Genomic DNA, 142,838 nt, shown 5'->3' on the forward strand with positions numbered 1-142,838 from the left:
ACCCAAGAAGTACTCCAAGTTCAGCAGAATCTAATTTTGCCCTGGAGGTGACCAGAGCATGGGGTTACCTCTACACTCGCTTAGAGAAGGCCTGGGTTTGAACAGCGAGAAGGGGCCGTGCCCTCTCTGAACGTCTTAGCTACAGACGTGTCTCCACCGGGCCTGGGATGTTCAAAGAAACATGCATCCTCCCGCACAGGCATTTGAGTGTCTCCTGGTAGTTACAGGCGTATATGAAGGTGGCTGAAGAGACTGGCTCACCTGCCTGATGGAAATATGTCTCAGGAACACTGGGCCCTTCAAGGTGGTTTGACAAGCTCCCTTCTGGAATCTCTGGGGTCCTCACTGCTAAGAAAAATTCCTGACAGAACCCCATATTCACCTTGACCTTGGGCCGCTGGGGGAAGCCTGCAGAGGGTTTGACATGCGCACACAGCGCAATGTCAAGGCTGCTGCAGAGGGGTCTGCAGAAGACAGGCCCAGGCTGCCAGAGGATCACAGTCCATCCCGGCACTCAGCAAGGCCAGCACCCTCCTGGAGCCTCTATTTCCTCACCTGTAAGAGGGAGCAGCTGAAATCCTATCCCTAGAGTCACTGTGAAAAGTCACATTTTGGGTTTTTTAATTTATTTTTTTTAGAGACAGTCTTGCCCTGTCATCCAGGCTAGAGCACAATAGTGCAATCACAGCTTACTGCAGCCTCAACCTGCCAGGCTCAAGTGATCCTCCCATCTCAGCCTCTCAAGTAGCCAGACTACAGCCACACGCCACCATGTCCAGCTAATTTTTTAAAAAAACTTTTTGCAGAGATGAGTTCTCATTATATTGCCCAGGCTGGTCTGAAATTCCTGGGCTCAAGCAGTCCTCCCACTTCGGACTTCAAGTCATGATTTTTTGTTTGTTCGTTTGTTTGTTTTATGGAAGCAAAACTCATGGGATGTAAAATTGACCATTTAAAGTGAACAATTAAACCGGGCACGGTGGTTTTGCCTGTAATCCCAGCACTTTGGGAGGCAGAGGTGGGCAGATCATTTGAGGTCATGAATTCGAGACCAGCCTAGCCAACATGGTGAAACCCCATCTCTACTAAATACAAAAAAATTAGCCAGGTGTGGTGGCACACACCTGTAATCTCAGCTACTCAGGAGCTTGAGGGAGGAGAATCGCTTGGACCCAGAAGGCAGAGGTTGCAGTGAGCTGAGATCGCAGCACTGCACTCCAGCCTGGACGACAGAGGCTCTGTCTCAAAAAATAAATAAATAAAAATAAACTAAATAAATCTAAATAAAATTGAACGCTAAATAAAAGTGAATAATTCAGCAGCAATTAGTGCATTCACAATGTTGTACAACCACCACTTCTATCTAGTTCCAAACCTTTTAATCACCTCAAAAGGAAACCCTACACCCATTAAGCAGTCACTCCCCATTCACCCTTCCCCCAGCCCCTGGCAACCAGCAATCCACTTTCTGTCTCTATGGAGATGCCTATTCCAGACACTTCATATAAATGGAACCATATAACTATGTGGCCTTTTGTGGCTGGCTGCTTTCACTTAGCAGAATGTTTCCAAGTTCCATCCATGTTGCAGCATGTCTCAGTATTTCATTCCTTTTTAGGGCTGAATAATACTCCATTGTATGGATATACCACATTCTGTGTACCCACATCAATGGACATTTGGGTAATTTCTATCTTTTTTTTTTTTTTTTGAGACAGAGTCTCGCTCTGTTGTCCAGGCTGGAGTGCAGTGGCGCAATCTTGGCTCACTACAAGCTCTGCCTCCTGGGTTCACGTCACTCTCCTGCCTCAGCCTCCTGAGTAGCTGGGACTACAGGGACCTGCCACCTTGCCTGGCTAATTTTTTTGTATTTTTAGTAGAGACAGGTTTCACCGTGTTAGCCAGGATGGTCTTGAACCACCTTTTGCCTATTGTGAGTAATGCTGCTGTGGACCTGCATGTAAATATCTTTTTTTTTTTTTTTTTGAGCACCTACTATGTGTCTGGCATGGCCCTGGGCACTGAGAACACAACAGAAAAAAAGCTAGAAAGCTAGAAAAAAAGCTCATCCTTCTGAGCCCTGTGTCTGTGTGACACAGCATGCGTGAGGCAGGTGGATTACACGGTGTGCTACCTGCTGGACAGCTTTTCTATCAGTTCTCCTACTCACCTCAACTAATACTGGCTGAATTAATGAGTGAATGAATGAATGAACCAATGTCTCCACTTTATTCATTACTGGATCCCCAGTGCCTGCAGAGGTGTGACACGTGATAGATACTCAACATATGTTTGCAGAATAAATTGGACCTAAAACCCAGTGCCTGGTCCCACAAAGGAGCACAGGGCTTACATTCAGATCCAAATTCAAATCCTAGCAGTGCCACTCACATGCTGGGTGACCTTGACTCAGTCCATCCCCTGCTCCCTGCTCCACATCTGGAAATTGAGGACAGTGCTAGTGCCCCCTCCCCAGGCTACTGTGATGAGATCACCAAGGCTGGGAAATATCAGGGAAGGGGGGTTGCCAGCCTTGGGGCCTCCATAGTTAAGCTTTCCTCCTCCACCCCCACCACCCCATGTCACGTGGCTGGTGGTCATTCCCTCCAGGACAAAAGGCCCGATTTAATCCAGCCCACCATCACCACTGTCGCCACTGGGACACAATGCAGCAGGTTTGTGGCCAACGTCTGCCGATCAGGTTTCATGTAACATCCCTGCCAGGCTGCCCGGACCGGCAGACAAAGGCCTCTTTGTTGCAAATATGTTTTTTAAATCCCTGAAGATATTAGCAGTGCGGGGAAACTCACACTGTGAAACAGTTCAGAAATTGTTTAAGGAACATGTTTCAAACTGGGGGGTGATCATTTAAATGGAATCTGCCCTCCTGCTTTCTTATTGAGAGCAAGATTCGTCAGAGCCAGCTTGGGCCCCGGACCTGGGCAGGGAAGTTTCTGAGGCCAAATAACCCTAACACTCATCATAACAACAATGCCAGCAGCCATTTACGGAGTCCACAAGGCCAGTCGCCAGCCCGCCTATGCCTTTGTGCACGTGACCGCCAAACCTCGGCACTTAGAGAGATTCAGATGGGCAGTCCCATTCTACAGATGGAAAATCTGAGGTTTAGGGAAGTGCTGGCCCAAGTCACAGCTGGCCTTGAACCAGTTTTTTTTTTGTTTTTGTTTTTGTTTTTTTTTTTACAGAGTCTTGCTCTGTCGCCCAGGCTGGAGTGCAGTGGCCTGATCTTGGCTCACTGCAAGCTCCGCCTCCCGGGTTCACGCCATTCTCCTGCCTCAGCCTCCCGAGCAGCTGGGACTACAGGCGCCCGCCACCTCGCCCAGCTAGTTTTTTGTATTTTTAGTAGAGACGGGGTTTCACCGTGGTAGCCAGGATGGTCTCGATCTCCTGGATCTCCTGACATCATGATCCGCCCGCCTCGGCCTCCCAAAGTGCTGGGATTACAGGCGTGAGCCACCGCGCCAGGCCCGAACCAGGTTTTTTGGATCCTCCACACAGTCCCTGTGCCCTCTTCATGCTGTTGATGGCCACAGACATGGAACACGTCCTCACCTCTGAACTCTGTCCCATCAGGCATCCAGGAGGGCATCTGACGGGCACCCAGTCCCCTCACACCCTGTTCCTTCAAGTTCACACAAGAGTGCCTCCTCCAACACATCTCTCCACCTACTTCTCTGTCACCTGGGCTGAGTGCAGTGGTCACGATCATGGCTCACTGCAGCCTCAACGTCCCAGGCTTAACCGATCCTTCCACCTCAGCCTCTTGAGTAGCTGGAACTATAGGCACACACCAATACACCCAGCTAATTTTTGTATTTTTAAAATTTATTATTTTATTTATTTATTTATTTAGAGATGGAGTCTCTCTCTGTCACCTAGGCTGGAGTGCAGTGGCGCAATCTTGGCTCACTGCAACCTCTGCCTCCCAGGTTCAAATGCTTCTCCTGCCTCAGCCTCCTGAATAGCTGGGATTGCAGGCGCCCACCACCACACCTGGCTCATTTTTTTTTGTATTTAAAAAAAAATTTTTTTTTTTTGAGATGGAGTCTCACTCTGTCACCCAGGCTGGACTGCAATGGGGTGGCCTCGGCTCACTGCAACCTCTGCCTCCCGGGTTCAAGTGATTCTCCTGCCTCAGCCTCCCACTCACCTGGGACTACAGGCATGTGCTGCCACATCCGGCTAATTTTTGTATTTTCAGTAGAGACAGGATTTCACTATGTTGGCCAGGCTGGTCTCAATCTCCTGACTTCGCGATCCACCTACCTTGGCCTCCCAAAATGCTGGGATTAGAGGCATGAGCCACTGCACCTGGCCTTTTTTTGTATTTTTTAGTAGGGTTGGGGTTTCACCATGTTGGCCAGGCTGGTCACGAACTCCTGACCTCAGGTGATCCACCCGCCTCCGCCTCCCAGAGTGCTGGGATTACAGGCATGAGACACCGAGCCTGGTCCTAATTTTTGTATTTTTTGTAGAGACAGTTTCACTATGTTGCAGAGGCTGGGCCACCTATTATTCTCACCCTCTCTGAGCAACTCCATTAGTCCCAGACTGTGCCATAAACTTCAGTGTTTAATAAGTAACAGTGACGACTCTTCAGAGCTGTGTGGGGGCCTAACCTGGGCAGGCACTTCCGTACCCCTCAGAACCAGGAAAACACTGTGACAATGAACTCAGGCTCAAGTCAGAAACGCCAGCTCTGTCTTAATTTTCACAGATTGTGACCAAGGGCAAGTTAAAAGTTAATTCAGGTTTATCAATAAGTTAAACTTAGAATTACCTATAAGTCCCAGCAACTCCACTCCTAGGTATAAACCCAAGAGAATTGAAAACAGGTCTTCAAACAAAACTTGAGTACACCTGTTTATATCAGATTATTCATAATAGCCAAAAGGTGGACACCATCTAAATGTCCATCAGCTGATGAATGAATGAAAAAATGTGGTAAATGTATCTGTGCAACAGAATATTTTTCAGCCATGAGAAGGAATGAAGTCTTGATGCATGCTACATCATGGATGAACCTTGACAACATTATGCTAAGTGAAAGAAGCCAGACACAAAAAGTCACTGGTTCTATGATGCTATTTATAATGTCCAGATTAGACACATCCAGAAACACAGAAAGTAAATGAGTGGTTGTCAGGGCCTGGGAGTGGGTTGGGCAGGGGAATAGGTACTGATCGCTTAATGGATATGGAGGGTTTTTTTGGTGTGAAGATGTCCTGGAAATATTTAGAAGTCATGTTTGCATAACACTGTGAATGTACTTAATGCCACTGAATTGTACCATTTAAAATGGTTAAAATGACAGGGCATAGTGGCTCACGCCTGTAATCCCAGAACTTTGGGAGGCTGAGGAGGGCAGCTCACTTGAGGTCAGAAGTTTGAGACCAGCCTGGCCAACACGATAAAACCCCATCTTTACTTAAAAATACAAAAATTAGCCAGGCGTGGTGGTGCACACGCCTGTAGTCTCAGCTACTCTGGAGGCTGAGGCAGGAGGATTGCTTGAACCTGGGAGGTGGAGGTTGCAGTGAGCCGAGATTGTGCCACTGCACTCCAACCTGGGTGACAAAGCAAGACTCTGTCTAAAAAAATACATAAAATAAAATAGTTAAAATGATAATTTTATGTTATGTACAATTTTTTAAAAAGGCATGTCACTCACCTCTCAAGAGGTGGTGTGGGAGCAGGAAAAAAACCATCAGAAGACACAGGTCCCCCAGCTGATCTCTGCACACCATGCTGGGCACCCTCGGGCAGGTCAGCGCACCTCTCTGCACACTATTGTCCTCTGTGTCCTGGGACTATTGCCTTTGGCCCCGCAGACCTCACAGGCTCAGGGAAGGCTCATGTGGGAGACTACAGGGCATGCCATAAAGTGCTACAATGAGGTTGGAATCATGTAAAGGAATAGTACCACCATAAGACAGCATACAGGAATAGAGCATGATGTAGTTTCAGATATTTGTCCCCACTCGAATCTGATGTTGAATTGTAATCCTCAGTGTCGGAGGTGGGGCCTGGTGGGAGGTGTTTGGGTCATAGCGGAGGATCCCTCATGGTGTGGTGCTGTTCTTGTCATAGTGAGTGAGTTCTCTTGAAATCTGGATGCTGTAAAGCATGGCACCTCCCCAACCCCTCTCTCTTGCTCCTGTGCTCATCGTGTGATGGAGGCACAAGCTCCTGCTTGGCCTTCTGCCATGATTGGAAGCTTCCAGAGACCTCCCCAGAAGCAGATGCTGGAGCTATCTATGCTTCCTGTATAGCCTGTATAACTGTGAGATAATTAAACCTATTTTCTTGTAAATTACCTAGTCCTAGGGATTTCTTTTTTTCTTTTTTTCTCTTAGATGAGGTTTCACTCTTTCACCCAGGCTGAAATGTGGTGGCGTCATCTCAGCCCATTGCAACCTCCATCTCCCAGGCTCAGGTGATCCTCCCACCTCAGCCTCCTGAGTAGCTAGGACTACAGGTGTGCACCACCACACCAGCTAATTTTCTGTATTTCTTTGTAGAGACAGGGGTTTGCCATGTTTCCCAGGCTGGTCTCAAACTCCTGGCCTCAAGTGATCTGCCAACCTTGGCCTCCCAAAGTGCTGAGATTACAGGTTTGAGCAACCCCACCCAGCCAGGTATTTCTTTACAGCAATGCAAGAACGGCCTAACTCAGAACCCTTGGGCTCCATTCTGACAGCTAAACATCTCTTCCCCTGGTCAAGCTTCCTCCCTTTTCCAAAGGGCCCTACCCCGCATTGTCTCATAAAATCCCCAGAAAGAAGGCAGGCCAGAGATGAGCAGGGGTTCTTCTCCCAGTGTGACCTGCCAATGTGTCTTCCCTGGCTGGCTTTCCAGAGGATGCTCGCTGGGTATGCACATGGAGGGGCACAGGGAGCCTTCAGATGTCTACTGATGTTGGTGAACCTGGACCTATCTCGTTGCCAATGTGTCTTGATGAAAGAGCAGGAAGCAGCAGGAGGCACACCAGCCTTGGTGCCCCCTGCTGGCACTCTGCTGCGCAGGCCATGTTCTTACCTCTGGGCCTTTGCACATGCTGTTCCCTCTGCCTGGAACTGTCTTCCACTATATTAGTTTCCTATTGCTGCTGTAACAAATTACCACAAACTTTTAAGGCTTAAAACAACACCAATTTATGACTGGACAGTTCCGGAGGTCAGAAGGCAGCCATGGGTCAGACTGGGTTAAAATCGAGGTGCTGAGGCTGCACTCCTTTCCAGAGACTCTAGAGGAGCTTCTGTCCTCTTGCCTCTTCCAGATCCTGGAGGTTACTGCATTCCTTGGCTCCTGGCTTTCTCCTTCCATCTTCAAAGCCAAGCAGCGTTGCCTCTCTCCAGCCATTCTTCCATAGTCACACCTCCCTCTCAGCACAGTCAGGAAAAGCTCTCTGCTTTTAAGGACCTAGATGGTTAGATTGGGCCCACCCAGATAATCTAGGATAATCTCCCCATCTCCAGACTCCTTAACCCTAATCTCATCTGCAGAGTCCCTTTTGCCTTGTAAGGTAACATAGTCACAGATCCCGGGGACGAGGAGGTGGATATCTGTGGGGGTTATTATTCTGTCTACCACAACCACTTCCTCTTACCTTGCCTACTTGTTCAGTGATTCAGTGCATGCATTTTGGGTGCCTACAATGTCTCAATGCTGGGCAACCATGGTGATCAATTTAAATGCAGCCTCTGCCATCATGAACCTTCTAGGCTGGTAGTTCTTGGTGTAATCACCACCTCCAAGAGGCCTTCCCTCACTGCTCCCTTGGATCCCCAAGCTGCTTCATTCCAGCACTGTCACTTTGCAAGGTCTCTGGCCTATCTCCCCAGCCAGACGCCTTAAGGACCAGGAGTGCATCTCATTCACCTCCACATTGTCAGAGGCCTCACCTATCAGCATGAGCATCTGGGACACATTGATTGAATCAGGTGAATGTGGGTTCCACCTCCGCTCCACCGTCTCCAAGCTGTGTGACCCTGGGCAATCCCATTCCCTCTCAGAGCCCAGGCTCGCCGGCTCTACAGTGGGGATACATGGCAGCACCTGGCATCAGAGGTTTTTGTAAGGATTAAATCAGACAAGGTCCCTCATGCATATAGTAGGTGTTCAGCCAAATGGCAGCTGCTTTCTCTCTTTGAACTGCTTCATGGACACAGGCTCTGAGTTAGTGTTTGCAGTTCTTGATCTGGGGCCAACACTGAAATTATCCAAGGCCTCAGATTTCTCCATCAGAGAACGAGGTTATAGCAGCATTCATTACAGGCCCATTGGTAAACGCTGTGTGGCTGCAGGTGCCAGCCTCTCGAACAGAACTCTCCCCACCCCAAAAACACCAAATACTGGCTGGGTGCAGTGGCTCACACCTGTAATATCAGCACTTTGGGAGGCCGAGGCAGGTGGATCATGAGGTCAGGAGATCGAGGCTAGCCTGGCCAACATGGTGAAACCCCATCTCTACTAAAAATACAAAAATTAGCCAGGCGTGGTGGCAGATGCCTGTAGGCGTGGTGGCAGGTATGGTGGGTGCCTGTAGTCCCAGCTACTCGGGAGGCTGAGGCAGAAGAATCTCTTGAACCCGGGAGGCAGAGGTTGCAGTGAGCCAAGATCGTGCCACTACACTCCAGCCTGGGCGACAGAGCGAGACTCCTTTAAAAAAAAAAAAAAAAAAAAACCACAAAATGCCACCTTTTGGAGGACTGGCTAGAAGTATGGAAGCTGGCCAGGTGCTGTGGTTCATGCCTGTAATCCTACTTTGGAAGGTGGGTGGATGGCTTGAGCCCAGGAGTTCAAGAGCAGCATGGACAACATGGTGAAACTCCATCTCTACCAAAAAAAAAAAAAAGCCAGGCATGGTGGCACATGCCTGTAGTCCCAATTACTGAGGAAGCTGAAGTGGGAGGATTGCTTGAACCCAGGAGGTCGAGACTGCAGTGAACCATGATTTCACCACTGCATTCTAGCCTGGGTGACTGAGGGAGACTGAATCTCAAGAAATAAAAAACGTAAAAGAAGTATGGAAGCTGAGTCTGGGCTAGATATTCAGCAAGAAAGCCCCACGAAAGCTGAACATGCATTTATCTGCACACAGTAGGTACTTCATCTGACATCATGCAGTGGTGAAAGTCTATATTTTGGAATCAGGGTGACCTGGATTCAAATTGCTATTCTCCAGTAATCAGTACACTGACCTTGAACAAGAGTCTTCCATTTCTCTGAACTTGATTTTTCTCCTCTGCAAACTGGGGACAATAAGAGGACCCGTTTGTGAGGAATAAGTAAGAGAAAGGAGACAAGTGTCTCACCTGGCCCCTGGCACGTAGTAAGGACAAGATCACGGTGAGCTGTAATGATCATAGGAAAAGGCCCACCGCCATTGAGGAAGCAGCCAGGAGACCGGGCCCCTGGAAGTTACACCAGGCCAGCCTCCAATTTCCCATAATTCGGCGACTCCTACTCGCCTGGTAACTTTGGAAAATATTATCTTAGTGTTTGCGATTCTTGATCTGGGCCCAACACTGAAATTATTACAGACTTTCTTCTCCTTTTTCTTCTTCTTCTTCTTCTCTTTTTTGACAGCTTGAGCAAAAGGAGCTGTTTTTGAACTTCAGGAGGGGAAAAACACACGCGCTCACGCACACGCCCCAAACGGCATCATTTTGCAGGACAGAATGTCCCCTGTGCTCCGGAGCGGGCAGCCCCAGCCCCACTTCAGCATGCCTCACAAACACTTAGTGTCACTGCGGGTTATGTAAGCGTGGTTTGGGCCTGTGAGGTTGGACGTGGCCTTGGGTTTTGAAAGGAGGCAGAGGAGTTTGGGTGAGGAGCCGTTTGGCTCAAAATAAATCCAGGAACTCAGTGCAGAAAAAAAATAAATAAATAAAATCTCCTAGACTCTACTGAAAGGAATATTTAGATGTACAGTCTGGAGTGTCCAGAACTCAGAAAACACAAGCCAGACTGTGGCCAACATGGCCTTCTTGGCCCCATCACGCGCATGGGTGGGGCTGAGAGGTGGTGGAGTGCCACAACGTGACCCCGGCCACGGGACAAGGGCAACATACAGACCACGTCACTGCTGGAAGGAAAACGCCAATCCTTAGTATTTTCAAAACTGGTTTGTCCTTTTGTTCCTGGAGCTCCCTGCGTTTCCGTTGTGGTGCCGGATTTAGTGATTCCTAACGGACGGTGGGGTCAGGGCAGGCAAGCAAGATCTTTGTTTCAGGGAAAAGAAAGAAGGAGATGCAGGGTAACCACCTCATCCTGATTTGCCCGAGACCTTTCCCAGTTTCAAAACTGAAAGTCTCATGTTCAAGGAAACCCCTCTGTCCTGGGCAAATGGGGACAATGAGTTGCCCTGCAAGACGGCATAACCCTAATGACCATCATAATCATGCTGGAGCCCTGACTGAGTGTCCCCCGACAGGCTTATATACATTGTCGCACTTCATTCCCCCAGCTGCCTTTCCAGGTAGGTTTCTCATACCCATTTTACAGACAAATGAGGCTCAGACGAGGAAAACATATGGGGCAGTGGGGGAGAGAGGAAGATGCTCAGGGCTCTTATTAAAATCAGAGATTCGGCCGGGCATGGTGGCTCATACCTGTAATCCCAGCACTTTGGGAGACCGAGGCGAGTGGATAACCTGAGGTCAGGAGTTCAAGACCAGCCTGGCCAACATGGTGAAACCCTGTCTCTGGTAAAACTACAAAAATTAGCCGGGTATGGTGGTGAGCACCTATAATCCCAGCTACTCGAGAGGCTGAGATGGGAGAATCGCTTGAACCCAGGAGGCGGAAGTTGCAGTGAGCCAAGATCATGCCACCACACTCCAGCCTGGGCTAGAGAGTAAGACTCTGTCAAAAAAAAAAAAAAGAAAAGAAAAAAAGAAAAAAGAAAGAAGGAAAGAAAGAAGGAAAGGAAGGAAGGAAGGAAGGAAGGAAGGAAGGAAGGAAGGAAGAAAGAAAGAAAGAAAGAAAATCTGAGATTCCTGGCCCCCACCCCAAAGAATCCAACCCAGTAGTTGGGGGAAATTGCATTTATAACGCACACTCCTGGTAGTTATATGAGCAAGTAATTTCAATGTGCAAAACCCAACCCACCTCCATTGGAAATTACCCTGGAACTGAGCATGGAAGGTGAAGTTCAATGGGGACAGGTATTTGAGCTGAGGGAACAGCATGAGGAAGGGCACAAAGGTGTAGTGACGGGGAGTGTGTAGCTGAATATAATGTCCCTGATGGACAAAGTGGGAAAGGAGGCCGCTATCGACAGATCTAGGGCTTGAACACCAGGCTAAGGAGTTCAGGCTTTATCCTGAGGGGACTAGGGAGCCTTGCACGGCTTTAAACAGTTGTGACTAGGTCAAATTTGTGTTTTGGAAAGATGATTCCAGGTCTTATGCAGCAGTTACGGTGTATACAGGAGTATGAGTGGAGGCAATAGCACAGTCAGGAGCGACAGAAACCCAGCGCAAACTGGCCAACACCAAAATGGAAATTCATTGACTCATATAAATGACTCCATCTTCAGGTATGGCTGGCTTCAAGTGCTCAATTTAGAAACCAGCCTCTCTCCATGTCTTGGCTGTGTTCTGGCTTCTTTCCAGACAGGCCCTCCCTCTGTGATGACAAGATAGTCTCCGGAAGCTCAAGGCTTGCCTCCTGTGGCTTAGCAACCCCACCAGAGAGAAAATCCCTCTTGCCTAGAACTTTCAGCCAAAGTCTTAGAGCTGGCACTTGCTGGATCTGATGGGCCCATCGCCCAGCTAATCACAGTGGTATCTTGTTGGCCAGGTCTGCATCAAGACCCACTCCTAGAGTTAGGGAGTAAGATCAGCCCCATCCCATATCCGCAGTCTGGGACGGGCGAGTGGGTGCTGAGCCCCAAAGGAAAATCTGGATTCTGTCCCCCGGAACCTTGATCATGGACCATGTAGGGGAGACAGTGAAGTGCCCCAGCTTGGGCTGGAACCCAGGGATTATGGATTACTATCACCATCTGCCTGAAGTGGAAAGAGAGTGATGAAGTGAGTGGTAGAAGGACGTACAGCAACCCAAGGGTATCAGGTCTCAAACTTCCTTCAGACAACCACTAAGGCCAGCAGTTCATGATGGGGGCCCCTGCAGGGTGGGATTTCTGCACACTCCCTGGAAACAGACCACAGAAGCTGCTCAGTGATTCTCAGAAACTTAAGAAGTAAATTCCACAGCTGCTATCTCACAAGTCCCATTGCAATCTTTAATAACTGCAATTTTTTTTTTTTTTTTTTGAGACAAGTCTTGCTCTGTCACCCAGGCTGGAGTACAGTGGTGCCATCTCGGCTCACTGCAACATCTGCCTCCCAGGTTCAAGCGTTATCCTGCCTCAGCCTCCCAAGTAACTCGGACTACAGGTGCCCGCCACCATGCCTGGCTAATTTTTGTATTTTCAGTAGAGACAGGGTTTCACCATGTTGGCCAGCCTGGTCTCAAACTCCTGACCTCTGGTGGCCCCCCTGCCTCGGCCTCCCAAAGTGCTAGGATTACAGGTGTGAGCCACTGTGCCCAGCGTGTATATTTTTAAAATGCATTAATTTGTTTTGATTGATTGAATGATTGAATTAGGGTCTCACTCTGTCACCCAGGCTGGAGTACACTGGTGCAATCATGGCTCACGGCAGCCTCAAAGTCCCAAGCTTAAGCACGCTTCCCACCTCAGCCTCCAGAGCAGCTGGAACCACAGGCGGGTGTGACCATGCCTGGCTAATTTTTTATGTTTTTGTTATGTTGCCCAGGCTGGTCTTGAACTCCTGGGCTCAAGCAATCCTCCCACCTCAGCCTCCTGAAGTGATGGGATTACAGGTGTGAGCCACTGCCCTGGCCTTTATATTTAATTGACAAACAAAAATTATATGCGTGTACATACACACACAAGGAATACTATTCAGCATTATAAAAGACAGAAACCCTGTCATTTGTGACCAACATGGATGAACCTAGAGGATATTACGCTAAGTGAATAAGCCAGACACAGAAAGATAAGTACAGCATGATCTCACATATATGTGGAATCTAAAAAAGTCAGACTCACAGAAGCAGAAAGTAGGAGACTGGTTACGAGGGGCTGGAGATGGGGCATAGAACGAGGAAATGTCGATCAAAGAGTACCCAGCAATTAGGCAGGAGGAATAAATTCTGCAGGTAAATATTAAAAGGGGAGAACCCTCAGATAATCTCTGGTCTAAAGTCAGGATTGAACGGAACGATCATATCTCACGCAATGGCCTCTGAATTGCAAGGTCACCCAGGGGAAGACAGAGCCACAGGCTGATGGAGCTGAGGTTCCCTGAAGTATGGGATGCCACGGTCCTTGCCCAGGCACGATTCATCCAGACATGCAGAGCCGTGGCTGCCTGAAGTGCGGTCCTCACAGCATAAGCTGGGGAGTCACCCAGCCCCTAACCCTGCCTGGTACACTGTGAGACCCAACAAATAGTTGTCAGATCAATGGATGGCTGCCCCAATTGTCTTGCACACCTCCGGGCATGGGAGGCTCACTGCCACCCAAGGCAGCCTGCCCCTTTGTTGAACAGCCTGCTGGAAATGCTGCTCTTGACCCCAAATGGCAAAATTACGGAGCAACACGCAGGGAACTCTGGCTTTGGCATTTATCCTCAGGAGAGAATTCAAAAGCAGTAAAAACAAGTCATCATTCTAGTGTTGTCCATCATGGTAGAAATCTAGCAGTGATCTGAACGCCTCACAGACGGCAAAATTCTCTCTCTCTCTCTCTCTCTCTCTCTGTGTATGTGTGTGTGTGTGTGTGTGTGTGAGAGAGAGAGAGAGAGAGAGAGAGAGAGAGAAAGAGAGAAAGAGAGAGAGAGAGAGAGTGTTACTCCGGAGACACCACCACAATGGACAACCTAGCAACCATTAAAAACGTGAACTATGAGAAGCATGTAGAAACATGAGGAATTGCAATCTAACAGAAGGTTAGGAAAAGCAGAATGCACATTGCGCCTGCAGCCACGTAAGCTAAATGTGCACAGACAGGAGGGGTTGGAAATAAGCAGGAAAGGAAATAGTTGTGTGGTCAGAGTGGCTGCACCTTAGGCTGTTTTAAAAAGCTTCTTTACGATTGTATCTCCTCATTTTCTGTGTACCATGATTCCCATTTCAGAGATGAGGAAATCAACGCCCAGAGAACTGAAGCCATTTGCACATAGTGGCTGCTGGAACAAACCTGGCGGTTGACTCTGAGCCATTTTATGATCCTGTTTGCCATCCCCCACCTGGGCCTGCAAGTTCTGCAGCCCGTCTGAGAGATGAAGGCAAAACCCTTGCCCCGAGAGCCTCGTCTTCTCGATGACCATTCCTGTGCCCTCATTTTCTCCACTTGGAGACTTGGTCTCAATTCTCCCCATCACAGACCAAGAAGGAGCCATGGCCAGAGATGCCTCCCCAGTAGACGAGAACTGCCTGGAAACATCCACGCTGCCACAGCCTGACCTTTGCGTGAATCTTGGGAACAAAGACCCCTTGCGCCCACCGGGGCGGCCCTGCCAGGCAAGCCAACAGAGTGATGTGTGGAGCCACCTGGCGTGGCCATCTGCTCTCCAGGATGCTATTAAATCTGACCTGGCAATTATAACTTTGCAATAGGTGACGGCCTCTTAACCACAGTACATCCCTGAGCTCCAGGCTCTGGGCTCTGTGGAGAATTCTAGAGCATCACAGGCCAGGTAAAGAGTCCCTTCTTTGAAGAAAAGTAGAAGACATAACCTATCTGCAAGATAGAGCTGGCTTTGCTGAGCCATGTATTAGGTGAAAAGTAATTGCGGTTTTTGCCATTACTGTCAATGACAAAAACTGCCGTTACTTTTTTTTTTTTTCTTTTTTGAGACGGAGTCTCACTCTTGTTGCCCAGGCTGGAGTGCAATGGCACAATCTTGGCTCATCAAAACCGCTTCCCGGGTTCAAGCAATTCAATTCTCCGGCCTCAGCCTCCTGAGTAGCTGGGATTATAGGCATGCGCCACCACACCCAGTTAATTTTGTAATTTTAGTAGAGACAGGGTTTCTCCATGTTTATCAGGCTGGTCTCGAACTCCCAACCTCAGGTGATCTGCCCGCCTCGGCCTCCCAAAGCGCTGGGATTACAGACATGAGCCACCGTGCCCGGCTATGATTACTTTTGTACCAATCAAACCACAATTACTTTTGCACCAACTAATACCTCCTCTTCCTGACAGCTCGCTAAGGTGCATGTTATTCTCCCTGTTTTACAGATGAGAAGCCTGAGGCTCCATAGGTGGGCAGCATCACTGAGCTTGCAAAAGCCATAGCTGGGCTCTGAACACAGGCTCATCAGGCCCCACAAACCTGCCCCTTTCCTCCAGCCTGGACTAAATGGCTGAAACAAACACAACTGTCTTCCCTCACCCACCCCATCCCACAGTTCTTTGCGTTTGAGCCATACGTTCAGGAGTTTCCTGAAGACACAAGCCTCCTATTCAGACATTCACTCAAAAAGCATTCATTGGGCGTTGATTGTATGTTAGAATCTGCATGCAGAGGTAGGGAAGCTTTCACAAACCAAAAAGCCATGGCCCTTGCCCTCTTGGGGCTCAGGCTAAAGGGAGAGGCAGACTCCGATAAGCACGTGAAGCTGTACAGTTGGAACAACGGGAAGGAAGGTTATGAGATGCCATTAGAATGTCAAGGTTGTGGAGGGCTTCCAGGCAGGAGAAATAGCATGTGCAAAGGCCCTGTGGTAGGAACAAAATAGGCCAGTGTGGCAGGAGTATAGTGAGTGAGTGTTGGGGATAAAATACATTTTGATTAACTCCTCATACCAGTGGTTCCAACATTGCTGCGTGCCCACTGCACACTGCCTCTGAGCCTCTTGTACATAACCTAAATCCTTACAGGGCTTTCACGGTGAGGATATTTGCCCCCACTTCCTATTTTACAGTTGAAAGACAATGGAAACTCAGACAGACACTGAAAGTTCCTGAACCCGGCAACTGACTCGGAGCCTGCACATTCAGCCTCCGTGGTGAAGGTTTACCATGTGTCCTGTTCTGTATGAAGCACTTACACATCTTACTGCAACGAGTCCTTTCAGCAACCTGTGATGTGGAGACTCTTGCACAGACAAGAAAAGTGAGGCTCAGAAGGAGATGCGACCCACAGAGCCCGGAAGCCGCGGGGCTGGAATCTAAACCCAGGTAGGTCTGACTCCAAGCAAGCCAGCGCTGTTTCCCCAGGACCACAGATGCAGCAGCTTCGAGGTGTCTAATGGGGCCTCGCAGAAGCCAGCCCCACTCTGTGCACAGACATGAGTGATGAATTCACCCGTGGTTCCTCGTCTGGCCACTGACCTGCAGCCTCGGCAGACCCCCAGGCTTAACAACCTCCAGCCACAGAACTAAGAACTGTCCCGGTGACTGGGGGCATCTTTCTGTGAGTCGTCTGAGGGCCTGGCCCCCTCTTCATCCTGTAGGTCCCCTTTATCATCAGCCGATCCTTTGACACCCGCCACTACCTTGGCTGGCACCATCAGTTGAACTCCAGTTCACCACTGCCTCAATCTGGGTTCCCCCAAAAGAAGACCCTCAGGCAAGGAACTCGGGGTGAGCCCTTTGCCAGATAATTCCAGGAGTAGGGTCAGGAGTGGGGAAGTGAGGGAGGAGGAAACCAGCGAAGGATGCATTAGGGAGTGGCTGACCACTGTGGGAAGCGGGTGCAGTCCTTCTGGGGACCTCTGGGAGACTGTGCACACTACGATACAGCTGCCCCAGCAGAGGGACGAGGGAGCTGGGGTATTTACCCACCAGTGACCATCCTCTCTGGGGGTGGGGTTGGGGGTGTTAACTCTCCAGCCCTTCTAGCCAGCCTGTCCAGTCACCTGGGCAAGAGCACAGGGACTATCTCTCTGCAGATGACCTGCAGGGAGCCGAGACATGTGAGTGGGGCATTGATTAGGGGACGTTCATCCGTCCTTCCAGTCTGCCAGGCAGTAAACATTTCTACAGCTTCCATCCTGTGCCTGGCAGTGCTACCATCTGAAAAGAGGCAGCCTGGAAGGGCAGAACAATCAAATGCCTACTATGCATGAGGCACCACGCTGAGTACTTAAACACGTAATCTTTTCAAACTACACGTACATGTATAAGTGTCAACACCACCTCACGGGGCCATGTGTGGTGGCTCACGCCTATAATATCAACACTTTGGAGGCTGAGGTGGGAGGATCACTTGAGCCCAGGAATTTGAGACCAGCCTTGGCAACACAATAAGACTACAAACAATCAACAAAACTACCTGAACATGGTGGTGTGTGCCTGTGGTCCCAGCCACTCGGGAGGCTGAGGTGGGAGGATCACTTGACCCCACGAGGTTGAGGCTACCGTGAGCTGTGATCACACCACTACACTCCAGCCTGAGCCAGACCCTGTCTCAAAAAGACAAAAACAAAAGCAAACACTTTAGCATATTTTTTGCGTTCCCTACATACTGACTGTGACCAGTATGAGTATGTGAATCAACCTTGGAACCCTGGTTTTGCCATCCATAAAATGAAGCCCTGTCTCCTAGGGTTGATGAGAGGATTACATTGTAAAGTTCACAGACACAGTGCCTAACACAGAGTAAGCACTCCATAATTCGTAGCGATTCTTCTCTTTTTCTCTTCTTATCATCATAGTTCACCAAATCGAAGACACCATCAGTTGTAAACCACATCACAATTTCAGAGATGTTACAATGAGGGAAGAGATGCACTCTTAGAATTGATGGGATATAGTCTTGTCCCCATTTTCCAGATTAAGGCGTTACTGAGGCTTGGTGCAGGAATAGCACTGGCCTGTTTTCCCGTCCCTGGGACAAGACCCTCACTAGGTCACCCTGGTGTCAGGTTCAGGCAGATTTTGCTGTTCATGTTAAGCTACAGCAGGAGAATCAACACTTTTCAAGTGGTGGATTAATTTCTTTCAGTGCTGTGTCAGAGAGAACCAGAAGTCTGGAGCAATTATGCTGATGGGACCCACACCCACCCAACACCCTCGTCTCGGCCTCCACCAAGATGACTCAGCCCAAATTATCCCCCTAATTGTCTCAACCTGTGTGGACTCCAGCTGGGGCCCTCCTTCCCCCAAACCCGCATGACTGGATCCTCGAGGGCTGCAGATAGGCACAGCGCTCCCCTCTCTGTGAAATGGAATGTTGCTTTCCAGGCCCTTCCACCATTGCTCATCAACTCAGTTTCCACTTCCCTCCCACTTCAGCCCACACTCCTCTGCACACAGGCCTGGTTGTTGATGGTCTTTATGAAAGCTTCTGGGCCAGGCATGTACTTTGGGAGGCCAAGGTGAGAGATTGCTTGAGTCTGGGAGTTTGGAGACCAGCCTGGGCAACATAGTGAGGCCCCATGTCTTTAAAATAATAATAATACATTATTTATTATTACAATTTTTTTTTTTTTTTGAGACAGAGTCTCATTCTGTTGCCAGGCTGGAGTGCTGTGGTGTGATCTTGGCTCACTGCAACTTCCGACTCCCTGGTTCAAGCGATTCTCCTGCCTCAGACTCCTGAGTAGCTGGGATTACAGGCACGTGCCACCATGCCTGTCTAATTTTTGTATTTTTAGTAGAAATGGAGCTTCACTATGTTGGCCAGAATGGTCTCTATCTCCTGACCTCGGCCTCCCAAAGTGCTGGGATTATAGGCGTGAGCCACTGCGCCTGGCCAATAAATTAATTTTAAATTTTAAATTAATTTTTAAAAAATTTAAAAGTAGCCGGCAGGGTTGTATATGCCTGTGGTCCCAGGCACTTGGGAGGCTGAAGTGGGAGGACTGCTTGAGCCCATGAGGTTGAGGCTGCAGTGAGCCGTGACTGCACTGCTGCACTCATCCTGGGTTACAGAGTGAGATCCTGTCTCAAAAAAAAAAAAAAGAAAGAAAGAGAGAAAGAAAGAAAGAGAGAAAGAGAAGAAAGAAAGAAAAAGAAAGAAAAGAAAGAAAGAAGAAAGAAAGAAGAAAGAAGAAAGAAAGAAAGAAAGAGAGAAAGAAAGAAAGAAAGAAAGAAAGAAAGAAAGAAAGAAAGAAAGAAAGAAAGAAAGAAAGAAGAAAGAAGAAGAAGAAAGGAGGGAGGGAGGGAGGGAGGGATCCAGGGAGGGAAAGAAAGAGGAAGGAAGGAAGGAAGGAAGGAAGGAAGGAAGGAAGGAAGGAAGGAAGAGAGGGAGGGAGGGAGGGAGGGAAGGACGGAGGGAGAGAAAAAAAGAGAGAAAGAGAAGAAAGAAAGAAAGTAAGTTTCTTCTCTGAATAGACCTCCCTTTGGAGATCCCTGTTCCTTCACGGCTGACCCTGCCTTACCCTGTTGCTAGGCCTGGGGGAAGGGAGTATTGAATTTTAAGTCCCTTGAGGGGAGGAACTATCTTGCACTGCCATCTGGATCCCACCCAGCAGAGGTCATGGCACGGAGATGATGTTCAAGGTAAGTGGGGTTGGATGGAGAGAAGGAAAAAAAAAAGAACCAAAGAAGTTTGATCATGGAAGAACAAAGGAGGCCTCTGAGGAAGGAGCGGGTGTGCTAAGGCTGAATCAGCCTCCCTTAGCAAGAACAAGAAGACATAACAGCAAAAACAAGCAGACATAGTGATGTTCCACACAAACCAAAGAACACACAGGATCTCCAGGCAGACAGGAGAATGCACTCAGGAGTAGACTTTTATATTCAAGATTCAGAAGAGAATTTTTTGTTGGCTAAGAAAGCTCTCCTAGGATATTGATTTTATGAATGCAGAAGTCCCATGAATTGGACAGAGGCAGATTGGGAGTCATGGGCCCCTGGCCCAGGCTGTGTTCATTGCAGGCTGGGAGACACTGGGAAACTTACTCACTTATTTTAATTGGCAGGCACACAGGAATGAATTGATTCCCTCAAGGACACTTGTCTGTGAGAGGCTCAATATCATCATTGGTCTAGACAGTCACTCAAACTCAGTCAATTCCCCTCCTCACAGCCACAGACATGGGCCATCCTGTATTTAACATAGTTTTGTTCTTCCAGGCTATCTACCACCCGTTTATGTACACACATGTATATATCCAAGAACAACAAAGAGCACTGCTGTGGGTAAATGGTTTTTAAAATGAACAAAAATAATATTACCAACTGTGGCTCCTCTGCAAATTTCTTTTCTTGGTCAATATTAATTTTTAAGATTCATCCTTACTGGTAAATGTGGTAATAACTCACTCCTTTTCATTGCTGTATAATAATCCATTTTACAAATATCCCTTTTAAAAAAAAGTTTAAGAGATAGGTTCTTGCTTTGTTGCCCAGGCTGGAGTGTAGTGGCACAATCATAGCTCACTATAACCTCGAACTCTTGGGCTCAAGTGATCCTCCCACTTCAGCCTCCCAAGTAGGGGGGACTACAGATGCACTACCATACCTGGCAATTTTTTTTTTTAGTTTTTATAGAGATGGGGGTCTCACTCTGTTGCCGAGGCTGGTCTCAAACTCCTGGCCTCAAGCGATCCCCCTGCCTTGGCCTCCCAAAGTGCTGAGATTACAGACGTGAGCCCCTGTGCCCACCCAGTATCCCTTATTATATCTATCCATTTCCCCACAGATGAACATCTAAGTTGCTCCCAACCCTGACCCACTAGACACTTCACTTCCTCCTTTCATGGTCTCATCTATAAAAATGAGATGCCACAGGTGACGGAATTCCAAGTTACCACAGGCTGGCTGCTTCAAATGCAGACTTCACCCCCAGGAAGTTCACAGTTCAGTTGGGAAGCCACGGTTTGTACCGTGAAAGAAATCTCACTCCATGACTGAATTGGGTGGTAACTGGCATCTTCATCCTCATCTCTGTTGTTGGCCTCTAAACCCTTGCTACCCTGAGAAGGCTTTGCACAGTGCCTGGCACTCCTGGAAGACTGAGTGAGGCCAGTAGGTGGTGTGGCATGGGTGAGACAGGGAGGAGTGGGGTGCAGCTCTGCCAATTGCATCGATTGCATCGGGGGGGCCCTGCCTGGTGCATCCATAGCAGTCCAGCCTGGGCAGCTTCCTGTTCCAGCCCGGCAGGATGCACCTCATGTCACACAGCGGGAATCCTCTTGCAGTTATTTACATTGCCTGCAAAATCCAGGAAATCATCCCTGAATATGTGATCCAATGTCTTCAGATTAAATCCTTTCAGCAGGATTCTCTTTCCACAGTATTCTCCTGTGATCCAGACCACAGAGCCCGCCTGACGGTGGATCTGGACTTGACGTTACTGGGAACAAGAAAGAAATCGTGTTGCGAAAGCTCGGAATCAGATCTCCGGCCCAGTGGAAACACTGCCATATGCTTAATTGTGCTCCAATTACACAGAATGCTTCAGAATCACTGCTCTGGGGTGGAGAGACGCTAATGGCCATCATTACATTTGGACAACCCTGTTCAGCTTTATGTGATCTTTGCAACTACTGTGTGGTTCACTGAGAGTTGCTGGCCTATTTTAACATGGGAGAGACGGTGGAGTTCCTCATTTGCAAAAGCTGACTGAGCATCTAGGATGGACCAAGCTTGGTTCCAGGTACTGAGGACAGTGCAAACTAGGCTCTCATGGAACTTCTAGTCCAGTGGGGAAACAAGCCACACACACAAACACACATACACACACACACACACACACTGCCCGTAGAGATAAGTGCCATGAATAATTAAGAGTTATGAGAAATGGGAGCAGGGCCTAAACAGTGGTCCAGGAAGGCTCCCTGTAGAGGAGACATTTGGGAACCTATGTGAGGTAAGGGAGGGAGCTGTGTGGAGGAGATGTGGTGGAACAGCATTCCAGACAGCAGGAACAGTCATTGCAAAGGCTAAGGGGACCTGCTTGGTGTGCTGGACAGCCAATGTGGCTGGAGTGGGGAGAGGGACTGGAAGATGGGGAGAGGATGACACTGTAAAGGCCACAGTAAGGAATCTGCACTTCACTATGAGTTGCATGGGACAGCTTTGAGCAGAGGAGGATGTGACTTGTTTGATACTTAAAAAAATCTCCCCCACTTTTATTTGAGACAAGGTCTTGCTCTGTTGCCCAGGCTGAAGTGCAGTTGTGTAATGATAGCTCACTACAGCCTCAAACTCCTGGGCTCAAGGAATCCTCCTACCTCAGCCTCCCAAGTAGCTGGAACCACAGGCACATGTGACTGTGCCTGGCTAATTTTTAAATTTTTTGTAGAGATGGGGTCTCACTTTGTTGCCCAGGCTGGTCTTGAGCTCCTGGGCTCAAGCGATCCTCCCACCTCGGCCTCCCAATGGTGGCATGAGCCACCACGCCTGGCTGGAAGAATCTCTGTGGTTCCTCTGTGGGAGGGGAGGGGGCCAGTTAGAAAGCTCTTGAGCAACAATCCAGGAAGGGAGGATGGCAGCTGGACAGGGTCAGGCTGGAAGCAACAGAAGCGATGAGAAGAGAAGAGTCAGACCCTGGGTAGATTCTGAAGACAGAGACAACAGGATCCACTGATGCATCCAGTGTGGGCATGAGAGGCGCATCTGACCCAGTCAGGGTGCAGGAAGTTGAGCCAGGTCTCCAGCTCACCGGTGCCCAGGGCTCTCTGCCAAGCCTGTCACTGGACCTTTAGTGCATGCATTTGAACAAGTATGATGACTGCCACTAAATCCAGTGGGTTCGATCCCTTGTTAAGGGGTCACTTGGCTTCTTTTCCATTTGCAGGCTCTATTCCTCGCCTCCATTCTCTCTTGCCAACAAAAGGATCTTGGGCAGGGTGTGGGTCTAGAGCCCTGGGTCAACTGCAGTGTTTCATGGATAAAGCCCGTTCAAATAATCCTGTATGTTTGCACCCACTTTGAAGCCTCACCTCAAGAGGAGGGTCTTTTCATCTTCACTGCACAGACTGGAACAGAGGTGGCAAAATCTGCTGCTCAAGGCAACAGGACAACTTGGAGTGATGGGGAGATAGTCAGCACCTGGGTGAGCCCTGCATTAAGTTGAGGAGTGAAGGATCATGGTACCAGGATCCTGCTGGACCCAGACACTGGTTCCCACTCCCTCCCCATGGCTTGGCCTATTTCCCAGTTCCCACTGCCCGGCCTGGAGACCTCACACCTGAGTCCACCTTCATGCACAGCTGTACTGGAGGAGCTTCAAACTTTAAACATTCGAAAACAATCAGGGATGCTGAACTTCATGAATCAGGTATAAGGGGTTCAGCTTCTTATTTGTTCTGCCAACAGAAGCTCCCATGACGATTAAGGAAGAGAGGGCAATTCCATCTCAGAACAGTCACAGTTCTAGTCCATTCTGTCTTCGAATCTCTTAGATCTAATTTCTTAACTCTTCCATCTTGAAACTTTCAAGGTTTTCGGTCCTTTGAAAAAATAGCCCATATCAGATGCCCACCCTACTAGAATTTCCGTGATCTCATTTCTAATGGAGTCCGCCCCAGAACTTTGGAAAAGTGTGTGGCAGAGTTGTGTGTCCTGTTCTCTACCATGAATATCTGCTTGTATCCAATTATTCCTCCAGTCAATCTTTTCTGAGTGGCGACTGCAAGCCAGGCACAGGGCTGGGAACTAAGAACAGAAAAGGGACCTGGGCAGAGGGAGACAAACACTGTAAGCACATGATAATGGGGCTGTGTACTAAAATCATAAGAATGTCCTCTAAGCCCACTGTGTGCCAGACACTGGAGAGAGACAGCATGGATCCTGCAAGCACCTGTGGCTGACGGCTTTTAGAATCACCATCAGAATTACACATGAAAACAAATTAAAATGCAGGTCTTTAGGCCTGAGTCCTCAGAAGTTCTTGTTCCACTGGTCTGGATCAGTAGGTGGGCCCAGCTAGGGTAACCCATTGTCCCAGTTTGCCCCCAATCTAAGGGGTTCTACAGGATGTGGGGCTTTCAGTGCTAAGACCAGGACAGTCCTGGGCAAAATGTGGTGGTTGATGCCCCCTAGACCCAAGAGTCTCTATTTTTAACACACTCCCCAGTTGATTCAGACACACGGAATCTGCAGGGCCAGGTCAGGACAGAGAGGAAGCCCTGAGTCCTCATCTTCCCTGGGACAGACTCTGAAATCCAGAGGAGTTTCTGCAGGCAAGGTTGGCTGGCAAAGGATGGGTAATCCAGGCAGAGAGGGCAGCCAAGGCTCCCCGGAGTAAAAGTGCTGGTGAGGTTTAAGACCCCAGATCTGCTCACCTAGATCTGCTTCAGAGCATTCCCAGCACAGCAGGCCAGTGCAAGGAGAAGTAAAAATTAAAAAGGATTTGATTAGCTTGAGTGGAGAGGTCCGAGCTTGCCTATATGGCCAGGCCAAATTTCCCTGCAGCCCCCAGCTGGGCACAGCTGAGCTATGGCTTCCGTGAGCTGCAGGATATTTGGAATAAAGGCTCAACCTTGGAAAACTATTAATGAAAATGTCACAGGCACTAAAGTCAAAGCAGATGTGAAGCCAGCTACGCGGGCAGACATAACTGATAAGAAACAGCCCAGGAGAGAACAAAACCTCTTGAGATTAGGTCAAGGGCAGACAAAAAAATGACATCCGTGGGTCCCCCATGGCAACTCGGAGGAACACTGTCGCTCCTGTGGAACAAGCTGACATTTTTGTGCTGCTGTGTTATATATTGACATCCCAACAGGGCAGCGTTCAGAGGCCTCCACACCAGCAAATAAATATTACGTCTCCATCTTCAGCTAAGCAGAGCTGTGGTGCATTCCTATTACTTCATGTGGATTAACCATCTGGAAGTTGAATCAAGCCACAGAGTAAAGAATGAGATCCAATTTTGCATTCACCAAAATAAGCCGTACTAGTCTCAATTTATGGCAGATGGTTATGCAGTCTCAGCGGGCCAAAAATCTCTCTGCAAAAGAATAAAGTTTATGCCAATTACTGTAATAGGAACCAGCACAACAACTGTGTGGGGTTGACTAAGATCGCAGATATTGCTGTACAGCTCATAAACTCCGGGGGACCAGGGGAACGATGGGGACCCAGTTAATTCATTAAGGTAACGCGAGAGAAATGAGGAGCAGAGTTCATCATAAAACAGAAATATTTCCCCGCAAAGAATGGGAGGGAATCGAGGTAGAGTGACTCCGATCGGGGTGGGGCCTGCGTCATGCTGCAGGCAGGGCCAGGGAAATGGTTAATGGTCACAGGGAGGCTGCCTGGTGATCAGTGGGAAAGGTATAGGAAGAGAGCCGTTAAATTCTGGGCTTCTCCACTCCATTCATTCAAAACAGGTCTGTTGAGCATGGGCTAGTCTGTGGTAGGCAATGGGCAGGCCTCGAGCCTACCGTGGCCAGTGCCCTGCACTCCCGGGATCTGTCCTTACAGAGCTCCCAGCTTGGCAGTGCCCAGGAGGGAGGCTGGTCGAGTCGGGAGGTCCAAGGAGGCTTCTTGGACGACATGGCCCTGGGGCTGAGGATGAAGGATGAAGAGGAGGGAAAAGGACTCTGGGCCTACAGGACACACTGTGGGCTTTGGTCTCAGAGAACCTGGAAGAAGGCTATCATGGCTGCAGTCTGGTGGTGAGTGGCTACAGCTAGGCAAAGATGGAGACGGTGGCTGGGCCTCTTGGTTCCAGAGAGGTTTGTCTGTGTTCTGAAATCAAAGATGGAATGATATGCTCTCTCTTCCTTTTGGAAAGGGATCTTTGGTTACAGAAGCTCTTGACTCTTTTCAGCTGAGAGCAGCTTTTTAATTTTTTTTTAATACTTTTATTTTGAAACAGGGGCTCACTGTTGCCCAGGCTGGAGTACAGGGGTATAATCTTGGCTCATTGCAGCCTCAACCTCCCAGGCTCAAGCTATCCTCCCTGTAACTGGGACTACAGGTGTGTGCCACCACACCCGGCTAATGTTTTATTTTTTTTGTAGAGACAGGGTCTTGCTATGCTGCCTACGCTGGTCTCGAACTCCCAGGCTCAAGTGATCCTCCCGTCTCAGACTCTCATAGTGTTGATATTACAGGCATGGGCCCGGCCTGAGAGCCGCTTCTTGACCTATGTGTGCTCAAGGAGATGGGAGGGCGGTAACTCCTCACTCCCCAGGGTGCTGCTATGAAGGAATGAGGCACTATAGCACAGAGGAGGAATTCACTCTTCCTCCATCATCCTGCCTGAGGAAAGCACTGCGGGGACCTCCTGGCCAGCACCTCCTCGCATAACGCATAATGGCTTCCATGTAACCTGTTCCCCACCCCCACCCTGGGAACTTTCGTGCCCTGCTAGGACTCAAGTAGGCAGTTGGTCTGGCACACATGGGGTTCCAAAACAAGGTTGACTGTTTCCTATACAATGTTGGTTCAGCCCTAGTATTTGCTTTTAAATGAATGCTGACATTTGGGGTTCACAATAAGGTGATCAACTCTTCCAGTTCCCCCAGAAATGTACTGGTTTTAGCACCAAAAGTCCAGCCTTCCAGGAAATCCTCTATCCTGGGCAAACCAGAATGGCTGGTCACCCTCACTGAAGAACAGACCAACCAAGAGGCAAACCCAGTGTTGCAGAGATTTCCACGCATCACTGTGGCCATTCCTGTTGCACGGCCACATTGTGTTGGTATAATGACCTCGAGTTCCACCAGCAGGACACGGAGGCTCAGGGGGGCTGCGACCACTTGGGGGTCCGTTGATTGGTAAGTGGAGGCAGTGGGCTTGGAATGCAGGTGTTGGATGCTAAAACCCCAGCAGCAACGTCAGTCACGACCACCGAGCTGCACATTCTCAAGATAGGTTGACAAGTAACGGAACAAAACTCTTCCCAATCAACAGCAATCCTACTGTTCCTTGCTTGGCCAGAGGTCTCTTCCCTGTTCCCATGAAGGCCCAAGCAGACAGAGGCCATCTCCTCTTGGTGGCCCGGAGCCACGCTGGCCTGGCTGCCTAGTTCCCCTCCTACCCACCACCCCCATCCCCAAGGATACTGGTGCCCTGCGGCACAACCTGCGGGGACAGAGGACCAACATGGAGAGTGAATTGCAGGGCAAGTGGGTTGCAGGGCAAGTGGGAGAAGCCCCCGCCTGAGGCAGGGAACTTGCCGGCAGGAATGCAGGCGCTGACCTCAATCGCACAAGTGGAAAATCTGAGCCTGTCGGGTTGGAAGAGGCCGGGAGGAATCCTGAAATACACCCCCCACCCCCACATGGGCTTTCTGGCACACACCATGCCGAGGAAGGGGAGTGAGCTCATGGGCCATGAGACGCCAAACTGAAAAAATCAGATCCCCAGTGGTAGAAGGCACCACTGGGCAGTCACATATGGAAAGGGTTCTTGAGGCCTTGTGCCTTACAAAAAGTTCTAGTAAGATTCTCTTGTCAAGTAAAACACTCAAGACAGTTCTGGGGGTAAGGGAGGCGTCTACTCACGATCCCCCCACGCTAAGAAAACCACCACAGCGGCTCCCTTCTGGATGCTGGCAGGCCGGGAGACTTCCTGCCTGGCTGTGGCAGGAGAGGGAGGGCAGGTATTCTGATTTCTCACCCCACTGCAGCACAGTTCCTGTCTCCGCATTTCATTATCATTAAACCTTGCCCTCTAAGTACTCCGAGGCGGCTTACAATAGGAGGCATGGATACAGGAGACCCTGAAACCCTCAAGCCTCCCAGCACCATTGCAAAAACCAAGGATGAAGGGTGGGAAGGGGGAATGAGGAGTTACGGCAGGAAGCCTTGCCTGAGGATGGTGCCTCGGTTGGATGTAAAATGCAACATGGGGATTCCTGACACCAAGACTGAGGGGATGCTCAACACTGTCTAGAAAGAAACGTTTTCTTGACTCTGGGAACAATAAGCCATGGAAGTTTACTCCTAAGGGCTGTTTGGGAGCCTAGGGTATCCATAATAGAATTTTTGTCATTAGGGTCACCCCTTGCTGAATGCCACAAGCATGGAGCTTTGCAGTTCTCAAAGACAGGGCAGTAGGATGAGCACCTCTGGAGAGGCCCCTGGATGACAGTCCTGGCTCCACCACTTTTAGTAATAAAACGTGGGGCAAACATATATGAATCTGGGCCTCAGCTTCCTCAAGCATACAAGGATAGTGACAGCACCCACTTCATAGGGTGTGAAGATTAGAGGCCAATGATGTGCTGTACCTGACTTACAGTAGGTGCTAGCTGTTGCTGGTTGGTACTGTTATTATTGTTTGCAATCTGATATGTTAAGAGGAATAACTATGAAAAGAATCTTAAACCAGGGATTTGGGAAAACTGTGGCCCTTGGGCCAAATCTGGCCTGCTGCCTGTTTGTGTGAAGTTCTGTTCAAACAGCCGTGCCCATTTAGGTAATGTCTATGGTTATTTTCCCACCACAAAGGCAGCGTTGAGTAGTTTAGTTTAGGCAGCACTGAGCAGCAGAGACTGTATTGCCCACGAAGCCAAAAATATGTACTATCCAGCCCTTTATAGAAAGTTTGCAGACCTCTGATTTAAGGGAATGAATGGACTGAGTGATGTCTATGCATGGCTGTTCTGGGCCTGATCCCGAGCCTCCCTCCAGCCTCACTTGGGAGAAGTCTCTCGTCCTACACAGCACCTCTCTTAGAATGACACTGGGAGAGAAGGCTATAGGACACATTGGGTGGGGAGCACTCGCAGCACCTCTTGGTAGGCTGAAAAGTTGTTTCAGGGACTCCCTAGGCCATGGGAAAGTGGAGGCGGCACTGACACTGTGGCATCAGTATTCTGGGCTGCAGAGAGCCAGCATGCAATAGGATGCCCAGAGGCGAAGCTTTTGTTTAGCACATACATTATTACACAGGAGGCCACTCCTTCGTTCCACTTCATGAACCTCCCTCAGTCTGGAGTGCAAGGCAATTCTGCTATCGACTGATTAGCAGGTGGTGTCAGAATATATAAAGGATCAACAAGGCGGAAGTATGTCACGGTGCTTTAAGGCTTCCTAGAAATCCGAGAAGTAAACAGATTCAACCCAAGGTGGAGTGTCACTAACTCGCAGAAACTCTGGGCTCATTTTCTGGGCAAAGGCCTGGCACAGGCACAGGCACAGCAAATCCCATCAAAAGCCATGACCCCAAGCCCAGGTTAAGGCGTTAGCAATCTAGGGAGTCGTATTTCAATTGTGGAAAAGGTACAGGATATCTATGAGCCCTTTTATGAGTGTAGGATTTAGTTTAACAGCCACAGATAGCATTTTCTGGACAATGCTGTAGAGAGAAATTAGGCCAGTTGAGAAGAGTTTAATCAGAATTATCTTCTTTTCTTTTTTTGAGACGGAGTCTTGCTGCTCTGTCGCCCAGGCTGGATTGCAGTGGTGCCATCTCAGCTCACTGCAACCTCCTCCTCCAGGGTTCACATCATTCTCCTGCCTCAGTCTCCTGAGTAGCTGGGATTACAGGTACGTGCCATCACGCCTGGCTACTTTTTGTACTTCTGGTAGAGATGGGGTTTCATCATGTTGGTGAGGCTGGTCTCCAACTCCTGACCTTGTGATCTGCCTGCCTAGACCTCCCAGAGTGTTGGGACTACAGCTGTGAGCCTCCGTGCCTGGCCTATCTTCATTCTATTCCATATATCAACTGCTTTTGTTAACCCATCAGAGCTCTGCCCTTCAGCTTTCTGTGCATATTGGTGGGGGAACAGGTGCTTAGAGCTATTTCTGTGGTCAATGTGCATGTTTAGGGCAGCAGAGAAATCAGCTTGATTCCTTCCACCTGTGACTGACCCTGTATTAAGCAGTGAGACTGATAAGCCTCATTGGCTTCACTTTAAGAATGGCAGGACACTGGCTTTGGCTGCAGTAGTCTTTTGGGCCTCAGGAAGTCATGCAGGTGTTCCAGAAGGGGCACAGCACAAAAGCTAACTCGGGCAGAGCCTGATTATCCACACAATTCCCTACACCAAGGCTTGGCAAACAAGGCATGGCCTCTCCAGTCAAATCCAGCCTGCCATTTCTTTGTGTAAATAAAGTTTTATTAGAACAGGCACAGTGTTCATTTATGTGTCTTCTATGGATGTTTTTGCATTGTGAGGGCAGAGCTGAGTAACTTGTAATAGACCATATGGCCCACAAAGCCTAAAATCTTTTACAGGAAGTTTGCAGACCCCACCCTAGATGAGAAGATGGTGCATCAGAGCATAGTCTGCATTGGAGCAGGACATACAAAAGGGGCAGGATTTCAGTCATTTGGGGGTGTTTTTTAGACTTAGGGGCCAGTTAGGATTTCTGGCTTGGGTAGCACAGCCAGTGATACAGTTAACTGATAGTAAATGCAGACAGTACATTTTTGGGAAGAAGGAAGGACTAAAAAGAGTTTTGCTTTAGATTTGTTTAGTTTGCAGTCTCTGAAACCTCTGGTTTAGGTGCCTGGAAAGCAAGGAGGGAAATGCAGACTTGGAGCTCCCTCCTCTGTTCTCATCGAATTTTGTACAATCAGCTATCAAAACTACTACTTCCCACTGCTAGTTGGTAGGCTTCAATTCTGAGGGCAGAAGTTACATCTTACTGACTTTTTGGTTATTATTCCCTCTGCTCGAACCCCAGGACTCAAAAGGGGCCTTGGCACAGGGCAGGCAGATATCTGTTATAGGTAAAAAGGAGCGATTTTCAGAGTCAGTTTCCATCAGGGAAAGTTACTTGGGGGCACAGCTGTGGCTCCTACCTCTAAGGAGCTCCCAAACTCTTTGGGACACAAAACATACAGAGATCTAAAGATGACATCTATTAACCAAGGCATAGTATATATGAGTCATATGAGGGGTGTGCTGCAGAGGGAGTCATTCCAAGTTAAGGCCTCCTACAGGAAGTGCCACTTGACGCCAAAGCTTTGAAGAATGGGTAGGGGACAGAAGGCAGTCATCTCAATGATCTTCCAGGAAGAGAGAATGAGAATTCTCTTAGCAATTTACCCCGTCCTTTGAACAGAGAGCACACCAAACCCAAGCCACAGAAAGACACCTGGTAAATAAGTGATGTTTTCTTTCTTTTTTTTTTTTTAGACAGTCTTGCTGTGTTGCCCAGGCTGGAGTGCAGTGGCACGATCTTGGCTCACTGCAACCTCTGCCTCCCGGGTTCAAGCGATTCTCTTGCCTCAGCCTCCCAAGCAGGTGGGACTACAGGTGTCTGCCACCATGCCTGGCTGTTTTTTGTATTTTTAGTAGAGATGGGGTTTCACTATATTGGCAAGGCTGGTCTTGAACTCCTGACCTCATGGTCCACCAGCCTCATCCTCCCAAAGTGCTGGGATTACAGGCGTGAGCCACCACGCCCAGCTGATAAGTGATATTTTCAAAGGCTCCCCACATGGGTTCCCCCAGAGTGGAGGGCACAGGTTTACACGAGCTCAATTTTTTCAAATCAGTCTTTCTAGCATAACAGAACTGACAAGAGATGAGAGTCCTGAAGACACAGTCTGGGTACAATGAGAAGAGCCCAGAATGGACGAAGCATTCTTCTTTCCTATAGGGACAAATTTTAGTTCACGATTTAAGTCAACAGAAGAGAAAATATAAATGCCTGAGGAAGTCATGAAGCAGTGATTCCTCCTAAGAGGCTGTAACCCTCACTTGGGAGCGTACGTGATCTTGAGGGAGTGGGGGAAGTAAAAATGAGTCCTAAAGTATTTTTAAAACAATAGATGCTTTCCAGTGGAGGCCCTTTTGGATGGAAGAAAGGGATGGTCACCAAAGCATCAGATGTCTCAGCTGCTGAGTACTGCATTCAATATTTAGCCTGGCCTTGGAACTTCTGTGAGAGGCAGTTTTAGAAGAGCTGCAATCTCTACTTTCCCAGGGCAATCCAGCTGAAGAACCAGTTCTGGAGAGACCTGCTGCTGCTTAACGTTTCCAAATCAGAAAACATAACCCCAAGTGACACTGGCAGGGTTCCTGGGAAGCGCTCCAGGTTGGCAGGAGATGCTCCAAGCTCAGCGGGACAACTTTTAACCTATTGTCCAGCACTCCCTCTCCCTCCCAATCATGCAAAGTCCCAAATCCTAACATTGGCAGTAAGTCTAACTTGAAAACATTCCCTCTGTATCCACAGAACTCCACCTCGCAACATTCTATGGCTCTCACATGAGAGCTGAGGGTCTAAGAACAAAGAACATTCTCCTTCCAAATGAGCAAGAACAGGAAATCCCACACGCTGCCCTTGTCAACTAAGCTGCTGAGAGGAAAGGTACAAAACAAATGTTAACAAATGTCTCTTATTTCCTGAGAAGATTTGTGGAGGTTGGGCTGTAACACTTTTCAATTTAGCAAGTTGAAGAGGGGACAGAAAGTTAAACTTTAAAAGCCAGGTGTTAGGTCCACAAGGACAAAAGATCCAAGTGATTTTAGATCAATTAGGAGGCCGTTTGGTAGATGAATGAAACAGGAGGGAAGAATCGCCCCACTGTGCTACAGGGCACAGTGTCTCAAGTGACCCTGACCGCCTTACAGCTGAGCATCACGGCCTCCATTGAGAGAGGAGTCCAAGACTCAGCCAGGAACCAGGGGGGCCCGGGTGTGCCTGACCCCACATTGCCCAAGGACTGGCACCCTAGACTTCTTGGGTCCCAGCTGCCAGGCTGCCTTGGCGACTTCTGCTTTGTCATCTATACAATGAGGATGGTGTCTAAGATCTCTCTCAACCAACTCTCTACTCTTAATCACACTGCCTTGTAATTTACCTGTCCACATGTCTGTCTCCCACGCTGGAATGTACACTGCTTTTATTCATCTTGGCAGAGAGAACCGAGTGCTCACTGTATCCGTGCTCGGATGGCCAAGTGCATGAATGATAGTGTCACCGTAAACGCAAACACAATGTCTGAAACACAACACTAAGAAACTTACCTCAGAAAACAAACCAGTAAGATATCCCAACATATGACACTATATATTAAATCCAACCATAGAGCCGGCTACCTCTCCTTATGTTCAGCAGTTCTACAAAGTGAGCCAGAACCACAAGAATATGGTTGTGACACGCACAAAAAAGTAGACTGGAAAGGACTAAATCCTAAAAGGAGAGGTAAAAGGTGACCCTGCACCAAAAAGACCTAATCTTCAAATAATCAGAATCAAATGGCAAAATCCTTACTAAGTGCTTTAAAAATACAATGGGTTTTCCCTGTTTTCCCCTTGAAAAACAGTTTCTGAAAACTGCTGAGACTAATAACATGTAATCCTTTAGTTTACTGCTTAGCTTTTAAAGACAGAAAATTACTTAAGAAACCAAACGTAACCACTTAGTGTGGCACAGGTACATTTCAAGAATAAGAATTTGCAATGAAAACAAAACAATTTTCCCAGAGTGGCAGTGCTGCCAATGACAGAGTTCTCGAGAAACAGAGTAGTGGTCTGAGGTGTTCCGAACCAGTGGCTCAGGGAAACAACCACTCAAGCACACAAGTGGCATTTTGTGATCAAATTTATTTTTCGTTTAAATTTCATTTACTTTGTTTTACTGTAATTTACACAAGAGACTGCCAAGTAAACTAGGTATTTTACATTCACCACACATCCCCTCAAATCTCCACAGTTGTTAGAAAAACATTAAAATCCACGCGCCGGGCTCTCATTTCCATGTGTGCCTAAGCTCCCAATGATACTACAGATGCCAGCGAGAGTTAAGTTCATTAAAAGGAGAGGGCTAGACTCTTTATTTCACAAAATTAGCAATAATCTTCCTCGCACCAAACACTTTGCAGACAATGATTACGCTCTGACAAAACCTATCTTACAACAGTGCCCAGAGAGTAAACATCGGTCTTTATCCTGAGTACACAAAGGATGTATGAAATGTGGGTTTTGTTGCTGAGGATAACAGGGTATTGCAACGCAGTAGTGATCCTAAACATCCTTCCTTGTCTGATTCACTGAAATCACTCCAGTGGGGGAGGGATGCAGGACATGTGGGAAAACAAGGAGCAGGCAGGACAGGACTGTCAGCAAATCAGATTACTAATGTGATTTGACTGCAGGGGTTGGCGTGTTTTAGGAGGGACAGGAGGTTAAAAAAGACAGTTTGTGACCTGAAGGCTTCAACAATATAATTCTATTCAAGCTTCCAGGACTGACAGGGGAAAAACTGGATTCAGACAGAGAAAGCTGATAAAAATCTTACCTAGCTATTGTTCCTTCCTTTAAAAAAAAAAAAAAAGTGGCAGCCCGTTCTGACCAGCATTCTCATGATGCCTATTCAGGATCTGTTCTGATGACGTCCTACTTGAGAGCACATCCCATAGTCGGAGGTCCACCAGCCTCTTGGCGGGGCCTCCTCACCGCGCACAGGCCAGACTCACACTGCACCTTAAATTGTTCCTATCTCAAAGTCACCATCTCCCACTTGAAGTGTGTTTCCACAAGAAGAGCAAAATGTCATCACTAACTATATCCTATCATGTGAGCTGAGGAATCTAGACCATTTGCAGTTTCCAAGCTGTAGTTACAGACTGTCATCTTCAAAACAAGACTCCGTGAAGTGCTATACTTTCAGCTTTTCTACACAGCCTACAATCCTATTAAGACTAATTTCTCCATCAATATGTTTGCCTAACAGGAGCCTGAAAATTGTCTAGTGTTTATTATAAATCAGAAACCGTCATCTCCATTTTTGCTAGGTTTGATGTAGAAAAATATTTGAAATTTAAAATATAAAAATCCAATAAAAACCAGAATTTTTTTCTAAGGATTTTTCCCTCAGGGCAAACAAGTAAAAACTGGCCTGTAACTTTGCTCCTTACCTTTTACTGTCAAATTTGGCTACAAGATAATGACCATCCAGAAATAAATAGTTATAAATATATTCAGAGTTTACACCCCAGATTCCCTGGAATACCAAAAAATTTTGAAGAAATTTTCTGTGGGAGTCTACTGCTTATGGGACTAAAATAAAAATTTATAAGAAACTGACTTAAAAGAAGAGAAAAATAATAAAAGGCTATATATATTGGTCCACAACTTGACATTTATGAAACATACCAGCTAGTATTACATTGCAGTCAATTTGTCCATTAACGGTATTACTCTGATAATTATTAAAATCTGTTCCAGGTATATATATTGAAAATATTTTCTTTTGCATTCTTGCTGAAGATAGGTACAGTACTTTGGAGAAATTGTACTAATCCCTTCAGTATGTCTGTATGTACATATATACACAAATGTGTGTATTTGGATCTGTAGCTCTACATGCGCTTTATATACAGCTACAGACATATGCACACATACATATATACACACGTGGTGGAGAACCTGTGCTTGTGTGTGTATCATCACAAGCACACATCTGGGAAACGTCAACACTGCAAGATACTGGTCAGATTCTTCTTCACTCATCACTGGCTGCGCTTGTTCCCCTCACTTGACCTTGATTACGTAACTGTAAGAAAAGTGAAAGACAGTGCAAAATGTGTTAAAATAGACACAGAAAATGTTAGACAGCAGCTTGTCACACACACTTTCCAAAAAAAAAAATTTCTCAATGTATCAAAACTTTTGGTAGAAAATGTACCCCTACTACTGCATCTTACAATTTTCATCTGTTTAAAAAGATTTTGGTCTTACCAAATAAGACCACAATATATTCTCATCAGAGGGGAAAATAAAGTCGAGGCAGAAATAAATCACAAAAACTTAGGAGAGTTTAACAAAAGTAACAATAACTTATTATTATTATTTTTTAAATGAACATAGAATTTTAAAGTGTTTTGGGGGTATCTTGGAAGAGTTACTTCATTCTTATTTGGCACAACTAGCTTTTCTCACAACTGAACACTTCATTCATCCCAATGTTCAAAAATTAAAAGAACGAGTAGCTCATGTGGGGCAGCAAAGAACCACAGTGGAGGGAGGGGAGTGTTACATCTCGTTCTTTTTCTAATAAACATCATAGTTCAATATAAACAAATGATACAGCATACTGTCGATCTTTGTTTACTCACACTGGTTTCAATTTGTGAGGGAGATTTTGATTTTTTTTTTTTTTTTTTTTTGCATCTCTGGGAAAATTTGTTATATGGGCATATAATGTTTGAAAGAAATAAGACCACAAAAAACTAGCCGGACGAGGTGGTGGGCGCCTGTAGTCCCAGCTACTTGGGAGGCTGAGGCAGGAGAATGGCATGAACCCGGGAGGCGGAGTTTGCAGTGAGCCGAGATCCGGCCACTGCACTCCAGCCTGGGCGACAGAGCAAGACTCCGCCTCAAAAAAAAAAAAAGACCACAGAAATGAACTAAAGTGCATTTACGCAGAGTACAGCTAACTGTAATAACTGAAGACGAAATATCAAGGAAGACTTGCTGGTGCACAGAAAATATTGCAGCCAAAATAAATTATTGAGGTTGGCTCGTATGGTATGGGACAGAGAATCTTTATTTGATCTCAAGTGATTTTACATATTTCCTTACTAACCACAAATGGTTCTACAAAGAACCAGGTCAATTAACTCGGTATTGAAAAATCAGCTAGCTTCTAGGACAACGTGCTACATGATGAGTAAGAGCACCTGGCGGCTGGGTTCTAACCCATAACACTAAAAACTAACCCAGGATTACTAAATTCAACCTGGTCCACAGGTAAAATTTTTAAAGACTATATAATAAATGTTCACTATTAATTTCTAAAATATTTATCTTCTAACTTCTAAAAATAAAACCACATTTAACACTTAGAGCTTTTGCTCAGCAAGTTAACTGCCCATCAGCAAAAAGGTACAGGTTTTGAAACATCTTTTTACCCAGGTCTTCACTTACACAGTTTGATATTGTCTCTGACCCTACAGGGGACTCATCTAGACATCAGCAGCCGACGTGCCTCGAACGGAACCCCTCTTACGCATCTAAACGTAAAATAAAATTGTGAGCTGCTGAAATCAGACTCTAAATAGGGGTTAGTAAGCAAGGGAAGAAAAAAGATCTAGAAGAAATTATGAAGTGACGGCTGACTGTTTATAACCATATCCACGTTAAGAATGATGTTCTGAGGCCCCTCAAATAACTTTGGCTTAAAGATATTCTTGCAAAAGGCTTTTCTTAGCACAAACAAAGGTTTATCTATCCTTAAATGTAAAAAACAAAAGCCTGCAGGCTGATAAAAAATTATGAAAAACAGCCAATGGGTAAATAAATTGTTTGCCAATATGTGAGAAAATGGCCCAAAGGTCTGGTCCACATTTGTATAGTCCCTAGGCCAGACAAGGAAGCCATGAGGGTGTGGGCCTCACCTCTCTGCTGCTTCTGAGAACAGGGTCTCTCAGCGGAGTCCTTTAAAGGAAGTTTACTGAAAGGAGGGAGAGTGAAAGGAAGAAAAGGCAAGCACAGAAACAATGTATGGCAAACCATGAAGGGCACACAGATGTATTAGAAAGGACAGGCATTCATAACAATAGCCACCAGACAAGCGACACAACTCAATGAGAAAACAAAAAACCAAATGAACAGAAAACAAACAAATGAAATAAATGCATTAAAACTCAACACATCCTCACCCCCACCCCTGTACCAGAAGTGCCAGTTAAGAACAAACAGGTAAAACGCTAACCTAAAGTTCTCCTTCAGACGCTGAGCCTCAACCCCAGGGCAGTTCCCTGCAGATCATAGGCAGGGGCATTCCTCGTGTGCCTAACCTCTCAAGATACTAGTTCTCTCCAGGGCCAAAACCCATTTGAAAGAAATCCAATTTTTAAAATATTTGCGAATTAAGAGTATTATAACGTCATTAAAATCTATCATCAGGTGTCGGGGGTCAGGACCTCAAGGAAAAAGAAATTCCTGCGTGGTAAAGAGGACTCTAAAATGAGATGCCTCTTCAAGAGGCAGGTGCTTTCTGGGTAGGCATTCTTGGCCTGCAGGCTTGATGCTGCCCAGATTCTGAGGATGCTTTCACAAAGCCACTGTTAGGACTCAAAGTAGCAGCATCTTGATTCTGTGATGTGGAATCAAGCACTCCCCAATGACCTACAGCAAAATAACTTAAATGGGATTCAACGTTAAGATGCAGCACTTAATGGTGAAATTTGTCTTAAAATGTTTTTGAGATAGTTGACAAAGCAATTGCTATGTACCCTCACTGTGAAGCAATGATAGATTTTCTACTAGCTTTATGAGGGGGTTAATCAGTTTCAGCAATGTGGGTATAAGAATGGTGACACTGTCTAAGGAACTGGGCTTTTACTTCTCTATCTTACACCTTCTTCATGAGTGCAATTTCCAGCTCACAAATAACGGATCTTCATGGAGCAGCAGCTGCACCTGCAGGCCCACTGCCATAGTTGAGAGCAAGAGTCACCAGCTCCACAGCGGAGGGTCACAGCGTGTTGATGCTGGGACCATTCTGTGTTCAGGTATCGTGCGGCTGAGAACTTGTTAGGGAAGCAAGAGCACTTCCCTGGGGGGAAGAAATCTCAGTCAAGTTCTGTCCAAGGGGTCCAGAGATAGGCAGGAGTCAGAGTCCAAACCAGATAGGGCTATATTTATTACCTGGTCATTGGTAACTACTCTTCCCCATGTGACACACAGTTCTTCAGCATAACAATTAAAAACTGAGAGAAGGGCTCTCTCCCAAGGCTTTGAGCTGCTGGTAAATCCTTGTTGAAAATGCCAGCGCTACATCATGGGCTTAGTGTGGATGGGTGTCTCTTGCTGCTTCTGTTTCATGTTCAGTGGACACCCACCAGCAGCTTGGAAGGGCTGAAGGCAGAGCTGGCAGGTATTCCTGGAGACTTGGGCACTTGGAGGGAGTGAAACCAGACAAGGCAAATGGACTAAAACTGGATAGGGTATCGAGGGCCAGCGGGGTGCTTGTTATAATCAGAAAAAGGCAACTGACTCTTGAAAAAGGGAACACAGAAGTGGGAGAGAGGGCTGGAAAGAAAGGTAGGAAGTGCCCATGACCTGCTGTTGCCTATTTAAATGTTTTGCTTGTGGCTAGAATAAAAATAAGGAAGTGAGGGGGGTATCTTCTGCTCTTGCCATTTCATCACCCTATTCCCTATATCCAGAATTCAGAGCTCTAATATTAGTATAAGAAATTGGAGTCAAAGAGGCTTCTGCTGGCTAGTCTAGAAACCAAACCTTAATTTATAAAATATGTTCCAAATTTCAAACAATCAAAATTTTTTGGAACAAAATCCATTCATAAGTTGGAGTCTGCCTATAGTTTACTTTATGTATAAGATAAGGTTAAAATATTTTATTGCCTTATAAAGAAAATATGTCCTAGTCCTCTCAGAAGGTTTATATAAAACTAATTAGAAGCAGATCTGCTGTAATCACCAAAAGTAAGCAACTTTAAACAGATTCTTTACAATGCTATGTGCCAGAAAAATAGGTTTCCTTTTGTGCCAAAGAATCTGATTTGCTGCCATTCTCCTGTGATTAAATGGAGTTTCTGCCTCACACGCAGGCGTCTGTCAAATGCTCACACCTGCAGGGCTTCCAAAACTGGGCCTGTTGGCAGGACTTGAGATGACCACATGGAAACCACTAGCAGGCCCTGGACATTCCTTGGGTTCGTTTCACCCATGGGGCCTTACTGCCGACTGGAGACAAACATGGCCCAGGGCAAAAACAAAACCAGACACATGCAAGAGGAAGCCAGGGAAGCATCCATCCCGACAAGAGAGAAGACGCCCACTGGCTGCCGGCCCTGCCCACTAGTGGTGGGGAGCAGCTGGGATGGGCTGTAACACTGAACTGTGGCATGCTGACCTCTTGCCCAAGGATCACCTGAATCTGCCTAAAGCTTAGGAAGAAATAAAGATTCACTGCTAGTTGGGAGAAGCAGAGGAGGCAATTCCTCTAGCCTTACCTTTTCTACAAAAAAAGCGAACTAGGACTTATCGTGTTAACATTTGTAAACTTGCTGTGATACAAACTGAGCCAAAAGCAACTTAGTCTGGCAAAGTGTCTAAAAGGCACCAGCATAGAGAACTAGAGTTAGTGTGTAAGAAAGAATACAGAAGCATTAGATATTTAACAGGTAACAAATTCTAGACTGAGAAAACTCTAGTCTACCTTCACGCAATCTGCTCAACAAGAGAGAGATCAGAATATGTGAAGGAATAGCAGTGTCTAAGAAACTCCATTTTGATGAGAATAAGTAGAATAGGGAATGGCTTTTAATAACACTCTTCCTAATTCTAGCTCTGTATTTATCAAGCATGTATACAGTTTTAGAAAAGGGAAAATTAGAGAATTGCCATAGAACAGCCAGTCTTACTGTTTCTAGTTCTTTCTGAGTCTCGTCTTCCATTCTCCTAATGTCTTCCATTGTGAGATCGATCCACTTGTCAATCCAACAAAAAAGCTGGCGATGGAAGTTTGTAAATATCCGTTTTTCTTGCTTTTAAAGCAAAGAAAAAAAGTAGCATAAGATGACAAAAACCTAAGATTAATGATACATTAACTGTACATGTTCCAATTAACCCATGAAATTTACATATTTGGTTCAAAAAGACTACTCTGTAGATTTGTGGAAATCATAATTCCATTTTATTATCATTGTGTACAGCAAAATTTAAAAAAAAAGAACCTTTCCCTGTGAAATGGAAAACAATCTCCCAGGCAAAGGTGTCATGATCTAGTAGAAACTAAAAAAAAGTGGTGTGTATGACCTAATCCAACACATTCCTGCTGGGCCTGATTTATTTTTACCTTTTTCTAAATGTCAATGAGCAAAGGTCAACTAGATTTCTTCTGCTATAAAACTATATATTGTCATTCTTAACATCCACTATGAAGTGGAATACAATAATGCATTGAAAGAAAAGAGTCCTGGGTTCTTTTATTAAATTAAGAATCATTACAAACTCGCCCTTAATTTTTCTACACAACACGTTGCTGCCACTATTACAAACATATTTAAAAACCATGTATATAATGTGGTTTCAATTGCGGGATTATTTAAGTTTTATTCAACTTTCCCAAAAAGAGAGAAAACTGCATGGAACAGTACTTCTGGACAATCTTCAACTTAAAAATATTTTTCCATGAATAGAAAGGACTTTATCAATTACATGTGTGACTTCCATTTTTCAGAACTGGACTGTTAATCTATGATTATGATCCAAGAGGAAGGAAGAATACCAATATTTACAGAATGCCTACTGTGGGCCAGCTGCAAGCAGGCCCATGAATAATCAAAGTTTCCAGCACTTTGAGATCCTTGTCTTATAAAATATTACAGCAGTTATAGTTTAAAAATAGAAAAGTTATGATGAAACAGACACAACTAATAGTGGAGATCTGAGATATAATGAGGGTTTCTTTATAATAATAACAGAATAAATATTCACCCTCCAGGAAAAGTAAATACCAAGGAAATATTTCAACATTCCTAGGTAGTAACAACCGTGTGCATTTATAAAATTCCAATTCTCCCCTCCTCCTAGATCTAACTGCCCATGTTACTTTCACTTTAATAAAGAAGACATAAAAAAGAAACAAGTAGAATTTGGATCATCAGATTGTATACCTTAGTTCAGAGTGTGCCTATTTTCACTAAGGACCTAAAGAAGACATCCCTCCCGTGACAGCACAAGGCACACATATATATTCTGAGAGATATGGAGGGTAGGGGGAAGGGTCCAGCTGAGCTGGGGCAGAGGAGCCCTTCAGCAGGCTGGGCTCGCTCTCTCCCTCCAGCCAGGATCAGAACACCAGGTCCTCTTGGGGACGTGCTGTGTGGGGAAAAGGGTTCTCTACAGAAGTGCTGGGCAAATCATAAGGTAAGCACTTTGAATAAAAAGCTGCTGTGCTTGTCCCCAAAGAAAGTCCCTTAAAACCCCTGCTGCCATCTGTCTTTGCTGCTTCGAGGTATAAAGAAGGGCTAAAATGAATTATGTAGGGACAATAATTTTCATATCATAAAGGAGGGAAAAAAAGTAACAATAGAGAAGATATCCCATTAATAGCTAGCTCCGATCTTACCCTAAATCTAATCACCACGTTTTCAGCATATTTTTACCTTCTGAATGAAGTTTTCTACTTTGCTTTGCAGTCCCCACCACTTGAATTTGATGGTCACCAGCTTATAGGCACACATCTGGGGACAGTCAGGGCTGTTTGCCAGCTCCTTCTAGATGAGAAAAATTGAAAAGGAGAAATTGTGACTTAAATATTTATGTTTTCATTAAAATTGACTGTTGTGTAACGACATCACAGACATACATGAAGAAAATTACAATCTCATGTGTTTAATTCAGATATTTGAAAACTTGAAATCATTTTAGCAAAAGCCGCAGTATTCCCCTGCTGTAAACCCTCCTTCCACAGACCAAGTTACTTCCTAGCTCTAAAGTTTAATAGGTATGTTGCTCTGCCTCAAATTACACTATTCAGATTTCATATTAAATACCAAATTCTATTCACATCAAATCAATAGTGAGCCTTTAATACGTAAGGGTTCTCATAACACCATTACCACACTCCCACTGGATGTGGTGAGGCACAATAAAAAATGACAAGGAAATTCAGCTTTCTCCTGTATCTTCAGATATTCGCAAGTGGACCTGTACTGTTTATTAAATGAGGTATTTTCAATAGAAGGGAGATTCGAAAAGTGACGCTACAGCAAAAATGATCTGTAATTACCGAATATTTGGAGGTAAATCCTATACATACAGACTTCAATTTCCACAAATGACTACACCTCACAGTTTAAATGGTGTAGTCAGGAATCAAATCAAGACTTGTTCTGGTAAACAAAGGAAAATAAACTGTTTTTTTTTAAAGAGCCAAGAGAGGCGGGGCACAGTGGTTCATGCCTATAATCTCAGAGCTTTGGGAGGCCGAGGTGGGAGGATCACCTGAGGCCAGGAGTTGGAGACCAGCCTGGGTAAGATAGCAAGATCCTATTTCTAAAAAAAAAAAAAAATAGGCCGGGCACAGTGGCTCACACCTGCAATCCCAGCACTTTGGGAGGCAAAGGTGGGCAGATCACTTGAGGTCAGGAGTTCGAGACCAGCCTGGCCAACATGGTGAAACCCCATCTCTACTAAAAAATACACAAATTTGCTGGGCGTGGTGGCGGGAGCCTGTAATCCCAGCTACTAGAGAGGCAGAGACAGGAGAATCACTTGAACCCAGGAGGCAGAGGTTGCAGTGAGCTGAGGTCACATCATCGCCCTCCAGCCTGGGTGACAGAGCAAGACTCTGTCTCAAAAAATAATAATAAAAATAAATAAATAAATAAACTGGAGTGAGAGGTGGGGGCACTGCAACCCATGTTATTATTGATGATTTCTGTGAGTCTTACTGAGGCTTTGCCTTACTTAGTGAGTTCAATATACTAGCACGTTTATTTTCAGGAGTGAGTGAGTGGGGGTGGACCAGGAGCTTGCAGCATACATCAGTGACTTAAATACACAGGTCCACTTCCAAGGTGATGTGCGCAGAAGACCAAAATACTCCTGAGCTGACCCAGAAAAGCCTGGAACAGGTTCATAGCAGTGAGCCCTCAGGGCTCAGTCTACTGCAGAAGGCACATACCAAAGCACCACAGAGAGCAGAGGCAGACTGCAAGTATGGTCTGGGGAAAAGAGCCATTCTGTAAACCTGAAGCCCCAGTGTTGGTGTGCTTACAAGATGATTTAAAAAAAAAAAAGGTGACATCATCTTAGGACTGTTGTGCGGTTGTGGGAACTAGGTAAGGCAGTTTATGTTCCATGCTTAGTAGGTGAGACTGAAAGGCTTAATACACATTAGTTCTCTCTTTCCATTGTTCTTTAATAAGTGCTGTATTGACCACTTTTGAATCTGCAAGACAGTTTTTTTTTTTTTTTTTTTTTGAGGTGGAGTCTCGCTCTGTCGCCCAGGCTGGAGTGCAGTGGCCGGATCTCAGCTCACTGCAAGCTCCGCCTCCCGGGTTTACACCATTCTCCTGCCTCAGCCTCCCGAGTAGCTGGGACCACAGGCGCCCGCCACCTCACCCGGCTAGTTTTTGTATTTTTAGTAGAGACGGGGTTTCACCGTGTTAGCCAGGATGGTCTCGATCTCCTGACCTTGTGATCCGCCCGTCTCGGCCTCCCAAAGTGCTGGGATTACAGGCTTGAGCCACCGCGCCCGGCCCTGCAAGACAGTTTTAAACAAATTGCCTCATAAGAGAAGAAAGTCAGTGCAACACGACGGGGACCCCTTTTATAAAAACTAAATTACTGAGTCAAAGGCCAAAGCAGCCTCTCCCACGGGCTCTTCCCTCTTCACCGCTGTCCTTGTCTTCACATGGTGGTGCCCAGACATCACTGATCAGTCCCACTGGGTGCCACCACCATTGCTTGTCAGCTTCAACTTACCAGCTTCAACTCATCCCACTTTCAAAAAGCTGTGTGTGAGCAAAGATTATTTCTCAAATCGGCCACATACATTCAAAAAATGATTAATTTCCAGGTCTTATTCTAAACCTCAAGATTATTTTTCCTTTATGTGATTGAAACACCAGACCACATTTTTTTCTCCAAATTATATACCATGGCGCAGTTTTAAGTTAATTCTAGGGATATGCTATATAAAAAATTCTATCCTGGTATTACTAATGTGACTGAATGTTCTATAGAGTCCTTCATGATTGATCAACTTTTCTCAAGACATTTGTTCTGTAGTAACATTTCATCTTCTGAAGAATAACCTGATACATGGGCTAAATCAATGAGGTAGCACCAGTAAGCAATTAAATAAAAATATTATAGCAAACTGTCCTCTTGCAGGTGAGCTCTGTTAACAAAATATCTTGGCTAGCTTAGCTCTATTTTTCCATGACTTTTCCCCCATAAAACAGAGTACCAATGTGAAAATTCAGGATGTATGTGTATGTGTATACTTTAGTAATATAATATAATTCAGCAAGTATTATGTGGCACCATTTACCCTTTACTCTGTGCTAGGTGCTGTCAGGGGACATAAATGTAGCTCGTAGAGAAGAGGATAATTACGTAAATAATGCTGCCCTTGGTGTCAATATTCTCTCCCAGGAAACACCCTCGTGTTGTGGATGCTGGCTTGGGCTAAAATCAAATATTTACATACTACTCCCCTTGCTCTGCAGGCCCCTGGCACTTAAGCTGGGCTCCTGGATGAAGAAGCGTCAACGAGCCTTCCATAAGACAGAGCTAGCTTCTAAGTGCCCTGCTTTATTGAAATGACAACAGAGTTGGTCTTCCACAGATCATTTGACCAATAAACAACGAGCCAATGCTGAAGTACTTTCTAATCCAATGAATGTCACTGAAAATCCTCATATGCAATACAATTTGGGTTATGCAGAATACGACACTTAATTGTGAGATACAGCTGCCAAACAGTAGCACTAGGAGTTAAGGGGACTTGGGTTGCAAGGTAACTTCCTGTTTAACACAGGGCAGGATCATTAACCTCTCTCTAGGCCTCGTTTCTCCATCTGTAACAGGAAAACTAGACTCTATCAGAGCTTTTCATTCTCCACTGAGGAAAAACTAAAAGCAGGGGTGAGTGAACTAAGGTTCTTGAGGGCCAGGATTGGTCTAGGGCTGTACGTGGTAAACATTACACATCCTCGACATCCAATGGCTTGTCCTAAAACTTCCTATAATTTTGTGTTTTATTCTATAATGTGCCTGGGCTTCAGAAAATATTCCCCAGCCTGCCACCCACCCACCGTGAATTTCCTCTATGACTGAGTACCCCACCAAACCACTGATGAACTCTAAGATACTTTCCAGATTGAACATTAGAAGGTCCTATTAATTATGAGCTGCTGAAAGCTTTCTTCTACAACTTCAAATCATTGGACACCTTGTACTAAATGAAAATCTTGGGTGTACCTAGAACACTGACGCTTCAGAATTCTCCAGCAATTTTATAAAAAAGTGGGATGAAGCATGGTTCTGGTTCTAATTAAAGGACTAAGCTAACTGTAATATACAAATGCCTATACTAAACTTGAGCTCCAAGAACAGAGTACACATACATGACTTCAACAATTAACCAAGTTTATTTCTCACATTCTTTCTAGTGACTCTGGCAAGCTGTGCAAATCAATTAATACTGGTAATTCATAAAGTAACATTGGTCTATAAAATTCATTTTAGAAACTATAAGCCATGGGACAAAAAGGAACCAGTTCCCTAAGCTATCTTTTCAGATCTAAAATGTATATTCAGTCCCAATCTGATTTTTGTTTTCCATCCAATTTACAAGTAATTATTTTTTAAAAAACCCTTCAGAGAAGAACATGCACCCAACTAAAAAACAACTAAACAGCTTGTTGCCTAAAAACATAAATATTACCAGATGAAAGTAGAGAGCACACAAGCTACACACATTTTTTTCAATCATTATTATTATTAATGTATACAAGATATCTAAAAGTTCTCATACAATTCTCAAAATGATTTGTGGGAGTCATCTGTTAAATGTGAGCTATGGTTTTTAAAAGTACTGATTAAGTTAAGAATATGGCTTTGAAAGTCTCCATACTTATGATGACACAGAAAATAGTGAAAATGTCCGAATGTCATACAGTAACCTAAAAGAATCCTTTTGGTATCATCTCCCTGGAGTGAAATCTGACACTAGGTAATAAAAAGTCTTTTTTTTTTTTTTGAGACGGAGTCCTGCTCTGTCGCCCAGGCTGGAGTGTAGTGGCTGGATCTCAGCTCACTGCAAGCTCCGCCTCCCGGGTTTACGCCATTCTTCTGCCTCAGCCTCCCAAGCAGCTGGGACCACAGGCACCCGCCACCTCGCCCGGCTAGTTTTTTGTATTTTTTAGTAGAGACGGGGTTTCACCGTGTTAGCCAGGATGGTCTCGATCTCCTGACCTCGAGATCCGCCCGTCTCGGCCTCCCAAAGTGCTGGGATTACAGGCTTGAGCCACCGCGCCCGGCCTAATAAAAAGTCTTAAAAGCGGTTCATATCCTACCCTGTACCCTTTAACCTGGTAATTCCACTTTCAGAAATATATCCTATTAATCAAGTAAAGAAATAATACCACAGATTTATCTGGTAACAGCAAAAATCTGGACTTATAATTATTAACTTAAATATCCACTACAGGAGAGGGGTGAAATACTTCACAGGCCTTCCATACAATGGGCTATTATGCATACAGCCATTAAAAAACATTTTTTTTTCCAGCGTTGTGGTGGTTCACACCTGTAATCCCAGCACTTTGCGAGGCCGAGGCAGGTGGATCATCTGAGGTCAGGAGTTAGAAATCAGCCTGGCCAACATGGTGAAACCCCGTCTCTACTAAAAATACAAAAATTAGCTGGTTGTGGTGCCTGTAATCCCAGTTACTGGGGAGGCAGGAGAATCATTTGCACCCAGGAGGTGGAGGTTGCAGTGAGCTGAGTTCGTGCCATTGCACTCCAGCCTGAGCAACAACAGCAAAACTCCATCTCAAAAAATAAAGAGAGAGAAAAAGAAAAAGAAAAAGAAAAAAATTCAAATAACAGTCAACAATGTGGGAAGGAAAAAAAGGAGAATTAATACAAATAGGTATCTATGTATAGTATAAAGATTCCTAACAAAATAAACTACAGGAATCAGAAAATATACCAAATAGTAATAATTAAATTAGACAACTAATTTTTATTTTCTTTTGTGTACAATTATTTTCAAAATTATCATTTAAAAATTTAAAAAAACCTAATACGCAGAAAAACAAATTGACGCTAAAAAAGTTTTTTTTTGCCCTCAGCAGAGTATTTTAGGACAAAGACTGACTTTACCCTAAATTATTTGGGTACTATTTCAAGTCTTCATTCTTCTTTCACTATAAACAATCTGGCTTTTGGTTTCTTTCTTCTGATGTTTAGTAAACTAAATCTAAACAAAGCTAAACAAAATCAAGTTAAAAGCCGAATTAAGATCTTTAATACATAAATTTAGTCCACCCCATATTTAATTTTTCTTTAAAGCAATTACAAGGTATACATGCAAAATAAAATGATCAACACTTCTAAGGCATCAGCAACATTCTAGTGAAGAAATATGTAACCTTCAAAATGTGAAAAATCTCAAAGGGGCAAATATTTGGGACTCCACACTCAGAGCAATGTTCTAGAATCCACAAGAGCCAAAGAAGTTCCAGAAGTCTCTGCCCAGCTCTCAAGAGGTTCACAGCCTGGGGCAAGACAAAGCTTCCTCTCTGACTTTAAAAAATACAAATGTTAAAAAAAAAAAAAAAAAAATACATATGTTGTGGGGAGGGTGAAAGGAGGCAGAGGAACAAAAAAGATAACTATTGGGGGGGCGGGGGGCGGTGTGAGAAATACTATGTACAACAAATCCCCGTGACGTGTTCACCTACATAACTAACCTTTACATGTACCTCCCAAACCTAAAATAAAAGTTTTAAATAAACTTTTCTGATTCTTTCTTCTTCACTGGCTAAAAAACAACCCCAAAGCAAATGAAACCAAAATCTGAACTAAGATCTTTAACACATAACTCCAATCCAGCCCAAACCTAACATTTCCTCCTCTAGGGCAAAACATTAACTCCTTCCTAATCTGAAAGTAAATAAAATGATTTTGCTCAGTTTTACATAAAGCATGAAAATTTAAAAGGATAACTTAAAAGGGTAAAGAATGGTTGATTACAAAGAACAATCAAAAGTTCTACAAGATGAACGTCATGGGCTAACAAGAACCTCAAATTATGACTCATCGCTACATAATTTAAATTTCATCTGTAATATAGTAAGCACTAGTTGTGAAATGTTTCCAAAATTGTATTTAAATAGTTTGTATATTCACTGAATTCCTTACATTTCATGTTTTTAACTGTAAATGAAACTCCCAAGCCCGAGCCATGTTTTTAATTTAACAATACATATTAGGTTACTCTAAGGTATGTGGATGAGGTCTTAGGGGGAGTAATGTATACTAGAGGCACACAATGTAACTAAACAAAACACAGTGTGTTTAACTGGAAGAGTGAGCAATCAGTACATGTTACCCACAAGAACTAGTTTCTCAAATCTGTGACAAACAAATATAAACAAACGTAAAAGAGATTTAACATTTTTTAAAAAGAATCCAAAGGCATTCTGGAAATGTATTTTCTAAAAATACAGTCCCCTCAGTTTCATGAGATTTGTCAACTTTACACATACTTTTTCCTATTTAAAACTGTTGGGATGAAGATGGAATAGGTATATGCTACACTGAACCTGAGTTAACACTTTGCAAAGACACAGCAGTTTCTGTAAGGCTCATAACTGTCTTCATATTTTCATTTTTCAATTTAAGGCAATGTGAATGCTTAATTTCAGCTGCTGATTTTGTGATGTTAAGTTTCCAACGCAGATTTCACCAAGAAAGTTAAAAATAAATGCACTGCTGGGAGTGCTGCCAGTGTGTGTGCATCAGTAAATATCAACACAAGATGACGAAATATATGTGACGTCTATGTACTGAAATTTCAAGCAGATTCCCATTCCCCAACTCAGCTATTCTCTCTATTTAGGTAACCTAAACTTTATTTAGGTAACCATTTATTTTAGTAGCCATTCTGACAGATCTACATTGGACATTATATTTCTGTAAATACATGGGAAGTCCAACATTTACTTGATTTTTATTTGGTTTAAGGTAGTTAACTTGAATCTAGCAAATACTAACAGGCCCCTACTATGAGCAAACCTCCCTGCTTGGCACTGACTCATATCAAGGTAAGTCAGACACAAAGCCTATCGTTTAAAATTCAGTGTGAACAACAGGAGGTGGAGGAGGTGGGGGGAAGGAAGACAGAGGGAATACATAAACCACCCCGCTAACCCAAGACACACTGGGAGCCATGAGAAGGTCATCGGCAAGACTCTAGTGGCATTCAAAGGTGGAGGAGGCCCATCTGGTGGGGCAAATGGAAAATATTAAATGGAAGAAGTAAACGTGAGACTAAATGTGAGTTAAAAAAGACTGAACTAATTGTAGGTTAATCTAATTTCACAAAAATAGGCGAAATAAGATCCAGACAGGAAAACTTACTGCCTGTGAGAGGATAATCAGTCACATTTTCCACGTTCCTCCAAACCTAATTTTTTGTGTGGCTCACACCCATTTCACTAAAGAGGACTATGTTACATGCTTCATGCTTGTGTCTGATAACTCCAGGAGTGACACTATTTTCAAGCAAAACCCCAAGTTCACCTTCAAATGAAACTCATGAAGAAAACTGTTTCTGGAAGTGTCTGGAAGAATCTCTGCAAGAAGCTCACACTGCCAAATCACTTCTTGAACTTGAATAAGACATTCATTCATCTGTGCCTGAATCCTTTAACTCTGCCTGAGAACAGAGACATTCATTCCACAGCCAAGATAAGGTTAGAATTAATCAGTTTTGCTCTTAGAGCACTTAGCTTCTTAAAGACATGGAAAACCTTTTTTTTTTTTTTTTTTTTTGGGTATCCTCTGTAGGAGTTAACATAATTAGTACATACTATGTGCTATATATTTATTTTAAAAATCAAATTAAAAATGTAGTCATCAAACTAGATATTAAAAAAAAACTCAGCCACGCTTGAAGGTCTGTTTTATTATACATAACCCAAAATGTGGTCTAACCAGAAACTAATTACTAAGCCTCTTTATGCCACCCACTATGGGGTTTCAAACGTGAGATTACAGGGAGGGAACATGTTTTCAAATGCTTTGTATCCTCCCTGGATCTCACAGACATGATGAGGCTAAGAAACAAGAGAGCACCTCCCAGTCTTTCCACTAGGGCGGCTACCAAGTAAAAAACACTGCTCATAAGCCACTTGAGTCTCTGGGTGGCTTTCCTGCCGCTCTCTATCTCAAAAGAGATTTCCACACCTGAATTTCTTTCTTTTTTTTTTTGAGACGGAGTCTCACTCCGTCGCCCAGGCTGGAGTGCGGTGGCACGATCTCTACTCACTGCAAGCTCCGCCTCCTGGGTTCACGCCATTCTCCTGCCTCAGCCTCCCGTGTAGCTGGGACTACGGGCACCCGCCACCGCGCCCGGCTAATTTTTGTATTTTTAGTAGAGACAGGGTTTCACCGTGTCAGTCAGGATGGTCTCGATCTCCTGACCTCGTGATCCGCCCGTCTCGGCCTCCCAAAGTGCTGGGATTACAGGCCTAAGTCACCGCTCCCGGCCTACACCTGAATTTCAACTTCTCCCTCATCACTCACTTCTACTCCTCCTATCCCTGGCCAAAAAAATTTTGCAGTTTCCTTATCTTAGGTCACTGACACCAAGTGTACCACCATCTTTTCACAGACATGGGGTAGAAAAAGAAAGAAATCTTGGTAGCATGGCATGAAACAAATTAACATCTCTATCATGCACAAATATGGTTTCCCTCCACTGGCATGAAGGATCCAGAATGGCCTCTATGGCTGTTCTAGAATGAGTCTAAAGCTGACTGAGCAGCTAAACAGTATGAAAATCTGAACGGCCAAGCTCTGACTGCGGAGCATTAGCTCAGGCTAGAGTTAACACAAAAGACAAACGGGGCATGCCTTTATGATAAGAAAGAACATGTACATAAAGATAATTTAAAAACCACCATAATTTCTGGATCAACTTATTTATTTGACCGGATCCCCTTATATATTCCGAAGTTCAGAGCTCTGGCTGAGACTTCCGAGACACATCAAGCCCTATAAGGGAGAGACGCTTTGACAAAGCCTCCTACAAAGACCTTTAGAGGCCTAATTATTAACTATCATGTATTTGTAGACACAGAAGCTTAAATCTTCAAGAGATGTCTGGCTTAAATGAAGGAAGAAATGAGGCCTTGCCATGGGATAAAAATGAAACCATAATCTTCAAAGGTAGTGTTTCAATCTGTTAAAATGACAATTCCTCACTCAAATCAGAGAAGGGAAACTGAAAAGCTAAAAACAAACGGAAACAGGTACTCTCACACACACACACACAAACACACACGTGCACACAGTGCTACAGAGAAGCAAGACATTTACATCCATCAGAAATGTACAATTCTGCCTTGAAGCAAAATTCTTAATCAGGTTATAAATCGCTTTCCTATTACTATGCACACAGTCACTTCATCAAGTGCTGAATCCTAAGTAACAAAAATATAATTCATGCACTCAGATTTTAAAAATTCTTTCTTCAGCGGGAAAATAAATACACAACTGAGGCCTGCATCTCTGGGTTTGTAGTTTTTTAAAAATAAAGGCTATGTTTCACATCATAGACTAAAAAAATTGTCTGTACTCTTAACAAATGTGGAAAATATGAAAATATATTCCTTAGCAACCTCATCATCCCCTGCTAGTGAATCCTTTCTAAACCGTGTGGTTCTCTACTTTATGGATAACCAAATAAAATCACTCATTAAACATATATAACCATGAGGAGTAAAGACACGTGAACCCGGATGTGTTTAACAATCCCTAGATAGCAGAATGAGGGGAACACATTCTAGAATAAGAGGAACTCTCTGGATACCAGACAGATAAGAATTATGCGTCATAAATACAGGGTCACATTTACAGATCTCAGCAACCCCAAGAGACGAAAGACAAAAGCATGATGACAATGATAACGGTTAACACTGATTATGCACTTCTTCCGTGCTGGGAACTTAACATTATTTCACCCAGTCTTTACAACTACCTTCTGGTAGTTACTAAAATCATTTCCATTTTGGAGATGTGGAAATCAAGGCTCAGAGTGAGGGTTAAGTTACAACTTGTGTAGATTCCCAATGGCTTTTTAATGGATCTCCCTTAGTGCCTCTGACACTTAAAGATTCCCTGACCATTGAAAACGTACCACTAGTGTAACAGAAATTATCAAATTCTGGCAAATACCATGAATAGGGAGTCACACAATTGCCAATGATGCAACAGGGCATAAAAGGTACAGAATGGTGATCTAGGAGTCACTGGATTAAGAGTTAAAACCTGCTATATCTCCATACCTTACACACTGCTGTAACTAGCACTGAATCAGGTATTCCAGAAATGGCAGACGTTGTGCTGTTTCTCCTACAACTATTGTGTGTGTTTCTCTGCCCAAGTTTCTCAACTATATAAAATAAAGCAGCTGAACTTACACCACACGAAGGTTGTAAAGATTAAATGTAACCTTGTACAGAACCTAGTACCAAGGAAAAGTTTATTTTCCCCTAGTCAGTCTGGTGCAGACAGGAAGTAAATACTGCAATAATTCAGAGGGAAAATATCACCATTAGACAAATAAGGAAAAGTTTCAAAGACATCATGGGATTTGCATTTAGCTTCGAATAGACTTTGGAATTCGTACTGGTAAGGCAGGTTTCTGCTGAAGGGTAAGTGTGGGAATGGCTCACAGAGGCCTTTTGAGAGAGAGACTGTGGAACTACCAGGCACCTCTTCTCTAAGAACATTCTTCCACACAACCCTGGGTAAGTGGGTCCACAATAAGATTTCTTCTTCCTTTCAGCCATAATAATTATATGTTTGTTCCCTATTACTTCCTTGCATTTCAGAAGTATAAAAATTTCCAACTATTACTGTTCCCTAGTGCTACCCTCAGAGCCTCCATCAGGACAGTAACTGGCAAAGAGGGCCTGCTAAACATGTTTACAGAAGACAGTGGTAAGATCAAGTCCAAAGGTTCCTAATTTCCTGTATGCCATATTATCAGCTATCTTCTTACTCTTTATTTCCCTCCACAGCATCGAGTGGATGGCTTAATTATTATTAGTTATTCTTGAGTGCACTAGTTATTTCTGAGTTCACAGAAATTCAGTCAGGCAGTAGCTCAATTTATAAGAGTAGCTGGATCCACCATTATCTGGATAAAATGAACAATCAACAGGCAAATGGGCAGAAACAACCAGTACCCTACCAGTCTAATAAGTTACTGTTTAACACAGGGGTGAAAATGGAAAAAAACTGCAGTTCTGCAACCTGCAGAAATATAAAAATCACATTATTTCTAAGAATTAAACCTATTCTAGAATTTCAATCGTTAGTCAATAATAAAAGACAAAGCAGTATCAGTTAAAAATTAGGCCAGACATGGTATATATTCCAAGTTCCTAAAAAGTTAGAAATCGGTACAACTCAGAGTATCAAACTACTTTTGCTGCCTGTTATAAGATCAGTTAGGAGTTCCTACAGGAAGGATTTGAGCTCAAACATAAAGCCCACCACATAATGTAGCATTGCCTTCTAATGTTTATACTTGAAAAGCAATAATTTCAAGAAAATACAATATTTAATTCACCTCTGGGTCTCAACCTCATGCCCCTTTACTCCCTGTAAAAGTATTGTCTGTCAGCTAGAGCTACTACGCATTGGAATAAGATGTACTATTTTAGAAGTTACAGCACCAGTAGGGGTAGCCACCATCTGGGCTGCTCTTTGGCATGGTGTCCTTATTTAGAAGACCAGTGTGAAATCTCAAAAGGCTTCCCCTCCAACTAAGATTGAGTTCTAAAGTCTGAAGCTAGAAATCTGGAAAAGGGTAGGGACATTTTTTAAATCCATTAAAGCAAATTTACATCAAGCAGGCTGAATTTGTTAATTTCTAAGTGGTATATATCACTTTCTGGGTAGTATAGATTGGAAATTTGTCCCTGCGCAAATCTCATGCTGAAATGCAATCCCCAATGTTGAAATGCAAATCCCTAATGTTAGAGGTAAAGCCTCTAACAGGTGTTTGGATCATGAGTGCAGATCCTTCATGAATGGCTTGAGCCATCCCCTTGGTGATAAGTGAGCTCCCATTCTGAGTTCACATGAGATCTGGTTGTATAAAAGTGCCTGGCACACTTCCCTGCCCCACTTCCGCCATGTGAGACGTCTGCTCCTCCTTTGCCTACTATGACTGTAAGCTTTCTGAAGCCTCCCCAAAAGCAGATACCAGCACTATGCTTCCTGTACAGTGTGCAGAACTGTGAGCCAATTAAACCTCTTTTTTTTTTTTTTTTTTGAGAGGGAGTCTCGCTCTGTTGCCCAGGCTGGAGGGCAATGTTGCAATCTCGGCTCACTGCAAGCTCTGCCTCCCCGGTTCAAGTGATTGTCCTGCTTCAGCCTCCTGAGTAGCTGGGATTATACACGCAAGCACCACCGCGCCCAGCTAATTTTTGTATTTTTAGTAGAGATGGGGTTTCACTATGTTGCCCAGGCTGGTCTTGAACTCCTGACCTCAGGTGATCCACCCCGGGGCCTCAGCCTCCCAAAGTACTGGGATTACAGGCGTGAGCCACCATGCCTGGCCCAAGTCTCTTTTCTTTATATATTACCCAATCTCAGGTTCTTTATAGTAACCCAAGATTGGCCTAACATGCTAAGTATTAAAACTGGGAGAATTCTGAACTACACTCTACCCAGAGAACAAATGTGAAAATAAGATAGTTATGAATCATTTCTTATAAACCAAAGTTAAAGTCTTTTTTCCTTATAGTTGATGCATAAGATGGTCCACAAAACAGTCTAACACCCATGGAGAACCACTCAATGAGCTCTCTGTGGGGCTGTAACAGTAATCCTCTATGTGCATGCAACAACTAGTATCTAGACATCATTTATCGATGACCTGTGACTGGCTTCAGCACAGAAAGGTTGGTTACCAAGTAAGACCCTGTGAGTAGAAAATCTGCTGTGGGCATGTTTAAGTTTTTATGCTCTTCTCCTGTCAAATTAGCTGTAATAACTTGCCAATAACGCATTAAAACTTCTTTAAGGATCTTTCATTTAGTTTAGCAGATGTCTTTAAAATGAATTATATTTCTATGGCAATTTACATTATTACCTTGACATTACCTTACTTCCATGAATAAAGTAAAGGGGTGTAGTTTATTTAAAAACAACTACTGGCTGGGCGTGGTGGTTCACGCCTGTAATCCCAGCACTTTGGGAGGCCGAGGTGGGTGAATCACTTGAAGTCGATAGTTCGAAACCAGCCTGACCAACATGGAGAAACCCCGTCTCTATTAAAAATACAAAATTAGCCAGACATGGTGGCGCATGCCTGTAATCCCAGTTACCCGGGAGGCTGAGGCAGGAGAATCACTTGAACCCAGGAGGCAGAGGCTGCAGTGAGCCCAGACTGTGCCACTGCACCCCAGCCTGGGCAACAAGAGCAAAACTCCATCTCAAAAAAACAAAAACAAAACCTACTTGCCACAAAAATTGCTCGCTCTTGTCCTGCTTTCCAAAAATATAACTATTGAAAGTCCAGGAATATGAGCTTGGGTGAAGGGAACTTGTTCAGTTTTTACTAAGGCTAAACTTAAACTATAAACCTTCATTTAACATGGATTTTTATACTGTTTCAGGTCTCAAAAGAGAACATTACAATCCCCAAACACTAAATCACTTGTCTCTTTTAAGAGTTATTGGAGCAGCATTATGCTGAAAGTGACAGTCTGGCTCTGTTCTGTTGTTAATGCAGCACAGATTTGCTGGCCAACTGCAACTGGCTGTAAGTCCTTATCGCAAATAAAACTATTTTTGTGCCATTTCTATTTTTCACTTAAACGTCACCAGCTCTTCAAGACTCAGGACCTGTCAAGTGTTCTGTTGCCAAGACTATGCCTGTCAGAAAGGTCAGCATCCAGTACCTTCCAGTTGGGTCCCAAAGGGCCTCTCTTGGTCTTGACTGACTGGAATAATGCTGGGTCTTCATCAGCTTTGTAGTCCTGCAAAGCAAAACAAAGTCAGAGGCAGAGAAGAAAACCAGAGAATATTCTTTAACCTTGCCAGAACAGCTCTTTGCAGCTACCAAAACACATGACAGAAATCAATTAGACTCACTGTGCTTTTGTATAAAAGTAGAAAAATGCTCAGGACCTGTCCATTGTTTTCAGTTTGGTTTTCTTTGCTAAACTTTCACCTTGGGCTAAATAACTACATAATAAGAAATAATAAAAGTCTCGGACTAGCAATCCACTCTGACTGGTTACTGGACAGCTGTCTCCAAGAGCAAACCTTCCAACAATGTTTTAATAATTTAAGCATTTTGATAAATGGATAATCACATTCAAAGAATAAAACATACCCATCCCAGTTTTGACACTACAGGGAGATGATGACACTGGACTGTTAACGCTGGCCAAAGCAACTACTGTGGCTGGGAACAAAATCAGAACTATGGATTCTGCAGCATCCTCCAACCTCTTCCTACAGTTGGGTCTGTGGTGGACATTTCCATTTTGTGACTGGCCTCTCCAAACCCTCGTTCAGAGAGCCCTGGGGTACCCATGGCTTGGCTTCCTCACAGAAGAAGTGCACTCATGTCAGCCCCCCACTGTCAAAGGAGGCGAGGGAGGGGTGTCACGGGACTGCCTCAGTTATATACCACAGGGGAATGGATCTAAAATAAAGGTTTTATTCAGGGTTCTAGTGTGTGTAAATTGTTTCCCTTAGTATATTCCTTTTCCTGACAGAATGGAGGAAATGAAAAAAGAAAATCTTTTAAAATCTACCCGCTTTACAAAAGTTCTCTTGTCATTATACACACACACACACACACACACACTCTCTCTCTCTCTCTCTCTCTCTCTCTCCAGAAAAAAAGATAAAATTACTTTTGAAGAGCTAGAGCCCAGATTAACAATAATAATAAGAGAGACTTACAACAGTAACTTGACCATGGTCAGTTGGTCAGTTTAAAACATTGCAAAGAAAGAGAGGTGGGGAGAGTCCCTTGCTTCTTGAGCAGACTTTCTGACTCTGGGGTCTTTTACGGAATTTGTGAAGAAACCCCATACTTAGCGAAAAATGTTCAGATATGTCAGATATGAAACCTTAACTAAAATCACCGTTCTAGAGATAAGGGCAGTACAAGCAAAAGCAAGAACTGAACATGCTCTACAGTATAATACGAACTTTCCGCAGATTAAAAAAAAAAAAATGTTGAGAAGCAGCCACCCAAAACTTAACAGTTACTCAGTAAGTGCATATGCCATGTTAATAATTCCTAAAGAGAAAGTTATAAACAAATTACGTGAGGAAAGAAAAATGCTCAGTTCAGAGAGAAAACAAAACCTTAAAGAAAGATAACTGTGTAAATATGTGACCCAGAACTTGAAGCCTCTCTAAAGGTTGTCTACAAAAAGGACCAACAATAACCTAAAATTATGGAACAAGCAAATGGGTCTCGCTATACTGAGTCTTAATGCTTTAAAACATGCAATGTGGCATAGCCACAGGCATCAGCATTACCCAGGAATGACAAACTGGGATGGACAGTCTGCAAGGAGCTGGACAACTGGACTTACTTCCTATGTCTGGGCAGAGCAGTCAGACAAAAGCTCAGTTACTGTCAGCAAGTATGAGTTCTTAAACTTCAATTTTGAACTTCATCCTAAAAATGAATAACTCTACTTCTGATTGACAAAAGAATCAACTGTGTGTACAGGTGGTTTCAAGACCTGGATTCACAATGAGAAATAAGCTACTCTATTAACATAAATTAACCCGCAACACCATAAAACATTTTCTTCTAGGTCAGAGGCTTGGAATTAAAACCTAAAAGCAAGCTCATCTTTTTTTCAAAAATTGAAAGTATTTAACATTGTATCAAATAATTACTTTCAGCATCATTTCCCTCAATCAAAATCTAGTTATTGAACAGCCATCATATAGACGGTAGCACACCAGATGTTATTAATAAGAGGTAATTCAAGGAAACAGATGAAGTAAAGGAGAACCAACACAGTTCTGGCTCCTAAAGAATCAGTCTAGTTAGGATAAAGAAAGAGGCAAACAAAGAACAGGTAACTCAAACACCAGGAAGTACCCGTTAACTGCCAACAGAGAATGGAGACAATTACTGTCAGAATCAAAACCAAACAAAACCAGCAAACGAAACGCACTTTTAAAATGGATTTTAAAATCACGTTTAACAGGAGAAAAATCTGAACTATGGATTCACAGAATCACAGAAGTGAAATGAACCTTAAAGACCACCCAAGCTCCTTCATTTGAAAGATGCTAAAACCACAGTCTGACAAGGACGTGGTAGGGCTCACCTACCCCAGCACTTCAACTCAAGCCTCCTTAGCTTCGGTCCTGGGCACATTCTGGTACACCACACAGGATGATGGCAAAAGGTGTCAACAAATGCCAGATAATCAAACCACGTTTCAAAAATACCAAGAAGCTGCAGCACTAGAGATATCAAAGTGGATTTTCCTATGAAGCACAACTGTGTGTATGTAAAATATCATACACATATACATATGTATATATGAAATGAAGTCTTCCCCTCTCTGCTTTTTCTCCTCTTAAATACAAAGCAGAAAAATATTAAAGATATTATACTGAAAACGTAACAAAACCCAATTATTAACAATAGCACTTTAACCTTGAAAGATGAGAATGAATCTTGTCAAAACCTAGGAATTTCTGTTTTACATTAGTTTGAATATGAAGAATATATAAATGTTTAATCAGCTGAATTAAGTGGTAAGATATTAAGATGCAGGAAGTAGCTTTTTAACAACCTCAGTTTTGTATTTCCACAACAAACACCTAATTTTTTGAACAGTATCTTCTTTGCTATATTTTCACTGTTGGGTATCTAGTTTGGTCTTGCTATATCTGAAAACTGAACGATTTATGTCCGTATCACAATGAACAAATATATTCCTTCATGTATGACAGTTTCAGCATACAGAATGCAACCTCAGCTACCAATTATAGCTGCAAATGAGCAATAGTGTGGAATGAGACAGCCTGCTGGCTTTGTTAGTATTCTGTCTCCTTTGGGATCCCATGGGGAAAGGGGAGGCTCTGATGAAGAGAAGCCCTTGGCTCATGGTTTATTGTGCTTGCCACCAGCTGCAGACTTCTCATCTCATTAGTTCTTTTAGAATACTGTGGGTGAAGACAGCTGTAGCCTACTTGAGTCTTCAGCTCCTGGGTATTCTGAAGGCTGAATTTGCTATGCACTTTCTGTAATCCTTGGGAAAAAGAGAGCAAATTCACCAGGCTAAGGAAATGCATTTTTAAAATGGGTTTTAAAATCATGTTTAAAAGTAGAAAAATCTTATTGCTAAGGTGCATTGTGTTTAAAATTTTTTATGATTCAATTTTAATTATCTGTATAATGCCCAGAGGCCTGGCCAGGATAAGGGCTTAGTAAAACCATCATTATCAAGTTAGGTGTAATATCCCTAGACACTACTTGCTCCACCAATAATAGTGCCTGAACAACGAAAAAATACAATGGTATCAGCATAAGGTATATTCGGATTAGTGTTAATACAACTCTATTTAATTGAAAACTCTTATTTAAAAAAAACAGGCAGGATACCCTTTGGAGAACAAAATAAAATATGGTAAATAAATGGATTACTGAGGCTCCACACTGGAGCCACAGAATACACTCATTAATTTCTTATAAATAACTGTTTTCTGTCACTGGAATACTAAAGTTGTGCTACCTCTTGGGTGTACATCTGTTGCTCACTACAGATCTCAACAGAAACTCTCAATAGAAACCAGATTCATTTCGAATACAAAGAATATTAGTTTTATGAATCTTTGAGAATAGTGGCTGCCCCCAAAAATGAAAGTACAAAATCTGTCTGTGCTGAGCCAAACTAAATGTCCCTGAGCCCAGATTTAACTCCTAATTATGAATGGGGAAGTGAGTAGGAGGTGGGGGGAGGCTGGTAGAGTTTCTTGACAGCTTGTGGAAAAATTGAGATGAGCTCCAGACACCAGAAATTGCTTAAATAACCAAGCATGGGTTACCAGAGGTGAGGCGAAGTGTAAACTAAGGAAAAAGAGTACCCAAACCACAAGCATTAGCAACTTCTTGGCACCTGCTTATAAAAGATCAACCCCTATTTTCCACCCTGTGGAGAGGGGGTGTTTTATTGGGTAAACATAAAAGCTTGAGAGAGAGATTAGGATCCTGCAGTCTGCTATATAAAATGCTTTCCTTTAGCATACAATGATTAATTAGGTATCTATTAAAATAGCTCAAAGATAATCATTAAGTTTAAATGCATGGGTATTGCAGCTCAACTTAGCAAGGCTTATTTCCTCTAATCACATCCTAAAAATAAAGCCCAGGATGGAGGATAAAGCTGAATTAAATATGAAGATAAATAACAATCATCATTGATTAGCACTGCCCTGAATTTTCCAGTATTGGGGCACCTAAATGAGCTCCTGGATCCTATCACTGTTGACCCTAATGCCAAACGACCTAACTCAAGCTGACAAAATTCAAGCGAGACTCCAAAGAGTAAGTAAGCCCATTTTAAAAAAAATGTTTGCATTAAATTTTGCAAAAGCAAATAACAGAGGTGTAAAGAGAAATAACATTTACTAACTTGTTTAAGAAACTGATTTCAACAGTTATTTTCAAATAAGCAGCTTTCTTTTCTATTTTTAATTACATCTCCCTAGTGACTCCTCAACCTTTCAGGTTCCCACAGAGTACCATTAATATAGTATAAGTAAATCTCATTAATTCAGGTCCTACCACCTTGGAATACATAATCATTCGGACAGGGGCTGGGCTGAAGTTTATCTTTGCATGATCTATGAAAAAAACATTTGCTACACAAATTAATAGAGTAACAAGATCTCAGGAGGGCTGTTTAAACAGTTCAGAAGTGTTTTAGAGCAATTCAGAAGCATTCATTTGCATATAATTATTATGCTAATTACAAATCATTCTTATCTATTCATTAAAGCAGATTCCCAAAGGACCACTAATTGTCAATAACTTGTTGGCCTAGTTTCTGTTACTGAATGTACCTCAGAGGGACAAAACTGCATTAAAAAATATTCTATAATTCAGCCCTCTCATTAAACCTTACTGGCTTGCCACCAATGAATCCTAAAAGCTGAATTTTAAACAACTGTACTGAGAACTGAGAAATGCAGTTAAATCTATACCCTTGAACAGAACACTTTTACACTTTTTTTGGGTAATCTTTTTGATCTCACAGAGACCCTCCATCGTGTCCTGAGATAGTGGGGGTGAGCCTGGCATGTGCGTGGTGGGGAGGGTAGCAGGGGTTGTCAATAGCTCTACGCTGTGTTGCCACTGTGATCCACATGAGGTGGCTCCGTCTATAGTACTGCTAGGCTAGAGCACAACTAATCACTCACTCCATTCTTTCTGATCTTATCCTTATCACCAGCATTGTCATGTTTATGAAGGCAGACCCCTAAAGCCTTTGGAAGGATACAAATTAATAGAGAAAGAAATCAGAATGTCAGCCCTGAAAAAAAGTTACAACCAGATGGCTATGTGACACACTCCATATCCTACAACACAGCAAGGAAACCAAATAGCTGTGCTCCGAGATAAGATGGGAAAGTGAGGCCCAACGGAGCAAGCTCTTAGAGATTCCTGTATAGCCCAGAGCTACAGGAGCTAGTGAGTTGCCTTAAGCCGCTGCCCATGGGCTACACCCCAGCACTCTCCTCAGGGGAGATGGGTTACTGCTTTGGGCAGTTCATGCACAAATATACAATATATTTATTATTGTAATATTGTATTTATTACTAGTATATGTTTATATATTATAGCTCTTAAAAATGAAGGTATTTCAAACTCTATACACCAATGAAATGAGTTTTAACAAACAAGTTGATTCCATAAAGGTACTTGTTAAACATTATATATTTTAAAATTATACTGCATACATCTGAAATTAAGTGATACGTTTAGAAAAGTTTTACTTACAAAAATGCATGTTTCCTTCAATGATAGTAAATCACTGACCAAATTATATCAATTTCCTTAAACTGAAATGGGGGAAAACACCCTATTAGAAATTCAAAGTGAGCCCCCTCTCACTCTGAATGTTAGTTCATGATTTCGCCTTCAGCTTCTAAGTCCCAAGATTCCATTTAATTCATTAGCATTCAGTTAACAAATATTAAATATGAAAAAGTTAAAATATGAAAAAAAAGTAAACTTTTTTTACAGTAAGAACAAAATCCAATAAACAAAATCATTTCTGCTACCATTTTGAAGCACACACTTATGTGGCAGGTGCCCACATTCTTCCAGTTAAGGCTCAAAAACTTGAAAAAAAGGTACTGGACTATCACCACCACTAGGGGCAAGGAAGTGAAATTCTTTGCCAGAGTCCACCATCGCTTAGTCCTGCCAGAGCCAGGACTCAGATGCCACCCTGACACCAAAGCCAATCACGATCCTTTATTGCAAAAATGCGATTTACACTCTACCATTTGATTAGACTCAAGTACCTGAAGGGATGATGCTTGCTCCCTCTCAGCCTAGAGAGCCTTCCCTAAAAAAGAGTTTACACTGAAAAGGCGCTTTTATAAGAAATGCTGAAAAGGGGCTTTTATAAGAAATGAACTTTAAAAACTTGACTTGGAGCTGTTTATACTTGTTTCTTTAAAAATATCTGCCATGAGCTGCTCAAAAACATTTTCTGGCTCTCAGAGAATTTCATCCCCCACCCAAGGAACTAGAGCAAATCCTATTCACACCCCCATCATCTCCATTACCCTCCCCGCCCTTTTTACTTTTAAAACATGGAAGAGATTAGGAATAAACCTTAAATTAACAATGGGTTCTAGTGAAAAAGCATTTTGTACAAAACATGCTTGTACACATCATTTTTTTTTTTTTTTTCTGAGACAGAGCTTCCCTCTTGTTGTCCAGGCTAGAGTGCAATGGCGTGATCTCAGCTCACTGCAACTTCCGCCTCCCTGGTTCAAGCAATTCTCCTGCCTCAGCTTCCCCAGTAGCTGGGATTACAGGAATGTGCGACCACACTCAGCTAATTTTGCATTTTTAGTAGAGACGGGGTTTCTCCATGTTGGTCAGGATGGTCTCGAACTCCCAACTTAGGTGATCTACCTGCCTCAGCATCCCAAAGTGCTGGGATTACAGGCGTGAGCCACTGCATCCAGTTAATAAAATTTTAAAATCCTTGCTAATGTTTAAAGCAAGCACAACATAAGCAATATGTTGTTTTCCCACAAGAGGGCACTGCTATCCAACCGTGCCTTCAAATACAGTGGACATTTTCTAAATCTACTACTGGAAATGATCTGAAAGTGTGTGACCATGTAAGGCAGTAGAATAATGTAGGAAACATTTTCACATTTCTTTTTAATAGAAACCATGCCTACATTTATTTATATCTTCTTTGAAGATGGGGGAAAAAAATCTCTAACTTACTACAAAAGACCTTGACAACAGTCTGTTTCACAGTGCAGTAAAGGCGAGATGAGACAAGCGTTTGACAAACAGAAACTTCTTAAGCATAAGCAAAATCACTGCTACCTCAAAACGCGTATTTGAGGTGCTTTCCCCCTAAGTTCAGGAAAGCTATTATCACATGCATTCATCTCGAGTGAGGAGTTGGGTCACAATTCTCATGTTTTTAGTACGCATACATCTTAATAAAGTTTTTGGATCACATACCTTAGTGATAAATAACACATTTTTAAGACAGAAATGAATGTCTAGGTTCATTTTAACAGCAAAAGGACATGGTACTCTACCGAGATCAAGTGTGTGTCTGCTCACGCCGAAGAAAACAACCAAAGCAGCATTTGGCAACCATAGGCCCGGCTAGGACTGGCTGGATCTCAGCCACAGACTTCTAATAAACAAAAGCTCTTTTCAGTCTAAAGAGCTGGGTAGCCACTGCACAGCTCCAAGAAGCAGAAAGCCCTTCTTAGGAAATAAGAAGCAGCAGTTGGAACAAATGTAACATCTAAAACACAGGAGTTTCTTGAAAGCTGTGAGAGAGAACCAAAAGGACTGCTGACCATTTAGGGTATCATCTACCAAAAATTAATTTGGAGGATGTATTAGGTTCACCCATAAGAAAATGTCATTTTTGGAGCTCAAAAGCTTACAAATATTAACCATTTCACATGGCTTCAACCAATATTTAACTATTTATGGTCATGTTCCATCATTCTTTTTAATTTTGAAAAGAAAAAAGTTTTAATATTATAAAGATTATTTAGAGAGTGCAATTACAAAGTGTTTCTAAAGACAGTGCAGTAAAGCACGTGTTACCAAGACTATCTACTCAAATATGCAACACCTGGGCACTGTCTCAGAGCCTGTATGATCAAAAGAAAAGATATACCAAATCCTTCTGAGAGCACAAGAAACAAGCACTGCTTAAGGTTTGACCAAAACTTACATGCCCCTAAGATTCAATCCAAATAAATTAAACCCAGTTTCATCAGTTTGCCAACTTTTAGAAAATAATATGTTTAAAAAGAGCAAAATATCTTTTTTTTAAACAATAAAAACAATTAAGAAGTGTCAAGTTGCTCACTAAAAAACTCAAATAATGGAATGGTATGTTCAAAGTAAAAAGAACTAATGTACAGAAAAGCAAATCATTTATGTTCATTCCCAAAGGCAACTGATATTTCAAAAAAACAGGTACTGGCTTAGTATATTCCTGCCCTCAACTAAAACAGGACACTGTTCTTCCTACCAAGACATACTCACCAAATAAAGAACAAGCAAAAAGTACAAACTTTAAAAACCAATTCATTTTCTTTGACATCGCAATCCTTAAAAAGATTCACCTGAGACTTCTACAAGCTGCTCAGAAACAGTTTAGATGAGCCCAACAATCCCACTGTTGAGTCCTTTGACAAGCAATTAAAATGGCTGTTCATTTAGTAAATTGCAAAACTCCAAAACTCGTGGCTCTGATTAGTCTTTGAACTTTGACTATGGCTGCAGCCTGGTGCCCAGCGCTGGTCTGTATAAGCTGTAAGGAAAAAAAACCCTTTGGTGAAGGAGCACTCACATACTACACAACCAACAGTTGGAACTTGTAAGTCACTTTGACACACTTTAGCATGTCCGCAATTAAGAATCTCACACTCTCTTTAGACAGATACAATTGTTCCTTTAACTGGAGAAAGATTCACCAGAGCAACACGGAACAAATAGTAAGTTCCAATGTTTATTAAATGAACAAATGAGAAAACGTATGAGTGGTGTTCCCTGTAAGTACCCACACCAAAACACATCTTTGGGTGTCCAATCCTTTTACTGTATTGCACGTATGCGAACTTCAAAATACATCAGAGGTCAGCAGTTGTGGGAGGAGGTGACCAAGACTACTGATAAAAACTGAGGTTTCAGGGGACTAGAGAAGACGGATGGAAGAACAGGTGCTGCCTGTTTCCTTCAAGTAAATTAAGAATGCTCTTAACATATTGCAAAGGAAGAAACATCATATAGCAAAAGTTGTTCTAGAATGACAAAAATAAAATCAGCAGCTCTGCATTAGAGTCCTGGCTCCCCTTCCACTGCTTACATGGCTGAGGAGTTACAGCAGTTCCCTGGGCTACAAATTCTTTAACAGTATAAATAAAGATTGAGGGGAACACTGTTGTACCATGCATGGCCTCCAACTGAGATTCCTTCTGCTTCCAAAATCCTAGAAGAGTGCCTGCGCTACAATCTTCACCATTAATAATGTATACTAGAATGCAGCTTCTCAAAGGTGGGCATGCGCAGGAATTGCCTGGAGGGCTAGAAAGAGCCCTGAGCCCTACTCCAAAGATTCTAAACAGGGAGGGGGCAACAAATTTGCATTTCTAATAAGCTGCCTGTGGGCAGACCACACTTGAATGCAAAGGGACTCAGGGTTTTGGCTTGAGTCCTAATAAAGGCTTTGACAGGCAAGCTCTGAAGTTAGCCAAAAATGCTCCCCAGCGACCCTCAGGGGCTCTAAAAAGAATCACCTCTTAACTTCCATGTAATCTTCAGAGAACTGGACTAGTGGACAGACCCAGCCCACAACTCCGACTCACGCACATACAGACCTGCCTAATGACCGTGGTCTCCAAAGGAGACCAAACTGGGCACAGGACGGGGGAGGTGTGAGTGAGCTGGACTCAGCAGAGGTGTTGCAAAGGAGGCTGAGCTGATTATCAGCAGCCTCATCCTCCCACTTGGGAGTGCCTGCGTCCTCTGGGGTATTAAGGAAAAAAATGTGACTAGTGAGTGGACCCACAGCTTTGCCACAGAAGCTGGTGCTGAAAAAGCTGCTTGCATGAAGTGTTTCTGCTGGAAAGAGATGTTGCAGACTGGTCCAGAGTCTCAACAGCAGCAACAATCCAAGGCCCACAGTGTAGGGAGGGAAGGCTGGCTGCCTGGGGCAGGCAGGGGGGCTGCAGAAGGGATGTAGCACCCTTGAAGCCCATAATTGTGTCCCCATTACCCCCTAGGGGGGGACATTTGCAAATGAGGAAAGGTACCAGAAAAAAGGATGGAGATTTTGGGTAAATATGACAGTGGAAAGTATATTCATGGGCAGGTAAGGAAGAGGCACATGAGAGTAACAACTAGGGTGAAGTTAAAAAGGACAAAAAGATGGACGTGATATGAATGAACTCTGAGCTTTATCTTAGGAACACAACAAACTACTGTGATAGCCCACAAAACAGGGGCCCCTCCTACACTACAGGGAAGTTCCCTATCTTAGGAACACAACAAGCTTACTGTGATAGCCCACAAAACAGGGGCCCCTCCTACACTACAGGGAAGTTCCCTATCCATCAGAGCATACCCTGCACATTCTGTGACCCAAAACCAATATGGCACACGAGTTTCTAGCTTGTGTCTCTTCCTTTCAGGAACATCATCCTTGGTGATGCTGAAATGCTATGGTCATGGCACTGTGGTCACACAATGCTAATGCTTGATCTTGAACCATCTCATTTAGGAAAAATTTCACCATGAATTGAAGCATTACACTCAAACATGCTGAAAGATGAGGGAAAAATTTCATTCCCTCTTTTAAATTTGCTTCATTTTAATATTAAATAGATCCAGATTTTTAAACTACAAGTCCCAAACAATTTAATGCTTTTATATCATTAATATTTCCTTATTATTAACATGTAAAAAACACTCAGATGTTAAGATGCATCACTTTTAGGCATGTAAGCCTTAAAATTTTGAATTAAACATTGTTTCTACTTAAAAAGTACCTTGAAAATTATACAAATAAAGTCACATAGTATGTACTATAGAGGAAGGCTGATACAATCCTTTCTTGTTACACATAAATATCTAAAAATGTGGTTCCAATTTCTTTTTTTTCCTAAACCATGCTCATTTTCTTTCAAATTACTTCCAAAAACGAAGGTCTCTCTGATGTTAATCATGTGTATACTTCGGCTTACACTTTAAAGAGTCTTCCTCTCCCGGGAAGTGACTTTTGTATACAAATCATGGAAAGCTACTTAGACAAAGTGCTGGAAATGATTAAAAAGAGCCAGATTCAAATTTATACCTTAAAAAAAAAAAAGCAGAAGCAGATGTCAACTGACTCATTTGTGTATATTTTGGAAATGTGCTGAAGATATGCATGTGCATTTCATCAGGACATTTAAGGAATCCTAAACTTTTTACAGTGGTTGTGTATCAGAGACAACTTTAGAAATTAAAAAACTTTAAAACTTACACTGTGGTGTTTTATGCTGGATACTCCTGGCTCTTACTACAATTTGATCTAACCAAAACACTTTTTAATCTGACCAAAATGGTATTTGTTCATTTAGAAACAATATTCAGAAATTTTATTTTCTTGAGACAGTCTGTCGCCCAGGCTGGAGTACAGTGGCATGATCATAGCTCACTGTAGCCTCGAACTCCTGAACTCAAGCAATCTTCCTGCCTCAGCCTCTGAAAATGCTGGAATTGCAGGTGTGAGCCACTGTGTCTGGCCAAAATTTTTAGAATTTAAGGCACATAATATATATCTTATCTAGAATTACTAAAGAAAGAATTAAAGTAGCATTTTTTCATCTACTATTTGAACAACAAAAACTTCAACTCCTCCAAAAAGCCTTTTCTTTTTTTTTTTAATACTAGAGAGAAAAAACATCTGATCTACCAAACCTTTATGGAAGAGCTTACTCCACGCCACGCATCCTGCATCTTGCTAGGTCCTGGAAACAGAAATGATGAGTATAGTACAATCCTGACCACCAAGAGGCATCTAGCTTACTGAGGAAGACTTTTAGAAGTGATGCCTGGGTTTAAAACAAGGGGGTCTGAGGATGGAGAGAGTGTGAGGTGTGTCCTGCTGGAGCATGGTGTACTCTGTGACCGCTGGGATGACAGGCAGGACTCTTCCTTCTTAAAGGATATAATACCTTAATAACACTTCGCTACAATGCCACTTTCTCTTGAAACAGGAAATCCGTTTCCTACGGTAGGTAGATACATTCTAAAGGAACAAAAGATATTAAGTGGGGACATTATGCAGAAATCCCAGACTACTTCGTTTGTTTCATCAGGAAGTAATGAAGCTTCTAGAAAATTACAGAGAACAGTGGCTAAAGCAATAGTCATATACAGACTTCCCACAAGCCATCAACAAAAAGCCCTAATGGCCCATACATTTAAATACATATGATTTCTGTAGCAAACAACTCTGTGACCCTGGGTCACACTGACAGATTTTTAAAACAAATCCTTGTTCCTAGAGTTACTGTGACAATGTCACCCTCCAATTATGTAAACACATCAAAGCATCCACCCAAGTATTCAGTTACGCCACAAGTCAAATCGCATCTCTTCTCTGCATGGTGAAGTATAGTTCATAAACATTACCAAAGACAGCAAATCTATAAGAGCGGTATACAAGTCACCTGACAATCTAGCTGAGAGAGTTAAATCTTAAGAGAAATCAACAATCACTCTGAATTAAAATATTTGGGGCTGCATTTGTATTAAATCCACCTGCAGTGACAGAAAGCCCCCACCAGGTGGAGTTTCAAATTCTTAGTTTCTACAACACAGCAAGGAAACCAAATAGCTGTGCTCCAAGATGAAAACATGAAACTATTTCATGTTTGTCCTGACTCTGAGGACTTGCCTACTGATTCACTCAAATTGAATAATGCTGCTGTTTTCTTTCTTTTTAAAAGCAAGTAATATGAAAGAAACTCAACCATTTAACTTGTTTTTTTTCTAAATTAGCTCACTCAAGAAAAACCAGAGGTCATTAAGTACAGAATGAAAAATCACTGATTAAATCAGACTGAGACAAAAACCTCCAGGAGTCAAGGTGCCACAGTACAAACTTTGAGGATGACTATACTTTCAGAAGGTCTTCCTAATTTTCTTTTTCCAAATCACCACCAACACATTCACGTAAGGGAGAAAAGGTCAAATCATGAATTGGGTAAGACTATAGACAGCGATTCACTTAACTTCTGGATATTCACAACTGCATAGGTAACCAGATTCTGCATGTGAGGTGTTACCACTAAACACAGGTGCACTAGAGGAACATGCATTCCCAGTAGTCACATGATCTCCCATTCAGAAGGTGCTGCCCTTGGGTCATAAAAATAGTGTTGAGAAAAATGCAGGTTCTAGCCACAGTCTCCTACCATAGGCCCAGACATGATGGTGGTCTCATGAAAGGGGATCATTCCCTATTTACAAAGCAAGAGTCAGGCTCCCAGCTGAGGTGCAGGATAAGAGCTGGGGCTGACTGAAGGGGTAGGATCTGGATCTGGCCATTAACCATTCCCCACAACCTGAGCCTCCACAAGCTGTCCTCTGATCCCTGGAACAAGGCACACTCAGCAAATCTAGGAAGGAGATTCTGCCCCAATATCCCCACCCACCCCACCTCCCCAGGTCTAACAGGCAACCCAATCCATAGGGTGCAGCCCCACCCCCACCCAATCCCACACCCACTTGCTGGCCTATTCACAGTTACCAAGTTCTCAATTCCAGTGTCACTCCAATCCTTAAGGAGCAAGTTTTAGGCACTAAATATTGACTGTTGGTATGGCAGATGCATTCTAAAGTGAACCCCTCCCCGCCATAAGTCACCCTCCCGTTAAGTGCAAACAGAACCTCTAACTTGCTTCTAAGTCACAGACTGTGGCAAAGGTAATGGTGGGCCATTCCCTTATTAATCAAACTAATCAGGTCACATTACCCAGCCACTAAATATGTAGTGATCTGTTATGCAGCAACAGAAAATATACAGTTGGTGAGAGGAGTTTATCCCCTGATCCACTGTACACATCTCTGTCAGACCTCAACTCTTCCATCCCATTCCTTTCCTAAGGGAAATCACTATTAACAGCATCTTATGCATTCTTCTTGATAATCCATACATAACTAAGCAAACATATTTTTCTCCTTTTTAATATAACAAATGGAAGCATATTATACACACTTCTTTGTCTTTCTCTCCCCAGGTTGTCTTGAAAAGGATTCTCCATCAGTGCAAATAGGACTCACTCCCTTTTAATGATTGCACTGAACTCCATCATATGAGTGTGCCATAATGTTCTTAATCAGTTCCCGATTGATAAAGAAACACTTAGACTTCTGATCTTAGGTTTATACACCTGTCACTTTACAGAGGGTAGAGTCAATTCCCAGAAGCAGAATTTTGCTGGGTCAACAGGCTACGTGCACTTGTAATTCTGCTAGGCTACTACCAGTTCTACCAATTTATATTCCCACAGGCAATGTATGGGAGTGCCTGCTTCCTCATCCCTTGCCAATCCAGGTGTTATCAAAAGGACATCAAATTGATTTTGTATTCCAGTACAAACTCTTGGCTCATAGTGTTTAGTTTCCTCATTATTCTCAAGCTCATCAGGTTCATCTGACCGATATTTATGAAGGGCCTACTCTGTAAAAAGAGAACGGGTTGCTAAACAAAGAGAACAAAACACACCAATGAAATGAGCAAAAGCTTCTGAAATTCAGCAGAGAGGAAGACTGATTCCAACTTGAGAGAAATCTCCCTGGAGCAAGCAAGCTCCAACCTACCTACATCCTGAAGGACATGTCAATGTCAGACAGAGAGAAAGGAGTCCCAGAAAGGAGACGAGAACAAGCAGTGCATTGGAACAGGAAAGCACAGGGTATGGTCCGTGGCAGAGCAGTGTGAGGAGAGGAAGAGAATGCTCAAGTGGCAGCTCGAAGAGTGAATGCCCCGGCAAGGCCTGAGGCCTGAGCTAGGGAAGAATCAGTCAGCTGATCTGAGAATTGGGATTTCCACTTTTGGTATTAGCTAAGTGATCATGAGAAATACTAGCTTATCTGGGCTTCAGGAGGTTAGCCCTGAAACCAAACTTTCCGTAGCTGCAGAACTGTGTTCAAAGTAAATCTTACAGTCAAGACTAACGACAAGCAAGCACAACTGCGCTGGCAGAGGAGAACAGGAAGGAACTCAGCCCCTTATTCTAGTTGCTCCATCCTGATAACCTGAGGGAGGAGCGGGGCAAGAAACTCTTAGGATTATGTGAAGCACAGTCTAAATGCAAGGAGGCCTAGGTAGCTAAGGTTCCCTTCAGCTCGAAAATCTACTCCAATTCAATGTCAGATGGTGCACCTGCACCTTCATTTCTATTCTGCTTGCCTATGAATTCATTTATTATCAGGAATTCACTGAGTACCTACTATATTTCAGACAGCGTTATAGGATCTGGGGAGACATGGACTAAGGTTACAAAGACTCTTCACTCTGAGATTTAATTTCTACTTGGAAGGGAGAGAGAAAAATGAAATAAACGTATAATGTGTCAGAGCAACGAGTATAAGAGGAAAAAGTGTAATGATTGTTCCACTCATCAAAACTCTACACATCCTCATGTCAGAGTCTTCCCTTCAGCCTTTTCGGCTTTGCATTCTTACAAATCGTCTGTTCTCTTCTCTGAAATCCTATAGCACTTTGGACCATGCTATAAGCCTATGCCACTTGTTAACTACTTTATTGTACTGGGCTTTTTTGCTAAGACTGTAAGTCTCTTGTGGGTGCTATACAAATCCTCGACAGTTACCACAGTGCTGTATGCATAGCACTGGTACACACAGCACAGGCATTCAGTACTATTGATTGCTATGACAACATTACCATTTTAGAACTGTAAATGTGTTCTGCCTTTTCTCTACACTGTAGACTAGAATATTCAAGTGACAAAATTACCTAAAGGGCAGAATGAAATGAACAAATTAACTCAACAGAAAACCAAATTGGATCTGGTAAGAATTAATGACCTCCAGGTGGTCCAGGTGTTTGGGATACAAGCTAACCCTAAAACTCTAACTAGTCAAGGCCAAAACAATGGAGCAGAACTTAAAGGGATAAGAGTGTAGGGGCAGCTGTCAATGCCTGGGAAAGTGGACAGACAATGATGTGCAGAAGAAAAGAGCAGACCCAGGGTCCCTGCACCACTAGATTTCACAATCACCTCTCCCTGAAATGGGGGTCTGGTCCTAGCTCTCCTGCCACTACCCATACTGGCCTTCCAACACCACCCCACCCCCTACCCCACACCAACCCTGGAAGCTCAATGCTCTGCTCTATGCTTAAAAACTGTCAAGGGCACCTTTGCACCAAAAAGCTCCTTTCCCTTTCTTTTTGTAACAGAGAAATGTGCATACTGGAATTATTTTTTTTTTCCACATCAAAAGGTCTGATAATCCTTACATATCAGTTCTTTGATTATCCCCAACTAAGAGAGCACATTAGACAAAAAGCTCCTGTGACACAAAGGTTCACAGTAGCATTAGTCACAACAGCCAAGAGGTAGAAAAAACGCAAATGTCCATCAACAGATGAATGCATGAGGCCGGGCGCAGTGGCTCACGCCTGTAATCCCAGCACTTTGGGAGGCCAAGGCAGGAGGATCACGAGGTCAGGAGATCGAGACCATCCTGGCTAACACGGTGAAACCCCGTCTCTACTAAAAATACAAAAAGTTATCTGGGCTTGGGGGCGGGCACCTGTAGTCCCAGCTACTCGGGAGGATGAGGCAGGAGAATGGTGTGAACCCTGGAGGCGGAGCTTGCAGTGAGCCAAGATCGTGCCACTGCACTCCAGCCTGGGCGACAGAGCAAGACTCCATCTCAAAAAAACCCCAGATGAATGCATGAACAAAATGTGGTCTATCCATACACTGGAATATTATTCAGCCATAGAAAGGAATGAAGTACTGACACATACTATGAAGACGAATCTTGTAAATAAACGCAAAGCACAAGAAAGAAGCCAGCCACCGGAGGCCATGCGTTGCATGATTCTATTTATATGAAATATCCAGAACAGGCAAATCCCAAGAGACAGAAAACAGGTTAGCAGTTGCCAAAGGTTAGGGGGAAGGAGAATCAGGGAATGACTGTTCATGAGTACAGGGTGTCCTTCTGGGGTGATGAAAACATTTTGCAGCTAGACAGTGGTAATGGTTGCAGGACACTGTTAATGTACTAAATGCCACTGAACTGCACATTTAAAAATGGTTAAAAGGGTAAATTTTAGGGTATGTGTATTTTATCCCAATAAAAAATAGTTCCTGCAAATTCAATAAACTTTAAAATAAATTTATATCTTACTAATTTCTAAAACATAATGGAAAATAGGAGCTATGAACATCAAAAAACCACATATACGCAGGTTGTGGTTAGTCCCCAAACAATGCTTGGTGTGAACACAGACTCTCGGAACTCTTGTACAACTGGAGCTAATAATAATGACAATTACAGCTAGCATTTACTGAACTACGCACTGGCTCTATGATATGATTTGGTTCTGTGTTACCACCCAAATATCATCTCAAATTGTAATTACCACATGTCAATGGAGGGACCTGTAATCCCCATGTGTCAAGGAAGGGAGGTGATTGGATCATCGGGGACAGTTTCTCCCATCCTGTTCTGGTGACAGTGAGTGAGTTCTCACAAGATCAGTTTAGGAGTTCCTCCTTCCTCCTCCTCTCTCTCCTGCCGCCATGTAAAATGTGCCTGATTCCCCTTCCACCATGACTGTAAGTTTCCCAAGGCCTCCCCAGTCATGCAGAACTGTGAGTGAATTAAACCTCTTTCCATTATAAATTACCCAGCCTTGGGTAGTATCTGTACAGCAGTGTGAAAACAGACTAATATACTCTAAGTGATCATATTTAATCCTATAAGATAATTACTCTCATTTTACACAAGATAATACAGGCAAAGAGAGGCTAACCAACCTGTCCCAGATTAAATAGCCAGCAGGTGGCAGAGTCTCAGAATGGAAATCTGAAGCCCACCTAGTTTCAGAATGTATGCTCTTAGTCAAAGCTCCATGCCTCGCAACACAGATCCTCCTCACTTGGGCTCAATCCAGTCTTTTTCACTAGCTATCCACCCCAAACATCACCATTTTCACACACAGAACTACCTACTCAGCCTTTGCATGTGCGGTGCCTTCCACCCGGAGCACCTATCTCAAGTGCTGCTGTCATGCATCCAGTGCCTCCTCTCCTCTCTGAAGTCTGTGCTGAGGTGGAGGGGATGGGAACCAGCGCCTCCAGGGTTCTTGTGCAATCTGCCCTTACACTGCTCTTTCCACCAGCATTCATGCCTGTAAACACTGCCCATTTTCGCCTGAGGACAGGAACAAAGAATTTTTATGCCTCCAGCAAAACCAAAGGTATCTTGTACTCTGCTGGTGAACAACATAGACTGCAAACCTATGGACCATAAGTCTGAGTCAGTCCAGCCATTTTGTTTGGTCATTATAGCATTTTCAAACACCAACAACATAATGGGAACGCCTTCTCCAGGGCACCTGATCCTGGTGTGGCATACTGCTGCTTGGTATTTTAGTGATGGGCAGCTCCAGGCTTGTAAGCTGTCCTGACCTAGTCATTAATTGACTCACTCATTACTCCCAATTACTTCTCTTCCCATCATTCTTTCACATATAGTAAATCTTAGCTGTAAACAATACCAAGAGAAATAAAATGGCATAACAGATATCATTTCATTTCTACAGATTAAAAAACTCTCTACATAATGTCAAAGGTGAAAAGATCCCTAAAATTGAAACAACTTCAAATCACAGCAAAACTAAAATTTAAGAACTTCTAGAACAAAAGTCCCTTATCAGTGCTCACACTTCTAAGCAGGAAGGGGGCCCTAGCAGAGTTGGCCCAGCCTTGTACTGGGTCACTGCTGGCAGTCTCAACCCCAGCGACTTCTGAGAAAAGGTCAGGGACCTTTGTTTAGGCAAGTTTACCTTCAAATTTCAACAGCAAAACCAGACATTTAGTGTTTGACTTATTTCTGTTTAGCTTACAACACTGCTCAAGTTCAGGGAATAAGCACCAAAAACAGAAATGGAAGGGGATACCTGCTGAACACACTGTACTTTACCATGACAAAACAAAGGGTGCCACTCTTATTCCAAAGCTTTAGTTCTCTAGATTAGAGGAAGAGGACCAGTGCTTGTATTTACATGTGCTGCGTAAAACCAAATCAGCACTTAGCACACTATAAAAAAAAACCACATTAAGTATTCACAAACTTTGGCAAGATAAGACAGGGGTTTTTTGTTTTTGTTTTTGAGACAGAGTCTCACTCTGTTGCCCAGGCTGGAGTAGAGTGGCACGATCTCAGCTCACTGCAAGCTCTGCCTCCCGGGTTCATGCCATTCTCCTGCCTCAGCCTCCGGAGTAGCTGGGACTACAGGCGCCCGCCACCATGTCTGGCTAATTTTTTGTATTTTTAGTAGAGAAGGGGTTTCACTGTGTTAGCCAGGATGGTCTCGATCTCCTGACCTCGTGATCTGCCTGCCTTGGCCTCCCAAAGTGCTGGGATTACAGGTGTGAGCCACCACACCTGGCCATTTTTTTCCCCCCTCTGAGACAGGATCCCACTCTGTCACCCTGGCTGGGGTGCAGTGGTACGATCACCGCTCACTGCAGCCTCAAATTTCTGGACTCAAGCAATCCTCCCATCTAAGCCTCTCCATGCAGCTGGAATTACAGGTACATGCCATCATGCCCAGCTAATTGTTTTTTTCTTTTTAGAGACAGGATCTCACTATGTTGTCTAGGCTGGTCTCAAGCTCCTGTGCTCAAGCAATCCTCCCTCTTTGGCCTTCCAAAGTGCTGGGATTACAAGTGGAAGCCACTGTGTCCAGCCTAAGACAAGAGTCTTAATCTGGAATGAGGAATAAGTGTCTTTGTGAAAAAGAAATTTTTTTATTAAGTCAAAAGCCAGGAGTAGAAATATTTACATCTTAATAGGATTCAAAATAGAAAGCTAAACAACTATTAAATTAAAATACTCTACACCTACTGCTGGAATCTAAAATAAAATTTTAAAAAAGATACTCTACACCAACTATTTTCCACGAATAACAACTGTGCCTGAGTTACTAAATACTTGCATGCAAATTAAATTTTTGCTTTCTTAATCACATTTGAAAAGTAAAAGGGATCTATATTATTTAAAGAAGCTTGAAGGAGAATTATTTTGTAAACAATGTGTTTTGTTTTGTTTTTCAATGAAAACAACCTACATTTCCCAGGTATATTGGGACTTCCTAACGGGATCACTTGTACAAAGGCAAAATCCACACAGAAAACAAATCACCTTCTCTCTTACTCTGGTCTCTTTGCTGCAAAGACCTACTAAACTACACTCCAAGCTCATTTCGGCATAGAAATGTAGGCCGTACAAGAAAGAAAGGAAATAATTTTAACTTAATCCTATGTGATAGTAGAAAATAATTTTTAACTGTAAAAGGGAACAGGTTAAATGTCATTCAGTAATACTTACTGCTGGTTCAACTTGACTTCTATCTGCAATATCTATATGGACAATTTCAACAGTTTTCCATGTGTTTGGATCTAAACCATGTACCTACCAATGACAAAGAGAAAAGAAATAAAACAAAGTGTAGATTATTCTATTATGCTTACATACATAATCTTTATCTTGAGTCACTCAGGGTACATTACAGAGAATTAAAAGACCCAAATTATTATTTCATTATATTAGCTGTCTGATATTTTGCAGGATCTAGAAATCTTTTATTACCACTTATAACCCCAAATAATAAGGAAGGAGAGAATAAGGATGCTGCCAAATGAATAGAAACCTGTCAATGTTATTTTCTGATAGTCCTCACAGATGATTTATTTAACCAAATATACCAGACCTATGTTTAACCCAAATGATACACAACAAAGTACTTGTAACTTTTGTAACCAACAAAGTTCTATACAAACATAAGGTGACATTACAAGTAGAATTCAAATGATGCACTGTATGGTCTAAAATCTCTCCAAAATTTGAGTATCCTAAAGCTATTCAGTTTCAGTATGATGCCAACTCCTCTCCATTGCATGTTGATCCATCATTTATTTCTGAAATGCCATCTATGAACTAATTAGGAATTGTTTGAAAACTGCCAAAGACATGCCCATTTAAAAGCTAAAAATAGCAGATTAAATCATATAGATTAATGCACACCAAATCATCTCATCTAGATTACAAATTATAGAAGATTACTATAAAAAACAACAAAAAGGCTGGGTGCAGTGGCTCATACCTGTAATCCCAGCACTTTGGGAGGCTGAGGCAGGTGGATCACCTGAGGTCAGGAGTTCAAGACCAGCCTGGCCGACATGGTGACGCTCCATCTCTACTGAAGATACAAAAGTTAGCCAGGCATGGTGGTGCATGCCTGCAGTCCCAGCTACTTGGGAGGCTGAGGCAGGAGAATTACTTGAACCCAGGAGGCAGAGGTTGCACTGAGCAGACAGCGCGTGATTGCACCCCAGCCTGGGCAACAAAGTGAGACTCTGTCTCAAAAATTAAAAAACATAAAAAGAGAAAAACAACATAAAATGTCAAATGATCACTTGAAAGAAAACTCAAGTCAAATACTACATATTAAAATTCAAAGTTCTATTAATTGGCTAATTGGCATCAATAACATAAGAGCATAGCAATAGAACAGTAAAAAACAGAATTTGCCATAATCATTAACCTACTCTCCTGGAATGCATGTGCACCAGAAAACAGAAACTGCTAAGTCCCAACCCTACAGACTCTGGTTTGATAGTTCTTGGGTGAGGTCAGAGTATTTGCATTTCAAACAAGTCCTCAGATACTGTGCTGCTGCTGGCCCATCCAAAGACCACACTTTTGAGAACCCCTAGACCAAGGGCATCAACCTATACAACAGGCCTTCCCAAGCTCCATGACAAACCTTACTAAAAGTTAATGATTAGAGTTTATTTAAGTTCTAATTCAAAGATGTTCTTGAATCTTAAAGAGATAAATGTGCACCAACTTATATAAGTCAAGAGCTTTTCAACATTTTTGTAAGTTATTCAAGTATTTTATCCCTCCTGCCTTTCGGCCATTTCTCTGACATCAGCCCATACCTAGCAAAGCAGACAGGAGGTAAAAATTAAAGCAATCAATTCTGCTATGCAGAGCAGCTCTGGCAAACACTCAGAGATAAAAGCAATCTAATCAGCAAAACTAATGGCTAAAATTGGGCTGGGGATTATCTTTGAATTTTGTTTACCCAAGCTCTCCTTGCCTCAGATAAGAGTAGCTGATCAAAACAGCAACTTTACCAAAGTGTCAAGGCAAGGGGACTGATAGGGAAAGGCCATTTGGTTTCTGGCTGCTTGCTTGCTTGCCTCATCTCAATTTGACACAGCTTGGTGTGGTCAAATACTAGTCTAACACAGGTGACATTACTTTGGTGATGACAAGTGAACTACATACAGTATTCTCGTTTCCACGGGCTTGTGTACTAAAAGTGTAGAGTTGAAACTTACATTTTCTAATGTTCCCAAGTCTGGTTTGTGCCATGTTTCGATTTTAATGAAGAAATCATCTTTCATATATTCATTCTGCAGAAAACACAACAGGAAAATGACAGTAATCTTCTACTTGTTCCTTGGTGCCCATGTCTGAGGGAGCTTTTCCTAGTATAGGCATCCATTCTTTGACTCTACAAGGAGACTGATCCTCAAGTGACAAAGAATCATTAGCTATCGATTTTTATAGACTTGTCAGGCAAACCAAATGCTGCATGCTTTTAAATAATTCAAACAATTCGACTTGCCACGCAGCATACTGGGCTAATAAAGAAGCTGTGAGGTCTGATAAACAAATACGGTGTTTGAAGGGAGTAACAAAAGCAAAATAAAATCAATAGGGAGATTTTGAGACAAGGGTGGAAAGGGCCCATGAACACTGGGAACATGTAGTAGAGTGTGGGGACTGGCTGGCGGGACACAGGAGGGAACCATGCAGTGAGGGGTAGTTAGCAAAGAATGGTTGAAAATAGTTACTGTGTAAACAAAGTTGAAAGATAAAAGTATGACACACAAAAATAGTTTTACTCACCGTTACAACTGAAGCATAATGGAGAGGTAGGTAATGAAAGGAGAAAAATTTCAGAATATTAATTGGAGTCAAAACAATCTGTCCCAAAACTTAAATGTCACAAAGACTAAACTACCTAAAAACACAGAACATTTATTTAGTAACTTATGTCTGCAAAACAGAGTTTCTACACAAATGACAGTACACAGCACATTAATTTAGACTATGGAGTACAAATAAAATATGAAGAATCATCTAATTTTCAAAATAATGTTAAAAAGAATCATGTCACAAAAGCAAAACATTATTTATAAGGTCAGTTTAGCAAATGATAGGATGCTGTTTCAGAAGTCTGTCCTATTCCTCCTCTACTATGTAGCAATATAAGTAAAATACTGTTGAAATGCACCAAAACACCCTTGTGAGCGTAAACAACCTTTCTTTCGGCTTACCCCTGGAGCCAGCATAATTGGCTAGGACCCCAAAGTGGCTGCCATGTGGGAATGGACTTACGCCTGTCACAAAGTTCTGGGTGGAGGAACCCAATGCAGTTCTTCCTTTGCCATCTTTCTAGCAGTGACTATCCAAGAACCCAAGAAAGATCTTGCTCAGTGTAACCCTTCTCAAAGACATTGGTACTGGGAATCCCTCTCATTCTCAGGGTGGAGGGGTGCAATGGCTGCTGGGGGCCAGGCTTACTTGTTCTACAGTAGGGGTACGCATTCCAGGCTTTCTCATGAAACACCAAGGAGCCTTCAGGAGCAATCATCCTCACGAATGCAGGAACTTTGCTGGGAGAAGAGAGATACTGGATATATTTAAAAGCACCATCAATTCTGTCCTGGTATCTATCAAACTGCTTGAAAGCACACGGCAATCAAAGGTGACCATGTTCTAAGTTTGATGAACTAGTTTATTTCAATCCTAAAGTAATCCACTAGAAATGAACACATAATTTTTTACATTTTAAATAAAAATGATTAAGAATATTTAGCTGGGTACGGTGGCTAATACCTGTAATCCTAGCATTTTGAGAGGCTGAGGCAGGAGGATCACTTGAGCCCAGGAGTTTGAAACTAGCCTGGGCAACATGGTGAAATCCTGTCTCTACAAAAAGATACAAAATTAACCAGGCCCTGGTGGCACATGCCTGTAGCCCCAGCTATTCAGAAGGCTGAGGTGGGAGGATCACTTGAACCTGTGGGATAGAGGTTGCAGCAAGCTGAGATCACACCACTGCACTCTAGCCTGGGCAACAGAGCAAGACCTTGTCTCACAAGAAAAAAAAAAAACAAGTATATAAAAGGGTTTGTGTGTGTGTGAGTGTGTGTGTTTTAAATAGAAGCAATTATTTCTTAAGGACTTCTGATCTACTACCCCAATGTGAAACCTAAGAGTTAACGGCTATTCATCCTGCACATTAATACAACGTAGTTCTTAAGAGTTAGATGACATTATACTGTTTCTTAATGCAAAAAGCCCCAGAATAAGGAGATATCTCTGAATAAAAGTCTCAATACATTTTACAGAACAGACCTGAAAAAAATGACAATGTAAAGGACCCATGTAGAAAATGAGAAATGAAAGCATATCCAAGTATAAAATTTTGTAGGTATGGGAGATGAATGTCACTTGCTGCCTCAAGTATGTTCAGAGGAAGAGAAAGGTTCAATACATGATTAATATATGAGAAGCTTGTGCAAGCATATGATAATCAGAAACAATCCCAACATATAAAGGGGCAAAAGTCATCCACAGGCCCATTACAAATATAAAATGTTACTCGTTAACAAACAAATGGGAAAATCAGTCTTACCAGTCTTCAAATAAATGAATATGAAGTGACTGATTTAGTGACTGGAGCCTACTGTAAAGAGTAGTTTTGCTTGCACAGATTTTTCACATAGATCGAATATAAATCCCAACATCACCATTTGGAAGCTGTGTAACCTCAGGCCTACTACCTGGCTTCTCGGAAATTCCTCATGTGTTGAATGGAATGCATATTACCTGCTCTGCAGGGTTATTGAGAGAATTAAATCAAATACTCGAATGTGTTTAGCACATTGCACAGTACAATGAGCTCAAAAAATGGTAGTTACTGCTTTTTAATTATAAGCTGACACGGAGCTGGGTACTTTCATATGCCTTTCTTCATTTAAATCTTCCTTAATGTCTTCACACCCAGGCGGGAGTGGCACGATCTTGGCTCACTGTAAGCTCCGCCTCCCAGGTTCAGGCCATTCTCCTCCCTCAGCCTCCAGAGTAGCTGGGACTACAGGCGCCTGCCACCATGCCCAGGTAATTTTTTTGTATTTTTAGTAGAGATGGGGTTTCACTGTGTTAGCCAGAATGGTCTCGATCTCCTGACCTTGCGATCCACCCTCCTCGGACTCCCAAAGTGCTGGGATTACAGGCGTGAGATACTGAGGCCGGCCTGATCACTTACTTCTTTTCAAATGGTGGAACGATTCATTCAAACTTCAGAAACACCAAGCCAGGACAACCAAAAATAACATCACTTTAAAAGTCAAAGAGTATCTAGTTGTCCAAAAAATGTATCACATTGCTAAAGAATTAGAACCAAAATCCCTTCAAGTGTGGGTGAGGTCTAATCAGGGTACAATGGAATACATGAGGATAATTTTTTAAAGCCAAGCTACAAGACTAACTATTCATCTGAGAGTATGACAAACAGATCTATCAACGGTTCAGTTGGTCAACTTAGAAAAAGCAGGAGAGGCCGGACGTGGCGGTTCACACCTGTAATCCAAGCACTTTGGGAGGCAGAGGTGGGTGGATCACCTGAGGTCAGGAGTTCAAGACCAGCCTGGCCAACATGGCGAAACTGTCTCTAATAAAATACAAAAAATTAGCCGGGCGTGGTGGTGGGTGTCTGTAAACCCAGCTACTCGGGGCCCTAAGGCTGAATTGCTTGAACCTGGGATGCGGAGGGTGCAGTGAGCTGAGACAGTGCCATTTCATTCCAGCCTGGGTGACACAGCAAGACTCTGTCTTTAAAAAAAAAAAAAGAAAGAAAGAAAAAAAAGAAAAAGAAAAAAACGAAAAGGCAGGAGAAACAATTCTGTATTAACTCAGACACATATTTTAACTATCTATCTATTCCTATAGTGCCTGATATGTGAAGAACTTTAGTATTCGTAAAATGTTCTAAAATGTGCTGACTCAAATAGAAGGAAACTGGCATTTATCATTAAAGGCCAACATGAGCCAAATCTACATGAAAATTTTAATATTTCTTTATCTCGCTCCCAAATGCCTACTATCTTATTTCCAAGATACTTTTCCCACCACGAGAATTCCAACTATTCATTTTATGTTTTGACTGAGTCAATAAAGTCCAAACCTATAAGCTAGATTTATTTCAAATTTACTCACTTTTTTTAGGTTTAACGTGAGAACATTATCAAATACATCTCTCCTCAATGAATCTAAGTGACTGACTAAACTTGAGGAAAATGTATATATTGAGTAAATAAAATTAAATTTCAATTCTACTTCAAAGGTTAGAAATTTTCATTAATGGCAACCTTAATATATTCCAACATGGTAGTTCAAGTGTGCCAGGTATATATAACCGAGAACATATACATCATTTTCCCACCAGTTATTACTTAGTAAGGCACTTTAGTAAAATGCAGCAGATTCCTGATTTGGAAGCTTAGAGAGCCTCAGAAAAGAACAGTTATTAACTGAATTAACAATAGTAAGGCACTTTAGTAAAACGCAGCAGATTCTTGTTTTGGAAGCTTACAGAGCCTCAGAAAAGGAACAATTATTAACTGAATTAATAAAATGGGAGGTAGGCCTTCAAAAACAAACACGCAAAAAGGACAATCCTTCTCTTGTCCTCCCAAACTATTCACAAAATGGTGCTCCCTCATGATAAACCAATACTCAGAACAGTGCTCACTTACCTCAAGGTAACATGGCGAGATTTCAGCTGCTTAAGAGTGAAGAGTTAAGAGTTACCAATAGCACAATGCCCAGGATCATGAAGACTCTTTAGGAATACATACCCCTTCTCCCACTCTGAATATTAAGACTATTTAACTTCAGGGTAAAACATAAGGTACACTGAACGCCTGATCTAGGCACATTCCTTTTTTAATCCTATTCCTGAGATAGATAATACCATGGCAAATCATTTCTAACTGTACTTTTCCCTGGAAATTCTTATGTCTATCTGTAAACCACACAAGCAAGACAACTATTCGCACCCTTCTCCTTGCCACTGCAGATGAACATCAAAACACAGAAAAGTTTAGGGAAGAATTTGAAGACCAGATTAATTTACCATAAATAGACCAATTAATCTTTCATTTTATGATCAACTGAAATATCCCTCAAATACACTGGGATGCCTTCTCCTCACTAGTCAGGAAAAGCTCAGCTAAGAAGGCAAAAAAAGAAAAGAAAGGGCCAGGTGCAGTGGCTCACGCCTGTAATCCAAGCACCTTGGGAGGTCAAGGTGGGAGGATCACCTGAGGTTGGGAGTTCAAGACCAACCTGGCCAACATGATGAAACCCTGACTCTACTAAAAACACAAAAATTAGCTGGGCATGGTGGCGGGTGCCTATAATCCCAGCCACTTGGGAGGCTGAGGCAGGAGAATCGCTTGACTCAGGGAGGTGGACGTTGCAGTGAGCCAAGATTACACCACTATACTTCAGCCTGGGGACACAGTGAGACTGTGTCTCAAAAATAATAATAATAAAAAAATATACACACACATATATATATAAATAAAATACTGGGTACGTCATTCATTCATCCACTCAAATATTTACTGTGTCCACCATCCTAGGCCAGGGGCTGTGTAAATAATGGTGAGAACACAGGAATAATTCCTATTCAGAACTTATTTCCAGGGATGGAGGCAGAAAACAGATTAGTAAACAACAAAACACAAAGAGAATTACTTAACCAGCGCAGTGAAATTAAAGCATAGGGCACTGGGCAATGAGTAAGTGGAGTAAGGGTAGTCGGAAGGCCTCTCTGAGGAAATAATGTTACAACAGTGATCCAAGGGTACAAAGACAGGGAACAGAACAGCAAGCAAAGGGAACAGCATGACTACAGGTCCTAAGACAGCAAAAGACTTAACCTGCTTGAGCCACTCTTAGGCCTCCAGCATGGCTAGACTGCAGTGACCAAACATGGAGAAACGGCAGAAAGACCACATGGGCCTCACCTTACAGGTCACAGAGTTTAGATTTTACTCTTTGTACGATGGGAAGCCACCGAAAGCTTTAAAAGGGGGAATGGCACAACCTGATTTGAGTTGTATGACCATTCTGGCTTTGTGTGAAAAATTAATTGGAGTGGGCAAGCATGGATGGTTGCAAAAATTAACTCAAAATGGATAAAGACCTAAGTAAAAACTAAAACTATAAAATTCTTATAAGAAAACACAGATGTAAATCTTTATGATCTTGGATTGGGCAATGATTTCTTTGATGACATCAAAAGCATAAACTACAAAAAGAAAAAATAAATTGGACTTCATCAAAATCATAAACTTTTTTTTTCTTTTTTTTTTAAGAGACAGGGTCTTGCTCTGTCACTAGGCTGGAGAACTGCGGTGTAATCATAAATCACTGCCACCTCCAACTTCTAGGCTCAAGTGATTCTCCCACCTCGGTCTCCTGAGTAGCTACGACAAACAGGTATGCAGTACTGTGCCTGGGCTAATTTTTAAATTATTTTGTAGAGACGGGGTCGCAATATGTTTTGCTACATTGTCCAGGCTGGTCTTGAAATCCTGGCCTCAAGCAATCCTCTCACCTCAGTCTGTTAGGTAGTTGGGACTATAAGTATACACCAAAATTAAAAACTTTTTAAGCTTCAAAAGACACTATTAGGAAAGTGAAAAGATAACTCACAGAATGGGGAAAAAATCTGCAAATCACCTCTATGACAAGGAACTAGTACCCAGAATATAAAAATAACATAACTTAACAAAGAAAACTCAATTTGAGAATGGGTAGCCAGAGGCCAGGCACGGTAGCTTAGGCCTGTAATCCCAGCACTTTGGGAGGCCAAGGCAGAATCACCTGAGGTCGGGAGTTTGAGACCAGCCTGACCAACATGGAGAAATCCTGCATCTACTAAAAATACAAAATTAGCAAGGCATGGTAGCACACGCCTATAATCCCAGCTACTTGGGAGGCTGAGGCAGGAGAAGCTCTTGGACCCAGGAGGCGGAGGTTGCGGTGAGCTAAGATCGCACCACTGCACTCTAGCCTGGGCAACAAGAGTGAAACTCTGTCTCAAAAAAAAAAAAAAAAAAAAAAAAGAATGGGCAGCCAAGGCCAAGACCAAGGAGGATAGCTTAAGCACCAGGAATTGGAGACCAGCCTGGGCAACACAGGGAGACCCCCATCTCTACAAAAAATAAATAAATAAATAAATAAATCAGCAGAGCACAGTGGTGCACACCTATGGTCCCAGCTGCTTGAGAGGCTGAGGTGGCGGGATTGCTTGAGCCCAGGAGTTCAAGGCTACAGTGAGCTATCATCAAGCAACTGCAGTCCAGCCTAGATGACAGTGAGACCCTGGTCTCCAAAAAAAAAAAAAAAAACTAAAAAGAAAGTGGGGGTCTGAGATTTGAACAGATAGTTCTTCGAACAAAGAAGATATACAAATGACCAAAAAGCACTCAAGATGTTAACATCATTAATCACCAGGAAAATGTAAATCGAAACCACGATGAGATACCACTTCACATACACTAGAACGGTTGTAATAAAAAAGATCATGAGGATGTGGAGGAACTGGAATCTTCACACACTGCTGGTAACATTATAAAATGGTGCAGTTGTTTTGGGAAGCAGCTTGACAGTTCCTGAAAAGGTTAAATGTAGAGTGATCATATGACCCAGCCAATTTCACTCACAGCAATATATATCTCTAAGAGAACTGAAAACATGTTCACACACACACACAAAAGTATACACAAATGTTAACAGCAGCATTACTCATAACAGCCAAAAGTGCAAACAACCCAAATGTTCAACAACTGATGAACGGATAAACAAAATGTGGCAGGTCTACACAATGGAATATTACTCAGCAATCAAAGTAGTACTGATACATGCTTTAACACAGACAAGCCTTGAAAACACGCTAAGTGAAAGAAGTCAATCATGAAAGGCCACATATTACATGATTCCATTTACATAAAATATCCACAGTATATCTACACAGATAGTAGATCAGCGGTTGCTGAAATATCACTGATATTTTTCTGAAATAGGATCACTCGATTTGGAAAACTTTGAAACTGTGAAAAATTTAGGACTAAACTACATATAATGACAAATAACGTGTCTATGATGGCTAATTCTTGACTCAAGAACAAATTATATTTGGCTGGCATTTATTAATTTTTCTTTTTTTTTTGTTTGAGACGGAGTCTCACTCTTGTCGCCCAGGCTGGAGTGCAATCATGATCTTGGCTTACTGCAACCTCCGCCTCCCAGGTTCAAGCAGTTCTCCTGCCTCAGCCTCCCAAGTAGCTGGGATTACAGGTGTCTGCCACCACACTCGGCTAAATTTGTTGTCTTTTTAGTAGAGACAGGGTTTCACTATGTTGGCCAGGCTGGTTTCTAACTCCTGACCTCAAGTGATCCACCCGCCTCGGCCTCCCAAAGTGCTGCGATTCCAGGCAAGCCACCGCACCCGGCCTATTAATTTCTTACACATGCAAGATGCTCTCTGAATGTGAAGAAGTATATACAATCATCTTTTCATTTTCAGGTGATTTAAATTTCTCATTTTTAAACATAATTAAGTTCCTGGCAAATGACTCCTTTTGCTTACAAAAATGAACTCTCACCTTGGAACCACATGAAATTTTAAAATAATGATTTTTCATTAAAAACCTCTTCTGTTTTGACCTTTGGGAAACAAGGTGGTTCTGGAGTTGGCAAAGCTTTGTAAATTCCCCATCAATCAGGACTGACTGAAGATGGCGAAAGTGTAACACTTATGCAGAATAAGAAAGAATAAAGCTGACTTTCCCCAAGAAGGGTAAGCAAATAAACTAACAAAAAGGACTGGTCAGTGTGTTTGTACAGGGAAGTCTCAGGAGAGCTACAGGCTTTTCTCTGAAATACCATCTGAAAATTTCAACACATTTCTTTGTCATCCTCTAAAATTCTCTGCCTGGTAAATTCCTTCCTCTTTCACTACCATCCACTACTAAGTGACTATTAAAGAAACAAACTTTAGTGGAAAATGGGATACAACAAGACAAACACGCACATATGGAAATATATGACTAGGTATCAAAATGAGTAGAAATGACAAATATGATGGGTTTAGGGAAGAGGGATCAAAGTGAATAAAAGCAGCCATGGAAAGCCTCTGCATAGGATAGTTCTGAGGTGTACTCAGAAAACCAAGCAGGTCATGAGAGGCCTCAGCATAAGGAGCTGAAAAAAATCAGGGTGGGCTGAACAGTTTACGTTAGGAAGACAACAAAGAGACTGGCTTGCTTAGAGCCGAGAGAGTTTTTGTTCTGGATGGACCTATACAATTGGAATCTTAAATACCTTGTTAAGTTTAGCTTTATTTTGGAAGAAGACTTTAGACGTTAAAGACTTCAGAGAAAGTAAGAGATGGTGAAACCTGTGGTTTTGGAAGAATTTTTCTGTGAACTCCCATGGAGTTAACTTCAGGAAATGGAAAATAACTCTTTCACAGGACTTAGATGTAGAGCAAAGCGGTTAGCTAAGCAAAGTGGTTAAGAGGGCAGGTTCTGGAGTCGGGCTGTGTTCAAGCGCTATCTCTGCTACCAAATAGCAGTGAGACATGGGGTAAGTTAAAACTTTCTGGACCACAGTTTCCTCACTATCAAAAGTTGCTGTGAGGAATGAATAAACTCCCAACTGAAACACTTCCAATAACCCAGTGATCAGCACACAGTAAAAATACATAAGTACTAGATCTTCTGTTCAGAACTACCATGGGCAACCACTCACTCTAAGTTATCAAACAAAATAGGGACAAAATCTCATTCTCCCATGAGATGATTTATTGCCTGAGATTCAAGGAAACCAGACATTTCAAATGTCCTATGCAATGAGTCAACAACTTTTGACTTTTGTCAATAATCACAAAGACTGTTTCTCAACCTTCTGGTTGAGATTAAGCGTATATGCCACCAAGAAGTGTTTTGCTGAAATGGGAAAGCATACAGGTCAGGGGATCCAGAGACTTGAGTTATACTGGCTAAAGCAGATCTCAGAATTTCAAGTATCTCAAAAGTAAAATAAGGCCTTGGTGGCCTTAGTCAAGTTTGTAGTTTTCTTGATGTTATACAGTGACAGTGCACCCAGCTTAGGATAATTTATGGAGTAAATGCTGAAAAAGCAAACATATTACTGGACACAAATTTAACTTCCTCAGGGAGAGCTCTAAAACTAGCTAGGGACTACGGGTATGTCTTCAGCATGCTGAGCTGATGCCCTAAAGAAAACTGTAAGTCTGATGGGGCTGCAACTTCAGGCTTGTCCTGGGATGGAGCTCTTTCCTGCAGCACAGTGAAGGCCTCAGCACGTACTACTAAATGATTCTTTGCCCTTCCATAATATATTTATCCTGTGGCTAATGTGCTTTCAATGTTGACAGACAAATCTGTCAGTGCGGACATCTGACTGCCCCATAGCCATTCCCTCCTCCAGAGGACAGCAAATGGGTCTTGTTTTGCCCAGTTTATTTATTGGATAGGTTTTTGTTTCTCACTACTGTCAGAATAGTCATTATTTGCCATGCTGCCTGAGACCCATTACTGCCACCCTCTTGCCTTTTTCCCTTTCCTGACTCATTCCTCTCTGTGCTTCTGCCCACAGCTGCCATTTTTGTGTGATAAGGCCAACCTTCCATGGGAATCAAATAACCCTCACCATCCCATCAGATCCCCTCTCTCCCTTCTCATGGGAGTGCCTTGTACTCATTAGGCACCTGGGACAAAAGGGTGTGGGATTTGAAATCAGAGCACCTAGGTCTCTGTCACCATTCCGTCACTTATTAGCTGTGACCTTGGGTAAATATGTGCCTTAGTGTCTTAGGTACAATATGAATATTGTCTATTTCTCAGGACTGCAATGAGAAGTAAATGAGTGCATGAAAGGGTAAAACCACAGGGTACCCCGCTCCTCCTAGGAATGGAGAAGTTGTTCTACAACCCCAAATGTGCTGGAAGGTTGGCTGCCAGAGAGCCAAAATCTTTTATTTAACCCACTAATAGCCTGAGAGGAATTCTGAACCTCATCCCCAAATAATCTCTCCAGAATAAGAATATCTCTTGCACTAACCATATTTATCTAGCCCTCTTCAACTTTTAAGACTCCTTATTCTTGACTGCAGTGTTACTTAAACCAACTGTTTCAAAAATCATATTTAACATTCTTTTTCTTTTTCACAAAAATGAAAATACAGGTAATGTATGGTATTTGGTACATACATTATAATGGTAATGGGATATGGGTAATTTTTTAATGCACCTCTTTTAGGCTTTTTTTTTTCTGATTTTTTTCAAAAACCATGTAACATGTATTACATATTATTTCAAACTGTTCTTTTCCATGCAAGAATGTATCAAACACTTCCTCAACATTTCAACTCTTAGATTTCAACCAGAGGCCATTTTGAATCTCTTTCAAATTTATTTACTTACAGGACAGTGATCTAAACAGGACATCAGAGGCCAACAAAAAATTTTATACATCAAACTTTTTGGCTTATTTTAGAACCCCCAGGAAGAGTCCAGTGTCTTTAAGAGAACGTTTGTATGTGGTGGTATAATTCAATTAACAGGTAAATGCAAAAATGCTAGAAAAAGAAACCTGAGTATATATAAGCAAATTCAAAACTTTAAATACTATATAGACTATACTATCTGGAATGCCAAAATCTTCTCTCCATAGACATATTTTTCAGATATACTTAGGGTACTAACAAATTAATAGAAACCATGAAAAGACCTTCTCTACGGATAATTGATTGATCAGACTTACTGCCTTATTTCTCAAGTGAAACCTGCAACAGAAGCAAAGAAACACTGTATTCTAAGAGAAAATGCTAAAATGTAAGGTTCCATAAAGTGGTAAGATTATGTGTCACTATAAACCAAGGATGAATAGGTTATGGGTCACTATAAACCAAGCAGCAGAGTTAAGCTGAGGAAATACAAAAAACTTCTGATCATGACAGCTACAGCTTTAAGGAGTTCCACAAAACATGAGTATGATTCACTTCAATATGAAGAGAATAGAGGCAAGAGAAAAGATCCCCCACCTGTAATTAGGGAGACTAAAGACAAAATGGACTCTTAGCAGCCTTCTGCCCTTAGATAAATACTGGTAGCACTTTTTTTTTTTTTTTTTTTTTTTTGCTTGTTTTTTCTTTTTGTAGAGATGAGGTCTCACTATATTGCCTAGACTGGTCTCAAACTCCTGAGCTCAAGCAATCCTCCCACCTCAGCCTCCCAAAAGTTCTGGGATTATAGGTGTGAGCCACTGCACTTGGCCAGCAGTTTTTGTTTTAAAATATTTATGCCAAAGATACAGATTAGACTGTCAAACTTAGGGGAATGTGCAAAAAAAACTTCAACAAACCAAAGAGAAAAAAAAACAAAGAAGAAAGGATATGAAGAGTCAAAAGTCATACAAGAAACACAAACGGTCAATTAATATAAAAAGACATTCAACCTCACTAATAAAGAAATACGAATTTTAACAAGAGACTATTTTTTGTCTGTGAAATTAGCAAAAATCAAAAAGGAAAATATGGAAAAATACTATTAAACTCTGTAAGGGCAATTTTGGCAGTAATATCAAAATTTTAAAGGTGTATGTCCTCCCAGCAGTCCTTTTATTAATTTCTCCTATAATTTATCTTAGGAACAGTAACCTAAGGCATACAGACACATGTACAACCATGTTCACAAAAGTTTATTTTTTGAGATGGAGTCTTGTTCTTTCACCCAGGCTGAAGTGCAGTGATCATAGCTCACTGCAACCTCTAAATTCTGGGTCCAAGTGATCCTCCCACCTCAGCATCCCAATTAGCTGGGACCATAGGCATATACCACCATGTCCCGCTAATTTCTTTTCTTTCTTTTTTTTTTTGAGATGGAGTCTCACTCTATCACTAGGCTGGAGTGCAGTGGCACGATCTCAGCTCACTGCAACCTCCACCACCCCGGTTCAAACGGTTCTCCTGCCTCAGCCTCCCAAGTAGCTGGGACTACAGGCATGCGCCACCACAACCAGCTAATTTCTGTATTTTTAGTAGAGACAGGGTTTCACCATGTTGGCCAGGGTGGTCTCGATCTCTTGACCTCATGATCTACCTGCCTCAGCCTCCCAAGTGCTCCCAAGTGTAATATATATATATTACAGCTATGAGCCACTGCGCCCGGTCAATTTGTTTTTGTTGTTGTTGTTGTAGAGATGGGGTCTCCCTATGTTGCCAAGGCTGGTGTTGAACTCCTAGGCTTAAGCAATCCTCCTGCCTCGGCCTCTTAAAGTGCTGAGATTACAGATGTGAGCCACCACACCTGGCCAGAAACATTATTTATAACAGACAAAAACTAGAAAATGTCTAAAATACCTAAATGGACTTACAATGTAGGGAACGGTTAAGTAAACTATGTCCAGAAGAAATTTTGCTCAGCTTTAAAAAGAATCACAGAGATATTAAATAACAATATGGAAGATGTTCATGAGAAATAAAGCAAACTACAAAACCATTCATATGGTCCATTTGTTGTAGAAAACTAAAATTGATACAAGTAATATATTGCTATCTATGTTTTAAAAATTCCTTTGAATATATACAGAAAATGATATAGAAGGATAAACTCCAAGCTGCTTCTGGTGTTTCTCTCTGTGTTACAAATATTTGATGGCAAGGAGCAGGGACTAAGTTTTTATTTGAATTTTTGTTATAAGCAGATATAATACTTCTGTAATTTACAAATAACAAATAAAGGAGGAGGTTCTTTCAAAAAATTAAAATGCGACATATTATCACACTGAAATGAAAAATGTACTTCACATCTACTAGTTAAGTTAGCTAGTTACACGCATCATAAGTAAGCCAGGTCAAATGTGAACACCGCTTACCTCTTTAGGTGATAAATTTTGTGTGTATATTGTCCCTTTTCTCCATCCTTCTCATAAGGTTCATTCTTTAAGACTTCAATTCCTTCTCCACCACCAGTCTCATTCTTACTAGCTTCTGCAACAGAGTAAAGCTGCCCAACCTGATACTGAAATTTCAAAGAACACAGAAATTCAGTAAGTCAGTAGCAATTGCAGAAATTTTGTATGCTAAAATCTTAATAATATACAAGATATAGAAAAGCATATCCAAACCATTCAGCACAACTGTGTTCAATATGAGATCACAACTCAAATTAGAAATTAATATGTTTAGGAAGACAAACCGCAGATGATTATACAGTTTTAAAAACCTGTATTTTATAGAACTTTCATTATTCAAAAAATTTGCCAGTTACAAATACTTTGGTGCCTTTACACTATCCATTTATCAAGAAAATGTCTCAAAACTTGCTTCAACTTCTGAACAATACATATTTGTACTTTACAAAGCATTTTCACCTCTATTATTTCTCATTTAACTTCACAAAATTCCAAGTTATGGCAGAAATACAACTGGCACTTTGCCAACTAAAGCTGAGCAACCAGCATATTGTTCTTAATGATAAAGGGGAAGGATGTAAACTACAATAACAAAAGCCTGGAGATCCAAAGAAACATAATAGATAGTCCAAATCTTAGTAGACTTCTGGGGTCGTTTTTTCCTTGACTTATTTATGATACACCCAATTTGGTCCTTCCTCAGCTAACCAGAAACAGTATTGGGGGCCCAAGATCAGAAATGTTCATTTTGAGTCCTCAAGTAAACAAACAGAAACTGTTTTAAAGTAATATAACTATACACATATTACCATAAAAGGCAGGAAATTGCTGACAGTAGTTTCTATTTCATTTAACATAAATCAGAAGTCTCAGAAGCCTGCATCACTAATATATCTGTAAGTCAGCTGTATTTTCTGCGCCAATCAGGAGTCGCTAGTTCCAACAAATGTTGGGAAAAGTTCTCGTGTTCTTATTTGTTCCAGTGACCCAACCGTGGCACTATCTTCCATCTCTTCAAATTTGGCTAAATTTCTTCCTTCTAATGAAAACAGCTTGAAGAAGTGTATTTTTTCTTTATAAGCATATTTTCAAAGAAAAGCTACAAAAACCTACCTCTAAGAACTTGTAATTTCAAAACTAACATTTTATGTGAGGGACCAAAACAACCGGTAGTTTAAGCTCAGTAAATATTCGTATCTATAAATTGCATGGAGATATGCTATCTTGCCCATTAGTTAAATTTAAAAACACACCCCCACACACACTCTTACTCAATTTGGAAGTGTTTGGGAAGTTGAAACCAAACATATTTCTTAAATGCTCCCAAAATAAATGTCTGTAGAGCCTGCAGAGAGGACTGTATTTCTCCTTTCGGCTTTCCATGATACAACACTAGGGTTAGTCTAATAATGCCACGATCCTTAAATACCTTCAACATGTATTTTTAAACACTATCATATTCTAAAATAGGACTAAAATGAGTCTAAGTCAAAAGATAAATTTCATTTTGTTAATGAACACACAATAACAAAAATTCAAAAGAACTGTATACAAAAAAATGTTAATGGACTGATATTTCATGGCATGCTACTTAGGCTTTCTCTCATTCTCCTTTTTTAAGAATAAAAAATTAAAAAAAAAGAATAAGAAATAGACACAGAAGGCATGTTTTAAAAGTGCATGTAGGCCTGGCACAGTGGCTCATGCTTGCAATCCCAGGGCTTTGGGAGGCCGAGGCAGGTGGATCACTTGAGGTCAGGAGTTCAAGACTAGCCTGAACAATATGGTGAAACCCAGTCTCTACTAAATACACAAAAATTAGCCAGGTGTGGTGGTGGGTGCCTGTAATCCCAGCTACTAGGGAGGATGAGGCAGGGAGAATTGCTTGAACTCGGGTGGCAGAGGTTGCAGAGAGCTGAGATCGTGCCACTGCACTCCAGCCTGGGGGCGACGGAGACTCCATCTCCAAAAAAAAAGGGGAGTATAACAAAAAGCCGAGAAGAGTATTTTCAGTGACAATACCAAGACTCAAAGAGATTTTGGAGAAGCTGTTTCAACCAGCTGAAACCAAAAGAAAAGGTCTAACAGAAACTAATGTCAGTTTCCACATTCAACTTCAAACAATCAATTGTACAAACAGAGAATAGGGCGCCTGGCTTCTCTGGAGTGTTTTAATGTAGTGAATCCTCCTGAGATATACACAACTGTGTTCAAGTCTACACTAAACAGTGCCAGAGAGCTACTCTTTTTCACTTCTTGCATTTCTTTCTGTCTTCTGTCAGCTGTCACTTCTTAGGTTATCAGTTTGTTTTGTCCCACTTCCAAGTCACTGCTTCTAATCTACTGTCAGCTCTAGGAAAACCAGATAACTGAGCAAATGGGAACTGTGTGCAAGTTAAAGAAGAGCCTAGAGGGTTTTATGGGTTTTGCTATATATATCTTGATTTCTCAGAAGCTGTTTCTGCTCTTATCTTCATTCTTGGCTATACTACACATGGCTATAACTGCAGGACATGCAAGTTCTGAATAGGTGATATATTTCTGTATCACGTCCAGGCTGAGGAAAACAAGGAGCTCTTACAGTTATGTGCTGGTCACACCATGTCTGGAATACTGTTTTCAGTTCAGATCAACAATTACAACACATATAGTATAGGACCAGCTGCTAGGAAGTCTACATCTCATGCTGTATTGAGCCAAGTGAATGTGCTGGGAATGTTTAACCTTGAGACTTTCTAAGATGAAATAAAAGTGCTTGTGGGGAACGGGGTTGCCTGGAGGGGAGAGCTGCCATGAGAAAACCTGAAGGATTAACCACTGCAAGACAGAACAGGCTTATTTCCCATTGCTCAAATGGGATAAACTGCAAACAAGAGTCAAGCATTATAGGAAAAGCAGATTTTGGTTCAAACACAAATGTTTAAAATGTCCAACAGTAAAGCAGGCTGCTTCCCTAAGTAGCAAGTTACTTAACCTTAAAGTACTTAAGTTAAGGCTGGAGCCTCATTTCTCTAGGATGTTGTAGAAAGAATTCCTGCACTAGACAGGAGGTTAAACTACATTCTTTAGACTCTTCCAAAACAAGACAGTGTAGCAAGAAATTATCATTCATTTAATTCATTTTGCAATTCATTGCAATTATCATTCATATAATTAATTTTGTCACATAAGGTAGAATGAAAAGGTAAATCAATACTATGAAAATGTCAGTTTAGAGTAACATATCAAAGTACAGTACATATACCAATAAAATGATGCAGAAGCAAGAAAAACTCACCTCCTGAACAGAACATGGCAAAACCACACGGCTAAAAAGACAAAAGAAAAAAATATATATATTACATACAAAATAGCTTTAAACACAGATCCCTGAAGAGGTTTCACCTTAAATCCAATGATAACAGAGACAGGTCTCTTAAATCAAAAAATACAAGGGTGTCATTTATGGAAGAGGGTCTTTGCAATGCCTAACACCCTAACTGGGGAAGTAAAACTATCATTCCTGGGTCTCAATGATCATTTGCATTTAGTGTTCCCAGGACCCCAAACAGCAGCTGCAGAGATTCTTGTAAAGAAAAAACAGAAAACTCAACATTGAAAACTGCAGGGTACAGAATGTATTATCTGTAGATTGTCTGGTCAGGTTGCCCTGACAAAATTTTTAGTATGGTTTCTTTCTCCACCTATATACTGTGCATTTTGTTTTTATGATGCTTCTTACAGAATACGTGTCTTGAATCTCATTGAATAAATGCTTCCAGAAACTGTTCCCCCACTATTCAATTATTCCTCAAGTTTACTGAGATACAAATAAGGAGTCGTGTAGAATTAGTAAGAAAAAATTTTACTATGGAAACTACTTGACGCTTATATAATCCCTTCCAGTATATATACAATATGAGACTGACATATGTTTGATCCTATCCAAGAGTTTCTTACTGTATATATCAAAAAGATGTCATTATAGCTCCATTGCAAGCAGTCTTAAAAGACAAAGTCCAAAAACAATATCATGGTATATTATGTTATCAAAATATTGCATTTTATCTCTAGATTTTATAAGGAGAGTCCTTAATTTATTTCCACCATAAATTCTGAAAATCAAGACTATCCCTGTATATAAATGGTCTCATAATTATAGTTGATTCCAAGACAGCAACTTCCTTTTTTGGGGGATGCGGGTATATGATCCTTCTCATACTTTCCTAATCTTACCTGTCATTTTATGGAAAATGTTCAATAGTTTTCCTCATTCCAATTTCTTTTCAGCTATAATTTCTTTCTATTTTTTTCTTACAGTAAGAGCCATTTAGCTTACTTTTTGTATTAGTGACAATCTTTTTGGCCTAGGCATTCTTTTTTAATAGTCTTTCTTATTTGTAAGTATGAAGAGGATAATACAACCCAGATTATATCCAGTTTGCATTCCAGCTATACTTTCCACCTACTCCTTTCTCCCTACTCTCCTCAAACATCTATGCCTGAATGTTCACATTACCTCAATCTCCAACATGTACAACACGTCTGTTACTCCCTCCCCTTTGACTACAGAGTTACTCACCGCTCTGTCTTTCTGATAATGGTGATTCAAAAACAATGAACATTCTCAAACCCACAATGGTCACTAATTTCTACTCTCCATCAAGAACAAACTTCTTGTAAGTCCTTTCATACCTAAAAACTCCGAATCATTTTAGTTCTCTCCTCAGTACACACTAACTTGCTCACTGTCCCAAAACATAAAATGGGGGAGAGGAGACTAGAAAGCTATAGGTTGGGAGCAGATTATCAGGACCTGGAATACTATGGTAAGAAATCCATTAAATTCATTTGGCAATAAGGAATCCCAGATTGTTCCAAGAGGTAAGTGACAACTACAGTTGACCTGAAGAAGTCATCTGCAGGTGGTTAAAAACACTGACAAGCAGGAGAAGTGGGGAAAGTTATCTTTTGAGAGGCTAGGCAAGAACTGTCACAAAGGCCTGAACCAAGATGATGGACTGCAGAGGGAATGGAAGGAAGGGATAGAGAAGGAAAAGTTAGTCTTCCCTAAAGTTTCACAAAACCAAAGAATCACTGCTGAGTAATTTTACACTCACTAACAGGAAGTTAGTGAATAGTACTGAATATTGGGCTTATATAAAACTTTTCTTCCAAGTCATTTATACGGTGTATCGAACAAGTGTTCATTACTCTGACTTCTATATGATGTAGGTAGATGGGTGGCAGACACACTAATAGGGATATTTTTATTTAAGAACACTTTCAAGGAAATTTCTTTCAAAAAATGAAAGTGACTGATTAAGACATTCAGAACAATGAATCAAGTAACTTCGTCAAGATTTGCTTAACAAGTAAAAGGGAAAAGGAACATACAGGTTTTGATTTTCTTTTGTTATTCTAAAAGCAGTATTCAACTTTTAGTGCCAATCGAAAATGTTCAAATGTCTGAAAATCCTCCTAATTTCCAAATGGAATCAGTAACTCATTCTTTAAAACCAGGAGTTTACATTAATGGTAACTTCATCTGTTGCTTAAATAATAACTTGAAGGGAAACAGCCCACTCCGAAAGTCATTTCTAACATTTTCATTCTTATAAAAAAACAAATAGAGGGCCGGGTGTGGTGGCTCACGCCTGTAATCCCAGCACTTTGTGGGCGGATCACCTGAGGTCAGGAGTTCCAGACCAGCCTGGCCAACAGGGTAAAACCCTGTCTCTACTAAAAATACAAAAAACTTAGCCAGGCATGGTGGTGTGCGCCTGCAGTCCCAGCTACTTGGGAGGCTGAGGCAGGAAAATCGCTTCAACCTGGGAGGCAGAGGTTGCAGTGAGCAGAGATGATGCCATTGCACTCCAGCCTGGGCAACAGAGTGAGACTCTGCCTCAAAAAATAAAATAAAATTAAATTAAATTTTAAAAAAGAATTTTGTAAGACAACAAACATTTATGAAAATATTTTAGTTACCAATATCTTCACACAGGAACAAGCTATTCATTGCTCCTAACCAATGAGAATTTTAGAAAGTTGACTTGAGAGTAATAAGTATCAATTTTTTTTTTTTTTTTTTTTTTTTTTTGAGATGGAGTCTTGCTCTGTAGCCCAGGCTGGAGTGCAGTGACCGGATCTTGGCTCACTGCAAGCTCCGCCTCCCGGGTTAATGCCATTCTCCTGCCTCAGCCTCCCCAGTAGCTGGGACTACAGGCGCCCGCCACCTCGCCCGGCTAGTTTTTTTGTATTTTTTAGTAGAGACGGGGTTTCACCGGGTTAGCCAGGATGGTCTCGATCTCCTGACCTTGTGATCCGCCCGTCTCGGCCTCCCAAAGTGCTGGGATTACAGGCTTGAGCCACCGCGCCCGGCCAAGTATCAATTTTTTATTGAACAACACTGAATACAGCATGTTAGGACTAGACGCTGTGCTAGATACTGACATTACTTAAACAGCTCCTACCTTCAAAAAGTCTAGGAGGAAAAAAAATCTAGGGGAGATACACATAAAGAGTTAACATCAAGAAATCTAATTTATAACTTTTTGGGAAAAATAATTAGACTTTGGGCACGTGTCAATACTCATTATCTGGGTACATTTAAATCTTCATAATGAAAGCAAATGTTTGCAAAAAGTACAGTGCACAAATTCCCAATAGTAACTGCTTTCCAAGAGTTAGCTTCGTACTACTCACATACTGTCAGAGGGATCTACTCAACACTGTGTTTCTGTAATATTTTTGGAGGTAGGAAATACTCCAGTGAAAGAAAAATGACTGGATCTATTTAAAATCAGTTCTGCAACTCACTTGCTGTGTAACTTGGGCCAAGTCAATTTCCTTCTTTCTTATTTTCTCCATTTGTTTTAGTGTCTGCCACCCATCTACCTACATCATATAGAAGTCAGAGTAATGAACACTTGTTCGATACACGGTATAAATGACTTGGAAGAAAAGTTTTATATAAGCCCAATATTCAGTACTATAAATAAGCTTTAACCGCAAATTTTCACTCTACCAACAAAAGGCAAAATGTCTCTTCTCAAAATCCCTGTCACTGGCCAAAGTTATCATTTTTCATCAATTCATTAACAAATATTTACCGAGCACCTATTACATGCGAGGTACTATTCTAAAAACTGGGGATATGAGAGTGAGCAAAACAAACTCATGGCCGTTACATGTAAAAAGAGAATACAACTAGTAGGAGAAAAATATTAACAATAAATTGTGTTGCATGTAGGATGGTGATAAGTATTATGGAGACCGACAAAGCAGGGAAGATAAATACCACCCCAAATAGTGGGAACTGCAATTAGGTCTTCAGAAAAGGATTCCCTGAGAAGGTGACGTCTGAGCAAAGACCTGAAGGAGGTGAGTTAGAGAGCCTGGGGAAGAACACTTCAAGCAAAAGGAACAAAAGCAAGTGGAAAGGCCTTGAACTGAACTTACTCTGGAGTAGTAGATGAACAGCAAGGAAGCTTGCGAAGATGGAATCGGCAAGGGAAAGGTAGTAAATGAGATCAGGGCAGGAAAAAAAGTGTCAAGCCTTGTAGCTGTTGCAGAGGCTTTGACTTTTATTCCGGGTGAGACAGGGAGTCTTTGGGAGGTATTAAGCCTCAGAGAAGTGACATCAATGACTTTTTAAAGGAGGTTTAAGAACACTAAGGTGTCTGAAGAAAGCTAAATTAAGCCAAAACTATTTCTAAGAATTTAAAATGAAGAATTTGAAAACCAACGAATGGGCCATACTCGACCTCCGTAGCTGCCCAAAGGATGCTGACGACACGAACCAGCTGTGACGGTTGAACATTCAAAGGCAGGCAGATTTCCGTAATGTTTACAGTCCTTGCCAGTGGGAAAAGCCGTGACTTTTCAACAAAATCACTTGGCCGGTCGGATGCACCTCGAAATCCCTCCATTTGACAGACCACGTGTTAACTTCTAAGAAAGTAGGTGGGGCCCAGGATGTCACCTCATCTTAAAACATGCGGAAACCAAAAAGAGAAAAGGCTCTCCTGTCAAGTCAACGGAGCTGCCTAGCAGAGCGGAGGCTTTCCGGATTCCCGGCTCCAGCACGAACTTCAGGGCGCCAACGTCCCACCGCGAGTCTTGACACGAGGGCTGCCTTCAACCGGCAAGCCCATCTCCCGCTGGTTACCAGCGGACTCCACCCCGGACGACAAATCAGTCAGAATCAACGTGTCTCTCCCACCCTCGGACTGCGGCTCCTTCCCACCGGCGGGCCTGGGGGTGGGCCCAGACCCAGACTAGGGGTGGGGGGTTGGGGAGAAGGCGGGTCCCAGCGGAAACTCCCGGCCGCGCCTTCCCGAGCCATGCGCTCGGGCCGGGACCCAGCCGCCTTCGCCCCGGGAAAGAGAGAGGCCGTGTTACCACGGCAGTGCCTGGAGGGCCGAGGGGCGCACTCGCTGAGGGGCTTCGAGGGGGCCGGGGGCGCCTGTGGGAGGGAGGGGGCGCCCGCAGGGAGGGGCTGACACAGGGCTGACTCCGATTTAGGAATATCCTGCCACTTCTCCGTCAACGAATCTCCCATCACTGCCGTCCTGCGGCCTCGCTCGCGCCCACAGACCCACTTACAATTCCTTGATCAGCACCATCTTCCCGGAACCCCCTCACAGCTGCCGCCGATACCACCGCCGCCGCCGCCGCTACCGCCTCTCACAGCGCCTGCGCGGCCCCGCCTCCCTGCCCCCCGAGCCACCATAGCGCCTGCGTGCCTACACCCTTCCGCCGCGACCAGTCGCGTCAGCGCGCGAGGGGGCCTAGCTCCGCCCAGTTTCGTGCCCCACCCCGGGCACACGAGGCCTCCACTGCGGTTGCGCAGCCCGCCGAAGAGCTTGCGGCTTTTACTGCGGCTGCGCAAACTCGACGCGCGCACTCTTGTCCACTGACTAGGGCTCCTCCCTTCAGTTTCAGTCCCTCGGGGCGTTTGGGCAGCCTACGCTTTCCGGTGAGTTTTCCAGTTGGTTCTTTGGAAGCCGTTTTTCGGTGACCAGTTTTCTGCTCTCTCTTACTGCTCTGAGCCAGGGCCCACCTCCCTGACCGATACCTCACCTCCGTAGTCCACATAAAAGACTCCTGACAGGTTCTGGAGGCAGCCGACGCCAGCTTCTGTTCCCCTCCCCAGTCTTGGCAGCTCAGGTTCCGCGGGAGGACGTTCACCTGCTTCGCGGTCTCGCGGAGGTGCACCGCGGCGGAGAATCCTAAACCTCACCTGTGACGCGGCAGGATGAGCGGCCAACACTCCCGACGAAGGCCCTCTGGGGGAAAGGAGGCGCTTGGCCTCGAGACCCAGGAAAGGGGGCTGTTCTGGGAGTTAGTTCGCGCAGTTACAGCGAATGCGCAGTGGGCCTCAAAGCTGCAGCCCGGAGGTCGCTGGCTTGCTCTGTGCCAGACACGGTTCTAGGCAGTGGGGAGGCGTGTGAAAGCAGGCACGGTCCCTGTTCTCAAGAAGCCCACAGTCTAGAGGAGACAACTCACTTGGGAAAAAAGCAGGGAGAATTTGGGGTGGTGGGGAAGTGCTGTGCTATGAATACAGTGGAGTGCTGGGAAAGGCGGAGGACTCAAGACAAGGGCTGTCTTAGGAGGCGGTGTTTGAACCTAGCCTATTAGGATGTGAGAGGGGCATTCCAGTTGGAGGGAAATAGGACCCGAGGATGCAATAAGCTTAGGGTATTTAAGGATCGGCTAGAGGGCAGATGTGGACAGAACCTCCTAAGTGAGGGTGGCAAATGAGCTGGGACCAACTAGATCCCTAGGCCATAGTAAAGAATTTGTCTTCTAAGAATCATGAGAACCTGTTGAAAGGCTATTAAGACGATTAAAATATCACGAAAACATTTCTGTGTAAACATCTGGTGTATCTGACACTGGAATATACGTCTGTGGAGTTAGGGCTGCCTCAAAAAAAATAATGGAAATAAAGTGACTCAGTGACTCCCAGGGACCGCCTTAGGTGAAGGTTTCTGGAATGTCAAAACTTCCAGAAACTTTCTCCTAAGGCGGTCCCAGGGAGTCACCGAATTTCTCTTGTGTGTAAATAGTGCTAGTTAGTGTGAGGGCAGAGATTTAAGGAAACGCATGCTCTTTCTTGCAAGAGTTGAGAAGCTTAGAATCCGCTTTGTTGATTAGACGTTGAATTTTATGCCAAGTTAGACATTGGATTTTATGCCAAGTACTGTGCTAAGTAATAGAGATGTTTTATTTTATTTCACCCTTAGAACATTATGAGATGTATTTTAGCATGCTTTACGAGGGGGAATAAAATGAGATTCAGGGAGTCAAGTAACTTGTACTAGCTTGTTTGCAGAGCCGGGTTTCAAATCCAGATTTTAAAAACTTCAAAGTCTGGTCCATTCATTACACTAATTTCCTTGATGAAAGTTAAGTTGGGGCGTGCAGACCATCTTTATGAGAAATAATTGTTCTCAATTATGGAAAGGAGACTAAAGTCAAATTCTAGAAGATATTTAGAAAAATTAAGGGATTGAATACTATAAATCTGTATGCTTAGGGAGTGTTCTTTAAAGTCTGAGGTAATATTAAGATTAATTGCCAAATTTATGTGGTAAGGAGTCATTTTATGTTGTACTCTCTCCCCACATGTTATGCTTGTTGAAAATACAACTTTTTAAACATTGCAGATAAATTTATGGTTGACATGCTTTATCAATCATTAAGGGAAATTTTACATCATTTCTCTAATTTTTGAAGTCTCCCCACAAGTGTTCACTAGTTCTTTTGTCTGCATAACACAGTTCTTCTCATAGATGTACTCAGATGTTTGTGAAATAAACGAGACAGTATGCTGGATGGAGCGTACCTCCAAACCAGTATACAATATAGATGGTGCCTCTCTTTCCTATTGTTTAAAAAAATTATTTGATGATACTCTTTCAAGTATAGTAAGGCAGACTTTATTCAGGACCTTCAAAATAAGTATATGGACCACTGTAATGGGATTTTGTAGTGGGGGAAAGAGATTGGGCTCAACTCTGAACACAGCATGGGCAAGTGAGAATTTATAGCCAAGGAACAAGATGGTTGGGCGTAGGGCTAACTGTGGATGGAAAATTAAGAGGATACATCAGGTTCTGGCTAAAGTAACCTAACATAATTCTTGCTGAAGACGTGATCAGACGTCATCTGGGGAATGGTGGAGGATGAAGAACAGATACCAAGGATTGGGGAGGTTCTTGTTAAAACTAGATTTTACAACTCTTTGGTCGGGCAATGTATTGTTGTCACAATCAAAAGGTTCATATTAAAAGACTCAATTGAGAAGGATAGATTAAGAAAGTAACCGGTTTAGATGTATTTATTGAGGGAAAGATTAGCTAGGTTGCTGGAAAACATGAAATCTATATAACAAAATAATCCTACATCTTTTTCAGGGATAAAAATGGCAGAATGAAAGAATTGTAAGTGGGACTAGAGAATAGGAAAGCCACAAACCAGTGCCCAAAATGGGAAAGAAGGACATATAAAGAAAAAGACAAATACATGTGAAAAAAATAGACTAGTGGATTTATGTCCCTGTTGTGTGACATTTTCTTGTATGACAGCTGAAGATGTTGAAGCCTGTGGTGCATTTTTGCAAATGTGTGTATAAAGTGGAATGTAAGTTTTACCAGTAATTGTCTGTAGATACAAAAAGGAGCCAACCTTTTTTTTTCTTTTATTGTGATGTTCCTTGTTCTATCTTTGAACTCTCAAAGGTAGCCTTTACACAGATGTTAAGTTAAACTAATTCTACCAGTGTCATATGTCTACCAATCTCATTACTTCCCTTGTATGTACTTCTAGGTCAAAGAGCTCATTACAGTAAGAATGATGGTGAATTTTACCGAGGTAAAAGATTCCTGAACACGAGCAGTGTGAGTGAAATGCTTATGCACTAACTGATAGCATAACTCTGGCCAAAGAAATTTGAATGGTCACTTAAATATTATAAATGAATTTAGTTCCTAAAGTAGCCATTCTTAACCTGGAATCCGAAGAAAAGCCTGTCGGTGGGGCTCCCAGGGAATTTGTGAACTACTGAAATTATATACATAATTGCACATGTGTGTGTATGTGTGTGTGTGTGTGTGTGTATATATATATATATGTATTTATTTATTTATTATTTTTTTTTTTTTTTACTTTTTTTTGAGACAGAGTTGCCCTCTGTTGCCCAGCCTGGAGTGCAGTGGCACGATCTGGGCTCACTGCAAGCTCCGCCTCCTGGGTTCTCACCATTCTCCTGCCTCAGCCTCCGGAGTAGCTGGGGCTACCAGCGCCCGCCACCACGCTTCTCATTTTTTGTATTTTTAGTAGAGATGGGGTTTCACCGTGTTAGCCAGGATGGTCTCGATCTCCTGACCTCGTGATCCACCCGTCTTGGCTTCCCAAAGTGCTGGAATTACAGGCTTGAGACAGAGTTTTGCTCTTGTTGCCCAGGCTGGAGTGCAATAGCGCAGTCTCGGCTTACTCTGCAGCCTCCGCCTCCCGAGTTCAAGCTATTCTCCTACCTAAGGCTCCCAAGTAACTGCAATTACAGGCACCTGCCATCACGCCCAGCTGAATTTTTTTGTGTTTAGTAGAGGCGAGGTTTCACCACGTTGGTCAGGTTGGTCTTGAACGCCTGACCTCAGGTGATCCACCCACCTTGGCCTCCCAAAGTGCTAGAATTACAGGCATGAGCCACCGCTCTTGGCTCATGTGTACATTTATCTAGGGGCGAGGTTTATAGCTTTCATTTGGCTTGCTTCCTCTGCATTTTGCCATCCCATTTCTTTTTATCTTCTACCCATTCCAGAATGATCTTGATTGAGGATTTTTCTATGAAAACTAGAAATATTCCCAAGGATGCTTTAATTTTGTTAAGTATCAGGGCATAGGTCATAATATTGTATCACTCTGGGATAGACAGGGTTAGGCTTTGGAGTAGAAAGACCCTAGCCTCAATCCTGGCTCTGCCACTTACTGTTCTGAACCTTGAGAAAATGACTTAATCTCTCAGAGATTCAGTTTACACTGAAACTCAGTCTTACACATCTGAAAAAAGAGGACTATTAATATTTGCAACAGATTTAATAACTAACAAATATGAAGTATATAAAGCACCTATGTTATGTACTTTACTGGATACATAAGTGTTCAGTGAATGGGAACCATTTAAAAGCTTCCAAAAAGCAGGAACAGTAATTGAAGATATCAGTCTCTAGAGTAACCACTATGTTTAATTATTGTTTGTTATTCTAATACATACATAAGAATGTATATGTGCATTCATGCATGTATACGTATTGGCCATAATTACCTTTTCTCTGTGGTGTATAATATAGATTCTTGTTCTTCTGTGTCATCACCTACATGTAATATTATCAGAATTTTCATTTTTTGTCAGTTTATTGGTTTTAAAACTCTTGTGTTCACTTTGCATTCCTTGCAGGACGAGGATGTTTTGTTTTCTGGTCTTGGCCTCATTCTTCCTTCTTTTTCCTGTTGATCTTGTTCTTTTCTTTTTGATTTGTAGGGTATATTAGGATGGTGCAAAAGTAATTGAGGTTTTTGCATTGTTGAAATTTGTCATTTGATACTGGAATACCCTCTTAAACCTTAAATAAATGTGGTTATGTTATACATCATTTTAGTGGGCATTTCTCACTTTATGTTTTTTTGTTAATGACTTATTACTTGCCATTTATATTTATTTTAGACTATGGAAATGATATTAGACAAAAAGCAACTTCAAGTGGTTTTCTTATTTGAGTTCAAAATGGGTCATAAAAGCAGCAGAGACAACTCGAAACGTGAACAGCGCATTTGGCCCTGGAACTACTAATAAACATACAGGGCAGCTGTGATTTAAGAAGTTTTGCAAAGGAGACTAGAGCCTTGAGTATGAGTAACACAGTGGCCGGCCATTGGAAGTTGACAACAACTAATTGAGAGCAATTGTCGAAGCTGATCGTCTTACAACTACACAGGAAGTTGCCTAAGAACTCAATTTTGACCATTCTGTGGTCGTTTGGCATTTGAAGCTAATTGGAAAGATGAGAAAGCTGAATAAGTGGATGCCTCATGAGCTGAGCAAAAATGTTTTAAGTTGTCATTTTGAAGTGTCGTCATCTGCGCAACAAAATAAACCATTTCTCAATCAGATTGTGACTTGCAATGAAAAGTGGATTTTATATGACAACCAGTGATGACCAGCTCAGTGGTTGGACTGAGAAGCTGCAAAGCACTTCCCAGAGCCAAACTTGCACCAAAAAAAGGTCATGGTCACTGTTTGGTGGTCTGTTGCCAGTCTGATCCACTACAACTTTCTGAATCCCAGCAAAACCATTACATTAGAGAAGTATGCTCAGCAGATTGATGAGGTGCACCAAAAACTGCAACACCTGCAGCTGATATAGGTCCACAGAAAGGGCCCAATTTATTTTATTTTTTTTTTTTTTGAGACATAGTCTCATTCTGTCGCCAGGCTGGAGTGCAGTGGTTCCATTTCGGCAACCTCTGCAACCTCTGCCTCCCAGGTTCCGGCATTTCTACCTCACCCTCCTGAGTACCTCAGATTGCAGGCACCTGCCACCACACCTGGCTGATTTTGTATTTTTTAGTCAAAACAGGGTTTCACCATGTTGGCCAGGCTAGTCTCGAACTCCTGACCTCAAGTGATCCACCTGTCTCAGCCTCCAAAGTGCTGGGATTACAGGTGTGAGTCACCACTCTTGGCAGGTCCTGGTTCTTTTCCATGACAATGCCCAACTGCACGTTGCACAACCAGTGCTTCAGAAGTTGAAGGAATTGGTCTATGAAGTTTTGCCTCATCTGCCAGATTCACCTGACTTCCTGCCAACCGACTACCACTTCAAGCATCTTGACAACTTTTTGCAGGTGAAACGCTTCCACACCAGCAGGATGCAGAAAAATGCTTTCCAAGAGTTTGTTGAATCGGAAACATGGATTTTTATGCTACAGGAATAAACAAATTTATTTCTCATTGGCAAAAATGTGTTGATTGTAATGGTTCCTATTTTGAATAAAGATGTCTTTGAGCCTAGTTATAATGATTTAAAATTAATGGTCCAAAGATGCAATTACTTTTGCACCACCACCAACACACACACTCCTACACATTCTGGATTTGAATTCCATGTTGATTATGTGCACTTGGAATATTTCTTTTCCATCTGTGGATTGTTCTGTCACTTTTTTTTTTTTAATAAACGGGTTTCTGAACCTCTGTTGTATTGACATTTTGGGTCAGATTATTCTTTGCTGTGTAGGCTGTTCTATGCCTTGTAGGATGTTTAGCAACATCCCTGGCCTCTGTTGGCTAGTTGCTGGTAGTACCCCTCCAGTCATGACAATCAGAAATGTTTGCAGACATTGCCCAGTTTCTCCTAGGGGGTACAATTACCCTAAATTGAGAACCACTGGTTATAGTGACTTTGTCGTATAGTTATCCTGCTAACATTTTTTTGTTTTTATTATATGCCAGACAAGCCTTTAGTGTTTCATATGAACTAATCCTAACTCATTTACTTATGACAACAACGTATGATGTAGATATTATTGTCCCTATTTTAAAGAGGAGAAATCTTATGTCCTCTAATATGCAGAAAATGTTAACTTTACCAAGCTATAACTTACATATAAAATGCACCTATTTGAGGTGTACAGTTGTAGAGTTTTGTCAAAGGTATACTCAGACTTCTCTAGAGTTTCGTATCATTTATCACATAGTCCTTTTTGTATCTTCTTCTAGCATAATGGTTCTGAGATTCCTGAATGTGTGTCATTCAGTCCTTTTCATTGCTCAGTGGTATTTGTGTGGATATACCAGAAATTGTTTATCCATTTACCTAGTGATGGATTTTTCAGTTCTATACTGTTTTTGGTCATGATAAAGTTGCCATGACTAGATGTATAGAAGTCTTTCTGTGGATATATGTTTTCATTTCTCTTGTATTATAAGGTAAGTATATAAGGTAAGTATATGTTTGACTCTGGGAGAAATGGCCAGTTTACAAAGTGGTGGTACCATTTTGCATTCCCAGCAGCAATATGTGAGAGTCCGGTTACTCCACATCCTCATCAACACATTTTAGCCACTCTAGTGGAAATGTGGTATCTCATTGTAGTTAAACTTGCAGTTTTCTGAACCCTAATGATGTTGAGCACTTTTTCATGTACTTGTAGGTCATTTGTACATCTTTCGTCAAGTAACTATTCAACTCTTGCCCATTTTCAAATTGTTCCTTTTCTGGTTTTGAGTTGGAAGAGTTATTTGAATATCCTACATATAAGTCTTTTCTCAGATGTTTGTGTTATGAGTATTTTCTCCCAGTCACCTGCTTGCCTTTTCCTCTTGGTGTGGTATATTTCGAACAGCAGAAATTGTAAGTTCTGATGAAGTCTACTTTATCATTTTGTTTTATGGTTCAAGCTTTTTGTGTTCTTCCTGAGAAATCTTTGCCTAATCCAGAGGCACAACGATTTTTATTTTACTACGTTTTCTTGTAGAAGTTTTAAAGTTTTGGCTCTCACATTTAGGTCTGTGAGCCATTTCAAATAAGTTTTGGTGTATACATCAGGAAACAATCAAGTTTGATTTTTTTCTTACATATGTGTATCCAGTTGTAGCCCCCATTATTAAAAAGACATTTCCTTTGCTCATTTGTTGAAAATCAGTTGACTCTATGTATGCGGGTCTGTTTCAGGCGAGTGTTCCGTTCCATAGATCAATGTGTTTATCATTATGTAATACCACACTGCTTTGATTACTATAGCTATATAGTAAGTCTTGAAATCAGGTGGTTTATTTCCTCCAGTTTCTACATTTTCAAAATTGTTTTGGCTCTTCTAGGATTTCATTTCATTAATTTGTTTAAAAAAGAACCCTGGTGGAATTTTTATGGGACTTGCATCTAATCTGTAGAACAATTGGGAAGAATTGACATCTTAACAATATTGAATCTTTATAAATAGTGTATCTCTTCATTTATTTAGATCTTCAATGTTTGTCGGCTCTTGGCAGCATTTTGTAGCTTACAGGGTATAGGCTTTGCAAATATTTTGCTTTATCCTTAAGTATTTTGTGTTTATTTTTTTAAAAATATAATTTTTAAAAATTCCTCAAGTATTGATAATATGTAAAGATAGACTTGATTCTTGTTTATTCCCCTTGCTGGACTCAGTTATAAGAGTGTTTTTGTGTATTTTATAAGATTTTCTATATAACAGTCTGAATAAAGACAGTTTCATGTTTTTTTCCAATCTTTATGATTTTTATTTTTTTCCTTTATGGCACTGGTTAAGAACTCTAATACTGTTGCTATAAGTAGTGAAATCAGTTTATTGATCTTTTTTTTCCCACCAGCCCAAGTAGAGAATGTTTACCAATTGGATAGATCTTTTTACTACGTTCTTTGATTTTTCTCTACTTATTTTCTATTTGATTGATTTTTGCCTTTTATAACTTACCTCTGCCTAGTTAGTTTTGGTTTGATTTTTTCTATTCTTAGCTTTAAGATAGAAGCCCATACCATTGCTTTTAGATTTTCTTCTCAAATATAAGCATTTAAACGTATAAATTCATCTCTATGTTCTGGTTTAGCTGCATTTATATTTTTATGTTTTCATTGTCATTCAATTCAAAGTATTTTCTAAGTTTTTAAATTTCTTTTTAACTTTGGACTATTTGGAAGTATATTAATTACCAAATTTTTCAGTATTCTCCACATTTTTGTTTTAAGTGTCAGTTTAATTTGGTTACAGTCCAAGAATATACCCTGTATGATTTTAATCATTTCAAATTTATTGAAATTTATAGCCTAGTTTGTTTTTGCTTTGTGTATTTTGAGGTTTTGTTAGTAGATCCCTATACCTTTAAGACTTTTATGTCTTCTTGATGAGTTATCCTCATTATAATTGTGACATACCTCCCTTTATCCTTGATAATATTCCTTGTTCTGAAGCTTATTTTGCCTGATATTAATGTAGAGTTTCAGCTTATGATTTGTGTTTGCATAGTAGGTATCTTGTTATTCCTTTTAACCTTTTTGTCATTGTAGTGATAGTAATTTGTACATAACATATAGTTGGGTCTTGCTTTTTAATCCAGTCTGATACTCTACCTTTTAAGTAGAATGTTAGGCCATTTATGTTTAATATAGTTATAAAATGGTTGGGTTAAATCTACCAATTTTTTATGTTTATTGTAGAGTTTATAAGATGTATCTGTAACTTACCACAGTCTACCATTAACCCTTTTCTTAGGAAAAAAAAAAAAAAAAAGGTGCAGCTCACTGCCAACACTCATTTAATTTTATATAAACATACTCTTTGAGGATGAAGCAAATCTGATTTCCAATGTGAAAATATAAAAACTGTTCTTGGAGTTATTTTTAAATAGAACTAACATCAGAATTGTGTGAATCATTAGAATCATCTATATCAGAAAAATAGGATTCATCAAATTTTTGGCCAACAACTGTTGAAGAACAATGTTAACATCACTCATAGGAATGCTGTATATTCTAGGATTTGACATTTTCAGTGATTGAGAATTACTGTATTTTATAAACAGAAATACCACTACTAAAAACAATGCTATAAATAGAATGATGTCTTTTGTTTCCAGAGTCAATATTACTGGAGCAATGCAACAATAATTATAAAAGCAAGATACTTTGTGGCAAAGGTATCTCACAGTAAACTGTAGCTGCAAGTGCTGCCCGCAAGTATTCTTGGGGCAAATGGAAAAAGGGTTAAATGGAATTAAACTGTTTCACATAAAATGTAAGAAATAAGAGTATACTTTCATCTCTCCTCTTGTCTTTACAGTCTCACAATACATCATTATTTTGCTTTAAAACAGTCAATTATTGGCCTAGCATGGTGACTCATTCCTGTAATCCCAGCACTTTGAGAGGCCGAGGCAGGTGGATCACTTGAGGTCAGGAATTGAAAACCAACCTGGCCAACAGCGTGAAACCCCGTCTCTACTAAAAATATACCAGGCATGGTGGCACATGGCTGTACTCCCAGCTACTGGGGAGGCCGTGGCAGGAGAATTGCTCGAACCCAGAGGTTCAAGGCGGAGGTTGCAGTGAGCCAGAATCATGCCATCACACTCCAGCCTGGGTGAAGAAGTGACACTGTGTCTCAAAAAAAAAAAAAAAAGTCAGTTGTCAACCAGGCACAATTTCTCATGCCTGTAATCCCAGCACTTTGGGAGGTTGAGGAGGTGGGAGGATCACTTGAGGCCAGGAGTTTAAGATCAGCCTGGGCAATATAGCGAGACCCTATCTCTCAAAAATTTTTTAAATCTGAGAAAATAGTATTTTCTATTATCTTGCTAACATTTGTTCAGTATTTACTTTGTGCTGGGTATTCTAAGTGCTTTGCATTATTTAATACATTTAATCTTGTAAGCAAACACATGATGTAGGTCCTACTATCTGTTTTACAGTTAAGTAAAGTGAGAGACAGGTAATTAACCCCAATTTAGTCAGCTAGCTGGAATATGAACCCAGCCAGTCTCGTACCAGAGCCTGAGTTTTTAACCACTTTGCTATACTGCCTTCCTAAATTGGCCATGGCCTCCAGTATAGTTTCAAGCAGAAGGTATAAAAGTAGGCTTTTATTTTTTTAAGAGATAGCATCTCCCTTTTTCACCTAGGCTACAGTGCAGTGGTGTAATGGTAGCTCACTGCAGCCTCAAATTCCTGGGCTCAAGGGATCCTCCCCCTTCAGCCTCCCAAGTAGCTGGGACTACAGGCATGTACCACCCCACCTGGCTAATTTTAAAACTTTTTTTTTAGTACATGGGGTCTCACTGTGTTGCCCAGGTTGGTCTCAAAACTCCTGGCCTCAAGTGATCCTCCCTCCTTGGCATCCCAGAGTGCTGGGATTATAGGTGTGAGCCACCATGCTGGACTGGACTGGCATACTTATCTTGATGTTGACTTTAAGATGCTTCCAGAATCGAATTAAGTATATTTGCTACAGGTTTTTGGTAGCTGCCCTTTATTAGATTAAGGCTGTTTTCTTCCTAGTTTGAGTTTTTGTCGTTATTTAGTATTGAATTTTGTGAAATGCTTTTTCTGTGTTGAAATAATCATGTTCTCCTTTGTTCTGCTCGTGTAATCTATTCCATGACTAGATTTTCTGATGTTGAGCCATCCTTGGGTTTTCAGAATAAACCTTAGCCAGTCATCATTCATGTTATTTATTATTTTCCATTGGTCATCTGTGATGTTAGGATAGGTTTGCTCGATAGATCAGGAAATTAAAATTATGAAGATGAGACAGATTTATGAATAGTACTGATTTTAATTTCAAATAATGAACGGCTTATTAGCTGGCTTAAAATGAAGATGGCCTATGTAAGATATATCACTAATTTTATTTGAGAAGTCTTTTGAAAGCACTCTTATTATTTTTGAATAAACACATTTCATAATTCAAATTGTACAAAAGAGTGTATACAGTGATACCTACCCCTCTTTCATTCCTATCTGGACACCTCCAGAAACCAATGTTACCAGGTTTTTTATCCTGCAGATTTTGCATATATAAGCAATTATATTTATTTTCTTTGTCCCTCTCAAAAAAAAAAAAAAGAATTGCAATATATATGCTATTCTGCATCCTGTAGATTTTCTTGATCTTGAGAAATGTATGAGACAAGGTTCAGTCAGAGAAATGGAGCTACTGTGTGTGTTAAGACATATATGGCATTTATCAAATGAATTGGCCTTTATTCAATTGTAGGAGTTGCTGAAGAAATGAAGGTCCAGAAAGGAGAGGTGGAGAAAGAGAGGAGTCACTAACCAGGCTTTCTGAAAGATTAGTGTGGTGAACAAGTCAGAGCTTATTAGGGAAATCTGGGAAACAGGCACTTCCAGCTGCTGAGGTGAGATTGCAGAAAGGATTATTTGGGAGACTCTTGCCTCTGTATAGTTAACTGGATTTGATAGCCTGGGGCTGCTGCTGATGCAATGGGGTATGCTTTCAGGAAGAGCAGACATGAAATGGAGGAGAGTGGGGACAACCTAAAGCTTTCCACATACCTTTGTGAGTGTTCATCACTATGCTAATCCTGAAATCTTCATTGAATCATGGCTGCTGCATTGCTCCTGCCTTCTAAAATCTTGTGCAAATTTCTCTTGGCCAAATCTTACTCAGAGCCATAGAAGGAAGGGGATTCTGGAAAACAGTTCCAAGCTTAACCTTACTAACCCAGCACAGTTCAGCACCAAGAGCACTCCGTATTGATATGTAAAGGCAGCTTTATCCCCCCCGCCCTTTTTTTTTATTGTGGTAAAATACACATAACATAAAACTTACCATCTTAGTCATTTTTAAGTGTACAATTCAGTGGTTTTAAATACATTCATCATATTGTGCAGCTGTTACCATTCCATCTCCAGAATTCTTTTCATCTTGTAAAACAAATTCTGTGCCCATTAACAATAATTCCCCATTACAAGTGGAATGATACAGCATTTGTCTTTTTGTGACTGGCTTATTTCACTTAGCATAATGTCTTCCAGGGTCATCCATTTTGTAGTGGTTTGCAGAATATCTTTCCTTTCTAAGGTTGAGTACGATTCCATTGTATGAATATATCACATTTTGCTTATCCAAACTCACAGGTGGATGGATACTTAGCTTGCTTCCACATACTATGTATTATGAATAATGCTGCCATAAACATGGGAGCACAAATATCTCTCTGAGACCCTGATTTCAATTTTGGGGTATATATCTGGAAGGAGAATTGCTGAATCATAAGGTAATTCTATTTTTAATTTTTTGAGGAATGGCCATACTGTTTTCCCCAGTGGCTGTTACCATTTTACATTCCCATCAGCATGGTGGGGGTATGGATTACTCCACATCCTTGCCAACACTTATGCTTTTTGATAGTAGCCATCCCAGTGGTTGTGAGGTAGCATCTCTCCTAGTTTTGATTTGCATTTCTGAAATGAACAGTGATGTTGAGCGTCTTTTCATGTGCTTTTTGGCCATTTACTTATCTTTGGAGAAATGTGTACTCAAGACCTTTGCCCATTTTTAGTCAAGTTTTTTTTTTTTTAATTGTTGAATTCTCTATTCTGGATATTGTTCCCTTATCAGATATATTATAAATATTTTCTGCTATTCTGTTGCATTTTTACTCTTGGAATTTTTAAATTTTATAAAATCCAGTATGTTTCTTTTCTTTTTGTTTTGTTGCCTCTGCCTTTGGCATCATATCCAAGAAGTTATTGCCAAATCCAATGTCGTCATACAGGTAGGCAGTTCTCCATTTCAGGTTTTGTTTGTTGTTTTGTTTGTTTGTTTTTGGTTTTTTTGAGATAGAGTCTTGCTCTGTCACCTAGGCTGGAGTGCGGTGGTGCAATCTTGACTCACTGCAACCTCTGCCTCCAGGATTCAAGCGATTTTCCTGGCTCAGCCTCCCGAGTAGCTGGGACTACAGGTGTGTGCCACCATGCCTGGCTAATTTTTTGTATTTTTAGTAGAGACGTGGTTTCACTGTGTTAGCCGGGATGGTCTCAATCTCCTCGTGATCCGCCTGCCTCAGCCTCCCAAAGTGCTGGGATTACAGGCGTGAGCCACCGCGCCTGGCCTTTTTGTTTCTTTTTTTTTTTTTTTTTGAGACGGAGTCTTGCTCTGCCACCCAGGCTGGAGTGCAGTGGCCGGATCTCAGCTCACTGCAAGCTCCGCCTCCCGGGTTTACGCCATTCTCCTGTCTCAGCCTCCGGAGTAGCTGGGACTACAGGCGCCCGCCACCTCGCCCGCTAGTTTTTTGTATTTTTAGTAGAGACGGGGTTTCACCGTGTTAGCCAGGATGGTCTCGATCTCCTGACCTCGTGATCCGCCCGTCTCGACCTCCCAAAGTGCTGGGATTACAGGCTTGAGCCACCGCGCCCGGCCTCTGTTTTTCTTTTTTAAGAGACGAGGTCTCACTCCGTCACCCAGGCTGGAGTATAGTGGTGCCATTATAGCTCACTGTAACTAGAACTCCTGGTCTAAAGTGATCCTCTTGCCTCAGCCTCCAAAGTACCTGGGACTATATTTGGGACTACAGGTGTTTGCCACTATACGCAACTAATTGTTTTTGTTGTTTTTGTTTGTTTGTTTTGTTTGCTTTTTGTAGAGCCAGGACCTTGTAATGCACAGCATTGTCTTGAACTCCTGGCTTCAAGCAATTCTCCCACGTCAGCCTCCCAAAGCACTGGGATTACAGGCATAAGTCATGGTGCCCGTCTCATTTTCAGTTAATTTTTGTATAGGATATTAGATAAGGATCCAGCTTCATTTTTTCCCCCTGAATATCCAGTTTTCCCAGTGCCATTTGTTGAAAATTCTATCTTTTCCTCATTGAATGGTATTAGATAAAAATTATTTGACCATATAGGCAAGAGTATATTTCTGGGTTCTCTATTGTGTATATGCAGTGTGATTTAAATTGTCTCCTATTGGTACCCACTTAGGTTGTATTCAGTAGTTGCTGTTATCAGAGTCCTGCAATAAATACTCCTTTACTGTGTATATGCAGTGTGATTTAAATTGTCTCCTCTTGGTACCCACTTAGGTTGTATTCAATAGTTGCTATTATCAGAGTCCTGCAATAAATACTCATTTACATAGATCATTTCATGTAATGTATAAGTGTAAGTATAAGAAATTTCTGAAAGTGGAATTGTTAAAGGATACTTGCAGGTTTTACATATTTTGTCTTGTCCTTTATACCAATATACACTTCCACAAGCAATGTATGACATTACCCATTTCCCCAAACTCTTCAAACGTAATATTTTCAAACATTGTTTAAAACCTTTTGGTTGTATGATAATAGTACTGTGAGAAACATACTCACCTGTCCAAACCCAAAGAATGGACTTAGAGGCACGAAGAACAGCAAAAGTAAGACTTTTTAATAACAGTCTCACAAGGTCGGGTGTCTGAGCGGGTACATCCAGGGAAGTCACAACAGGTAATTTATCTCCTAGCATGCAAGTCCCTCCACCAGTTCCTCACTGGTTGAGTATTATGGGGTTACAATCTTCTAAGACGTCACCTAAGTTTCATTATCCCCCTCATGAGGTTATATCCTGCCCCTTTCCCTGCTTAAGTTTCGATTTCCCGATGACGAAACTTTCCTTTTATGGGCTGACACCTCCTCTACATTGTTTGCTTATTATGACCTTCTAGGTGCATGAGCCAGGGAGTTTGTCACATTTGCAGGCTAGCTGCCAATACTTAGATTTATCATGCCTTGAAAATTGACCATTTAAGGCCGGGCGCGGTGGCTCAAGCCTGTAATCCCAGCACTTTGGGAGGCTGAGACGGGCGGATCACGAGGTCAGGAGATCGAGACCATCCTGGCTAACACGGTGAAACCCCGTCTCTACTAAAAAAAAAAAATACAAAAAATTAGCTGGGCGAGATGGCGGGCGCCTGTACTCCCAGCTACTCTGGAGGCTGAGGCGAGAGAATGGCGTAAACCCGGGAGGCGGAGCTTGCAGTGAGCTGAGATCCGGCCACTGCACTCCAGCCTGGGCGACAGAGCGAGACTCCGTCTCAAAAAAAAAAAAAAAAAAAAAAAATTGACCATTTAAAATATTTTCTTACTATACAGATACAAAAAGTTATATAAAATGAATTAGTTACTGTAGGGAGATCAATAGTTGTTACCTCCACCAGATCAAGAAATAGACCTTTGCCAGTCTTTCCATAAGTGCTTTATGTACTCTGTTCTAGTCACAATTCCTTCTTCTCTAAAAGTAACTGCCTAGCCAGGCATGGTGGCTGATGTCTGTAATCCCAGAACTTTGGGAGGCCAAAGAGGGAGGATCACTTGAGCCCAGAAGTTCAAGACTAGCCTGGGCAACATAGTGGGACCCCATCTCTACAAAAAATTTAAAAAAAAATTAGCTGGGCATGGTGGCATATGCCTGTAGTACCAGCCACCTGAGACAGGAGGATGAGTTGAACCCAGGAGGTCCAGGCTGCAGTGAGCAGTGATGGTGCCACTGCACTCCAGCCTGGGTGACAGAGTGACACTCTGTCTCAAAAAGTAACTGCCTTCTTGACTTTTACGGGAATCACTTCCTTCATGCTTTTGATCACCCTACTGTGTAGCTCCTAAACTCTTTTTTGTTTCTTTTAACCCACATGTAATCCTGTTCTTTCACCCCACTCTCCCACCTACAATACAACTTGTTGAGGAAATTGAATTGTTTGATAGGATTCTCTGCACTTTGAATTTTGCTGCTGTTAGATCTTGATATGGTTTGGCTGTGTCCCCACTAAAATCTCATCGTAAATTCCCACGTATTGTGGGAGCACATGGTGGGAGATAATTGAATCATGGGGATGGGTCTTTCTCGTGCTGTTCTTCTGATAGTAAGTCTCATGAGATATGATGGTTTCATAAGGGGGAGTTTCCCTACATGAGCTCTCTTCTCTTGCCACCACCATGTAAGAGGTGCCTTTCGCCTTCTGCCACGATTGTGAGGCCTCCCCAGCCATGTGGAGCTGTAAGTCAATGAGCTGTAAGTCAACCTCTTTCTTTTGTAAATTGCCCAGCATCAGGTATGTCTTTACCAGCATCGTGAAAACGGACTAATACAGGTCTACAGGCTTGACCAGGTCCAGTTGGAGTATTTTTGGCAAACTTGTTTCATAGGTGGTAATGGGTTCTTCTGTGAAAACACATGTATACAGTCAAGACAATGGGAAAATTAAAAAAAGAACAACATGTATATTGTCTCTTTGTGGTGAAAGCAACCATTACTGCTAAATCCTTAGCTCCATTAATTTATTATGGATTGGAAAATGGTGACATTCCTAATCATTTCTTAATATATTGGCTGGAATATTTCTGCAAAGAGAAGCTGATCATTTACTAGTGCAATTTGTGTAAGAAAGGCAGAATAGACCCTTGATTTTTGTTCCATTATTTACCAATTCTCAAAATGAAAATATTTCCTATTATCCTCAAAAGGTGATCAATTACTGTTTCTTAATGTGGACTTAAACAAATTTGAAATACCAATGTCAATTTCACTTACTGCTGTTATTGCTCAGAATGTTCTATCTTTGGCCAGTTGAATCCCTTCAGATTGTCTCCTGAATCCTGTTGATGTGTTTCTAGTAAGTAGTCTTTGACAGCTTCATTGGTATAACAAGATCTAGCACAAAAGCTTATCTCATACATTTTCTGCCATTCCAGACTGGAATCAGCCATTTTACCAAGAAAGCTGGGTTTCTTTTACTGGCAAAGGTATGTCTTGGCTTCTGGATTTGTCATCGTTTTTAGGCCTTTTTAGTAGCTAGGGCGAAAAAATTGTGTATACTTAAATATATAGATAATGTGTGGAGATGTTGATTATATAAATATGACAGGAACTGTATGTATGTTAATGTATTATGTGAATACAGTTGACCCTTGAGCAACGTGGATTTGAACTACATAGATCCACTTATACATGGATTTTTTTTCAATAAATATGTTGGAAAATTTTTTGGAGATTCACAATGATTAAAAAAAAAAAAACTTGGCCGGGCGCGGTGGCTCACACCTGTAATCCCAGCACTTTGAGGGGCCGAGGTGGGCGGATCACAAGGCAGGAGATTGAGACCATCCTGGCTAACACGGTGAAACCCTGTCTCTACTAAAAATACAAATTAGCCAGGCATGGTGATGGGCACCTGTAGTCCCAACCACTTGGGAGGCTAAGGCAGGAGAATGGCTTGAACCCGGGAGGCGGAGCTTGCAGTGAGCCAAGATCGCGCCACTGCCCTGTAGCCTGGGCAACAGCGAAACTCCGTCTCAGCTACAACAAAAAAACTTGCAGACTGTGTAGCTTAGGAATATTGGAAAAATTAAAAAGTTTAGTATGTCATAATGCATAAAATGTAAATATTAGTTCATTGTATCGTTACTGCCATAAGAGATACACAAATCTATCATAAAAGCTAACGTATTAAAATTTATACACACGGCCGGGCGCGGTGGCTCAAGCCTGTAATCCCAGCACTTTGGGAGGCCGAGACGGGCGGATCACGAGGTCAGGAGATCGAGACCATCCTGGCTAATACGGTGAAACCCCGTCTCTACTAAAAATACAAAAACTAGCCGGGCGAGGTGGCGGGCGCCTGTAGTCCCAGCTACTCGGGAGACTGAGGCAGGAGAATGGCGAAACCCGGAGGCGGAGCTTGCAGTGAGCTGAGATCAGGCCACTGCACTCCAGTCCGGGCGACAGAGCGAGACTCCGCCTCAAAAAAAAAAAAAAAAATTTATACACACAAACAGATCATACATGATGCCATTTGCAGTTGAGAGAAACGTAAACAAAGATGCAGTAATAAATAGTAACTCCCTAAAATTAGCTATAGTACATACTGTGCTACTGTAACAATTTTGTAGCTATCTCTTATCGCTATTGGTGTGAGCTCAAGTGTTGTATCTGCTTAAAATGTAATGCTAATCATCTCCATGTGAGCAGTGTGTCCCAGTAAATTGCATATCATAGTAAAAAGTTATCCCTTGTGGTTCTTGAGTATTTTTTTTAAATCGTGTTTGGTGTGATACTGTAAACTTTGAGTAATACATTGCAAAGTACCACTAGTGATGCTGGAAGGGCTCCCAAGAAGCAGGAAAAAGTCGTGACATTATAAGAAAAAGGTGAATTGCTTGATGTGTACTGCAGATTGAGCTCTGCAACTGTAGTTACCCACCATTTCAGACATATACTTCATTTTGTGACGTAAACATATGGTATCAATAAATACATTATTAATATTTTCTATACCTAACTTTATTGTAAGAATACAGTATATAATATGTAAAATATATGTTAATTATCAGTAAGGATTCTGGTCTGTAGTAGGCTGTTAATAGTTAAGTTTGGAGAGAGTCAAAAGTAATATTAACAAATGGATTTTCGACTGCACGGGGGCTGGCACCCCTATTGCTAGAGTTGTCTAAGAGTCAACTCTAAAATGTATATATCTTCTAAATATGTGATTTAACATATTTTGTTATAAATAGGTATTGTGTATAAATAGACTAAGCATACAAATTATAAAGTATATAAAAATAGCCTTTTTAAAGATAAAGTACCTTAGGACTTTATACTGACTTCTAACTCAAGTCTGAGACCTCATAATGTTTTACTCAACCTCTTTTATATCTTCACCTTCTTTCCCCAACATTGAGAATCCTAGTCCCTTCTAAAGAACCACAATCTTGGATTTCTCCATTCCCCATCCTCTTTACAGTTCTCTTCCACAAAATTCTATAAATGTTCAGCTTCATTACTTTCCATAATTTAAAGGACCAGAATTTTTATAGCTAAATTATTATCTGTGTGCTTTGAGACATACTAACTAAAAATCATAGAATTTTTAAAGCTGTAAAGGGTGTAGGAAATAATCGCTTCAGGTTTTCCCAACTTGGAAGAGCAGTGCCACTTAGAATATCCTGAGGAATCTTAGCAAGCTAGAGTGAAGGCAGAGAGATCAACTGTAATGTATTGTGAAATTCAGGTAGTACTTTACAAACAGGGACAAGTGACGCTTAGAGAATAGAAGCTTGAGATGGTTTTTTTGTTTGTTTGTTTGTTTGTTTCCCTGAAGAACTATGCTGGGATGAATAACCTCCATAATCTTGTGTCTGTGTGGTTGATGCTGCTTCTGTGGCTAGATCTAGATGAGGCTTACATGGACTGGACTGAAAGACCATGTTGTTTTTGTTGTATGTACACATCTTTTAAAGACTGGTGATCATCTTCATATATGCATCTGTATCAGCTCCCCCTCTTGACTATGTCTATTAATACGCACATGTTACATAGTACTGGGAAGAATATTGGCTTTGGAGCCAGGAAAACTGGCTGCACCATTTATAGTATTTGAGACCTATCTTTGATATAGTAATAATATATACTTTACAGATTAAGTTAATTAAAGCATATTCCCAGCACCTTGGGAGGCCAAGGCGGGTGGATCACTTGAGGGTAGGAGTTTGAGACCAGCCTAGTCAACATGATAAAACCCCATCCGTACCAAAAATTGCAGAAAAAATTAGCCAGGTGTGGTGGCGCACGCCTCTAGTCCCAGCTACTTGGGAGACTGAGGCATGAGAAATTGCTTGAACCCGGGAGGCAGAGGTTGCAGTGAGCCAGGATAATGCCACTGCACTCCAGCCTGGATGACAGAGTGAGACCTTATCTCCAAAAAAAAAAAAAAAAAAAAAAGCACATATAACATATGTAGGCACCATACAAAAACTAGTTTTCTGCTTATTATCTTATGTTCCATATCTTTTTTTTTTTTTTGGAGACAGGGTCACTGCAACTTCCCAGGTTCAAGCGATTCTCCTGCTTCAGCCTCCCAAGTAGCTGAGACTACAGATGTGTGCCACCACACCAGGTGCCTAATTTTTGTATTTTTAGTAGAGATGGGGTTTTACCATGTTGGCCAGGCCAGTCTCAAACTCCTGGCCTCAGGTGATCTGCCGGCCTCAGCCTCCCAAAGTGGTGGGATTACAGGTGTGGGCCACTGTGTCTGGCGTATGTTCCATATCTGAAGAGATGTTAATTACTCCCACTTACTCTTCCCTCTAGGATTTTCTTTGTTGAGTTTCTCATATACCTTTCTTTTCTGTTGGCATGGGTACCATCTAATCCATTTCACCCTAATCCTTAATCTCATGAACTGTTGTCACAGTGTATATTGCAGTAGTAAAGATGAATATTTGTTCTGTCTCTTTTTATTCACATTTAAGAATACTGGCCCCACACAGTGGTTCATGCCTGTAATTCCAACACTTTGGGAGACTAAGGTGGAAGAGTTGCTTGAAGCCAGGACTTCAAGGCCAGCCTAGCCAACATAGCGAGACCCTGTCTCTAAACAAATAGAAATAAAATTAGCTGGGCATGGTAGCACACACCTGTAATCCAGCTACTGAAGAGACTGAGGTAGGAGGATCACGTTTGCCAAGGAGTAGGAGACTGCAGTGAGCAATGGTCACACCACTGCACTGCAGGCCAGGTGACAGAGCAAGACCCTGTTTCTGGGGGCGGGGGGTGGGGAGGAATTAATTCTGACGTAAGAGGTAAAAAGACTAATGTAATGAAAAGCGGCGTGCATAATAGCTAAGAAATAAAACATTTCCAGTAAAAGTGAAGGCCCCATGCTTACCTGCCTGATTGCATCTCTCTCCCATTTCCTTCCCCCTCCTGCAAGGTTCACAATCCTGAATTATTTTAGATTATCATTTCAAAATTAATATATGTCTCTAGCTGGGCGTGGTGGCTCACACCTGTAATCCCAGCACTTTGGGAGGCCGAGGCAGGCAGATTGCTTGAGGCCGAGAGTTTGAGACCAGCCTGGCCAACATGGCGAAACCCCATCTCTACTAAAAATACAAAAATTAGCCAGGTGTCATGGTGCGTGCCTGTAATCCCAGCTACTTGGGAGACTGAGGCCCAGGAGTCTCTTGAACCCAGGAGGCAGAGGGTGCAGTGAGCCGAGATCGCACCCCTATACTCCAGCCTGGGTGACAGAGCAAGACTGTCTCAAAAACAAACAGAAGTAATAATACATGTCTGTGTCCTGAGGTCATAAAGATATTCCATATTCTAAAAGTTTTAAGTTTCACATTTTGTATTTGGGTCTTTATCTGGATTTACTTTTTGTGTTTTTTTCCCCACATGTATAACAAATAGTCTTAGCACTACTTATTGAACAGTGTATCCTCTGACATAATATACTAACTTGACATATATCAATTTTTTTCAGGTTCTCTGTGATATTTCTATAAATATTCCTATTTTTGAAAAATCTGTTTTCTCTCATTTTTGAATGTAGTACTTCATCTATAACTGCTAGGTCAAGTTTATTAATTGTGTTTGAATACCCTACCTTCTTAGTGATTTTGTGTGTATGTGTACTTGATACAACAGTAACGGAAAGAGATGTGTTAAAATTTCTCAGTGGTTTTTATTCTTCTATTTTTTGCCATATATTTTCAAGACTGTGCTATTAGTGTGTAAAAAGTAGAACTTTCATATGTTTCAGGTTAATTGATCTTCTTAGATGCCATGCATCTCAAGATATATTTTTATCTTATGTCTGATATTCAAGGAGCTGTACCAAGTTATTTTGGGTCAGAATTCTCGTGGGTTATCTTTTTCTTCGCCTTTTTAAACTTGTTTGTTATAAAAACAGTGTTGCCGTATGCAAAATTAGCAGAGTGTAATGAATTCCCAAGTGTCCATCATCTATCTTTAACAGGACAGGTATGAATTTGGCATTCTCGTTTATTCTCCTCCCAATTTATTTCTTCTGGGGGGTATTTTAAAGCAAATTCAAAATGTCATGTAATTTCTTCTATAGGTATTACTAACTTTCAACTTTACCTTATGTTCTAAGTATGGCTCTGTTAACAGATCATAAGCAGATTGTATAGTTAACATTGACTTTCTAGCCTTTTTTAATACATTCTGATATTCTTTTAATTGATGTTTGCCTATTTCATTTGTCATGGGCTTATTTCTACAATTAATATATGTAGTATTATAGAAATTGTAGAAATGTAATACAAGTTTATGTTCATCCCACGTATTTTTGTTCCCTGTGGTATCTTTTTGGTTTAAGAGTTCTTCCCCCACCCCACGTACTCAGTTTTGCTTATCTATTTTGTTAGAATTCATATGCTTTTGTCTATTCTTTGAATTATTATACTAGCTTTAGCCGCCAGCCAGTCTGTCTGTCTGTCTTTCTCTTTCTCGCTCTCTCTCCTTTTCCCTCCCCTCCCCTTCCCTTTTTTTTTTTTTTGAGACAGGGTCTCACTCTGTCACCCAGGCTGGAGTGCAGTGGCACAGTCATGGCTCACTGCAGCCTCAACCTCCTGAGCTCAGGTGATCCTCCCACTTCAGCTTCCCTCATAGCCAGGACTACAGTTGGGTACCACCATGCCCAACTGATTTTTCGGTTTTTTGTTTTTGTTTTTTCATAGAAACAGGGTTTGCCATGTTGCCCAGGCTAGTCTCAAACTCCTGAGCTTAAGTAATTTGTCTGCCTCAGCCTCCCAAAGTGCTGGGATTACAGGCCCGAGCCCCCATACCCAGTGTAAAAATTTTTGTTGAGATAGGATCTCAGTATGTTACCCAGGCTGATCTCAGATTCCTGGTCTTAAGCAGTTTATCCACCTCGGCTTCCCAAAGTGCTGGGACTACATGCATGAGCCCTCACAGCCGGCCTAAAAATTTTTGTTGAGATGGGATCTCACTGTGTTACCCAGGCTGGTCTCAAACTGCTGACCTCAAGCTATACTCCCATGTCAGCCTCCCAAAGCACTGGGGTTACGGACTAAAGCCCCCATACCCGGCCTTCTTTTTTTAATTTTTAGAGATGGGGTATCTCTCTGTCACCCAGGTTGAAGTGCAGTGGTCTCCTGAGTAGCTGGGACTATAGGCATGCACCACCATGCCCGGCTAATTTTTTATTTTTTTATTTTTTTAGAGATGGAGTCTTTCTGTGTTGCCCCATCTGGTCTTGAACTCCTGGCTTCAAGCAGTTCTCCCTCCTTGGCTTCCCAAAGCAGTAGGATTACAGGCGTGAGCCACCACCCCTGACCACATGCATGCTTAGACTAAAAAACATTATTTTTACCCTCCTCGTGAACAATGAAAAGACCTCAGAATGTCTAACCTTGAACAACAATTTGAACAATATCCTGGACTATATATTGGCCCCATCCTGTTTTTCTCTTAGAAATCAGACATCTCTGTATCAGAAATATTGTATCATACAACAAATTAGACATTTATTTTGTATTTTATACAATAAATATTTAGATTTGCTCACCATTCCCTTTTGCATCTCAGCCCTTACATCTTGCTTAATTTTGTTTGAAATTCGTATTCAAAAGTTTAATGGGTTTAAACTTTTGGGTTTGCACGAAGGGCTTTTGGTGGTAAACTATGGGATCTTTTTCTGTGAAAATGTCTCTATTTTGTCCTTACTCTTTTTTTTTTTTTTTTTTTTTGAGACGGAGTCTTGCTGTGTCGCCCAGGCTGGAGTGCAGTGGCGCGATCTCGGCTCACTGCAAGCTCCGCCTCCCGGGTTCCCGCCATTCTCCTGCCTCAGCCTCCGAGTAGCTGGGACTACAGGCGCCCGCCACAGCGCCCGGCTAGTTTTTTGTATTTTTAGTAGAGACGGGGTTTCACCGTGTTAACCAGGATGGTCTCCATCTCCTGACCTCGTGATCCACCCGCCTCGGCCTCCCAAAGTGCTGGGATTACAGGCTTGAGCCACCGCGCCCGGCCTGTCCTTATTCTTAAAAAAGTTCTTTGATACAGAATTCTAGGTTGAGATTTGTTTTCTCTTGACATGTTTAAGATACCATTGTCCTGTCTTCTGGCTCTCGTTGAAATAATCTAATACCTAGTCCTTCGTGGGCAATACAATGTTTTCTCTCTAGTTTTTAAAGAAAAGTTTTTACAGAAATATGACATGCGTACAGAAAAGCACAAAAGTTATATGCTTAGTACATTTCCAATAGTAAAAGCACTCATGTAACCATACCTAAGTAAGTAAGTAAATAAATAAATAAATAAATAAAGCATTATCAGAACCCCAGATCTGCTTCTTTTAGGCCTTCCCAGTATTTACCACCCAAAGTTAATCAGTGTTTTATCCTATTCCATGGTAGATTAGTTTTTCCTTATTTTACACTCTTACATAAATGGGATGATAAGATAAACATTTAATGACTGGTTTTTTCTGCTCAGCACTACATGTGATTCATCTGCAGTAGTTTATTCATGTTCATTGCTATCAAGTATCCCATTATTGGAGTATACTACTATTCCATGTGGTACTATCACCATGAGGCGTGGTGGCCCGACCTCAAATGACTTTTTTTTTTCTCTTTCCAAGAGGGAGTTTCATTCTTGTTGCCCAGGCTGGAGTGCAATGGCGTGATCTCGGTTCACTGCAACCTCCACCTCCTGGGTTCAAGCGATTCTCCTGCCTCAGCCTCCCAAGTAGCTGGGACTACGGGCACATGCCGCCACACCCAGCTAGTTTTTGTATTTTTAGTAGAGTTGGGGTTTCACCATGTTGGCCAGGATGGTCTCAAATCTCTTGACCTCGTGATCCACCTGCCTCAGCCTCCCAATATGCTGGGATTACAGGGGTGAGCCACTGCGCCTGGCCTCCTTTAGCATTTCTTATAATGCAGGTCTACTGAAAATAAATTTTCTTAGTTTTCTTTTATTTGAAGATATCTTTATTTTACCTTAACTCTTGGAGGATATTTTTACTGGATGTAAAATTTTGGTTTAATTTTTTTAATTTCTGTAGAACTTTAAAGATGTTTCATTGTCTTCTGGCTTTTATTGTTTCTGATAAAAATCTGAAGACATTTTGAATCATCTATTCTTCCCTGTATGTTAGAGAGAGAGAGAGCATGTATGTGCATGCGTGTGTGTGTGTTTCCTCCAGCTGCTTTAACAATTGTTCTCTTTGGCCGGGCACGGTGGCTCAAGCCTGTAATCCCAGCACTTTGGGAGGCCGAGACGGGCGGATCACGAGGTCAGGAGATCGAGACCATCCTGGCTAACACTGTGAAACCCCGTCTCTACTAAAAAATACGAAAAAAACTAGCCGGGCGAGGTGGCGGGCGCCTGTAGTCCCAGCTACTCGGGAGGCTGAGGCAGGAGAATGGCGTGAACCCAGGAGGCGGAGCTTACAGTGAGCTGAGATCCGGCCACTGCACTCCAGCCCGGGCGACAGAGCGAGACTCCGTCTCAAAAAGAAAAAAAAAAAAAAAAAAAATTGTTCTCTTTAATTCTTGCTTTACCACCTTGGTCCAGCATATGATGTGCCCAGGCAAAGTTTTCTTTATATTTATCTTCTTGGGGTTCACTGAGCTTACAAGTTTATGTTCACCATTCTGAGTCAGTTTTTGGCAATTATTCATTTCTTTAAATATTTTTTTCTACTACCTTTTCTCTTCTCTTTCTGGAACTCCAGGTTTGTGATACCTTTTGGTTTTGTTTTGTTTATAGTTGCATCAAGTCCCTGAGGCTCTGTTCATCTTTTGATACATTTTTTTCTTTCTAAAGTTGGCTAATTTCTATTGCCGTCTCTTGTTCACATATTGTCTCTCTTCAAACTGCACTAAACCAACCCAGTGGTTTTTTATTCAGATATTATAATTTTCTAATCTGAAATGTCCATTTTGTCATTTTATATAGTGCATGTTTCTCTGCTGAGATTTTTAAATCTTTTCCTTCCTCATAAGTATGTTTTCCTTTATGACCTTCAACATAGTTGTATTAGCTGCTTAAATTCCTTGTATGTTAATTTCAACATCTGGGGTCCTCCTGGGGTAAGTATCCATTCAAACTTTCTTGAGCATGGCTCACACTTCCCTGTTTCTGTTTATGTGCCATACTTTTGGATTGTATCCTAGATACTCTGAATGAAGCTTTGTAAAGACTTTGGATTGTGTTATCTTCTTCCTAAGAGTGCTGATACTTTTCCTTTTTAAAAAAATTAAGTCGGCAGGGCATGGTGGCTCACGCCTGTAATCCCCACACTTTGTGAGGCCAAGGTGGGCGGATCACCTGAGATCAGGAGTTTTGAGACCAGCCGTCTCTACTAAAAACACAAAATTAGCCGGGCATGGTGGCACACACCTGTAATTCCAGCTACTTGAAAGGCTGAGGCAGGAGAGTCACTTGAATCTGGGAGGTGGAGGTTGCGCTGAGCCGAGATGGCGCCGTTGCACTCCAGCCTGGGCAACAAGAGCGAAACTCCGTCTCAAAAAAAAAAAATTAAGTCATTAGGTTGGAGGAACTGGAACCTCTTATTCCTTCTATGATGGGCAGCAGCTGAAATTTTAGTTCAGTTCTTTTAGCCTTACCTAGGCTACTGGGAGACAGCCCTTCAGTGTTTACAATTTGGGAGTACTCCACTCTGATTCTTACCTTAATAGCATTTTCCTCCTAACTAGCTACTATATTTGCCCTGAAATCTGTCCTCTGGGACAAGAAAGTCAAACTATGGATTTTAAACTGAGTTTTAACATCTATGCATGGCATGGATTGGAGTCTGCGCAAAGAAGAAAATGGAATTTATTCCAGTGCTCAACTCCGCCCCCTCTCCTGCAACATCTTCCTCCTTTGATTGCTCTCCAGTGCATTTAGGTAGTTTTGGTTTTTGTTTTTCCTTTTTTGTTTTCCTATTTTTTTCAGGGTTTATAGTTGTTATTTGTGGAATTATTATTCTGATAGTGGCTACTCAGCCATGATTAGAAGCAAAGTCGCTTGGTTCTTTTTGATGCATGCAGTTTTATAGATACTCATATGAGGACAGTGGTCCTCAGGAGTCCCTATTTTAACACATGAATTACATGACGGGTAGCAGTAACATTAGCCATGACTACCCTGGGCTTTGGCTGTTAAATTTGGCTGTAGTAACTGGACCAGGAACCCTCTATTAGAGTTAGATCAAGTCAAGGTATTCCTCGAAACTATGTGATGCGAACACTGCAAACACAGAGTGGCAGTATGTTTCAACAAGTCTTAGGTTTCAGAATCCATGCAGAGCTGAATACCAGAAAAGCCTATTTCATGTGGTCAGTAAATGTTAAATCATTATGATAAACAGCTTTAGTCCTTGTAAATGATTTTAAAATAATATATAATTTAGAGTAGTGATGGATTTGGGTGTGCCCAAGGAAAAGAAAATTGCCTGCAATATTAGGAAGTTCAAAATACGTAACCATCTGTGACTTGATGGAGGGGGGTGTAACATAAAGATGTATGATGCCATTTGTAAAACTAATTTCTCTTTCCATTTAATCTCTTGTTGCCTAAGAAAATGCAGCTAGTAATTAAGATACCATTTTGGTCTTGCTTGTAAATGCTGTTGCCTTCATTAAATTTCACACTTGTGAAAAGGAGCTATTAAGAGACAGCCTAAGGTAACACTTTTGAATAGCTAACTTTGTTAAAAATACGTTTTCCAAATTTCTTGCAATAAAATGTAATTGCATTTTCTGCTTTCACTTGTGTAGAATCTTCTCACATTATCTATTAGAGATAAGACTTGGTGCTAGAGGGTATATTTTGGCAAACTGGCATAGTACAGTGACTTTTAAGTTCTTTCCTTGCCATTCATAATAAATAAAGTTTTCTGGTTTCTCTGCTAGTTTTTCTTAACATTCACTTCTCGTAAGGTTAAGGAGTAGCACTGAGAGGTTCCAGAATATATGCTATTTTGAAACAGTGTCAATAATTTTAAAGATTTGTCATTAAATTACGCAACGTGGTTAGGAGGCAGTCAGTAAATAATCATCAGGCCTGTATTGGCAATACCAGTGTACCTTGATAGCACAGCTACCACGTTAAACAAAAAACAGCGTGAGGGAAGAGGAAAAAACTATCTCATCTTTTGTCGTTGGTAATACAAAATCATAGCCAATGGAAATATGTTCTATTTTACAAAACTGGATACATAGTAAAGTGTTGCTATTTTATACATGAACAATGAACTTATGACATGTATTCTTTATTCTTTAGTGTGTTTTAATATTTTCCATTGGATTTCTATGTCTTTATTTTTGTGACTGGTCTATAGCAAGACTAGTATTAATAGATGAAAACATTTTGAAGTTGATTGTTTGTATAACCTTTAAACTTCCCACATCAGTTTACCTTAAGACAGATCTTAATTCACATATCCTTATTAGTCACTTAGTCATATATAAGAAATATTGAGTGCTCCTTTCCACTAACTTTAAGTCCCTTTTGTGTTTTTTCAAAGTGACAGTATTAACATGCTTGCTTCTAAAGTTCTTTTTCCAGATACTGATGTAAAGATTCTCCTCTATCATACATTAATTTTAACCTCAAAAGATTACCTTGAAGAAAAAATGTCTAGTTTTATCATTTAGGTTTATTTTGACCTTTGCCTCTTCCTAAAATTAATAGAATGTGAGGTAGTGTAAGTGAATTTTGTGATATGAGTACTTTCTACAGAGAATAAGACCAAATCTCTAAATTTGCTTTGAACTGAAATGTAAAATGCTTTTGAATCCAACAATTTTTAATCTAGTTTGAGATCAAACTACTATAGATTGTGCAATTGAAAGTATGTTTTCTTCAAATGAACACACAAAAATCTATAACCTACATGTATATACAATCAGTGAGAACCTAGAAGATACAATTTCAGTTAGAATAAACTCAAGAGATCTGTTGTACAACATGGTAGCTGTAGTTAAAAACAATGTGTACTTGAATATTGCTAAAAGACTAGATTTTACTCACCAAAAATAAATGATAAGTATATAAGATAGTAAGTACTAAATAAATTATCATTTTTAATACTAATAGAAGGAAATACCTAGGAATGGAGTTAATGCACGTACTTTAAAGTTATATAAAAATAACCTTGTACCATTCCTGAAAAACACACAAATGTAGACTTGAACAAATGGAAAGATAGTCTATGTTCTTGAAAAGAATGTTTCAGTACCACAAAAAAATGTCATTTTCTCCCCATGTTAAAAAATAAACATAGTCCCAGTAAAAATACCACTTTTTTTTTCCAGGAGATAGCTTAATTATAAAGGCACATATAAATAAGCAAGAATAACCAAGAAATCCCTGAAAAACAATGATAATGGGTCAAGTGTGGCTAGCCCTAGCAGATGTTAAGACATAACTATGAAAGCCTCCATAACTGGAAGAGAGTAATGTGGTCACATTATAGACAACTCAATGAAACAGAATAGAAATTCCAAAACTGAACCACATACTAATGGAAATTTGGCATATAGATATGGCCATCTCAAATCACTGGAGGAAAATGGACTTATTTAATAAGCAGTATTAAGATCACTGTATAGCAATTTGAAAAAAAAATTCAATGTAAACCTCATATTTATGCCAAAATAAATTCAAGTAGGTCAGAGAGATAATATAAAAAATCAAACCATATAAGAACTAGAAGGAGGAAAATGAGAGAATCCTTTATAACCAGGGAGTGTCAAAAACCTTAAAAAAACACGTATTTATCATTTATTTGTGGTGAGAAAACTTAAAATCTCTTTTAGCAATATTCAAGTATACATTGTTATTAACTACAGTCACCATGTTGCACACTAGATCTCTTGAATTTATTCTTTCTAACTGAAATTTTGTATCACTTGAGCAGCATCTCCCAGTCCATACCTCCAGCCCCTGATAATCTTACTCTCTGCTTTTATGAGTTTAACTTTTTTAGATTCCACATACTAATGATATCATGCAGTATTTGTCTTTTTCTGCCTAGTTTATTCCACTGACGTTGTCATGTAAATGGCTGAATTCCATTGTGTATATATCCCACATTTTCTCTATCCATTTGATAGACACTTAGGTTGATTCCGTATCTTGGCTGTTGCGAATAGTGATACAATGAGCATGGGAGTGCAGATAACTCTTTGGCATACTGATTTCATTTCCTTGGGATGTATACTCGGTAATAGGAATGCTAGATCATATGATAGCTCCATTTTTAATTTTTTTTGTGGAACCTCCCTACTGTTTTCTGTAATGTTCTGTACTAATTTACATTCCTGCCAGCAGTGTGCAGGGGTTCCCCTTTCTCCACATCGTCTCCAGCACTTACTGTTCATCTTTTAAGTAACAGCCATTCTAACAGGTGTTAGGTAATGGCTCATTGCGGTTTTAATTTGTATTTCCCTGATGATAAATAATGCTGAGCATTTTTAAATATACCTGATAGCCAGGTGCTGGAGAGGATGTGGAGAAATAGGAACACTTTTACACTATTGGTGGGATTGTAAACTAATTCAACCATTATGGAAAACAGTATGGCGATTCCTCAAGGATCTAGAACTAGAAGTACCATATGACCCAACCATCCCAGTACTGGGTATATACCCAAAGGATTATAAATCATGCTGCTGTAAAGACACATGCACACGTATGTTCATTGCAGCACTATTCACAATAGCAAAGACTTGGAATCAACCCAAATGTCCATCAGTGACAGACTAGATTAAGAAAATGTGGCACATATACACCACGGAATACCATGAAGCCATAAAAAAGGATGAGTTCATGTCCTTTGTAGGGACATGAATGCAGCTGGAAACCATCATTTTCAGCAAACTATGGCAAGAACAGAAAACCAAACACCGCATATTCTCACTCATAGGTGGGAACTGAACAGTGAGATCACTTGGACTCGGGAAGGGGAACATCACACACCGGGGCCTCTTATAGGGGGTGGGGAGGATTGCATTGGGCATTATACCTGATGTAAATTACGAGTTGATAGGTGCTGACGAGTTGATGGGTGCAGCACACCAACATGGCACGAGTATACATATGTAACAAACCTGCACGTTATGCACATGTACCCTAGAACTTAAAGTATAATAATAATAATAAAATATATATATGTATACCTGTTAGCCATTTGTATGTTTTCTTTTGAGAAATGTTTTTATTCAGGTCCTTTGCCCATTTTTTTGGAAGACAGGATCTCTCTCCGTCACTTAGGCTGGAGCTCAGTGGTATGATCATAGCTCACGGCAACCTCAACCTTCCAGGCTCAAGTAATCCTCCTGCCTCAGGCTCCCAAGTAGCTGGGACCACAGGTCCGCACCAGGCCCAGCTTTTTAAAAAATGTTTTGTAGTCTTGCTGTGTTGCCCATGCTGTTGTTGAACTCCTGGGCTCAATCAGTCCTCTCATCTCAACCTCCCAAAGTGCTGGGATTACAGGCATGATTGTGAGTCACTGTGCCTGGCCTTTTGCCCGTTTTTAAATTGGGTTGTTTTCTTGCTATTGAGTTGTTTGAGTTCTTTATACACTTTTTTATATTAACTCCTTGTCAGATGTATGGTTTGCACAAGTTTCTCCTATAGCTTGCCTCTTCACTCTGCTGATTGTTTATTTGCTGTGCAGAAGTTAATTTAGTTTAATGTAACCCCACTTGTTTATTTTTGTTTTCATTGCCTGTGCTTTTGGGGTCCTATCCAAAAACCCATTGCCCAGATCAAAAGCCTTTCTAACTCTGACTCAGTCTAATACATTAAAGAAAAGGTTAATAAATGTGACTACACAAACATTAAAGAACATTTGTATCCAAATACTTTAAGGAGTAAACGTAAAGCATTTGCCATTTGTCTTTCTGTGCCTGACTTATTTGTGTCACAAGAAGATAATCTCAGTAACATACAATAACATACAATATTCTTAATCTCAGTAACGTACAATAACATACAAGGAGCTCTCACAACGTGAGAAGAAAGATAAAAACTCAGAAACTTGAACATTCAGTTCACAGAAAGAGACAAATGGCATTCGAACATATGAAAAAATACTCAATCCCACTCATAAGGAAGTTCAAATTAAAGCTACACTATGATATCATGCAGTGAAATACTACTCAGCAATTGCTGATGCCAATATAATCTTATGTGAAAGATACCTGATATGACATTCTGAAAAAGGCAATAGGCCAGAAATCAGTGGTTGACGGGGACCAGAAATAGTGAGACAGGACATGAGGAAACTGGGTTGATGAACATGTTCTGTGTCTTGGTTGTGATGGTTACATGAATATGTGTTTAAACTCATTGGACTATACACCCCAAAAAGGTGAATGTATTGTATGTAAATTATACCTCAGTAAACCCGAGTTTTTTCTTTCTGTCACTGTTTGATTGCAAATAAACCTAAATTTTTACAGTCAAAAGCCACACTATGATACCATTTCTTACATGTAGCTTAGCAAAAATTGAAAAGTTCACAGCACTGTTGGAAATGCAGTGGAGAAATAGACTCTATCATACATTGCTGGTGGATATATATCTGTTAGGGAAATCTGTCCTTTTTGATATGAGTGGCAAATATTTTTCCCACTTTGTCAATTGTGTTTTGAGTTTGCTTATGTGCAAAATGTCACAATCCTTATCTAGAGGAATTTAATAATATCTAACAAAATTACATATGCATTTATCCATTGGCCTATCTATTCTTTTTCTAGTCTATTCTACTTTTATTGCTGTCTATGTCCTACCTCATCCCACAAAATAAGAGGCTACTATTGTTGTTGAGTATGCTATGAAGATTTTGTTTAATGCATATACATGCAAGTAGAAGTGAACATTCTTCTCCTTCCCCCTTTTACGCAGATGCCTGCCCTACACACCATTCCATGATTTGTTTCCTTCACTTCTGATATCTCAGAGATTTTTACATATCAGTACATGAAAATCAGCCTCTCTGTGAGTTTTCTTTCAGGGGAGTAGGGAGTTAAGGTTTTTAAAAATTAACAGTCTAGAGTATATTTCACTGATTACATAATTTTTTATGTAACTAACCTTATAGTGTACATAAGATTGTTTACTCTTTTTCTATTACAAAGGATGCTGCAAGGCAGAATCATTATGTTTATTATCTCGTGTATGTATACTACATCTATAGGATACATTCTAAGAATTAGTATTGCCTAGTAAAATGGAAGGTATATGTGTGATTTTGAAGGGTACTGACAGATGGCCATCAACAGGGTTTGTAACCATTTGCACTCTTAACCAGTGATGTCTGAGAGTGCCAATTTCCCCTCTGCATTGCCAACATGTTATCAAGATTTTGGATTTTGACCAAAATCTTACTTGTTTTAACCTTTGGTCAGTTCTATATAGTAGGAAGATTTGTCCTTTGCGATACGGGTTGCAAATATTTTTCCCACTTTGTCATTTGTTATGGTTGAGTGTTTTATTTTTCTGTATTTTTTCTTTCGAGTTAGGGTCTCACTCTGTTGTGTAGGCTGGAGTGCAGTGACACGATCATAGCTCGTTGGAACCTCCACCTCCCAGGCTCAAGCCATCCTCCCACTTCAGCCTCACAAGTAGCTGCAACTACAGGTGTACGCCACCAGACCCAGCTAATTTTTTAATTTTTTTGTAGAGATGAGGTCTCACTATGTTGCCCAGGCTGGTCATGAACTCCTGGGCTCAGGGGATCCTCCTGCCTCGGCCTCCCAAAGTGCTGAGATTACAGGCACACACCACTGCACCCTGCCTATTTTTATTTTTCTTATGTTAAATATCTTTTTTTGTGTGGTTTGTGGATTTTGAGGTCAGTTAAAAAGGCCATTCCCAGCCTAAAGTTATTAAAGAACTTTGCTCCATTTCCTTCTAGTGTCTTTATGATTTTATTTTCACATTGAACTCTTGGTTCATATGGAATAGATTCTGATGTACAGTGTAAGATACAGATCCAGCTTTATTATTGTTTTAAAGTAGTGAGTTGTCCAAATCCTAGAATAGTGATTTGATATACCATCTTTACCCTATATTAACTTTCTGTTTATTAGAATCTGTTTCTGTTCTTTCATTTCATTGGTCTGCCTCTTACGTGCTAGTACCAGCTTTCTTAATTGAGGCTCTTGCTTTTTATTTCGCCTAATCCCCCTGTTATAGTTATTTTTCCCCTTGAGAGTTTTTATAGATCTACATTTTGTGTTTCCAAATGAACTTTAGAGTCACTCTGTCTAGTTCAGCAACAATAAAACCCTCCAAAACTCAATACTATCCAGAAGCTTATTATTATTATTATTATTATTATTATTATTTGAGACAGAGTCTCACGCTGTTGCCCAGGCTAGAGTACAGTAGCGTGATCTCGGCTCACTGCAACCTCCACCTCCTGGGTTCAAGTGATTCTTCTGCCTCAGCCTCCCTAGTAGCTGGGACTACAGGTGCATACCACCATGACTGGCTAATTTTTTTGTTTTTTTAGTAGAGATGGGGTTTCACCATGTTGGCCAGGGTGGTCTCAAACTCCTGACCTCAGGTGATTTGCCCACCTTGGCCTCCCAAAGTGCTAGGATTATAGGTCTGAGCCACCGTGCCTGACCTAGAAGCTTATTTTTTAAATTAAAACTACCTTAGATATGTAAATTAGCATCAAGAGAATTTATATTTTCTTCCCAAACAAGGGCATAGCATACTGTAAACTTTCAATGCTAGAATTTTGGCTTTGCATTTGAATGTTAAAATACTCAAAATAACATTAAGTACAGCAGCATTAGTTTATAATGTCACGGTATCTATAAAACCATTCACAATTATATTCACTAAATTGCTTTCAGCAATGTGCCCCTCTTTGACCACAGTTACTTACTTTTCTGAGTTTCCCATACATTCTCATGAAGCAAAGATTATTTTCATAAACACTCTTAAGTGCTGGCCTGACATTATGATACAGCTTTTAACCTCCTACTCAGCATATTGTCTCCTTCTATGCTTTATCTCACCATTTGCTTAGGTCATATTGCAACATATTACACACAAATCTTTTATGGGTATTTTGAAAATCCAAAAGAATAGAAAAAGCAGGAATATAGCCTAATATGAGCAAATATTTTAATTTGTTTTTCTGTATGCTAGAAATAACAGTTTAGAAAATACAGTGGGGAAAATGTCCCTTTTAAATCACAACAAAACTATAAAATACGTAGGAATACATTTAATAAGAAATATACAAGGATGTATTTGAAGAACATTATAAAAATTTAATAAAGGAAATGAGAAACATTTGAATAAATGGAGAGATGAATAAGAACACAGTATCATTAAACTTTCCTTAAATAACATTTATATTTAATGCAATTCCAATAAGAATAAAAACAGGACTATTTGGAAGTTTAAGAGTTTATTTCGAGGCCAAAGTGGGAAGATTGCTGAAGCCCAGGAGTTTGAGACCAGCCTGGGAAACATAGTGAGACCTATCTCTACAAAAAAAATTAAAAATTAGTTGGATGTGGTAGTGCACACCTGTAGTCCCAGCTACAGAGGAGGTTGAGGTGGGAGGATCGCTTGTAACTGGGGGAGTTGAGGCTGCAGTGAGCCATAATTGCACCACTCCACTTCAGCTTAGGTGACAGGGCAAGACTGTCTTAAAAAAAAAAAAAATTGAATTTTTTTAAAAAATTAAATAGGATTTTTAGCTTCACACATTTATTTTGAAGTTCATCAAGAAGGAAGAACTGGCTGGGCACGGTGACTGACGTCTGTAATCCCAGCACTTTGGGAGGCCAAAGCGGGTGGATCACAAGGTCAGGAGTTCAAGGTGAAACCCCATCTCTACTAAAAACACAAAAATTAACGAGGCCTGGTGGCAGATGCCTGTAATCCCAGCTACTCGGGAGGCTGAGGCAGTGAGTTGCTTGAACACAGGAGGCAGAGGAGGTTGTAGTGAGCAGAGATCGTGCCACTGCACTCCAGCCTGGGTGACAGAGTGAGACTCCATCTCAAAAAGAAGCTTCAAAATCTTGAAGCGGCAACATGAGGACTTGTCCTGTAAGATATTAGAATGTACTATAAAACTGCAGTACTTAAAACCGTGTGACTGGAACAGGTTTAATTTTTAAAAAGCAAAAGCAGCCACTAAAGTACCATAAGTAAATGTGTTTTGCTCCACCATTGTATTATAAAAATTTGTGAAAGTACAAAACTAGAAATGAAACTTAAATGAATGGAAAGACATTCTACATTCATCGATCAGAAGATTCATTACTGATATGACAGTACTCTGTAAACTGATCTAAGATTCACTATCAAAATTTCAGCTGGCTGCTTTTAACAAATTGACAAGCTATTCTTAAAATTCACATGGAAATTCAGAGGGCCCAGAATAGCTGAAACGTTGCAAAAGAACCTTGGGGGTCTCACACATCCTGATTTCAAAGCTTACTACAAAGCTATAGTAAGGAAGACAGGGTGGTACTGGCATAAAGATAGACATACGGACCAATGGAATTCAACTAAGAATCTGGAAATAAACCTATACATCTACAGTCAGTTGATTTTCAAAATGGGTGCCAAAACAAGGATGCAGAAGAATGAATTTGGTCACCCTACTTCACACATATTCAAAAATTAACTAAAAATGGGTTACAGATGATGTTAGGCAAAATTATAAAACTCTTAAAACGTAGGCATAAATTACTGGGACCTGGTGGTCACAATGGTGGTTTCTGAGATATGATACCAAAAGCACAAGCAACAGAAGAAAAAAGAATTGGACTTTATCTAATTAAAAACCCCTTTGCTTCAAAATAATCCATCAAGAAAATGAAAAGACAACCTACAGAGTGGGAGGAAAGATTTACGTTTGATAAGGGATTTGTATTTTTAATACTTAAACTCCCATAACTCAGTAATAACCCAAATAAGATACCAAAGGATCCGATATGGTTTGGCTGTGTCCCCACTTAAATCTCACCTGGAATTGTAATAATCCTGGCCAGGTGCAGTGGCTCACACCTGTAATCCCAGCACTTTGGGAGGCTGCGGTGGGCGGATCCTTTGAGGCCAGGAGTTCAAGACCAGCTTGGCCAACATGGCGAAACCCCATCTCTACTAAAAATACAAAAAAGTAGCTGGGTGTGGTGGTGCATGCCTGGCCACCATGTTGGCCAGGCTGGTCTCCATCTCCTGAACTTGTGATCCGCCCACTTGGGCCTCCCACAGTGCTGGGATTACAAGCGTGAGCCGTCGCACCCGGCCTCGTTTGACAAAATCTAGCTTTCATGTTTGATAAAAATTATTAGCAAACTAGAAATAGAAGGGAATTGCCTTAACATAATAGAGGCATCTTCAAAAACCCCGAAGCCAGCATGATACTTAATGGTGAAAGACTGAATGCTTTGCCCCTAAGATCGGGAACAAGACAGGATGATTCTCTCCTCATCACAGGTCATAATTTCATGTTTTTTTGCATGCCTGATCCCTTTTTGTTGGATGTTATACATAGTGAATTTTACCTTTTTGGGTGCTGGATATTTTTATATTCCTAACATATTCTTGAGCTTGTTCTGGGACACACGTAAAATACTTGGAAACAGTTTCATCCTTTTGGGTCTTGTTTTTGAGATCTGTTCGGCAGGACTGAGCTGTTGTCAGCCTTGGGCTAATTACTGCCCACTATTGAGGCAAGACTGTTGTTTACTTCATCCGGTGCCTCATGGAACATGAGTCTGGCTGCTGGTGGGAACAGGCACTTTTCTTGCCCCTGTGTGAGTGCTGTGATGTCTAATCCTTTCGGGTGGTTCTTCCCCAGGCCTCGGGTAGCTTCCTGATGTACATATACAGATCACGAGTGACTCTGCCGACCTCTCAGTGTCTCTCTCTGGGCAGCTCCCTCCTCTCTGGCATTCTGCCCTTCGTATAAGTCACTTAGTTCCTCTCACCCTCAGCTCTGTCTCCTCAACTCCGGGAATCCTCTGTACTCCAGAAGGTTTCCCTCCTGTGCCAGGTCTTGGAAACTATCCAGGCAGTAAGCTAGGGCAGTTGGAGTGCTCACTTCATATGTTTCCCATCTCTCAGGGTTACTGACCTTTGTTGCCTAATATACCTCACGTCTTGAAAACTGTCGTTCCATGTATTTTGTGTGTTCTCTGATTTCAGGCAAGACTGTAAATGTGGTTACTGTTACTCCACGTTGGCTGGAAGCACGTGATTTTTCTCTTTACAAATCTGACAAAGTAATTGAAAGGGGAAAAGCTGGTCTTTCCAACAGATGGTGGTAGAACAATTTGATATCCATATGCAAAGGAAGGAAAGAAGGAAGGAAAAGGAAAGAAAAGAGAACTTAGACCCTTACCTGGCACCATGCATTAAAATAAATTTCAAAAGGATTATTCATAGGCCTAAATGTAAGAGCTAAAACTATACAACTTGTAGAAGAAAACATAGGAGAAAGTTTTTCAACTTTCCTTAAGGCAGTGATTCCTGAGAGAGGACCCCAAAGCACAATTCATAAAAGAAAAAAAGTAGCAAATTAAACTTCATACCCAGCAATTCCACTCTTCAGTATATACCCAAAATGACCGAAAGAAGAGACTCAGATACTTTTACACGAATGTTCATAGCATCATTATTCATAACAGCCAAAGATGGAAGTAGCCCAGATGTCCATCAACAGATGAATGGGTAAATAAAATGTGATCTATACATTATACAGTGAAATATTATTCATAAAAGAAATAGCATTCTGATAAATGCTGCAACTTGGATGAACCTTGAGAACATTATGCTAGTGGAATAAGTCACAGTAGACAAATACTGTCTAATTATACTTCTATGAGGACGTGGAATAGGTAAATTCATAGAGACAGAAAGCAGACTACAAGTTACCAGGGGCCATTGAGGGAGTAATTGTTTCATGGTGTGTTCATTTCCTGGGCCTGCCATAACAAAGCACCACAAATGGGTGATTTAAAATCTAGGGATTTATTGTCTCACAGTTCTGGAGAGTAGAGATCCAAAACCAAGGTGACAAAAGGGCCATGGTCCGCAATCTGCAGGGGAATTCCCCTTGCCTCTTCCTCACTTCTGGTAGTTGGCAGGTAATCTTGGGTGCAAATGCCAAAAATCTGACTTGCAGATGCATCACTCTAATCCTCCATCTTCCCGCAGGGTTCTTCCTGTGTATCTTCCCTCTGAGTATGTCTGTGTCTGTGTCCAAATTTCCTTGTAACGACACAAATCAGATTAGGGCCTACCTGCTGATCTCCATGTGACTACATCTGCAAAGACTGTTTTAAGATCCTGAGGTACTAGGAGTTAGGACTTCAACATATCTTTTTGTGTATGGGATGCACTTTAACCCATAACAAATAGGCACAGAGATTCTCTTTGGGATGATGAAAACATTCTGGAAATATGTGGTGGTAATGGTTGCATTACAGTGCGTGCACTTAATGCCACTGAATTTTACACTTAACAATTATTTAAAAATTCACCACAGTAAAAAACAATGCCTGGAAAAATACTCAGCAAATGTTAAAAGTAGTTTTCTCTGGGTGGGGTGGGATTTGGAGTGATTTTCTTTCTTCTCTGTATGTTTAGTATTGTGTATAAATAGAAAATTTTTAAAATAGAGTTAATCCTGAAGAAGAGCATATACAAGAACCTATTTCTCTCTATTCAAAGTTCACCCTTTAGTGGAAAATTAAACCCAGTTACATGACCTCTAATTTGATAAGATAGCAGCTCAGTGAGAGTTTTCCTGCCCTAAAATGTTTGTTTTTGTTTCTCTATTTTAAGGAGTCTGGATATTTGTAATTCAAAACTCTGTACATTTAAAAACAATCTCTTTTTCCAAATGAGAAGCAATTTTCTTTTAGGTGTTAGTAGGGGTTGCCAATTCAGTGGGCCAGTGCACCATGTTAAAAAAACAGACCTAGAGATTATTATAAAATTGAGCCCTCATTCTTTACCTTTAGGAAAAACTGAGGGATATGCCAAATTTCTCTCATTCGGTTATAATAAATCCAACCTCTACATATTTAGATATGGTAAATCCTACCACTACTTTGTGCTTGATTGTTCTACAGAAGTTTTATTTAAAAATTGTCGGTTTTCATTTTCTACTGTCAATTTTCAGGCATAATGACTTTATTAGAATTAGAGAGTTGATGAAAGTAAGACTTAAGGTAAC

General features: G+C 41.7%; 1 protein-coding gene across 4 annotated transcripts; it reads right to left on the bottom strand.

Annotated features, from left to right (window-relative positions):
- Nucleotides 1–33,405: 33,405 nt before the first annotated feature.
- On the bottom strand, nucleotides 33,406–101,986 carry PITPNB (phosphatidylinositol transfer protein beta). 4 transcript variants are annotated; one of them, XM_033233095.1, is made up of 12 exons: nucleotides 101,853–101,986; nucleotides 96,544–96,574; nucleotides 93,228–93,373; nucleotides 80,769–80,860; nucleotides 80,091–80,098; nucleotides 79,517–79,591; nucleotides 77,496–77,579; nucleotides 56,524–56,601; nucleotides 41,962–42,072; nucleotides 40,216–40,338; nucleotides 36,750–36,835; nucleotides 33,406–35,376 (listed from the first exon to the last, which is right to left on the bottom strand). In XM_033233095.1, the coding sequence occupies exons 1-11, from the start codon at nucleotides 101,870–101,872 to the stop codon at nucleotides 36,788–36,790; spliced, it is 816 nt and encodes a 271-aa protein (XP_033088986.1). In that variant the 5' UTR covers nucleotides 101,873–101,986; the 3' UTR covers nucleotides 33,406–35,376; nucleotides 36,750–36,787. The 4 variants fall into 4 exon arrangements, with proteins under 4 accessions (XP_033088986.1, XP_033088984.1, XP_033088985.1 ...); XM_033233093.1 differs by lacking the exon at nucleotides 101,853–101,986 and adding an exon at nucleotides 101,007–101,332; XM_033233094.1 differs by lacking the exon at nucleotides 36,750–36,835.
- Nucleotides 101,987–142,838: the final 40,852 nt, after the last annotated feature.

This window comes from Trachypithecus francoisi, unplaced genomic scaffold, assembly GCF_009764315.1.
Source record: "Trachypithecus francoisi isolate TF-2019V2 unplaced genomic scaffold, Tfra_2.0 Lachesis_group14, whole genome shotgun sequence".
NCBI lineage: Eukaryota > Metazoa > Chordata > Mammalia > Primates > Cercopithecidae > Trachypithecus > Trachypithecus francoisi.

Coding starts and splice junctions, on each gene's coding strand:
- PITPNB (XM_033233092.1), bottom strand. CDS start 101,176: ATGGAGGGATTTCGAGGTGCATCCGACCGGCCAAGTGATTTTGTTGAA. Junction 93,374..96,543: donor TGCCATGTTCTGTTCAGGAG/GTGAGTTTTTCT, acceptor TTGAAATTTCAG/TATCAGGTTGGGCAGCTTTA. Junction 42,073..56,523: donor CTTTGGGACCCAACTGGAAG/GTACTGGATGCT, acceptor TTTCTCATCTAG/AAGGAGCTGGCAAACAGCCC.